The sequence below is a fragment of the Nicotiana sylvestris genome, chromosome 12, assembly GCF_000393655.2.
Source record: "Nicotiana sylvestris chromosome 12, ASM39365v2, whole genome shotgun sequence".
Lineage (NCBI taxonomy): Eukaryota > Viridiplantae > Streptophyta > Magnoliopsida > Solanales > Solanaceae > Nicotiana > Nicotiana sylvestris.
Genome location: NC_091068.1, coordinates 556,158 through 700,336, shown reverse-complemented (window position 1 = coordinate 700,336; position 144,179 = coordinate 556,158). Strand labels below are relative to the sequence as shown.

At 37.5% G+C, this 144,179-nt stretch overlaps 7 protein-coding genes across 12 annotated transcripts; 5 read left to right on the top strand and 2 right to left on the bottom strand.

Moving 5' to 3' along the window:
- Positions 1-7,444: 7,444 nt before the first annotated feature.
- LOC104226222 (serine/threonine-protein kinase BLUS1-like) lies at positions 7,445-17,586 on the bottom strand. 6 transcript variants are annotated; one of them, XM_009778154.2, is made up of 22 exons: positions 17,289-17,585; positions 14,161-14,415; positions 13,947-14,071; positions 13,803-13,847; positions 13,483-13,564; positions 13,317-13,385; positions 13,015-13,185; positions 12,873-12,938; positions 12,307-12,375; positions 12,131-12,202; positions 11,947-12,008; positions 11,163-11,435; positions 10,528-10,658; positions 10,317-10,411; positions 10,064-10,123; positions 9,796-9,897; positions 9,615-9,666; positions 9,455-9,510; positions 8,513-8,577; positions 8,368-8,419; positions 7,967-8,078; positions 7,445-7,877 (listed from the first exon to the last, which is right to left on the bottom strand). In XM_009778154.2, exons 1-21 carry the CDS (start codon positions 17,451-17,453, stop codon positions 8,010-8,012), a joined length of 2,136 nt encoding a protein of 711 aa, XP_009776456.1. In that variant the 5' UTR covers positions 17,454-17,585; the 3' UTR covers positions 7,445-7,877; positions 7,967-8,009. The 6 variants fall into 6 exon arrangements, with proteins under 6 accessions (XP_009776456.1, XP_009776457.1, XP_009776459.1 ...); XM_009778155.2 differs by having other exon boundaries at positions 7,445-7,696; XM_009778157.2 differs by adding an exon at positions 15,168-15,225 and having other exon boundaries at positions 7,445-8,078; positions 17,289-17,331.
- A 45,297-nt stretch (positions 17,587-62,883) lies between these two features.
- LOC138884231 (uncharacterized) lies at positions 62,884-63,534 on the bottom strand. The gene is made up of 2 exons (XM_070165306.1): positions 63,412-63,534; positions 62,884-63,288 (listed from the first exon to the last, which is right to left on the bottom strand). The coding sequence occupies exons 1-2, from the start codon at positions 63,532-63,534 to the stop codon at positions 62,884-62,886; spliced, it is 528 nt and encodes a 175-aa protein (XP_070021407.1).
- A 20,518-nt stretch (positions 63,535-84,052) lies between these two features.
- Positions 84,053-84,529, top strand: LOC104233983 (uncharacterized). The gene has a single exon (XM_009787466.2). It carries the CDS (start codon positions 84,053-84,055, stop codon positions 84,527-84,529), a length of 477 nt encoding a protein of 158 aa, XP_009785768.1.
- A 5,606-nt stretch (positions 84,530-90,135) lies between these two features.
- LOC104233984 (uncharacterized) lies at positions 90,136-90,606 on the top strand. Its single transcript, XM_009787467.2, has one exon. The coding sequence runs from the start codon at positions 90,136-90,138 to the stop codon at positions 90,604-90,606; it is 471 nt and encodes a 156-aa protein (XP_009785769.1).
- Positions 90,607-95,645: 5,039 nt separating this feature from the next.
- LOC104233985 (methionine gamma-lyase-like) lies at positions 95,646-98,752 on the top strand. Its single transcript, XM_009787468.2, has 2 exons — positions 95,646-96,476; positions 97,786-98,752. Exons 1-2 carry the CDS (start codon positions 95,720-95,722, stop codon positions 98,337-98,339), a joined length of 1,311 nt encoding a protein of 436 aa, XP_009785770.1. The 5' UTR covers positions 95,646-95,719; the 3' UTR covers positions 98,340-98,752.
- Positions 98,753-101,673: 2,921 nt separating this feature from the next.
- Positions 101,674-107,564, top strand: LOC104233987 (ubiquitin-ribosomal protein eL40 fusion protein). Its single transcript, XM_009787469.2, has 5 exons — positions 101,674-101,946; positions 102,062-102,148; positions 102,440-102,542; positions 107,165-107,231; positions 107,349-107,564. The coding sequence occupies exons 1-5, from the start codon at positions 101,844-101,846 to the stop codon at positions 107,373-107,375; spliced, it is 387 nt and encodes a 128-aa protein (XP_009785771.1). The 5' UTR covers positions 101,674-101,843; the 3' UTR covers positions 107,376-107,564.
- Positions 107,565-123,361: 15,797 nt separating this feature from the next.
- LOC138884230 (uncharacterized) lies at positions 123,362-123,976 on the top strand. The gene has a single exon (XM_070165305.1). It carries the CDS (start codon positions 123,362-123,364, stop codon positions 123,974-123,976), a length of 615 nt encoding a protein of 204 aa, XP_070021406.1.
- The last annotated feature ends 20,203 nt before the right edge of the window (positions 123,977-144,179 follow it).

Sequence of the window (144,179 nt, the reverse complement as noted above, 5' to 3'; positions counted from 1 at the left end):
TTCCACGCTTTAATACCTTGACGGGTGGGAAGGGTAGAATATGGATATGATGACCGGTGCGCTAATATCACGTGCGACCCCTCTTCCGAGGAGTGATTGTTGGATATTGCATTGAAGTGATCCATATTAATTATAAACCTAGGACCCCCCTCCCTTTATTTGCTTTCATCTTTTCTTGTAAAATTATTCAAAACTTTTTTTTTTTTAAATTTTTGCCCTCTCTATATACTTTTAAAAGTTTTCAACCTAATTGTAATGTTATATGCGAGTCCTTATTTGAGCCTTGATTGTTTACTTGTAAAGTCACAATTGCAACATGGCCGGGACCACACTAGTGGATCTTGAGGGGTGCCTAACACCTTCCCCTCAAGATAATTTCTAGCCCTTACCCGAACTCTGGTTTTCCAACTCAAACTCTTCTAACTAAAAAAAGTGTCCTAATGCACTATAATCATTAGGTGGCGACTCTTCAAATTCTGAAACTCAATTCTCGAAAGGGAATAGAGTTGTCCTTCCCAATATCGTATACCCGATTTCTGACCCCCACGGTTAGAGAAAAAGGGGGCGTCGACAGCATGGCGACTCTGTTGGGGATCTTCTTTAGGCTTTTGCCATTGCATGTTGCTTGTGACTTTACTATCTCATTTATTGCTTTATTTACTGTCTTTTATTCTTTCACTACGAAACTCACTTGGATCTTCATGTCTTTTCTTTCCTTTAGCTGCTTTCCTTTACTGGTTTATTTCAATACTGTTGTAATTACTGCAATTATTGTAATCATTTATCTTATGAACGTGAAAATACATGTCAATTTGTTTCATTCTTGTAAACTACATCTCCAACATCATATTCCACTCGTGCCAAACAAATACCATAGCAACACTTATAATGAGTGGTTGCGCTCTTCCAATGTTATCACCCTTTAAATTCGGCAAAGGCGTATTTGCGGTAAAACCAGTCGATCAGCGGTGCAATCGACGGTTTCGTGCCTTCCCCTCTTGAGTTGTCCGCTCAAGGGTACCTGTCTAATACCCCGATAGAAACCTTACTCTGTTTAACTGTGCATGCATCATGGTCAAACCTAGCCGAGTCAGTTATGTTGTCCATATAATGACTCATTAAGATAGCCTTGTCCAAAGTCCATCGGGTTTCCCTGAAACCCAAACAGACACCTACATGTTTTGTGTATTTATTTGGAGAACTAAATGCTTTTTATGCTAATTATTGGTTTAAATAGTCGAGTCTGGCGGGGTAAGGGTCTAACACTCTGTTTTGCAGAAAATGAGGCACGAAGTCCCTAGATTTGGCATGGTAACCAACATTCATCCAAGGCTGCTAAATTGGTGGGAAGATCTCCACTCCAGTGATCAGACACTTGTCCGCAATGTCCCCAAAGCGGAACACGACCTTTTAACAATCCCAAAACAATGTGGCAGCTTCTATGATCATGTTGTTAGGTTGGATCTCCAGGAGGGATGGTAGATTTCTCAGATATTTTCTGACAAGAGTTTGGTCACTAGAGTGTAAATCTCTCCACCAACTTAGCAATCTTGGGTGGATGTTGGTGACCATGTCGAATCTGGGGACTTCGTGCCTCATATTCTGCAAGACAAATAAGGTTAGCCCTTTACCCCTACCAGACTCGACTATTTAATATCAACAATGAAGCATTTAGTTCTCCAAATAAATGCACAGAAGGTGATGATGTCTGTTTGGGTTTAGAGAAACCCAGTGGACTTTCATACAAAGCTATCTTAAAGGATCATTATATGGACAACATAACTGATCCGACTAGGTTTGACCATGATGCATGCACAATTTAAATAGAGTAAGGTTTCTATGAGGTTTTAGACTAGTACCCTTGAGCGGACAATTCAAGGGGGAAGGCACAGAACTGTCGACTACACCGCTGATTGACTAGTTTTACCACAAATACTCCTTTCCGAATTTATGGGATAATGATATAGGAAGAGCGCGACCACTTATCAAGCGTTGCTATAGTACTTGTTTGGCACGAGTGGAGTACGATGTTGAGCATGATTATACAATAATTAAAAGCATGTTGACATGTATTTCCACGTTAAGAAAACGATAAATACAGCAGTTTTATAATTTAAAGAAACAGTAAAGGAAGGAAACAAGAAAGATATGTCAGTTTTGCTTTTGAAGAAGAAATTAAATGCTTAAAGAAATTAAATAAGTAATTGCACATAGGGAGTTTACAAATTCACAAGAACGATATGAAATGGCAAAAACCTAAATATCCCCACCAGAGTCGCCATGCTGTCGCGCCCCCCTTTTTCCCTCCGCGAAGAGGAATCCGGGTTTCGACATTCATGGGATGTGATGACTCATTTCCTTTTGGGAATTGGGTATTGCGTTTTTGAAGAGTCACCACCTAATGATTTTAAGGTGCGTTAGGGCATATACAGGGTTTATCTACAACTACGTTTGATAACCAGAGATAGGGTAAGGGATTGAAATTATCCTAAGGGGAAGGTGTTAGGCACCTCTCAAGATCCACTAGTGTAGTTCCCGGTCAGATAATTTTTATGAATTTGTGCAATTAGCAAATAAACAAGTAAAGCTCAAGTAATAGGGGATTTAAGTTTAAATACACAAGTGTTTGAAAACAATCATTGAAGGGCGAAATTTTGAAAAGAGTTATAATTTAAGGCATGCTTATGAATATAAAAGGGGGGTGTCCTAGGTTTGTTTGTAGTATGGATCACATCAATGCAATACCTGGTATGATACTCCTCAGAAGAGAGGATACACGTGGTATTAGCGCACTGGTCATTACATCCATATCTACCATTTCCCACCCCGTAAAGATAATTAAAGCGAGGGTTGGTCTCAACCCATGTTGCATGTTGTTACCCGTCCCATTCCTATCAGTCCTGGAGGAATTTATGACTCTTATTCCTATAAAAAGGAGGTTCTAGGCAGACCCTCAGGTTTAAAAGAAAAAAATACTAAAGCGACATACAAAAACATATAAGACTGCACTTAGAGGGGGAAACATATAAGCAAGTAATAGGCTCATGCATACCTCCACAAATAATGCACATAGACAGCATGACTAATGCACAACTAAAAACTGAATTTAAAATCCTAAAGCAGGGTGTTTAACTTGTTGCAGCAGAACCAAATTTATTACATAACTCGGATAAGAAGTCTGAATCAGGCCCGCCTGCTGGTTGTAACAGTTGATAATTAAACAAAGGTAGTTCCAGTTTTATTTAAGTTATTACCTAAGGCTTGCCTAGGCGCAAAGCAAGATTCAACAGTTATTCAGAATTGTTAAGACAACTTGGAGATTATTATTACCTAAAACATGGTGTTCTAGTTACAGAGGTTATTACCAGTTATTCAGAAACTTCACAATGTGGAAATTGTTACTCTACTACCTTTTTCCATGAATTAGTAATTAACTAGGCGTTTTAAACAAAATACAAGCAGGACCCTAGAACATGGTATCTACATGCAAATTGCAAGGTTTGTTGAAAACAGAATCCCTAAGGCATGATTTCTAAATGTACACAAGAGTTGCAGAATTTTTGAAATAACAGCTTTTATACCAGTGTTGTTATTGCCCTAGGAGCAGGATTTCTAAGTGATAGACGTAAAGCATAGACTAATGAATGAAATGCTGAAGCAAGAAAACATAAGTTCTAAGAACATGGTTTTTTAATGCATGTATGAACCCTAAACATGGTTTCTATTGCACAGTCAGGAATATATAAACCTAATAAACATGCTTTCTACCCTTTAACAACTATAGCATGCATATTTCTCATCCCTTTTCACTAGCCACCCCAATACTTGTTTACAAATTATTACAGACCGTGTGATAGAATTACATAAGAAAGTGCAAAAATAAGAAGTTACAACCATAGGAAGCCTGATTCTGACTTCCTCTCTGAGTTATGTAATAAACCACCTCAAATGCCAATATTGTTCCAAAGCCTTTCTCATATCTGGGTGTGTCAGAGTTCCCTAAGGACCACAAGGGATCCCGGAAAGTGCTCACACCCAGATTGAAACCAAAATGGAGTGAGTGCAGTGTGGAAAGGGCCAGTTCTTATGTGTCCAGGTTCAGAGGGAGCTCAAGGGTCCCAAAGTAGGGCTCACACAAGAGGGGCAGAACCTAATGATCTAACAGTGCATGTAAGAGTGCTTGATATAGACTCAAAAGAGTGGAGTTGGAAAATAGTTTTGGAAACAACATGTTTGAAGTGAGTTTGTAAAACAACAGAAGAATTGCCTAATAAAATATTTTTTGAAAGGGAAAGGGGGTAGGAGTAACAACACACATACAGAACAAGTTCAGAGAGGAGTACATGCTTCAGTAGTTACAAACAGGGGAGTAAGAGTTAGGGACATAGAGGACCCAAAACAGAAACACATAAGTAGTCCTGAATCAAGTACATTAGAAGACATGCTAGTTGAGGGACATAAGCAGGAACAAGTAGACATGCTAATTACATTCGAAGAAAAGAGGGCAGAATTTTAAGCATGCTGAGTAAAGATAAGATAGTGATTGACAGCAAGGGAACACAGAAGTTTGAGTTTCAGAATTTTAAACTAGGGACATATCAGTTGAAGAAACAAAGTGCAGGAAAAGAAAAGTAAAGCAATCAGAATTTCACAGTCTAGCCTTGGCTTTCAGCCGATTAGACAAGGCAGTAGCACAAGTAGTAGAGAAAGAAAGAGAGTTTGAATGTGTAAGTGTGTGTTTTTGAACTCAGTTGTTCGTGTGTTTAGAGAAGAGAGGATATGGTATTTATAGCTTTGAAAACGAGTAAAAAATAAGGTAACAAGTAAGGGTTTAACACAAATATGAAAATAATCACAATCAGAATCCCATTAATACAAGTATTTCCCTTTAATCAAGGAATTACTGCTTAACGGATACAAATAGGGATAATTAAGGAAAGAAATCAGTTTTGAGAAAGATTGATTCTTACCATACAAGGGGTGGTAAAGGTATAGAGTAAATAATTGAGTCTAAGTACAAAATATACTTAATTTTGGAAAATGATTCAGCAGGGGTAAAACATCATAGCAAAGGAAGAGAATCAATCAATTTAAACAAAACGAGTAAAACTAGGAATTGATAAGAAAACCTTGCAATCAAAGTGTAACTTAAGGAAATCAAGATCAATCAGGAAGGGATCATGATTCTGCACTTCAACATATAAATAAAAAGGAATGAACAGGCGCATCAGACATGCAGGGTCAAACATATTGACAAAAAAGAGCAAACTAGATGAACGTAAACATACAGAATTGGCATGAATAGGCTAAGGACTATTCAAAGCATGGTAATCAACAAGGTCAAGCAGTCATAGCTCACACATAGAAACAAAGTGAAGAAACCAGTCTAACACATAGCAACAGGTAAAGGAGATCAGACCAATACACGAAAATAAGTAGAGAAAGTCTTTAAAAACTCATAGTAATAAATGAGAAAAGTTTTAGGAAATTAGAGTTTTAACAAAAACGGTAAGTACTCAGAATCAGTCAAGATAAATAAAGGAAATGATTTAACCATGAAGAACTCAATCGAAACGGGCATACATACAAAAAGATAGTTTCAAAACCTCGGGTAAAACCAAAGATATTTAGGGTTTTAACACGATGAACTAGGTAGAAGAAAAACATAAACAAATCGTTTAAACATAGTAAAATCATAAAACAACAATGAAAATCGGAGAAGAGATCTTTTAAAAGAGGTTAAGAAAACCCTAATCGTTGAAGACGAAGATTCGCTTTGAAAAATCGAAAAACCTTTAAGGAAAACACTTAAGAGGTTCATAACATACACAGATCTAAGACAGATCTGAAAGAAAATCGGAAAGCCTTTAAAGTTAGGGTTTCGGAGAACCCAGAAAAATGAGAAAGACTTTGAAAAGTTACCGATCTAGCCGGAAAAGCCATGGATCTGACTCGAACGGCCATGGATGGCCGGGAAAAGAACATAGATAGAAGTTGAGCAAAGACTGGACTAGATCTCTTTAAGATCTTTCCATGAAATCACGAAAACAGGCAACCAGGAGACATAAGAGACCGGTACACGTCTCAAACAGCCATAAGAGCCTATGGATTGGGTGAGAATCGAAGGGGATTAGGGTTAGTTTGGGCGGCGGCGGCTAGTGTTTGAGTGGGGTTGCAGAGAGAATTGGAGAGGAAAGGGATTCAAGGGCGGCGGGTTGGTGGAAAATGAATTAGGTTAAGGGGGTCATTTGAGTTTATTTTAGGCAGGTGGAATGGTAGTCGTTGATCTGAATGATCAACGGCCCAGATTAAATGGGATAGGTGGGGATCCGGGTTTGGGTAGGTTTTAAAAGGGTTAGGGTCAGGTTTAATTAGAAATTGGGCCGGGGAATTGGATTTTTATTTGGGTTAGATTTGAAAGCCAATTTTGCTAAAATTTAAATAGCCATTTTCGCTTTTTAATTTATATAAAATAGTAACTGGTTTCTGAAAATTAATTTAAAATACTAAAATGATTTATAACGCATAAATAATAATTTAAAAATACAGGACCCAATTTTATGTGTATAAAACATAATTAAACCTTAACAGCTTGTTTGGATGGTTGTTACTCATTGTATTGTATCATCTTGTTACTTTAAATACGATGTTTGTTTTGATTGTTACTTAAATTTTATTGTATCGTATCGTGAAATCCGTCATTACATAACGACGAAATGTGCCACTTTATATAACGACCGATTTGGTGTGGTCACATCGTTACCTTGTCTTTTTCTCTCAATCTCACCCATTATTATTATTAAATAATTTTATTTTATCATTTACCCTACTTTTTTATGTAGTAATTTTATGCTGTATCATAATTTTTCTTTATAATATTACATGTTTATTTTTCATATTGCCGGTGTGCGATACCATGAAACGATGTGAAACGACACAATCTATCCAAACATTATTTTTATCAAATGATACAGTACAATACAATATAGTACGACACGAAACATTAGAAACGATGCGTAACAACCATCCAAACAAGCTGTAAAAGGGTTAATATTGCAATTATGTGCAATTTAACTTTAAAAATACTAAATGAAATTGTAAAAGTATGTAAAAATTAATTTAGCCATATTTTGGCATAAATATAAAAATCCAATAGATGAATTATCAAAATAATAATTTTGAAAATAATTATTGGAAATTTTATGGATAAAAAAAGGAAAATAAATCAATTTAAAAACCTTTAAAATTATGGGAAAAATAATAAAACACTTGGACATGCTTATATATGCTATTTTGAAGGTATTTTGCATATTAAAAATATATAGGGAAAAATTAGGTATCAACACCATGAATGACAAATATTGTTTAGACGTACATTATTCTCCAAAGTAAGCTTAATAGTAGTAGAATATAGAATACAAGGTCAAAAAATATGGATGAATCCTCCCACGAACGACTTTAATAGGATTACTTAAGCATGTCCTGGTCTCATTAGGTATATATGAACAAAATTACAACTTAATGTATATTCAGATTACAAGATAAATCCAGGATCTAAAATAAATTGGCCAAAATTTTATTTTAACGGCATAAAAAGGATATAGTGGTACGAGCCTATAGAACAGATCCTGTTTGACTAAGGAGGTTGTTTTTCCGGCATAAGAAAGATAATACCTCTGGGACTGGAGACGTGGATCTGCACAAGAAGCCTGTATTCAGCTCGCGCTCACCCAATAAATGAACAAATTCTCTACAAACTGATGATTCTGTTTATTCATCACTTGGAGCTGGATTACTCCATGAGCTTCTATTCAACAATGGCGACCATTTTTTCCCGCCATGTGAATAGTAAACTCTGCTCCTTCCTATAACTCAATCTGCAAGTCTTAATGAATGTGTCTGAGTTGGTAATTCAACTTGGATTAAAGAATTTGAAACTGTGGCTGTCGCAACATCAGACAGAAACCTGAATATACACATCTTTACACAATCGTGAAGATCTTTTGGCATCAAGAGTCCAATTCTCTCCTGTCCCAATCTTCCTCCCGACTTGACATGGCATTTAGCCGCTGTTGCAACTAGCAACAGTAGAAAATCATTGTTAATAATATAACGAGAAAGAAGCCTCTATCCGTCCCCCGTGCAGACTTCACTTTTTTCTTTTTTCTTTTGGGTGTGTGTGTGCGTGTGTGGGTGTGGGTGTGGGTGTGTGCGCGTGGGGGGGGGGGGAGGGGGGAAGCACCTGCTGGTCCTAACCCCTGAAAGAACTTAAGTCATAGTCTATATCTTATATTTTATTTCTATTTTTCGATCCACTAAACAGTTACATGACCTATTGCATAAACGAAAACCAATTAGGTCACTCACCTGCATGTATTTTAGTCTTTCTGTTGTTAATTCATCCGTCAGGTTAATCATCCTGCGCAATTGCGATAACATCAGTTTAAGAAAAGAGTCTGCATAAAAGAGAAGCATGACGACAAAGTTGATGTGAGTCCACAGCTTAGCTCACCTAGCTTGAAGCTCAGATACTTTGACTAGCAACATGCGCTCCCTCTCAGAAACAGTTGCTTCAACCTGCAAACCAGCTGGAACTTTAGAGTCTTGATGAATATGAATGTGACAGCAATGATGACTGGAATATTTAGGATGTATACCAAGTAATACATATAGAGCTACACAAGATGAATACTTCAGAAGTACTTGAAAAAAATGAATATTTCAAAGCATTGAGATTGAGGTTTGATACAATATTATCAGCTGCAATTACCTAACAAATCAGTTATTTCTCTGGTTTCTATGCAGCAAAAGCTAAAATGAAAATCAGGTAAAAGGTAAAATCAAAACATCTGCTGATAGGTATTGGTCAGCCCAGAGAAGTTTCAATAATGGAACATCCACCTGTCAAATGATACATGAGACTATATATTGTAATGCATTGCCATTACTAATAAAACATCTTCTCTGTGTGTTACTAATAACAGCAGATGCAAATGGATTCAGCACCAGGAATTTAATAAAAGATTTTTAAAGGGTAAAGCTGAGAAAGAAATAGATAAAAGAACACTAACAAAATGAGGGGGGGGGGGAATAGCGCGAAAGTTGCCCATGACCAATTATCAGGTGGTTCATAGCATTAAATTGTAAAGATCGTGGGTACAAGGAAATTCCTCCAAACTATTTAGGAGCTCAGTGTTACCATTGACAGGTATAATCGCTGGAGTACAGTTCAAAAGTATGAGATAAGGCATCTCTAGTTCATTAAATGAGAAAACAAAGTTTTTAGCTAGAAAACTAACTAGCGGATAGTGTAGCTGTACACGCACATGAGAAGGAAAACCGTGAACATAAGCACAATGAACTTAAAAGAAATTAATTTCAGTATTTCGTTTTTAAAAGGAATATGTTTTCTAGAATAAAAATCATATTGTAAATGCAAAAACAGTGTACTTACACTTCCATTATTCTCTGGAATATGCTGTGGAGAAGACAACTTTCCATGTTGTGAAGCTGAGAGAAACCAAGAAATTCAAAATAATCCAGAAACCATGTTACCATTAGAACACGTGTTCTCTACGTAATAAGATTAGACATATCATTAGATGTTTACTCACCGTCTCCTGCCTCAGATTGTTGCAAGCTACTCAACAGATTCATAATTAGATCCTAGTAATAGAAAAACAGGAGAAATAAGGAGTGGTTCTCTTTTCAATAGGGAGAGATTAGAACAAGAAGAAAAATAGATGGTGCATGAAGTAGTAATCTTATGTTCCTATCATAAACTTGAAACATTACCTGTTGTATTGATGTCTGTTGAAAAAGATTTTGTAGGTGAGGCATCAGAACTGAGGCAGGAACATTATCATGGCCAAGCTCCTTCGGTAGTTGACCGGGAGGCTGAAAATTGATGAGCAATATCCTACCATTAGATCCATTAATTCTTTTTCTTCTTCATTTTCGTTTTAGCTTGTCTAAGAAGCAGAGTTTTAATGTGGGGCAAGGAGGTTTTTTTAGTTTTCAAATCATTTAATTGTGGCACCAAAGAAGGGACCAATTCACGAACCATCAGTTTGGAATCCAATATCCAGTCTCCAACACTAGCAGCCTTCCTCAATTGTGACCCCTGGGTATCACATGAATCTTATGTCAAAGATAGTACAGGACATATGTTGTCTTATGCTGAAACATAAGGCAACACTGAACAGCTTACTTGAGAAAAATGTCAACGAAAGGTACATAAAGCAATATATTAGCATACATATATAGGTAAGACAATTGTCACCAAAAAGGGAGAGATTTTAAAAGAAATGATGTACCTTAACAAGATCTACATTTTCTGAGGTTACAGAAAACCTCCCTTTTATTTGAACCAAGTTTGTCACTGATTTGTCATCTAAAGAATCTTTTAATCCTGGAGAGAGAACAATTACTATTAGCGTAAAGCAAAATCCAGCTTCAGCATGACTATTCCTATAAAACATAGTCAAAACAATTTTAGTTAAAGAACTTGCGGGAATGTGTTAATACCCCCGGATGAGTTAATTGGAGCTGATTTACTATTTGCTGAAGCTCGGTTTGGAAGCGTTAAAGGGCCACTAAAGCTGGGCGCTCTTCGTACTTGATGAGCTTTTTCCGCTTGTTGGTTTTCAATCTTGATTCTACAACAGGAACATAAGTTACATGCGGCAAAGTTTGTATTTAGATAACATGTAGCAATAAAACAAATAAAAAACATATAATACCATTGGGCCAACAAATTAACAATTTTACCATACTTCGCTGTGCACAAATCAGCTGGTAAACACAACAAATAACACCATATTGAATTAATCCCTAGTCTCAAGGTCAGCCTCGATAAGAAGTTACTAAAGCGCTAAACATGACAATGACAATTATTTGTCTGTTGGAATTCTAATTGTTCAAAATAAATAATGATCTGAAAAAGAAATGGATAACCAGCCACAAAGATATAAAGAGACCAATTTCAAGCATATGGTTCCAAAAGCTTCACGCACAAGGAAATTTTGATCAATTTCTGTCGACATAACAGCTGATTAATGAACTGAAGGAAATGGCTATATTGTTACTGAATCATCAGGTTTCAAATTGTTTGGTGCAACACAGGAAAAGCAGATAAAACAAAACAATAAATTCTGTAAGACCTTTCAAAGTTGTGAGCTCTTTCTGATGCCGAATGACTTAGGATAACACCTGGCATAAGCGGTCCACTCACACTTTGATGAGTTTTTGGTGTTTGACTTCTACTCTTGGCCTGTACTGCATCTTTGTCTGAGGTAAGGGGTGGAAGCTCTGTTTTTGATGAATTTTTCTTTAGTCGACCTTTCTCCTGATGGTCAGAATCCAGTTTATTACATTCCAAATCATTCTTTCTCTGGCATTCAGCTAATGTCACTTCACCAACACCTTCTTGCTCACTGGAATATAGAAAGTATTGAGGGAAAAATCAATAAAATTTGATCGAGATGATAATACTTATGATACATAAAGAGAATGGTATAGTTTCTCACATGATACCCAATCTATCATACTTTGATGTTAATAACAAAATCTTTTTTTACATTTTCTCCTGGAGACAGAGATTGTCATGCTACCTGTGAGAAAAATAACTATTGGCGGCATTCGAAGATATAAACCCCTATAACAAACTTTGGATGAATACACACATCATTTATGGCTTCATTTTATTAAGCTTAAAGAACTCAAGCTGATTAATACTTGAAGTTCAATCCACGGCCAGGTTTCCTCATTGCTAATTAACACTAGAAAAACGTCAAAAACTAACTTGGCATTTCTTCTACGCTTTGTAAATTACAAGTTAACTGTCTCGTACTTCTTTGTCCCTGCATCCTCGCCTAACTATGTAACTTGGAGTGGATAAAATGGTTATTTTCTACAGTCACTGAAAAGAAATAGTGTCGTGTGTACCTGGAAATAGTATCTTGTTTTAAGGAAGGTTTCCGATCATTGATTGCAGAAACCAAATTCTCCTGTATAATAATAGCATGTATTATTATCTAATGCAAATGGTAACTTGAAATATAACTCAAAACCTTTTTTGATAAGCAAAAGGTAAAAATATAACTCAAAAGCTGTTTATAATTGTAAGGACCTTGTAGTTCATATAAGATTTCATGCTTTCATCTTCTTCCCTAAACTCCGGTATTTCGTCATCATCTTGCACCTGCCACAGTGAAAGAGAATTCTGTCTTACTTGGGTTCAGGAAAAAAATAAGAACAAGTTGAAATTATCTATATCACTTTATAGATGTCTTCTCATGTACATACCATTGAAGCTTGAAACTTTAAATCTTCCAGATCAAAGTTCCATGCACTAACACCTCGTTTGTATTCACTCTGGAAAGAGAGTACAAGATATTAGATCAGAACAATATCAAAGGAGTCAACCATCCTGTTTATATTCAATCTTAGGTGCTACTGGTAGAGAATATTAAGAAATTTTAAGCTAAATTTACTAATAGGCTCAAGCAAACCACCCCAAAAAGGAAAATTTCTTTGCTTTCAAGTCAAGAATTGCCCTAAGCCTAGGCAGAATGCACGTATGCAACCAATTCAGCCAAGAGCATATGGAAAAAGTATAGCATAGGCGCTTTGGAGAACAAATAAATGCAGGAAACTGAAGATTACCTTTCTCGGCTTTTTGGCTAAAAGCAAGCATAGCATAAACGCAGGAAACTGAGGATGGTCTACCCGTAAAAGGCAGCAAAGTATTAAAGGAAAGCTTAAACAGAGTTTTGCAAAGCGAGAAGCGAAGTAGCAGATCTCCCCTTTTTGGGGAAGTTGAGCACAGTATTACACAACAAAAATGTCATCAATAAACAATTGCCTCAAACCTGTGATATTGCTTCCTCCTCGGATGAAGGCATTTTCTTCATAGCTAGTTGTGCAGCATCTTTAAGCTGCAGTATATTCATCAAGGAAAAATTAAATGATGCTAAACAGGAAAAATCTTTCAACAGAACTATTATGAGATACCTGGAGGGCTTTTTCTCGATTCCACAGTGGTGGTAAGCCGGCAAACAGTTTTTTAATAGAAATCTCTGGAGGCTTCACATTTTTGAAAAAAGAATGTCTCAACAACTTTTCAGCAGTTGGCCTTTTAGTTTGATCTTTCACCAAGCACATTGCAACCATTTCCTTGAATGACTATTAAAAAAACAAAAAGTTTGGATTTCATACATGAAAAGAACATAAACGTTGAACCATCACACCTTTAGAGCAAGATCATCCAAATATATCCAGCGTCAAAATCAACCAGTTCAAACTAAAAAAATTACCTTCGAGAATTTTTTATCACGGTCATAATCAAGTCCAGGAGGAGCACTATTTATGGTCATGAGCAGAACCTATCACAGGAGAACCAAGGCCAATAATTTCATGTAATGTATACGCAAGCATATAGCTAGTATTATTCTTTAACACTCTTGGTTAATGAATATATACCTTCATTGGAGGGTACTTTGAAAATGGTGCATGACCATGAGCCAACTCTAAGGCAGTTATTCCAAGTGACCAAATGTCAGCTCTGTAGAAGGACGATAAACAAATCATGCCTCTCAAAAAGTAAATTAGTCCTGGTAATTATTCTTTGTTACCATGTATAAGTAAATATTTTAGTAGAAATATCCATGCAATGTTCTGCTCAGTCAAGAATAAAATGAAATATTTTAATCAAAGTTCAATATCACATCTTAACCAGGTATACAAACTTGTGCGGAGCTTGCTCAGCAACAAAAATTTTATACAGTGACAAGTAAACTCACTTGTAATCATATCCAGTTCCAGGCTGCAAAACTTCAGGTGCCATCCTACAAAATCAGTTGAAACACTTTGAGAAAAACAAAAAACATTCAAAGAAACAAAGACGACGGATGGAGAATCGGGTAGTAAGATGCTTATATACTCACCAGCATGGAGTTCCTGTAAAGGTATTCCTAGAATGCTGCCTATCACCCCTGTCAAACATGCATGCAGAAACCCCAAAGTCGGCGAGCTTTACTACCCCATTAGTGTCCAACAATATATTCCCTGCCTGAAATAACACCAAATATCACCCCCAAAAAAACACAAATATCACCAGTGGAAGAATCAACATCAGGAGGGAACTTTAGTTTAAAAAACCTTAACATCTCGATGAATGTGTCCATGTAGATGTAGGTATTCCAAAGCCTTAAGAGTTTCTTTCAAGATAGAACCAATAACAGCTTCTTCAAATCCATCAGGATATGCTATCTTCATGAGGTGTAGACAAGAACCCTCAGCCATGAAGGGCATTACCACCCAAAGATAGTGATCAACAACGAATGAACAGAATGCCTTTATTAGATTTGGATGGCCGATTAAACTCATTATTTGAGCTTCCTTGCGAATATCATCCTGTGAAAAGTACAATTTGTCTTAAAAAAACATATAGAAGCAGGACTGTAGGACTCTAACAAATATAAGTCTTCCTTTGCAGTGTCGCAGTGTTTACTCCTCTAAAAGGCAAAATGGTGTTTTTACAAAAAGTAGTACTTTGTTCAATTAAATAGTCAGCAAATGCAAATTTAAAAAGCACGTGCAATAAGGAACCAAAAGACAAGGAAAAGCATAATGCGGGGGGGGGGGGGGTGTTGGAAGGCACAAATGAGGCTGCTTATTATGACATGGAATGCAAAAGTTCTAAATCAAATACCACATATATCAAGCTACCTATTTCTTAACAAGATCGACAGGAAATCTCTCTATGAAAGAATAAATCAAACCAGTCTCGTTAAAATTTGTCATCTGCAGTAGTAAGTAGAAGTTGCAAGTGGCAAGCTTCTTTTAACTTTAAGATGATAAATTGTAAAAAAAAAAGGGGGGGGGGGGGGAGTTGATTATCCCAGATGGAGTTAGTTTCAAAATTCTGCCTTTAGGATAGAGATTTGAAAGCATTGTCTAACTAGGTACAGTAACCAACAACTCCAATATTTTGCATAAACGGATAACTACTCCTGCACAAAACCAACCCTCCCCAACCAAAACCACAAAAAGGAAAAGAGAAATCATGGGTCTGGTAATTATCTGTCAATGCATACATATAAACGATGATACCACCAATTGGAATTTTGTAAGAAGCTGTTATCCCAAGTGTAACAAGGGCATACCCTTTTTTGCACTTTCGTACCAAGCAATAGCTTGAAGTGTGATAGGGAGGACGTTCAACTGTAGTTAAATAACTGAGTTTAAATAAGAGTCCAAAATATGAAAAATCAAAGGAGAGTAGATAGAACCAATACTTCACAATACTAGCAATTGATCATAAAGAGGTTCAAGCATTCATGTTATAATCTTGTGAACTGAAGATGTAAATGGATTTAGCATGTTGGAAACTTTAAAATATATGAAAAAGTTGGAGGTTATGCAGCCGCAGGTATTATCCAGAGATACCAGTTTATTAATTTCAAGATTCTGTCATGAACTACTGTCACCAGCAAAATAAAGCATATCAAGTCTTGTGTCGGCACTTGGAAAAACCTAGCATAGAAGAGCATAGTTACATTTTGCAGTACCTTCTCTGACACTTGTCTAAGGCTGGTTATAGCAAGGAATTCTTTATTGCTGACACCATTCTATAGTTAACTTCTCTAGAGCCTAGTGCTTGAAGATTCCCGCCCAAAAGACAAAAAAAGTGGTAATCCCAAAGAGCTTATTTTGCCTAAGACATCTTTACCTGGGAAAAAAACTGAGTTGTTATAACATAACAGGTTACAATTATGCATTGATGATTATTATCTGGTCTTTCCGGCATGCCCTCGAAGAGAATATTGGAGACTAAGATTAATGATACTCAGATAGGCCTAGTAAACCTGAATCTTCCAAATGCTAATACAATCCAAAAGGAAGAATAGAGAACATCCAAACCTGCAAATGTTAGCAGCTCCAGCCACTTCAGATATTGAGCTAATTAAATTAGCTATATTTTATAAGCTATTCTGACCAAATCAAACTTTGTCCCACACATGTGGCCATAACGGATCTTATATATGCATACTATTTCGAGAGCATATCTACGCCAGCATACCAAGTTAATACGAGAACTACCGCCGACAAAAAACTCATGTTTAAGCTCACAGTTGTCACTTGGAGCTATTAGGAAATGAAGCTTGTTACATCAGTCGCTTGCAAACTACAAGGAGTACACACTACAAAGTTGACTCCATTTTTTAGCCAAAGCTAAGAAAAAACCACAATTCAACTGTGAAAATTTCTAGTCCTCACCTCCCCTAAATGAAAAAGAACAAAGCTTCATACAACTCTTGCTTCTTCTTTTATAAGGGAACACTTCCACATTCTTAAAACAGCATAATACACCTATTACTTTTTTCAAAATTTTTAATAACCGTAAAATTTGTGATTTTACAGCTTTGAAACTTATTTGATAATGGACGGGCCATAAAAACAAAAATTCCTTTTCCGAACATAATACATGATTTGAGCCAAAAAAAACAAAAAAAAAAAGTGGGTTCAGTTGTACTTGTACTTGTGCTTGCTGTAAAAGAACTACATCCACCTAGGAGTCAAATCACATTTAACTCAATTCCACGTTCTTTAAACAATATAAATACACCTATTAACTCTTTTTTTAAATAACCACAAAATCCATTGTTTCCAGCTTCGAAACTGAGTTGATAATGGACCTTCCTTAAAGACAAAAATTCCTTTTACAGATATGCATACATGATCCAAGCCAAAAATGGTGAGTTTAGTTGTACTTGTACTAGCTGTAAAGAACTACATCCACCTCAAAGTCAAATCAAGTCAAGTCACATTCAAACTCAATTCCACACTCTTAATAAACAACATAAAGATACCTACTTTATTTTAACAACCACAAAATCTAACTTTTCCAACTTTGCAATCATGACCTTCCTCTCTACCATTCTTCACTTAACATATGCATACATTCTCGAGCCAAAGGCAACTTGTACCTAATATAAAGAACTAAATCTACCTTAGAGTCAAATCAAGTCAAGTCACATTCAAACAACATAAAAACAGCTACACACCTACGTTTTAAAAAACCACAAAATCGACTGTTTCTAGTTCAAAACTCAACTGATACATGATCCGAGCCAAAACAGCGGGTTCAGTTGTATTTATACCTGCTATAAAGAACTACATCAACCTAGGAATCAAATCATATTCAAACTCAATTCCACATTCTAGTTTAATAACAATAAAAATCGCTATTTCCAGCTTTGAAACTCAGTGGATAATGGACCTACCAGATTGCTATTGCAACGATCGAGATCCAAGCACTTGACTGCCACAACTTCATTCAAAGGTGCATAGATCGCTCTGTACACAGTTGCACTTGCTCCGTATCCAACTTCTTCTAGAAGCTTGTAATCCTCCGGATTCGCCGTGTAACTTCTCTGACCGCCGGCCATCTTCGCCGGCCGGAAAATCTGTTCTCAATTTTTACTTAATAAACTGTTGAAATGCTCGCCTAGTTAGAGAGATATTCTAAGGAAAAAAAAAATGAATCATTTAGCTTTGATTTTTGGTTTGTTGTTTATTTTTTATTTTTTATTTTCTCGCGGGTGAAAAAATTATTGAAGCGAGGGAGTCGAGGAAGGAGTACGGGTTCGAATATGGGTAGACCCGACCCATATGAGATTGCTGCATGTGAGCTCTCCACGTGGAGACCCGTACACGAGGGTACAGTACGAATACGGTTCCGGGTACTTATGCTGACGTGGATAACAGTGCGAGGGTACTGATAGAATACGGTCTGGTACATTATATGTTGATGTGGGGACGTGCATCTCTGTGATGAACTATGGATGTCCAAGAAAAGACAGACAAAAAGGATATTTATATATTCTTCAAGTTGGTAAGTTTTGGTAATACCTTTTCGGATATAGAAATTTTGATTTTAGTGATTAGAGGTGTTTATGGTTAGGTTTAAGTCGATTTTTTTAAACAGGAAACTAAAGTAATTAAGTTGATTTTTAAAATTTTGGAATTAAATTAAGCCAATTAGTTTCATCCTTTTGATTTTTATAGGTTTTGTAGGTTTTTGCAATTTTTTTTTCGTTTTTTGTCGGTTTTTTTTTTGTGTGACCTACACTGTCAAGCGTACATTTTCCAACGGGATTATATTCCAACATAATACTATAAGCCAATTATTCTTTAAGAAAATCTTTCATTTAACAAAATATATACTTTTTTTTGGTAATTAAACTTTTATATATACTAGGGAAAAAATATTTACAATCAAGACAGAACCCTTGCAAAGTTTACTATACTTCCCTTCCTCCCTATACACTCTTTCTACTATTTTCTCTTATTCTAACTATTACTTTGGATAGTAGTCCAATCTATTCAGTATTTTTTCTATTTTCCTGTTGCTTCGACAATGCACTTCTTGTACAATTAATTTACTAAGTATCTCACAGTTCCTCAACTTGGCTTGAAATAGTCTTGCATTCCTTTTCTGCACACAAAATATACACAGCCTGCTGTCACACCTCCTTTTTCCGCACCCGAGGGGCGCAGGGAGAGTTTTTTCCAATTAAAGGACAATCGAAACGGGATTCGTTTATTTATTTCAGAGTCGCCACTTGGGAGATTTAGGGTGTCCCAAGTCACCAATTTTAATCCCGAATCGAGGAAATGAATGACTCTATATTACAGTCTGCGTACCAGAAATCTAGATAAGGAATTCTGTTAACCCGGGAGAAGGTGTTAGGCATTCCCGAGTTCCGTGGTTCTAGCACGGTCGCTCAACTGTTATATTTGGCTTGATTATCTGATTTTAAATACAATATGAACTTATGTGCAAATTTTATCTTTTAACCGCTTTATTATTATTGTTTTTGCAAGAATGTGAATGTCGCTTAAAACATATGTCTTTGGACTGCGTCACATGAAATGCGCCCACAATCCGGAACATATTTTATTTGACGTTTTGGGATTTGGATTTGGGTCGCATGAAATGCGCACCCAAGTTTAAGAAAGTAGATTATTAAACACGCACCTAAAGAGACTATCGTGTTATTATTTTGCGGAGGCCGTGAAATTCGCTAAACGACCCTCCTGAATTCTAAGTAATTTTAAACAAGTACTTACTGAGGGCCCCGCAATTTGCATTTTTGTTTGTCGAGGCTCGTCTCATTCTATTTATTTAAAGGAATTTGCAACGTCATGGAAATGCATCTCAAACCACGTCACAATCAATGCACCCGTGATTAGAGACATATTTCGATTTCGTTGAGATTTGGATTTGGGTCACATAAATGTGCACCCGAGTTTAGGGAGATACATTATTAAGACGCGCCTAAAGTAACCAACGCATTATTATTTTTGGGGAGGGCCGTGAAATTTGTTAAACGGCCCATCCCAGAATCTAAGTATTTAATACATATATTTTGTGAGGGCCCCGCAATTTGTCCCTTTTATTCGGCGAGGCTCGCCTCATTTTATTCTTTATTATTATTATTATTATTATTTTTTAAAAAAAAAGGATGCCATTTTTATGTCTTTAACAATACTAAACTTACGGCCTCTTTACAACTAAAATCCCATGACTTGTTAGAAGTTTAATAAAAGGAGTTTGGTGAATGAGTGTTTCGGTGGTAGTAACAGCATGCACTAATACTATTTTTTTCGAATGACCTAACCAAAGGAAAGGATGAACAGATTAACGTCAAACTTGTGTCATAGAACGACTAGTCCAACTTAATTAAACGACATCAAATAAACAAGAATAACATAACATGAAAATGAACCAAAATGCAGACAATGAAACATAGGCAGAAAATTTCCATACCAATTTTTATATTGCATCTCAAACATTCAACTTAAAGTTTATTTATCTAATACATCGAGGTTTACTGACCTTTGCACCTCGACAAACTCAGAACGACAAACTCGATTCCGACGGAACTCAAGCCGGACCTCACTGGACGAGGAACAACGACGAAACCTCGGACAAACACCTCGACGTACCGGACCTCGACGTGCCGGACCTCGACGAACAGAAAGCTCGGACCCACAACTGTCAACGACCAGGGATTGTTTGGTTGCTGCTATATTTTTCCGGCGCGACACCTGTGTACGTGAAGCCGCAGTTGGAGGGGTCGTTTGGGCAGTTGACGAAGGGGGTGGTTGGACGACGCAGCAGCGATGGCTGCTACTTGACGGGTGGTCGATGGGTGTTGCTGGGTTTTTGGTTGAGGTCGACGGGACTGGGGCTGCGACGGGGGGTGGGACTGACTTGTCGTGTTTTCCGGCGTTCGTTTGGACAGTGGTGGTTATGGGCGATGGAGGAGTTGGTCCGTGAGGGTGTCGGAAGGGATGGAGGGAACTCGTTTTGTCCCTTTTTTTTGTTGGTTTTACAGTAGGGTTTGTTAGGCGTTGAGGAGGGTGACGGGGTGGTGTTTGGGAGGAGGAGGGTCGTGGTCGACGATAGGGAAGCTGGAAATGGAGTGGTATGCTTGGTAATGGGGGAGTTCGGACGTGAGAGAGTGGTTGGTTTTGGGTTATGGTCGCCGGACGTGGTGGGGAGCTGACGGACAGGTTTGTTGGAGCTAGAAGGAGGCGAGGTGGTCGTCCATGGCTGGAGACGGTGACGACGATGGTGGTCGTTCGGAGGAGCTGGGCGTTGTTCGGGTGATGGAGGGGGGGCTGTTGGTTGCGGACGTAGGTGGTGGGTGTTTGGTGATGGTTTTGTGGTGGTCGTGAGGTCGTTAATGGTGGTTTTTGGGCAGTAGGTTTTTGTTCCTTCTTCTAGTGAAGAAGATGATGAAACAGTACGTTTCTTTTCAAAAAAATTCAAAAGTCCCCCTCTTTCAAAGTTTTGTCCGTGTATTTGTATAGTCTCTGCCCAGAAAAATGAGCCCCACGCGTGGTGGGGTTCGAGGCTTATGTTCCCCACGCGCGGTGGGGTTCCCCATGTGTCCTGGACACGGTTTATTATGGGCTAGGTCCGAAATTAGGCCTAAAACCGGGTAGTTTGAACCCGAATATTATTCTTTTGCCCGGACCCGAGAAATAGGAAAACGTTGCTTAACTAGTCCTATGTAAGCAAAATAACTACCAAAAATAAGACTAGTATTCAAACAAAACTATATATTTTTTAAATATTTTTTCAAGATTTAAAATAGCTACAAAATATTAATAAAACTATTTTTGTAATTTTCGTTTTTTAAATATTAAGATAAAATATGAAGTAATGTTTTTTTTTTGTATTTTTCAAAGTTAAAATGACTATAGAATATTAATAAAACTATTTTTTTGTAATTTTCGTTCTTTAATAAAGACAAAAATATGAAGTAATATTTTTGTATTTTTCAAAATTATAATGACTGCAAACATTAATAGAACTATATTTTTTGTAATTTTCGAATTTATATAAAGTACCAAAATAAAGTACAATTTTTTTTGTATTTTTTCCACGTTTATGAGAAATGCATAAACTAAAATTTATATATGTATTTTTTTGTGATTTTTTTTCTTTTTGCAACGAAATAAAGTAAAAATAGTTAAAATGGCTATATTAGACCCAATTTCACATATTCACGCTAAAAATGTGAAAATTCTCGGGGAGGGTCAAAAATCACGTGCTTACAGCTGCCCCTCTTTGACTGGAAACACGAAGAGTTTTCCGACAAAGAACGACTAGACGTGTTTTTGACCCGACCATTACTTGGACGGACTACACTTAAGGAAAGGGAGGGAATGTGACCGAGCCCTGGTATCTGAGCTGCCTACATATCCTTGGTTATACAGGAATCAGGCCACGTGTAGTTCGGAAATGAGAGAGATAGTGAAGTGTACCGAGGTGAAGAGCCGATCGAGGTGCCGTTCCGTTGAGGTTCCGGTCCGCGGTCCTGTCGTTACAACAAAAAATGAAGACTGAAAAAGACTAACTAAGCCTATCAGCTACTAGTTACAGGGATTCCTATCTGTAAGTCTTCTGAAACTTGGTCTTGAGTCTTGAATGGTGCTTCATACAGACTTCAGGTTTGAACCTTGATACAGCTAGTTGTAGGTGCTAGTTCTTTGAGCGGACCACATCTGTTCTCTACTTCCGTACCTTGGGTTCTTTTCCCCTCTTGTTTTCTTGTTGTCTTTTCTTGACCAGCCTTTTGTGAATGCTGGGGATTTTATTGCTTCCTGCTGGAGATTCCTGTTGTATTCCTCTGCTTCATTGATTCTAAGTGTGCTCCTTTCTCATATGAGCGGGCTTTTGACTTCAATACTTCAATTGTATTCCCTTATTCTCCAGGTGGGTGCTTGATTTCTATTTTCTTTGTCCTTGTTCTCCAGGTGGACGTCTGATTTCATTCTTCCTTTGTCCTTATTCTCCAGGTGGACGCCTGATTTCTATTTTTCTTTGTCCTTGTTCTCCAGGTGGACGCCTGATTTCTATTTTTCTTTGTCCTTGTTCTCCAGGTGGACGCCTGATTTCTATTTTTCTTTGTCCTTGTTCTCCAGGTGGACGCCTGATTTCTTCCTTCTTTGTCCTTGTTCTCCAGGTGGACGCCTGATTTCTTCTTTTCTTCGACATACAACAAACTCCGTTCTACAGGCGGGTCTCCTATTGGTAAGATTAAACTTAGGAAGTGCGTCTCCTATGGTGAAACTAAACTGAGGAAGTGCGTCTCCTATTGGTAATGACATGCCTGCATTTATACTTGTGGGCGACCTAGAATATGGAATGAACAGACAACATGTATTCCCTCATTATACTGGTGGGCGACCTAGAACTGAAATGTATTCCCGCATTATACTGGTGGGTGACCTAGAACTTAAAAGTATTCCCGCATTTTACTGGTGGGCGACCTAGAACTTAAAAGTATTCCCGTATTTTACTGGTGGGCGACCTAGAACTTAAATGTATTCCCGCATTATACTGGTGGGCGACCTAGAACTTAAAAGTATTCCCGCATTTTACTGGTGGGCGACCTAGAACTTAAATGTATTCCCGCATTTTACTGGTGGGCGACCTAGAACTTAAAAGTATTCCCGCATTTTACTGGTGGGCGACCTAGAACTTAAATGTATTCCCGCATTTTACTGGTGGGCGACCTAGAACTTAAATGTATTCCCGCATTTTACTGGTGGGCGACCTAGAACTTAAAAGTATTCCCGCATTTTACTGGTGGGCGACCTAGAACTTAAAAGTATTCCCGCATTTTACTGGTGGGCGACCTAGAACTTAAATGTATTCCCGCATTATACTGGTGGGCGACCTAGAACTTAAAAGTATTCCCGCATTTTACTGGTGGGCGACCTAGAACTTAAATGTATTCCCGCATTATACTGGTGGGCGACCTAGAACTTAAATGTATTCCCGCATTATACTGGTGGGCGACCTAGAACTTAAATGTATTCCCGCATTTTACTGGTGGGCGACCTAGAACTTAAATGTATTCCCGCATTTTACTGGTGGGCGACCTAGAACTTAAAAGTATTCCCGCATTTTACTGGTGGGCGACCTAGAACTTAAAAGTATTCCCGCATTTTACTGGTGGGCGACCTAGAACTTAAAAGTATTCCCGCATTTTACTGGTGGGCGACCTAGAACTTAAAAGTATTCCCGCATTTTACTGGTGGGCGACCTAGAACTTAAAAGTATTCCCGCATTTTACTGGTGGGCGACCTAGAACTTAAAAGTATTCCCGCATTTTACTGGTGGGCGACCTAGAACTTAAAAGTATTCCCGCATTTTACTGGTGGGCGACCTAGAACTTAAATGTATTCCCGCATTTTACTGGTGGGCGACCTAGAACTTAAAAGTATTCCCGCATTTTACTGGTGGGCGACCTAGAACTTAAATGTATTTGAAATTGTTTCCCCGTTCTTCCGAGAAAATTTCGACAATCGGTAGAAAGTTTCCTGCCCCGGTTTTTGGTGACTTCCCTGGCGTTTGCATCTTGCCGCCATCATCAATCCTTTGTTTTCCTGCAGCAGACAAAAGGATTTAATTAGTTTTCATCGTGGTGGTAGAGGGTGCCCTTCGGGCGGATGATTTTTCCTTTCTTCTCTTTTTCTTGCTCTATGTCCCCATAATTGATTAGTGGGCAGAGTTGCCTGCTGGGGGTCTCTAGCCTGCTGGGGATTGGCTTTCAATTAATCCCCTTTTCTGCTTTCTCTTTAAGCACATGCTGTGGGAGTCTGCTTTTAACTCCCGACACCACTCCCTTTAGGAGCTTACTTCCTCCAAAATTGCCGGGCACGATCACTGCATTGCCTGGGATCAGCTTTTAAGACTGTTTGTACTATCCTACATTGGGTGAATTCCCCTCCGGTTTCTGGTAGTAAGCTTTGAAAAATCCTTTCAAGACAATTTTTAGGAAAAGAAATAAAAGATAGAAAAAGGAAAAAGTCTTTCTGAACCAATATTTGGTGGGAGAAGAAACTCAAAAGAACTTATCTAGAGGACCTGACTGGTCCCCGTGATCATGACGTGCATCACAGATTCCCGACCCAGTCTATTTGTACCAATGGGTTTTCCCGATGGTCTGATTTGCCGGGGATGATAAAGGAGTGTCCATTTCGTTTCGAATGTGGTAGCTTTTGTGGATCTGTCTTGTCGCCTCATAGTACCCTTCGAGGGGTTTTCACTAATGAGACTCTCTCTTTTCTCTCATCTCCCGGCGCCTTATGGTGCCTGTGAAGGTTTTCACTAATAAGACTCTCTCATTTCATATCCCTCGTCTTACATCGCCCCTCGATGCCTGCGAAGGTTTTCACCGATAAGACTCTCTCATTTTATTTCTTTCGAGGAATCAGGGCGTTGTAGATACGATCCTCTCTTCTGGGGATTCCTTTGACCATCAATTCATTCCCAGTCTTGCGATCCTCTTCTTTGCTGGGGATCGGTGTATTATTCTCGGCCGTATTTGCCTGACTCGACATCTCTTGAACATTGATCGGGAGGTCTTTTGGACGTTGATGTTGGCACTGGTGTGGGGTTAAAGAAAGGCTATAAAAATGAAAATAATTTGATGGGTGATGTGCTACAACTTTTGGAATCAAACCTTTGTTGGAACTTAAAACATAACCTCTGCCCCAGTTTTCTTGCTTGGGGAATTTATTTTTTACACTTATGTTGCGCTATGTGCGTTACGCACACTGTGCCTATTATGCACACTATGTACATTATGCATCCTATATTCGCTATGATGCATACTATGACCGAGCCGTGAGGCGCCTACGTATCCTCTTTGAGGAATCAGGTCAAACGTAGTTCCCACTGTTTTGTATTTCTTGTGATTTTATCTTCTTTTTTTTTTCTTTTCATTTTCTTTTTCTTTTCTTTTTCTTTCTTTTTTTCTTTTTTTTTTCATGTCTTTTCTATTAGTGATTCCAAAAGAGGGGTATGAAAGAATTACTTAGGCTCAAAGGGGGAAGCAAGGGTTAAAAGTGTTTGGATAGAAGAAAGAATTGTCTCCGTCATCTCATTATCCAATAAATGCCAAATACAAACAAATAAACCAACAATTGCCATAATTAAAGAAATTATGCATAATATCTCTTGACTGCATCTGAATTGATAGCCATGTCGACACATCTCCCCTCGACATCTGTCAAACACAAAGCACCGTTGGACAATACTCTGGTCACGATATAAGGCCCTTGCCAATTTGGGGCGAATTTGCCTTTTGCCTCGACCTGATGTGGGAGGATCTTCTTCAATACCTGCTGCCCTACTTCAAACTTCCTGGGGCGCACCTTCTTATTATATGTTCTTGCCATTCTCTTCTGGTACAGCTGACCATGGCACACTGCTGCCAATCTTTTCTCATCTATCAGGCTCAACTGTTCCAATCGAGCTTTGACCCATTCATCATCATTAATCCCGGCTTCAGCGACAATTCGGAGGGACGGAATTTCGACCTCCGCTGGTATTACGGCCTCAGTTCCATACACCAACAAATAAGGAGTTGTGCCTATGGAAGTTCGGACGGTAGTGCGGTAACCCAACAAAGCAAAGGGTAATCTCTCGTGCCATTGTCTGGACCCTTCCACCATTTTTCGCAGTATCTTCTTGATATTCTTATTGGCTGCTTCGACTGCTCCATTCGCCTTGGGACGATATGGGGTGGAATTGCGGTGTGTAATCTTGAATTGTTGGCATACCTCTCTCATCAAGCTGCTATTAAGATTCGCACCGTTATCCGTGATGATCACTTTTGGGATCCCAAATCTGCAGATGATATGGGAGTGAACAAAGTCCACCACTGCCTTCTTGGTTACTGATTTGAAGGTTTTAGCCTCAACCCATTTGGTGAAGTAATCAATGGTCACGAGAATGAACCTATGACCGTTGGATGCTGCCGGCTCGATGGGCCCAATGACATCCATGCCCCATGCCACAAACGGCCAGGGTGCTGACATCGTATGTAACTCTGTTGGCGGAGAATGAATCAAATCTCCATGTATCTGGCACTGATGGCATTTCCTCACAAAAGTGATACAGTCGTGTTCCATGGTGAGCCAATAACACCCTGTTCGAAGGATCTTTCTTGCCAATATATATCCGCTCATGTGTGGCCCACAAACTCCAGCATGTACCTCTGCCATAACCGTCGTTGCTTGACTGGCATCTATGCATCTCAACAATCCCAAATCCGGGGTTCTTTTGTACAATACTCCTCCACTGAGGAAGAAACCATTCGACAAACGCCGAAGGGCTCTTTTTTGGTCTCTAGAGGCATGTTCTGGATATATCCCCATTCTGAGGTATTCCTTGATATCATGAAACCAGGGTTCGCCATCTGCTTCTTCTTCTATGGCATTGCAGTAGGCGTGCTGATCACGGACCTGGATGTGTAGAGGATCAACATACATTTTGTCAGGGTGGTGCAGCATTGATGCTAAGGTGGCCAAGGCATCCGCAACCTCATTGTGAACTCTCGGGATGTGTTTGAACTTCACCGATCGAAATTGCTTGCTCAGATCATGCAAGCATTGTCGGTATGGTATGAGCTTTAGATCTCGTGTTTCCCATTCACCCTGAATTTGATGTACCAAGAGGTCCGAGTCTCCCAAGACCAAGACGTCTTGGACATCCATGTCAGCAGCCAAGCGCAGACCCAGAATGCAAGCCTCATACTCGGCCATATTGTTGGTGCAATAGAAGCGTAGTTGAGCCGTAACAGGATAATGCCGTCCTGTTTCAGAAATGAGTACTGCTCCTATTCCAACCCCTTTTGCGTTTGCAGCTCCATCGAAGAAAAGCTTCCAACCCGGTTCCTCAGGTAATTCCAACTCATTCGTATGCATCACCTCTTCGTCAGGAAAATACGTTCTTAAGGGCTCGTATTTTTCATCAACGGGATTCTCTGCCAAATGGTCTGCCAGCGCCTGGGCTTTCATGGTCGTCCTCGTTACATAGACGATATCAAACTCTGTGAGCAGAATTTGCCATTTTGCCAACCTTCCCGTGGGCATAGGTTTCTGAAAGATATACTTCAATGGGTCCAAACGGGATATGAGATAAGTAGTATACGAAGACAGGTAGTGTTTCAACTTCTGAGCTACCCAAGTTAGGGCGCAACATGTTTTCTCGAGTTGAGTGTACTTGACCTCATGTACTGTGAATTTCTTGCTAAGATAGTAGATGGCTTGCTCCTTCCTTCCTGTGTCATCATGTTGCCCCAATACACAACCAAATGAATTTTCCAAGACCGTCAGGTAAAGAATTAGGGGCTTCCCGGGCTTAGGCGGGACCAATACGGGTGGATTAGACAGATACCCTTTGATTTGGTCGAAAGCCTCCTGACACTCTGCCGTCCAACCTACCGCAGCATCCTTTCTCAGCAGCCGAAATATGGGCTCACAAGTTGCTGTGAGTTGAGCGATGAACCTGCTGATGTAATTGAGTCTACCCAGCAAACTCATTACCTCTGTTTTGTTCCTTGGCGGTGGCAAATCTCGGATGGATTCAATTTTGGATGGGTCTAACTCAATCCCCCGTCGACTGACGATGAATCCTAGCAACTTTCCTGATGGAACCCCGAATGCGCATTTGGCCGGGTTAAGCTTGATATCATACCTCCGGAGTCTTTGGAAAAATCTCCTTAGGTCTGCCACATGGTCCTCCTGACGCCAAGATTTGATGATCACATCATCGACGTACACCTCTATTTCTTTGTGTATCATGTCATGAAACACAGCAGTCATTGCTCGCATGTACGTTGCCCCAGGCGTTCTTTAACCCGAACGGCATTACCCGATAGCAATAGGTTCCCCATGGCGTAATAAACGTTGTCTTCTCAGCATCCTCTTCGTCCATTAGGATCTGATGATAACCCGCATAGCAATCCACAAAGGATCCGATCTCGCGCCCAGCGCAATTATCGATCAGGATATGAATGTTGGGTAACGGAAAATTGTCCTTGGGACTTGCTTTGTTGAGGTTGCGGTAGTCGACGCACACCCTGATTTTTCCATCCTTCTTTGGGACTGGTACCACATTGGCCAACCACTCGGGATATCGAGTGACCCGAATGACCTTTGCCTGCAACTGCTTAATCACCTCTTCTTTGATTTTTACACTCATTTCTGTTTTAAATTTCCTTAGTTTTTGCTTGACCGGAGGGTATGCCGGGTCAGTGGGCAATTTGTGAACCACTAAATTTGTGCTTAATCCAGGCATATCGTCATAGGACCATGCAAAAACATCTTTGAATTCCATGAGGGTTCTGATCAATTCTTCCCTGACATTCGGCTCAATGTGGATGCTGATTTTGGTTTCTTGGACGTTATCAGCATCTCCTAGGTTTACAGCCTCAGTGTCATTTAGGTTAGGCTTGGGTTTTTCTTCAAATTGGCACAGTTCTCGGTTTATCTTTTCGAAGGCTTCCCCTTCGTCACATTCAGATTCATCATCACAAACGACCTCTTGCATCATTGAGTCGGTTTCAGATTGATTTATTAGACTAGGTCGAAGATCCGCTGTGCATGCCATGTCATTAGAACCAGTAAAAAGAGAACTGTTCAGAAAGAAAAAGAACAAAACAAAATTAAAATGGGACAAAAGAAAAGAACTTCATTAAACTTGCGGGATAAAAGGGTTCACACTTTTACAAAAACGAAAGTAAAATTTGGATTACACCCTTGAATAATCCGAACAAACAAACAAACAAAACATAAATCAAAGCCTACTACCAAGACTCCCCTCGGACAGGAAGAGGAGTAACCGTCCAATTGTTGGTCTTGGCCTCAGGCCCCACAAACTGTATCTCTGCTCTGCTGGAACCTTCTCCAGCTTCCACCATACTGACATCCGCGAATAGCCTCTCAAAACTCTGATTCAGGTCTTCATTTATACCGATCAAAGGTCCTAGAATCTTTGGGACCGGTGACCCCTTGGCACTCGCTTTGACAAAAGACCTTGAGAGGCGTGGCACTGGTTTAGGCAGAAACCAGACCCTCTTCTTCATTTTTCGCGCTTGCTTCCTGTCTGCTGCGGTTGGTTTGAACCCCAATCCGAAAGTTTCCAGATTTTTAGGAAGGGAGACAGGTTGGACAATCCCTTGAAGCTCGACTCCCAGGCCTTTTCCTGGCACAAATCCATTACCCAGCATTTCTGAGACCATCATGACTGTTGCGGCAGCTACCCTAGGGTGCGGGATGATTTCTCCTTCAGAAATTTTGTTGGCCGACCCTGTATCGAAAATCTGGTAGACCCAAGGACCTTTGTCATCAGCGGTCTCTATGAAAGGTACAATGGTTCCGCCCATGGTGCACGTTGTATCCTCGCCGTGTAACACGACCTCTTGTCTTTCCCACTCGAACTTCACCATCTGATGTAGGGTGGAAGGCACCGCTTTGGCTGCATGAATCCAGGGTCGTCCCAACAGCAGGTTATAAGATACTGTGGCGTCCAACACCTGGAATTCCATGGTAAACAGGACCGGACCAATGGTCAGTTCAAGTACAACATCCCCCACAGTGGCTGTTCCGTTTCCGTCAAACCCCCGGACACAGATGCTATTCTCCCGGATTCTTCCACGGTCAATCTTTAACTGGTCCAGGGTGGATAATGGACAAATATTGGCGCTTGAGCCGTTATCCACCAATACTCGAGTTACCACCGAGTCTTCACATTTGACAGCTAGGTATAGAGCTTTGTTATGCTCCGTACCTTCCACCGGCAGGTCATCATCTGAGAATGTTACCCTGTTCACCTCGAAAATCTTGCTGGCAATGGTTTCCAGGTGGTTTACAGAAATCTCACTGGGTACATGAGCTTCGTTCAATATCTTCAACAGGGCCCGACGATGCTCCTCAGAATGGATCAGTAACGACAACAGTGAGATCTGGGCCGGTGTTTTTCTCAGCTGTTCGACCACAGAATAGTCCTGTACTTTCATCTTCCTCAGGAACTCTTCAGCCTCTTCTTCGGACACAGGTTTCTTGGTTGCAACTGGGTTGGTTCTTCTTAGCTCCACCGGAGCAAAACATCGACCTGATCGAGTCAGCCCTTGCGCTTCACAACTGACTTCTTCCACCTGTTTTCCTTTGTACATCACCACCGCCTTTTCATATTTCCAAGGCACAACCCTGCTGTCAATCATCGGCAGCTGGACCACAGGCTTTATGGTCACCCGTTCTCTACATACTCCTTTCAACACGACCACCGGTGTGGGCGGGATCCCTGGTATTACCAACTTGCTTGGCTCGGGTTTGCTTGTTATGGCGGACAGGCTCTTTCCCAATATCACTACCGGCTTGACGCCTCCTCCCTGCGACTGTACACTCGTTCCTCCACTGGTCAAGACTTCTTTCGGGGCGGCTTGGATCATCATCACTATTTGTGAGGGTTTTCTTAATTCTCCTCCCTCGCACACCAACTCAATCATGTGAGTTTCGTGGTGCGCTGGCAGTGGGTTTTGGTTGATATTAGGAGCCTCCGGTGTCTGGACCTCGATCTTATTGGTGTCAATAAGATCCTGTATGGCATGCCTTAACTTCCAGCACTTCTCGGTATCGTGCCCGAGTATCCCTGAACAGTATTCACAACTGATTGATCGATCCAAATTCTGAGGTGGGGGATTTGGTTCTCGGGTCTGGACAGGACTAACCAAACCCAATTGCCGCAGCTTGTGGAACAAAGCGGTGTAGGTTTCTCCCAGCTCCGTGAAGGTTCTCTGCTTCCGCAACCTGTCACTCCTAGCATCTGGATTTCCCCGAAAGCCTACCCCTGAAGAGTTTCTATATGCCCTTGGTGGAGGGTAGGTGTTTTGTGGTGGTGCATATATGTTCTGGGGAGCCGATGCGCGCCATTGTGGGCGAATCGGAGGCTGAGTGTATGCCTGGGCTTGGTGTACGGAACAATGTGGTCCTCGAGGTGGATAGAAATTTTGTGGTGGGCTGTATGGGTATTCTGACCTGTGAGGTCTGGGTTGGTTGTAGTGTGGCCTGCCAGCCCTGGACCAACTGCTTGCCTCGATCGTGGCAACCTCTTCTTTCTTTCTTCTCAACGCACCTCCCGTGCCGTTTTGAATAGCCTGGGTTGTGGCCTTGAGTGCCGAATAGTTCAAGATCTTGTCAGACCTTAAACCCTCTTCTATCATGACCCCTATCTTGACCACCTCGTTGAAAGATTTTCCAACTGTTGTCACCAAGTGACCAAAGTAGGTTGGATCCAATGTCTGCAAGAAATAGTCCACCATCTCTCCCTCTCTCATGGGAGGATCGACTCTAGCTGCTTGTTCTCTCCAGCGGAACCCGAACTCGCGAAAACTTTCCCCGGGTTTCTTCCCAGTTCTCAATAATGTGAGACGGTCAGGGACTATCTCGAGATTGTACTGGAAATGACCTGCAAAAGCCTGCGCCAGATCATCCCACGTGTACCACCTGCTGGAATCCTGCCTGGTATACCATTCTAGTGCAGATCCGCTCAGACTTTGGCCGAAATAAGCTATCAACAGTTCATCCTTGCCGCCTGCCCCTCTCATTTTGCTACAGAATCCCCGCAAATGTGCCATGGGATCACCGTGCCCTTCATATAAATCAAACTTAGGCATCTTAAAACCAGCCGGGAGTTGGACGTCTGGGAAAGGACACAGATCTTTGTATGCTACGCTGATTTGATTGCCCAATCCGTGCAAGTTCCTGAAGGACTGCTCCAGGCTTTTGAACTTTCTCAACACTTCATCCTGTTCAGGAGCCTTAACTGGCTTCTCAACCTCTGCCGGCACTTCTAAATGTGGATTGTAAGCTTGAGGCTCGGGTGCATGGAATGTAGGCTCAGGGGGATAGTATTGTGTATCGTGAGCCTGAAACAATGGCTCACTGGTCGTTCTCTGCAAAGGGGCTGATGTAGGTCCCACAAAAATGGGAATATTGGGTGTTGGGAGAGGTTGGTGGGGTGGTGGAGCTTGGGAATCATGAGGGCTTCTTTCTTGATGATAAAGGGGATTTGGGCGGCTTGTGGAAGGGCCAGAGTGAGGGTATTCTAGCATGTGCCCCAGTGTTTCAGGGCTCTTTTGTGTTTTGGCTATGGCTAGCTGCATTGCATTCATCTCTAGTCCCATCCTTTCAATCTTTTCCATTGCTTCTTTTAGCAACTGGCTCATCGGCCTCTCTTCCTCATTACTATTCTCTGAAGTAGTCATGCTGGTTGCTATCGGTCCTTTGGATCTGGTTTGATAAGGGTGTGTTGCCAGAATTCTTTAACAACTAACTGTCTTTGATCAGACAACAACAAACTTTGTTAGCGTTAGAGTTTAACGGATTTAATCTCAACACATAGAGGATGCAATGCTCCTAGGTAGTTAACCGTTTCTACATGTTTTGCTTTAAACAACACGCGTCATCCCGGTTTGCTCATTTATCCCCTTTTCTTGTTTTTTTTTATTTTTATTTATTTATTTATTTATTATTCTTCTTTTTTATTTTTATACTTCCTTTTCTTTCTTTATTAAAAGCGGTCGAATCTTATGGGGATTGCCTACGTATCACGTCCCCGCGCGAATCAGACCAGGCGTAGTTCTGCCTTAAAGTAAAGAAACACAAAATTCTTGTGAAATCGTTAAATTCATTCTCAAAATTTTGCTATTACAAATTACTTCAAGCAAGGAATAGCAATAGTACAGACTCCACAGTTCTTAACCCGTTTTGACTAAAAGAAAAGAAAACAACATATGGAAAAGCAACAAAGCCAAATAAACAAGACTCAACCAAAGATTAATTTTCCAACTTAGGGGCCCGCGAGGCATCATTCGGCCTTTCCGCGGCCCTTGGTGTGAGGTCCCTCTGCAGGCTTTTCAACTCATTCATGATTCGGTGGACGCAACCCATGATGGAAACAAGGAGGGTCTTCCGAGGCATTTGCTCGCATGCCAGGCATCTCATGTAGATGTAATGCCCAATCTCGTCGATCCTTCCTCGAATGTTGTCCCTTTCTGCGAACAACTGCCTTATCTGTCGGTTCTTCAATCCTAGTGTTTGCGCATTGTTGGCAAGCTGATCCTGGAACATCTCCATTTGTCTTTCCATTCTGGTCATTGCATCGTAACATCGCCTTCTGTCGGCTTGGGCATCCCGTGTTTGCTTGAAGATCCTCTCTTGAAGAGAGGCATTCGTTTCCCTTAATGTCCCGATGCTCAGTTCATAATCCCTTATGACTTGTTGCAGGCGCTGCCTCCGGGCCATTGTACCCTTTGCCCACTTGGTCCGCAATCTTGCTGTGCTAGCCTTGGCTCTTTCCAAATCTTCCTGGCATTCCGCAACCTGATCCTTTAACCCCGCTATCAATCTTTTATCCGCCCGGCTTCTCAGCTGGTTATCAGCCTCCTTTTTCATCCTCCGGATCTGAGCTTTGAGGATCTCGCCTTCTCTGATTAATCTGTTCTTTTCTCCCTTGTGGGCAGCAGACTGTAATTGGCATTCAAACCTCATATCCTGAACTTGTTGCTTCAGTTTGCCTGTTTCGGCAAGATATTCCCGCTCTTTGGCCAACCAGCCCCACTGCTCTTGTGAAGATTTGGCAAATTCTTGCAGGTGAGGTCTTTTGGTCGGTCTTCCAGATGATGTCTCCCCTTTGTACCAGGCCTGATACCCGGGCGAAACTTCCCCTTTTGCCCGATTCATTACACAAGTATTTGCTTCTAAGTATTGACATTGGCTCCAAATTTGACGAACCCTTGCTTCAGGAAACTGGCCGTCGGGACTGATCTCGATTACCTGGGTGCTTAGATCCTCGTCTTTCGGCACTATCTGATACCTCCCAAGTTGCCTTAAAACCCGATGCGGCGCGTATGGTTGAATGCTCTTAAGTCCCATTAAGAGAAAATGGGGCCTGGCTGCTGGCATGTATATGACTTCGTCGATCGGTAACCATCCTAGCGCCCACTGTATTTGACTGGCGTTGAGGGTATGGAAATATGAGGTCCATGCTGTGACTCCTTCCGGTAGGTAGGTCTCATTAACTCTGGTATAGAACTCCTCTATGCAGGTCTTTTCAGCGGATCCATGGCTCAGAAACTGGGCTCGGTGACATAGGTGTTCGGTCATCCACATTTGCAACAACAAATTGCAACCCTCGAAAAAGCTTCCTCCGGCTTTGCAAGACGTGAGAGCCCGGAACATATCAGATACTATCATGGGCGCCAACGTACTATCTCTCTGTGTGAGCAACGTACTGACGACCCCTGCTATCTTTATGTCAATATTCCCGTCTTTTCTTGGGAATACTAGTAGTCCTAAGAAAGTTATCATGAAAGCAATCCGTCTATGTTCTTCCCACTTTTGACGATTACTTTTGCTGCACAACTGGTTTTCTGGCTTGTCGAATCCTCCTATGTGACCATATCTTTGATATATGAAACTCATGCTGCAAAAACCTTTTGCCAAGTCAGGGTTATGAATTGTTCTGACTATCTTTAAGGAGTCCAGAAACCGGTGTATTGCTACAGCTCTTGGAGCAATCAGATATTTGTGCCTCAAAGGAGTCTCAGCGCTGCCGATATACCCTGCTATTTCTTCTAAAGTTGGGGTAAGTTCAAAATCCGAGAAATGGAAGACATTGTGCGCAGGATCCCAGTGGGGGACTAGTGCCCTTATGATATCTCCTCGTGGCCTGATATCCAACAAACTCGTGAGGCCTTTCAGATGCTTCTTGATTTCGTCATGCCCTTCTTTGCCTAAATCATTCCACCAGAGCCGCAATTGGAAGGGGATTTTATTCATGATTGAAAAGGGTTCATTTGGAGTCGTGCTCATTCTGCACATTTATTAATAAGATTTTAACAAACGAAACTTATTCTGATAAAAACAAAAATATATACGATTTTTCTCAAAAGGATTTCTGAACACGACCTCTCAGCACTTCATGAACGAAGATTTTTAAGGTTGTGTGAGGGGAAAAAAAACGAGGTGGCCGTCTGTACCAAGGCACCCTTCCGGAGTTCCTTTCGGGAACATTTGGCCATTTTTGACATAAGCGGCATCACCCGGACTTGTTTATGACTCTTTTATCATTTTTCAAAAATAGAAAATTCAACATTGCAAACACGGCCTTTCAATGCCTCGGGGACGAAGATTTTTAAGGCTATGGGGGTCAACTGGACCAAGTCTTAAAAAATGACCCAAAGGTGGCTGTTTATGCAAAGTCAGCCTTCCGGCGTCCCATTCGGGAACATTCGGCTATTTATGACAAAACAACATCACCAAAATTAAAATTTGACATATACTTTTTGTTATTTATTTATTTTTGGCTTTTTTAGCAAAAGGTGGGGTTGGACCCGATGAGGGTTGCCTACGTATCTCACATCCGGTGAGAATCAAACCCGCGTAGTTCGGGCAATCAGGAATAAATAGATGAACTAACTTCTTTTTTTTTGAATGTGCGAAGGAACTACTTTAAAAGAAGAAAGGAAGTATTATTTTTTTTTGATTGATTTTCTTTTTTAAAGAAAAGACTTCTAAGATATATATTTTTTGAATTTTCGTTTTTTTTTATTATTCTAAAGAAAATATTTTTCGTAATTTTACCTTTAATATAAGAAATGCTTCTAAAAATGTTTTTTTTTGAATTTTGAATTTTCTTTTCAATATTTAAAGAAGAGGGAAAATATTTTCGGATTCTTTTTATTATATATATATACGTTTTTTTTTTTTTAATAATTAAAAAAAAACTTTCTAAAGAAGTCAATAACGGAAAATATTTTTGGATTTTTGTTTCGAAAACTGGGAGTCTAAAAGAACTTTTCTAGACTTTGCAAGACAAACATTTTCGCAACAAATAAAGATATATATACATTTTAGGAAATAATGAAAAACCTTTGGATTTATATATATATATATATATATTTGCAATGAAAAACCTTTGGATTTATATATATATATTTGCAACTAATAACAAACTAATTTTTTTTTAAAAAACAAACTATTTTATTATTTTTTATTTTTATTTTGGCATTTTCATAAACAAATAAATAAATAAAAACCCATTTCAAAACAAGACTCTTTTTTTTTATTTTCATTTTTATGGCAAGACAAACTATTTTTTTTCTAATTTGTTTTTTTTTTTTTTTTTTTGAAAAACAAGACAAAGCCACTACTCTTTTTTTCTATTTTTCCCTTGCTTTTAATAAAACAAATTAATAAGACACTTTTTCATTTTCTCAAAATTTCGGCAGAGTTTTGACAGTGTTTGTGTATTAGGTTTTTTCAAAAATAAACAATCAATTCCCTAACCGCTATTTCTTTTTTTTCAATTTCACAATATTCATAATATTCAAACACCGGTCAGCGAGACAAAATAAATGCACGGAAAACAAATAGGATGCCTCAGGATGGTCTATTATTTTCAGGTTGCTTGTCCTAGACGGACCCAACCCCTGTGTTGAGTCCCCTAAGTCAAATGCACATGATGCAAACAAACGTTCCTACTAGGGATCCGGCATGAAGTCACGTTATTCTATGTTCAAAACCTGGGTCGGTGTTCTAGACAGTGTACCCGAGCGGACAACTCGAGCTGAGGAAGGAGCTCCTTTCCGGGAACCAAAAGGCCAGCCGGCTTAGAAACTTTCCGAGCCTCTTTTATTTAGGGTATGACACTAACAGAATAGGGAGTCTCAACCAGTAAGCACATCCCCGGAGGTAAGAAGAGAAAGGTTTCGGCACAGTTTATATACAGTTCAAATAATATCAAAGCGGTAAAAGCAGCATTTAGCACATTAGGCTCAAAACATGTAATAATCAGATAAAACCAAATATAACAATTTATCTAAGCTCGAATTTCTAACCCTGAACCAGTGGTTCTGGGTCAGGGGTTTCCCCAGCAGAGTCGCCAGAGCTGTCACACCTCCTTTTTCCGCACCCGAGGGGCGCAGGGGGAGTTTTTTCCAATTAAAGGACAATCGAAACGGGATTCGTTTATTTATTTCAGAGTCGCCACTTGGGAGATTTAGGGTGTCCCAAGTCACCAATTTTAATCCCGAATCGAGGAAAATAATGACTCTATATTACAGTCCGCGTACCAGAAATCTAGATAAGGAATTCTGTTAACCCGGGAGAAGGTGTTAGGCATTCCCGAGTTCCGTGGTTCTAGCACGGTCGCTCAACTGTTATATTTGGCTTGATTATTTGATTTTAAATACAATATGAACTTATATGCGAATTTTTATTTTTTAACCGCTTTATTATTATTGTTTTTTCAAGAATGTGAACGTCGCTTAAAACATATGTCTTTGGACTGCGTCACATGAAATGCGCCCACAATCCGGAACATATTTTATTTGACGTTTTGGGATTTGGATTTGGGTCGCATGAAATGCGCACCCAAGTTTAAGAAAGTAGATTATTAAACACGCACCTAAAGAGACTATCGTGTTATTATTTTGCGGAGGCCGTGAAATTCGCTAAACGACCCTCCTGAATTCTAAGTAATTTTAAACAAGTACTTACTGAGGGCCCCGCAATTTGCATTTTTGTTTGTCGAGGCTCGTCTCATTCTATTTATTTAAAGGAATTTGCAACGTCATGGAAATGCATCTCAAACCACGTCACAATCAATGCACCCGTGATTAGAGACATATTTCGATTTCGTTGAGATTTGGATTTGGGTCACATAAATGTGCACCCGAGTTTAGGGAGATACATTATTAAGACGCGCCTAAAGTAACCAACGCATTATTATTTTTGGGGAGGGCCGTGAAATTTGTTAAACGGCCCATCCCGGAATCTAAGTATTTAATACATATATTTTGTGAGGGCCCCGCAATTTGTCCCTTTTATTCGGCGAGGCTCGCCTCATTTTATTCTTTATTATTATTATTATTATTATTATTTTTATTTTTTAAAAAAAGGATGCCATTTTTATGTCTTTAACAATACTAAACTTACGGCCTCTTTACAACTAAAATCTCATGACTTGTTAGAAGTTTAATAAAAGGAGTTTGGTGAATGAGTGTTTCGGTGGTAGTAACAGCATGCACTAATACTATTTTTTTCGAATGACCTAACCAAAGGAAAGGATGAACAGATTAACGTCAAACTTGTGTCATAGAACGACTAGTCCAACTTAATTAAACGACATCAAATAAACAAGAATAACATAACATGAAAATGAACCAAAATGCAGACAATGAAACATAGGCAGAAAATTTCCATACCAATTTTTATATTGCATCTCAAACATTCAACTTAAAGTTTATTTATCTAATACATCGAGGTTTACTGACCTTTGCACCTCGACAAACTCAGAACGACAAACTCGATTCCGACGGAACTCAAGCCGGACCTCACTGGACGAGGAACAACGACGAAACCTCGGACAAACACCTCGACGTACCGGACCTCGACGTGCCGGACCTCGACGAACAGAAAGCTCAGACCCACAACTGTCAACGACCAGGGATTGTTTGGTTGCTGCTATATTTTTCCGGCGCGACACCTGTGTACGTGAAGCCGCAGTTGGAGGGGTCGTTTGGGCAGTTGACGAAGGGGGTGGTTGGACGACGCAGCAGCGATAGCTGCTGCTTGACGGGTGGTCGATGGGTGTTGCTGGGTTTTTGGTTGAGGGCGACTGGTTTTAGTTACGACGGGGTGAGGGACTGACTTGTCGTGTTTTCCGGCGTTCGTTTGGACAGTGGTGGTTATGGGCGATGGAGGAGTTGGTCCGTGAGGGTGTCGGAAGGGATGGAGGGAACTCGTTTTGTCCCTTTTTTTTGTTGGTTTTACAGTAGGGTTTGTTAGGCGTTGAGGAGGGTGACGGGGTGGTGTTTGGGAGGAGGAGGGTCGTGGTCGACGATAGCGAAGCTGGAAATGGAGTGGTATGCTTGGTAATGGGGGAGTTCGGACGTGAGAGAGTGGTTGGTTTTGGGTTATGGTCGCCGGACGTGGTGGGGAGCTGACGGACAGGTTTGTTGGAGCTAGAAGGAGGCGGGGTGGTCGTCCATGGCTGGAGACGGTGACGACGATGGTGGTCGTTCGGAGGAGCTGGGCATTGTTCGGGTGATGGAGGGGGGGCTGTTGGTTGCGGACGTAGGTGGTGGGTGTTTGGTGATGGTTTTGTGGTGGTCGTGAGGTCGTTAATGGTGGTTTTTGGGCAGTAGGTTTTTGTTCCTTCTTCTAGTGAAGAAGATGATGAAACAGTACGTTTCTTTTCAAAAAAATTCAAAAGTCCCCCTCTTTCAAAGTTTTGTCCGTGTATTTGTATAGTCTCTGCCCAGAAAAATGAGCCCCACGCGTGGTGGGGTTCGAGGCTTATGTTCCCCACGCGCGGTGGGGTTCCCCATGTGTCCTGGACACGGTTTATTATGGGCTAGGTCCGAAATTAGGCCTAAAACCGGGTAGTTTGAACCCGAATATTATTCTTTTGCCCGGACCCGAGAAATAGGAAAACGTTGCTTAACTAGTCCTATGTAAGCAAAATAACTACCAAAAATAAGACTAGTATTCAAACAAAACTATATATTTTTTAAATATTTTTTCAAGATTTAAAATACCTACAAAATATTAATAAAACTATTTTTGTAATTTTCGTTTTTTAAATATTAAGATAAAATATGAAGTAATGTTTTTTTTTTGTATTTTTCAAAGTTAAAATGACTATAGAATATTAATAAAACTATTTTTTTTGTAATTTTCGTTCTTTAATAAAGACAAAAATATGAAGTAATATTTTTGTATTTTTCAAAATTATAATGACTGCAAACATTAATAGAACTATATTTTTTGTAATTTTCGAATTTATATAAAGTACCAAAATAAAGTACAATTTTTTTTGTATTTTTTCCACGTTTATGAGAAATGCATAAACTAAAATTTATATATGTATTTTTTGTGATTTTTTTTCTTTTTGCAACGAAATAAAGTAAAAATAGTTAAAATGGCTATATTAGACCCAATTTCACATATTCACGCTAAAAATGTGAAAAATCTCGGGGAGGCTCAAAAATCACGTGCTTACACCTGCTAGCACAACCTTGAACAACTCTGCTTTTGCACTTCTGTTTCTCGCCCAGTTCTCTGCCCAAAGTAGTTCCTCAGACCAATTATAGATGTTTCTGTAGATACCTTGCTAGTTGAGCATCCTTTTTCATAACTCAGCGGCATATTGACATGACAACAAAATATATACTTGATGTTAACTTAATTAAATAGTGATTAATAATTTAAAGACGCAATTAAAGATATGACGTAAATTCTTGAACTTATCAAAATAAATACTACAAATCAAGCATACAAAGAACGAGTAGATTGTCATAAAGATAAAGAACTATACTATAGACCAAGAGGGTAGAGATTAATATAAAATGCAAAACTTTATCTAATATATATGTTTACCTTAAAAACGGGTAACAATTGAATTTATATGTGGTTTTAAGGATATGTATATTAATTTAATACAAGTGATTAATGACGTTAAATTAAGCAAATGGAGGGACGTAATAAACAGCCAAACCAACGATAAGAGTGATTCCGAGCTCGGTTGATGGCTTGATGAGGAAGATGCCCTCGATTCCAAGCTTGTACTTATGGAGAACTTAAGAACAAAAGTAAGAACTTTGAACAACAAAAAGAATTGAAATAAATTGCCGTGATATGTGTGTTACAATGTATCACATGAATAATAAGCTTCCCCTTTTATATAGTATGTGTGTTTTACCCTACGTACAATTCTAAGAAAGATAAAAATCTTATGTTTAGCTAATTACTGATATTCTGCCGATACGGACCGAGATTCACGCCGTGATATCCGGTTGGTGACGGACGTCACGCCCCTTTATTAGTCGTGTGCAGCTGTTGGGTAATGCTCTCCGAAGTCTTGATCCTCGATCCGGACCCGGAGGACACAACCCCGATACCCTCGAGGGCAGGTGTTTTGCCCGAGCCCCAATAGGAGGGGCTCCTCGCTTTGACTCCGGTTCATTACAGTTACGTTCCTACTCCGTTTGTCTTACCAGGAAATCGAGGTGTTCCGTGGGCCCGATTTTACCCGTGTACAATATAAAGAGTCTTCAAAGCAAATAATGTTGATACATAACTAGCTGTAAACATCATATATTTTTTTTTTGAACATACGATACATATACTTCATGATACAATGACAGGGTCACGTAGACGTACTATCTTGAGTAGACAAAACTTATTATTCACTAACATGACTAATTAGCGTGAGTTTGGACAGAAAAACTGAATAAGGGAGTTTGGATTGAAAACTATAAACCTCGTTCAGTTTTTATGTTGAATTCAGAGATTCGAGGAGTTAGATTTATAAAATGTAGTCACACACAAACGCTTCTAGAATATTGGAGTTTTATTTCTTAGGAAATTTCGGAATGTACAATAAATGAATATACTGATTTACAGAAGAAGAAAAAAATTGAAGTCGCCACAAAACATTTTTTTTCTCCATAAATGATCTTGGAATTAATGATATAAATATGTGCTTAGCTGGGAGTGGCTAAATACGAAACACTTCTTCTTGATATGTGCCTAGCAACCTAACTTTGCCCTACGCTCCTTCCGGTCCACTTTAAGTGACTTTTTGACTTTTTTTTTGTCCATAATATTTAATTTTTTTCAAATATTAAGAAGAAATTAGTTTTTCTTTTTAAAATTCCCTTGGTGTAAAGAACCTAAGAGCATTTGTTATATTTTAAATGAACAGATTAAGGTTAATATGGTCATTTTTATTGTTAATTAATACTAAAAAGTGGATTCCTTAATATCTGTAAAAATAACCAAAAAATCAAATAAAGTGAACCTAAGAAAGTAGGATTTAAGTTATATACACTAATATATTATTACTTAATTTAAATCCAAAAAGTAACTAGACAAGTAATAAATGAAAGTTTCACTAGTTACATGGTTAAACCTCTTAGCGAAATAGCTCCAATAGGATTTTAGATCGAGAAAGTAATGGTAAAGTTGTTGCAATGTGACCAGGAGGTCACGGATTCAAGCCGTGGAAACAGACTATTGCAGAAGTGCAGGATAAGGCTGCGTACAATAGATCATTGTGGTCCGATCCTTCCCCGTACCCCGCACATAGCGAAAGCTTAGTACACCATGCTGCTCTTTTCAAAGTAACTAGACAAGTAATAAACGAAAGTTCCACTGATTACATTGTTAGACCTCTTGAGAGAAATAGCCCCAAAAAGTAACTAATTGTGCCTCCCCCAAGATATATCACAAAAGCAACCAAGTAACAAAGGCCACATATTTGAAAATAGCTAAGCTCATTTGCATGATGCAGCTCTTCCATGCTTGCATCACCAACATGATTTAAATAGTGTTGTGAACTACAATCTGCAAAGTATTGCCATCATAAATGGACTGCTGTTGATTTTCTCCTTGGCCCATTGAATATACGATGTAATTAGTAAAAATAGCAGGGGCTAGCCAGTTTTCGGATTGGTCATTCAAAAATAGCCAGCGTTTGCAAAGTCATTGAAAAATAGCTGTTATTTTGCTGCAATACGGAAAGTTTCAGCATAATATACTGAAGATCGGTACACCTGTATATGAACTTCCAGCATATTATACTGGAACTCCAACACACGGAAAGTTCCAGTATAATATACTAGAGATTGTATATTATGCTGGACCGGTATATTATACTGAAACTCCAGTATAATATACTGGAGTTCCGGTATAATATACTGGAGTATTTTTCTGGATTTTGAACAATGTTTTCGTTCAGATTTATCTTTACATGAAAAATGACTAAATTTTGATTACTTTTGAAACGGTGACTATTTTTGAATGACCACTTGTAAATCTGACTTTTTTTTAATTTCTCCCATCTAATTATACAGTTCATCGAAGCAAGGCCCGTTGTTGCATTTGTAATGCCATAGATTTTAAAATTGCCAAATCTTGATGATCTTCATCATCATACTAATTTTCGTTATTTAACTGATCATGAGATTAAACATTTTGAGATTGATCTCCTTCAGGTGGTGTCTGACGGTCCTCCTTGTCCAATTTGGAAACTTTAGGCAACATCAATATAATTGTAATTCACATATTTCATATATTGGACATTTTTCCTTTTTCGTCTGCTTTTCGTTTTTCTTCTTCTTCATCGTCGTCCACCTCTGCCTCTTCCTCTTGTTCTTCATCATTTTCTTCATTTTTATCATCATCTCCGCCTTTATTTTTTTCTTGCTCAGCACTTTCTTATTGTTGATCAGAATCTTGACTCGTATTATATTTTTTTGTCTCCTGCATTTTCACCTTGATAGTCCTCATCCACTTACCCTTCTTCTTCGTCAGCTCCTGAAAATTTACTCACTCGTTTTGTTTAGACGTTTTCTTTTTCCTCTTTCGTTTTGATCTTCTCCTTGATCTATTACTTTATCCACTGATGCTTCTTGCTTATCTCCTTCACCCACTTCCGTTGGTCCTTCTTTTCCCTCCTCGTCCTCTTTCTTCTATATTTTTTTCTTCCTCTATTGTTGTTTCCTCGTCCTCTTCTTCTTCTTCTTCATCTTCATTAATGTTGTTTTCTTGATTTATACTCCTTTATTTGTTTCAGATTCTAAAATTTCTTTCTCTCCACTTTCTTGTTGTTCTAGTTCTTGAATTCCATAGTTTTCTCATCTTTCATTCTGTCCATCACTCTCTTTCATTTCCTTTTCCACTTCTTCTGCTTCATCGTAAGCACAAGTGTTGAGATCCGACGAACCACAACATATTTGGGAAAGAATATGGACCAAGATTAGGTCTATGTATTTCTGTCGCATCGTTAAAAAAATAAAAAAAAAATATTTCAGTCGCCTCAGAAACTACATATGTGGCATTAATTCCGACTTTTTCATTAGTAATAGAATTGCATAATTTACGTTCGAGATTCTTCCAGTATGTGGTGGAACAAGCCTTAGAGATAACAACTTCTTTTTTTCTTTTTCTTCTTTCTCCATAATTTGACTAAATGACTCGACACACAGTAGCTCTTCTTCCAGTATATATATATATATGTGTGTGAAATTTTAATATTTATTTTTAATTTGGTAGAGGTATGATTGAATGAGTTAATACGATAAAAAATTTCTCACATTAAATTAACTAATATATTTATCTTCTCATTAGTTCTATTTTTCTTCCTCTATGTATAGATTTTTTTAATGTTTCTCATGATTTTACTTTTAATTTCACCCTAAATTCTCTGTACTAGTTATTCTTATTTGTCATATTTAATTGATCCATATATTAGAAAGCAAGTATTTTTTGTGTTTCATCATTTTTTTAATTAAGAAATCTTTGAGGCAAGTGTTGCAAGGTTCATAACTCGATGAATAATAGGCTCATATTTTTACCATTTTCACTTAATACCATCTTTTTGTAAATGGGAGGGTTCAATACCATGACGTGTGCTTAATGCACACATCATGTGTTACGCTCTCACTATTAGATCAAAGTCTTATAAGCTTTTTTTTTGTTTCTCATTATTATATGGATTTTATGAAAGAATTTAAGGGTCTTTTAATATATTTTAGGTTTAGGCCACCAATTCCCTTGAGCCGCCCTTGATTGATCATCAACAATTATTTATAGATCACTGCTCCATGAACGTGCTATTCAACTAGCTTCACTCTCGTTTCGTAACTAGATGACACATTTACTGCCTTTAATTTTCTTGTTCTTGTTATCTTATCTTAATTGAGACTTTATAAAATTTGATTGAGAATGCCAGAGGTGAACAAATTGCTCAAGGGGAGGCCAGTAAAACCTTTATTCAGGTCCTCAAAATTTTGAGGTACCAAAATTTTTTAATTGTGGACTTTGTGATTTTATTTTAGTTTAGACATTATTAAAGTTTGAAAAAAAAAAAAAAGAAAGAAAGATTGTCTTCTCTTTAAGAGTAAAATATTTTAGAACTTTGAATTAAACTACTTAAATCTTCATATTAGTAAATATAATTTTGTTACACCCCAAACCTGAAGAGGCATGAACGGCACCCGATGCCATACTCGGCCCGAGCGTACCATTCTGTAACTGTGAAATCTGGAGGGGTAACCCTCAACTTAGGCCGGTGAGGCCATATTCTGAATCATCTGAAAATAATGTCTTATCCGAGGGATAAACATACCCAAAAGCTGATATATATATATATATATATCAATATATATATATCACTGTGTAGGCCGATGAAGCCACCATAAACATCTACTGCCATACAAAATATACAGGAATCGTCTACAAGCTTCTAGAGATAACAAAACTGTATCATGGTCGGGACAGGGCCTCGACCCATCCGTTAAATCTGTACATATAAAATGGACTCCAAGGTCTAGACATGGTAACTCGAGGAAGTGAAGCTTACCAACCAAGCTGTTGTTTGATTCTGTCCGATGGAAGGGTCTGTCCAACTGTCTATCAGGACCTGCGGGCAAGAAATATAGTGTCCCCAACAAAAAGGACGTCATTACGAAATAATGTACCGATTATGCAAGGCAACATAATAACTGAAAGCTGAAACTAAACTAATAATATAATAATTAAGGAACATGGGCGTCAAATATAATTTGAAGATATGCTTACCTGCTGATATTGACTCATCTCTCTCAATACAGTAAGTAAAATAGTTGTCCAGCCCTATAAAGCGCGGTATATGTAACTGTTATGCCGTAGTAGGCTCGCTCATAGGCGCTCGGCCATACTTGGCTCTGTATCTCAGCCATCTGGGCTCGCTCATAGGCGCTCGGACACAGTAGGCTCGGTATAACTTACCATCTGATCAGAGGTTGCCATTAGGGGATCTGCCCACCGATTATAGTTGGTGAAAATACGGTAATATTATATGTGTGTGTGTGTATATATATAAACTCTCTGCTCTTTTGGTTTAAAGAAGACAATGCTAAACTAAATATGAAGTCCCAATAAGGAATAATACTGTAACTTATAAGACTAAGATAATGTACATAAGTCAGGAATACGAACTTCTCTTTATGTCTCGTTATCAACTCGTTTTGTTTAGATGTTTTCTTTTTCCTCTTTCGTTTTGATCTTCTCCTGCTCTTACTTTATCCACTAATGCTTCTTGCTTATCTCCTTCACCCACTTCCTTTGATTCTTCTTTTCCCTCCTCGTCCTCTTTCTTCTATATTTTTTCTTCCTCTGTTGTTGTTTCATCCTCCTTTTCTTCTTCATCTTCATTACTGTTGTTTTCTTGATTTATGCTCATTTATTTGTTTCAAATTCTAAAGTTTCTTTCTCCTAGTTCTTCAATTCCATAGTCTTCTCCTCTTTCATTCTGTCCACTCTCTTTCATTTTCTTTGCCACTTCCTCTGCTTCATCGTAAGCACAAGTGTTGAGATCTGACGAACCACAACATCTCTGGAAAAGAATATGGACCAAGATTATTTCTATGTATTTCGGTCGCATCATTACAAAAATAAAATAATATTTCAATCGCATCAAAAACTACCTATGTGGCATTAATTCCGTATTTTTCATTAGTAGTAGGATTGCATCTTTTACGTTCGAGATTTTTCCAGAATATGGTGGAACAAGCCTCAAAAATATCAATCAGCAGTTCATCGAGTTAGTTACAATATTGACAACCTCTCCCTGTAGCATCAGCTAACAAGAGCGCAGTTTCTACCTTTGCGCCGTAAGTATCTCATAAACATCAATCGGCAGTTCAACAACGACAACAACAACCCAGTGTAATCCCACTTAGTGGGGTATGGGGAGGGTAGTGTGTACGCAGACCTTATCCCTACCCTGAGGTAGGAAGACTGTTTCCAAATAGACCCCCGGCATCTTTCCCTCCAAGAACTTCCCATCTTGCTCTTGGAGAAACTCGAACTCACAACCTCATAGTTGGAAGTGGAGGTTGCTTACCATCAGAGCAACCCCTCTTGTCCCTCCAATCGGCAGTTCATCAGGAACAAATGAAATAAGTGAAAAATTACTATTTGCTTTAAGGAGAAGAAAACCATTGATGCACATATTTATGGAATCCCAAATTTAAGATATCAGACAATTACAGAAGGGAAACTCCTAAATCCAAAATATAAGACATGGAGAAGAAGAGACGGCCACTAGTGTCCAATAAGCAAATTAAGCTAGAAGTTCAGTTTCTCGATTGCTATTTGTTAAGCTAAACCCCTTGATCACATATCAAGCCAATCCAAAAATTCTATATCATATTTTTTCAAAAACAAAAACTTTAATCAATAAACTATGCCCCACTTCTATATTAATTACCATTAAATATATTTAAGCAAGCGAAAGTTTGTGGAAAACCTAAATGATATGAGCATGGGAAGAAGCTTGTGGAAAAACAAGAAATACCACTGGTTCAAGACTGATTTCAAGTTGACCTTTCGGAAAAACAGAAAACTCTCCAATTCAAGTGGACAAATGAACTTGATAACAATGAACAAGGCACAAAAACCAAGGAAATATGAAAATTGTTGTGATTCTCGGATCAATATGAAGATTATTTGGGAGGTAAAACAACTCTATTTCACAAGAATAGAATTACAGAGAATTTACACCAAGAATTTCTCTCTACAAAAAAAATCTCACCAAACTCTCTTTTTATTCTCACAATCTCTTCCTGGATTGTATTTCAATCTCTCTGGATTGATATTTCTGTGTAAAACATAAGGCTCTATTTATAGCCTTAAAGAAGGTGGTTGGTGGTTGAATTCTTCATTCAACAATGGAGGCTTCAACAATGGTGGCTTCTAGAATGGGTTGGTGGCTTCAACAATGGTGGGCTTCTAGAATTGGTAGTTGGCAGCAGCTGAACTTATCAATTCTCCCCCTTCAGCTGCATTCCAACGCAGCTACTTCAGCTGCATTCCAACACAGCTACTATTTGAAAGTTATTCCAACTATGTCTCTGCACAACTCTAACTTTTCTTGAGTGACCACCTTTGTTAACATGTCTGTTGGATTCTCCTTCGTATGGATCTTCACTAGTTTCAACAGTTGTTGATCCATCACCTCGCGTATCCAGTGATAGCGAATGTCGATGTGCTTTGTCCGAGAATGATACATTGAGTTTTTGCTTAAATCAATTGCACTTTGACTATCACAATGTATCTTATACTCTGTTTGATTTATCCCTAGTTCTTGGAGAAACCGCTTTAGCCACAACATTTCTTTTCCAGCTTCCGCTACAGCAATATATTCTGCTTCAGTTGTGGATAGTGCAACACACTTCTGCAATCTTGACTGCCATGACACAGCTCCCCTGCAAAAGTATAAATATATCCTGAGGTTGATTTTCTTCCATCAGGATCTCCGGCCATATCTGAATATGTATAGCCTTCCAAGACTGGATCAGCTCCCCCAAAGCACAGTCTTGATTTTGAAGTACCTTTAAGATACCTGAGAATCCACTTAACTGCCTCCCAATGTTTCTTTCCAGGGTTAGAAAGAAAACGACTTACCACACCTACCGCATGTGCGATATCTGGCCTCGTGCAAACCATGGCATACATTAGACTTCCAACTGAAGAATATGGAATTGTAGACATCTACTCAATCTCTTTCTTGGATGAGGGGAACAAACTCTTGCTCAACTTGAAGTGATTTTCCAAAGGGGCACCTACCGGTTTGGCATTACTCATATTGAACCGTTTGACCACCCGTTCAATATAATTTTCTTGAGATAGCCATAACTTCTTGTTTCTCCTATCTCGAGTTATCTGCAATCCCAAAATATGCTGAGCTGGACCTAAGTCTTTCATTTCAAAGGACTTAGAGAGTTCTTTCTTCAACTATCTAATTTTTGTTGCATCTTGTCCGACGATCAACATGTCGTCTACATAAAGTAGAAGTACAACAAAATTACCATCCGAAAATCTCTGAATGTAAACACACTGATCTGCAATAGTTCTTTTATATCCTTGACTTGCCATAAATGAGTCAAACTTTTTGTACCACTGCCTCGGTGCTTGCTTTAGGCCATATAAACTTTTCGTAAGCTTATAGACGAGGTTTTCTTTTCCTGAAACCTCAAAACCTTCCGGCTGCTCCATATAGATTTCTTCATTTAGATCACCATGAAGAAATGTTGTCTTGACATCCATTTGTTCAAGCTCCAAATTCAAACTGGCTACCAATCCAAGGATGATGCGGATTGAAGTCAATTTTACAACTGGTGAAAATATTTCATCAAAGTCAATTCCCTTTTTCTGTAGGAATCCTTTGACTACTAACCGGGCTTTGTGCTTCACCACCTTTCCGCTGCCATCTTTCTTCAGCTTGAATACCCATTTACTCTTCAGTACCTTCTTTCCTTGTGGAAGTTTCACAATCTCATAAGTGTTGTTTTTCTGTAAAGAGTTCATCTCTTCGGTCATTGCTTGCAGCCATTTTTCTTTATCCTTATGAGATATAGCTTCATGGAAACTCTCTGGTTCTCCATCTTCAGAAAGTAGAATATACTCGGTTTCTGGGTATCGAGTTGATGGAATCTGACCTCGTTCAGATCGACGAGGTTGTTGATTATTAGCTTCAGGAGGTGTACCATCATCGTTCCCCTGTGATGGTTCTGTAGTTTCCTGAGGGGTTTGTGCCTCCCCCTGCCAAACATCCTCCTGTTCTGCTTCTGGTACTGCTTCATGCTCCCCCATGCTATTTGTGTCAAACTGCAATGGTAGTGGATCTGGACCAACTTTTTGGGCACTGGAACCTCTTTCATAAGACATTGTGGGCTTTTCAATGTCTTCAATTGTCTGGTTTTCGTGGAATACAACATCCCTACTTCTGATCACCGTCTTCTGTATTGGATCCCATAATCTATACCCAAATTCTTCATCTCCATAGCCTATGAAGATACATGGTATAGTTCTACCATCAAGCTTCTTCCTGAGCTCCTTGGATACATGTGCATGTGCTAAACAATCGAATACCCTTAAGTGAGAATATGAGGGATTCTTACCAGACCATATTTTCTCTAGAACCTCAAAATTCAACGGGGCTGATGGTGACCGGTTGATTAGGTAGCAAGCGGCGCGAACAGCTCTCCCCAAAATGGCTTAGGCAGCTTTGCCATACTGATCATACTTCTGACTCTTTCCATAATTGTCCGGTTCATTCTCTCGACTACTCCATTGTGTTGTGGGGTGCGTGGGACCGTCTTTTCATGTCGAATCCCTTGTCTCTTGCAATGGGAATCGAACTCCTTGGAAGTATACTCGCCTCCATTATCTGAACGAAGGCATTTTAATTTCTTTCCCGTTTCACGCTCTACCATGGCATGAAATATCTTGAAATAATCAAAAGCCTGGTCCTTTGTCTTTAAGAAGTACCCCCACACCTTTCGAGAAGCATCATCAATGAAAGTCAGAAAATACCTATTGCCGCCAAGTGATTTCTCCTCCATGGGACCACAAATATCAGAGTGTACCAGACTGAGTAACTCTGATTTTCTGGTTGAAGAAAATGTAAAAGAGATTCTATGTTGCTTTCCGAATAAGCAATGATTACAAGGGTCTAAAGCAGCATTCTTATCCATTCTGATAAGCTGCTTTTTCGTTAGAATTGATATCCCCTTTTCACTCATGTGACCGAGTCTCTGGTGCCACAGGTTTTGAGACGCCTCTTTTTCCATAACATTGAGGCTGTCTGAACATACCTTCACATGAGTTTTATATAAGTTGCCACAAATATGTCCTCAACCGAGAATCATAACCCCTTTCAGCAATTTCCATGTGCCTTTTCCGAAATAACTTTCATAACCATGTTTGTCAAGAGCTATACCTGATATTAGGTTTAGACGAAGATCTGGCACATGACGGACATCCTTCAATATCATTGTACTCCCGATATTTGTTTGTATTTTGATATCACCAATTCCAACTATCTCACAGGAAGAAGTGTTCCCCATCTTCACTACTCCAAAGTCTCCTGCTTTGTATGTTGTGAAGAAATCTTTTCGGGATGTGGCGTGGTATGATGCTGCAGTATCTACCACCCATTCGTTTTCTTCTTGACTTGAGACGTGAAGGCATGTCTCTTCTTGGATGGAACAAATGGCTACCTCTCCGTGGGTAGTGACTAATGCATCTCCATCCTTCTGCTTCAACTGCTCCTTCTCCTTATGCACTTTTCTGCATTTCTTCTTTAAATGGCCCTTTATTCCACAGTGGTAGCACGCATAAGATGACTTCCTACCATATGTGGATTTTCCCCTACTCTTGCTTCTGCCTCTCCTCTTATCTTGACTTCTTTCTTGTTGTCTCCCTCTTTCTGTAATAAGGGCATGCGACTCACCATGATCGATGTCCTTTCTTCTGGCTTCTTCATTAAATAAGGCATCTTTAACCATAGACATGGTCATATTTCCACTAGGAGCTGAATTACTGAGAGAGATTACCAGCGTCTCCCATCTATCAGGAAGAGAACTAAGAAGTAGTAGGGCTTGCATCTCATCCCCGAGCGGCATGTCAACAGACGATAATTGATTTATCAAGCTCTGAAACTCATTGGTATGCTCGGCAACTGAAGTTCTGTGCTTTAACTTCAAATTTACCAAACACCTCATCAACAAGGCTTTGTTCCTAGCGGTCTTGGCTTGATACATCCCTTCAAACTTCACCCAGAGGGCATACGCGTCTGTCTCTTGTGCAACATGATGAAAAACGCTATCGTCAATCCATTGTCGAATTTGACCGATAGTTTTTCTGTTTAATTTCTTCCACTCTGCTTCTTTGGTGGAATCGGGGTTCTTACCCTTTGCTTCTATGGGATTAAAAAATCTTTACAACTGAGGAGATCTTCCATCCGAGGTCTCCACAATGTGTAATTTGTGGCAGTAAGCTTTATCATAGCTCTAGATGATGATGACTCTTCCATTATATCTTTAAAATGGCTTGGTCAAAATTTTTGGAGCAGAATCTCACCAAACGGACCTCACCAACGCGTCCGGAATGGTGAAAATTGGTAGGATTGACTCTTCTTGGGTCAAAATAGGGCCTCCAGAAAATTTTCAAAATTTACACCAAACTTTTGGGGTTTAAATCGAAAATATACTGAACTTGTGGGGTAGATTTATAATTTCAGTAACTTCAGGGGTTATTTCATAAATTTTTGAAAATTTATGATGACTGGGCGCTGACTAGATGCTGACTGGATGATGACGTGGCGCTGACTGGGCAATTACTATTCATCATCTTCTTCCTTGGACAGAGGAAAGAAAAATAGTAAAATTTAAATTGCCATAACTTCTTCGTTTTAGCTTTGTTTTGCCTCTGGAAAATTGCGTTGAATTCGTATCGACGTAAAGAATCTAATGAAATGATCAAAACACACCAAAGATCACGTTTTCGAAAAACGTAAATTCGGGTTGAAATTTTCAGTGTTCCGATATTTCTCGATGAACACAGAATCGAAGGCTCTGATACCACTTGTTGTGATTCTCGGATCAATATGAAGATTATTTGGGAGGAAAAATAACTCTATTTCACAAGAATAGAATTACAGAGAATTTACACCAAGAATTTCTCTCTACAAAAAAACCTCACCAAACTCTCTTTTTGTTCTCACAATCTCTTCCTGGATTGTATTTCAATCTCTCTGGATTGATATTTCTGTGTAAAACATAAGGCTCTATTTATAGCCTTAAAGAAGGTGGTTGGTGGTTGAATTCTTCATTCAACAATGGAGGCTTCAACAATGGTGGCTTCTAGAATGGGTTGGTGGCTTCAACAATGGTGGGTTTCTAGAATTGATAGTTGGCAGCAGCTGAACATATCAAAAATGAACATTATTGAGAACTTGTGAAGTCTATGTTATTAAAGATTACATTCACCAATCATTAAACTTGAATTATTATGTTATTACGAAAACATCTTGTTTTCGAAATTATATTTTCTTTGAGAGACAGATGCTTAAGAGGTAAAAGCAATTTTATTGTCCCTTTTCCTTTTTCCTCCCTAGAATCAAAACATCTCAATTGAATATATTAACCCAGAAAGTTATCATGGTTGAATGACATCAATCAGTGAATGACCATGTTAAACACCACGTAGTATGAAATATGCGTACATTTGAAAGATATAAGTTTCAAGTGAAATATGTACTGTGGATTGCGCAGAGTTTCAAAACACTACCCGATTGTTAGAACATGCACAGCGGAAGCAAGCATACAATCCAGGCATCAAATACATGTAAATTAGACGATGCTATAATTAATAGATTAGAAGCACTAACCTCTTGAAATTGTTGCAGAAATCCTCCACACGGCAGGAATCCAGGGCTAACTGCTATATGCCTAGTAAATCCTTGGACGAGTTTGCTTTGAGTGGGCAAGAACAATACAACTGGTGAGTTATTGAGTGAATATTGTCTTTCTTAAGTAGACACATTTTTAGCCAAAAATAGGGCTCCAAAAATGTGTAGGATTCTACTTTCACAAGTAGAATCCTACTCTAACTCTACCAGAAAACTTTTCTCCCAAGTCACTTTTTACCCAAGTCAGTCAAGGTTTTTACTAGATATAGCAAGGACCACAGAAATAATAAGAGACTACTAATTATAGTATTAATTCGAAATTAGCATGAATTAATTCTTACTATAATTAATTGCAGTTTATTCCACTAAAAAACTGCAATTGAACTCCTCAATATGAATTTCGAAAATTCAATAACACTTATTTTAATTCCCCATGTTAAGATCTCAAATACCAGTTAATTAAATTATCACTGAAAATTTAATTTAATCAACTAATTAAATCCTTTACAATTTCGCTTAAACTATTTCATGTGACGGATACAAAATCCACCGGCCGGGTTTTCACATGAAAACTTATAAGCTTACATAAAGTGGTATCATCAAACTCAAAACTGAGTCATTGTAACGACCCGATATGTCGTTATAAGAATTAGCGTCTCGTTCAACGGCTTAAGACCTCGAGGAGCTTCATAATACACATTATGACCCGCATGTACAGTCAAGTTTGATTTTTTCGTAAGATTCGGAGTTAAATTTAAAGAAAATCAAAATCTTATTTTTGAAGCTCAAATGGAAAGAGTTGACCGAAGAGTTTACTTTTGAGCAAATGAACCTAAATTGGAATTTTTAATGATGTCAATAGCTTCGTGTGGTGATTTCAGACTTAGACGTGTGTCCAAATTTGGATTTGGAAGTCCATAGGATAATTTGGCGCATTTTGGCGAAATAAGAAAGTTGACATGTTCTAATTATATTATTTTATATGTGGAAGAGGTCTATTACCATTATGAATACCAAATGGATATGATAGCAAGTGTACGAGGCGTACTAAAAGATATATGGGATCTAAGTAAAGTCCTAAGCCTAAGCCAAGTTAGAAAATTTCATAATATACTAAAGTTGCAAATGAGTACGCAAAAGACCTCACTTTGGACGAGCATATCTACATGGATATAACGAGTTGTGTGATGCACAATGTATCAAATTAAGCTCTTTGAGTCTAGTTTCCAACGCTTCAAACCATTTGTCATTTGGATATTCCTACAAGAAGTTAAGACCAAATTACCAAAGGCTGGAGGAGGAGCCTACGGATACGACGCGTCCGAAAGAAATGGTTGGCAGTGAAGTGCTGCCATCGCGACCAGATCGCGTCCGAAGCCCAGACTGGGGGAGAGAGTATTTTTAGTGTTGGGGGTTTGGGTTTTGAGGTGAAGGGGTCATTTTGAGCTCAAATCAAGTCCAAATCAACCTAGGTAAGTGTTCTATACCCGAAAGTGATTACATTTCATGAATCTATATCAATATTCATCGTTTATTTCGGATTTGGATGAAAGAAATTGTGGTTTTTGTAAAACTTTTCAAAAATAAAAATTTAGGATTTGAAGGTCTATTTGACATTGGAATTCAATAATTTTTGTATGGTTGAACTCGTATTGGAATGGGTTGTCGGATTTTATGAGTTTCGTCAGATTCCGAGACGTGGGCCCCACGGGCAATTTTTGAGCTAAATTTTGGATTTTAATCTAGGAAATTTGTAAATTCATATAGAATTAGTTCCTACGATTCATGTTGAGTATTTTGAATTAGTTATGACTAGATTTGAGAATTTCGGGAACGAATTCGCGAGGCAAAGGCTTATTGGAATTCTGACTTGGTTGCAAAGTGAGGTAAGAGTTTGGTCTAACATTAGATTGAGGGATTAGGAGTTGTGTCCTATTTGTTATGTGTTAATTGTTGAGTACGGCGTATAGGCATGGTGACGAGTATCTATACGTTGGTGTCAAGCATGCTCGTGAGTCTTATACTATGATTAATGTGACTCCGTTTAGTATTGTACATGCTCTATATGATAATTTCTATTGAGGAATATGACTTGTAGAAGTATTATTGTTAATTGAACATGGTAGAGCGTTGGCTCAAGTTGAGAATTTAATTGTTGAACATGGTAGAGCGTTGGCTCAAGTTGAGAATTGAATTGTTGAACATTGTAGAGTATTGGCTCAAGTTGAGAATTGAATTGTTGAACATTGTAGAGTATTGGCTCAAGTTAAGAATAGAATTATTGAACATTATAGAGCATTGACTCAAGTTATGAAGTAAATGTGAAAAAGAGAAGAGGTTGATGATATTATCTCCCTTGCCGGAATGTTGTTGCTTTGATATTCTCTCCCTTGCTGGGACGTTATTATTCATGCTATTGTTTTCCTTACCGGGGTTTTATTGTGATATTTTTGATTTTCCCTTGCCCAAATTGCTTTGTGATTGTTGCTTGGGTGAGGACGAGTGATAAAGCACGAAAGGTGATGCCGTGCACATTTATATTATTCATATGGTGAGGAAAGAGTGATAAAACACGAAAGGTGATGCCGTGCACATTTATATTATTCCTATGGTGAGGAAAGAGTGATAAAGCACGAAGGGTGATGCCGTGCCGCACGATATATAATTCTGTGCCGATTATATTGATTTTTTTGGTGAGGATAAGAGTAAAAGCACGAAAGGTGATACCGTGCAATTTATATTGATTCTTATGGTGAGGACGAGAGTAAAAGCACGAAGGGTGATGCCGTGTATTTGTCCTTGATTTTCCTGATTCTTGTTGATAATTGAGTTATGTTGTCCTTTACGTTTATTTACTAATTTTCTGTTGTTACTTGATTTTATTTCGATGTTATAGATTCTCTTACCCTATTTGCCTTGTGTTTGTTTCTTGGGTGAGGAAGATCGTAAAGCACGAAGGGTGATGCCGTGCATTGTTTTGGTGAAAGAGTGTTAAAGCACGAAGGGTGATGCCGTGTATTGTTTTGGTGAGAGAGAGTAAAAGCACGAAGGGTGATGTCGTGCACTTTCTACTTCTGTGTTTATTTGTTGTTATCAATTCAAGTGTTTAAACTGTTTGAATTCCTTTATTGTTGTGATCCTTCGTGTTAGAACCTACAGTGTTTGCAATATCTCACCGCATTTATACATATATATACATTCCAATACTTCAAACTTCAATAATTGTTACATCCTTAATTCAATTAATTTCTCAATTATATCCCCTTAAACCGTTTGAGGTTGTACTTTACTTAAAAGCGAATTTCTACTATGTTTTGATTTATTGATTTCTCGTATTAAAGGAAATGATTCATTCGATATTGTACTTTAATTGAGAATGGTATTTTCTTTATCAAATGATTTCTAAAAATAACTTCATCTTTTCTTGTTGATTTCCTAATTGGGTTGGAAGTTGTACTCTACTTTATGTTAAGTGAATGAGGCTCCTTGAACGTTCTTAATTGTATTGGGTTATGGAACCTATGAACAGAGTAACATGAGAATATTGTTGTGCAATATGAGACAGAAATAGGTGGGCACAAGGTGCCGGGAAAAATATTATGGTTTTATTTAATGGCACATGAGTTGTCCGTGCGGTTGTGATATAAATATGGGCACGATGTGCCGTGAAAATATGAAAGTGGGCTGAGACATATATTATTTATGATTATGAAATGAGGCGTCACAAGGTGACCTTTACTCGAAAGAATTATATTCGAAAGATGCTTACTTGAAAGAATTTTATTTGAAGGACTTGATTAATTGATTGCACTTGTATTTATTATTTGTTGAGAAATATTTATGGTGTTCTTGTTGCTTGCTTTTTTTTTTTATCTCTGGTTGATCATTGTTGCCATCTTGTTATCTGCTTCCTATTATTTTTGTATGCTATGTTGCACAGGTTGATTTGGTAGTCTGGTCCTAGCCTCGTCACTACTTTGCCGAGGTTAGGCTAGGCACTTACCAGCACATGGGGTCGGTTGTGCTGATACTAGACTCTGCATTCTTTTGTGCAGATTTCAGTGCTGTAGACTTCGGACTGCAGTGAGATTGTTATTTCTTGTTCATCAGGCGACCCGAGGTAGTCCTGCAGGCGTCTGCAGGCTTTGGCATCTCCTTCTATCTACTATTCATGTTTCTTTCATGTATTTCCAAGGACAATGTTGTATTTATTTCTCTCAGACCTTTATTTGTAGTACTCCTAGACAGTCTGTGAAGTTGTGACACCAGTCTTGGGTAGATTTGTTATGGATTGGTATTAGCAGTATTATTAAAACTTTACAATGCAGCTCCGCTTATTCAATTCTGTTGTTATCTAATTGTTGGCTCTTAACTGTTATCGGATAAAAAAAATGGAAGCAAGGTAAATAGTTCAGTTGGTTGGCTTGCCTAGCTTTCGCTAGTAGGCGCCATTACGACTCTCGAGGGTGGGAAATCTGGGTCGTGACAGTCATGGATTCTATCAACTAATTATTATATCACAAATGTTATTTGTTATTGTCCAATCTATTAGGCATACACTAACTCTGAATAGAGTCGTACCTTTTGATAAATCAAAACAATACACAAATTGCATTTATCATAATAATTATCAAGATTAGGAGTATAAGCTCATTTAATGAATTAGAGAAAATGTTTTACATATATTCAGTACAAAAATATCTTTTCTCTACTTGGTCCGTTCAATATACACTAAGTATACTAGCACAAGAAGTCGGAGCAAAATCACTCCCGTAATCAAGATAAATTATACTATAATCTTGTGCTACAATCATCAAGATATTTTGTCCAATAATATCTTCGATTGTGAACATAGTTTATTAATTATGAGAACTGGCAATTTAATCTTCTGTGCATGAGCTAAGACTCCATACACTAAATTGTCTACTACATAACTAAAAGGACACACATGTAACAAATGATCTATTTAAAATAGTACTTTATTGAATTAAATAAATAATTATTCTATAAAGAATAAAATAAAATACTATGTCTAAACTGCATGGTTAATAGTATATCCCAACACTAATAACAATAGAGTGCTGAAATTAGGATCCAAGAAGAGAGACGACAAATATTGATGTGTTAAGCTTCTGCCATGAAAGCTTATGTGAAAGCTTCACACGATTGAGAAGAGACAGAGAAGAAAGGAGAAGAAATGAACTTTAACTGTTCTATCAAAATAATACATTGTACATGTATTTATACACTGTATGACCGACCTAACTACTTCTAATTAGTTAATTAACAACTACCTCTAACTAATCTTATAACAGCAGGGATCCAGCTGTAACTCCACTTACGTGACTCTTTCAACACTCCCCCTCAAGTTGTGTAATGTAAACAGATTGAACATTCCCAGCTTGGATAACAAAACTTCATGTTGTACCTTCCCTAGTCCTTTGGTTAAGACATCAGCTAGTTGCAAGTTCGTGGGTACATGTTCTGTACATATCTGACCTTCTTGAATCCTCTCCCTAATAAAATGACAATCAATCTCTATGTGTTTCATTTGCTCATAGTATATAGGATTAGCAACAATTTGAAGTGGTGCCTTGTTATCACAAAACAGTTTTACTGGCAACTTCAGTTGCATTCCTAGTTCTTCATATTATCTAGTAAGCCATACTATTTCTGCAATTGCATTTTCCATGCTTTTATATTCAGCCTATGCAGAGCTCCTAGATACTGTATTTTGCTTCTTCGACTTCCAGGAAATCAAGGAGTCTCCTATCTTGACTATAAAACCACTTACTAATCTCCTTGTCATAGGGCAAGTTGCCCAATCTACATCACAATAAACTGTAAGCTCAAATGATGGTTTGGATGTCAATAGTATTCCCAATCCAGGTGTATTCTTTAGATATCTCACCACTCTTAGAGCCCCTTCCATGTGTGACTTCTTTGGCATGTGTATAAATTGACTCAAGTTCTGCATTGTGTAGCTTACATCTAGTCGAGTCATAGTTAGGTAAAGCAACTTTCCCACTAGCCTTTTATATCCAGCAGGATCAGGTAGCAATTCATCAGTAGTACATTCAGTCTCACAGCCTTGATCAAATTCTATGATGGTAAGTCTCTAATTGAGTTCTATGGGTGTGGCAGCAGGCTTGGAACCAGCCAGTCCAAGATCTGCAATGAGATCTAAGGCAAACTTCCTTTAACAGACTAAAATTCCATCTTTACTCCTGGAAACTTCAAGACCAAGGAAGTATCTCATCTCCCCCAGGTCCTTGATCTTGAAATGATGATGAAGCATGAGTTTGGCGTCTTGGATCATAGATGTTGGGGACCCTGTAATAAGAAGGTCATCCACATAGACTAGGATAACAACCAAGTGAGAACCTGACTTTTTTGTGAAAAGAGAATAATCATAATGACTCTGAATGAATCATGAAGATAAAAAAGCTTCACAAAGCTTGATATTCCACTGGCGAGATGCCTGTTTTAATCCATATAGAGATTTCTGGAGTTTACAAACTTTGCTGCACTCCCCCTGTCCTAAGATGTGGGGGAATCATATAAACATCTTCTATAAGATCACCTTGAAGGAATACATTGAAGACATCCATTTGATACAGCTTTTAACCAAACATAGCAGCTAGTGATAAGACAGTTCTCACAGTGACCATCTTCACCCCTCCTGCTGAGTATAGCCAATAACTACTAGGTGATCCTTGTATCTGTCTACCTCTCCTTTGGCATTATACTTGACTTTGAACACCCACTACACCCAATTGGCTTCTTGTCACTAGGAAGTTCAACCAGCAACCAAGTATGGTTGTCCTGTAGAGCCTGCAACTTTTGTTTTATGGCTTCTACCTAGTGAGAATTGAGTAAAGCCTCCTCATAAGTATCAGGTTCTCTGATAGCGGACATGCTGCATAAAACTGTATAGTGGGGATTGGAGAGTGAAGCATAGGACATATAGGCTGACAAGGGATAAGGAGATTCCATTGTTGCATGAGATGTGGCTTAGACACTGTGTGTATGTAATCATTTAGCCACCCAGGAGGCTTAGATGTTCTGCATGATTTTCTTGGTCTTATGGGCATGCTAGGACCTTCAAGGTCTGAAGCAGCACTATGAGTTGTGTTTGGTGCCATTATCTCCTCATCTAAGGGAATAGGTAATGTGTGTCTGGTAGTTTCATCATTGTTATTGGTTGTTGTTCCTTCCAAAGACAAAGGAGCAGGAGTGCCACCAGGATGATGGACAGTATCAGGAGGAGATGGTTGCTCCAATGAGCATGTGACAGCCTCTACTTCAAGTTCAAAAGGATCATGAGAAACATCCCACCAATCAACAGCAACTAGGGGCCTCAATTGATAATGAGAAGAGTTGAAAGGAAAAATATCTCCCTAAAAGACACATCTCTGCTCACAAAAAATAACTTTGTAGTCAGGTTATACAGCTTGTATCCCTTCTGAGTACTAGAGTATCCCATATGCACTGCAGGGATTGCTCTACTGGAAAATTTGTCACTCTTGGCAACTACATTTGTGACATAGCATAAACATACCAACACCCTTAGGTGTTGCAAGTTGGGACTTCTTCCATAGAATGCCTCAAAAGGGGACTTACCTGCTAAAGCAGTAGATGGAGTCCTATTGATCAAATATGTTGCATTCTGAACACATACTCCCCAAAATGTCAAGGGTATGGATGCCTGAAATCTGATGGCTCTTGCCACTTCAAGAATTTGTATATGCTTTCTTTCAACAACTCCATTGTGTTGTGGAGTATGAACACAAGAGCTTTGATGTAGAATGCCTGCACTATTAAACAGATCTTTGCAATGGGAATTAAAATTTTTTGTACCATTATCACTTCTAAAGACTTTGATTGAACCATTAAATTATTAGCTTCATAAAGTCCTTCATTACAACGGATACATCACTCTTCAACCTTAACAGAAAAATCCAAACCATTCTACTACAATCATCAACTAGTGTAAGAAAGAATCTATGACCATCATGAGTGGATACCTTGTAAGGACCCCAAACATCTCCATGAACTAGTTCAAACACTTTACCAGCTCTACCAGTACTTTGAGGAAAAGGTAATCTAGCTTGTTTAGCTAATGGACAAATTGAGCAAGTTCTGTCTGCAGATGTATTTACACCTTTACATATATCTATTTGTTGCAGTACTCTATGATGGACATGCCCTAGTATCCTATGCCATAATCCTGCTGATAGTGTCAACTTGGAAGCCAATGAGTATGGTGCTTTATTATGTATGTTGTTTCTCCAGTAGTATAGGTCATTTTGCATTCTACCAGTTCCCTTTACCTTCCCAGTGTGAAGGTCCTGCATCAGGAAGAAATCAGAATAGAATGACATGAAGCACTGTAGCTCTCTAGTTAGTTTAGCCACTAAGAACAAGTTAAATTTGAACTCAGGCACACACAACACATCACTAATATCTCCTTGGGCTAATCTACATTTACCAACATGACTAATTGGTAATTGTTTTCCATCTGGAAAATGTACTAGTGAACCATGCTTAGGGTAATCATATAGATCAAACAACATTTCAGGAGTCGATACCATATGGTCTGTTGCTCATGTGTCCACTATCATGTTGTGACCTGTTTTACTTTCCAGGAATGAACAAATAGTACCTGCTATGTTAGCTGATATCTCTGGTACATTTTCTTTGTTGAGCATCTGTAGGATTTGATTATACTGCTCAGGAGTAAAAGTGATGTTAACTCCCCCTTTGGATCCTTGAGGTTGTGCCTCTTGCATCTGCATAGAGTTGTGGGAACCTTGCCTTTGCATCTGCATATGATTATTGTTTCCATTTGCTGTCCCTGCAAGAGAAGTTCCAAAAAGCAGCTCCAGCCATACTTGTTTTTCCTGCATTACAATTTCCTCTAGCCTGGAGGAACCTCCATGATGTGCAGCATTTGCCCTTTGGTGTTGATGACCATCTGCAACTCTTTGTACTGGTTTCATTCTACCCTTGAAATAAGCTGTATAACCAATGGGTTGATAACCATTTTCCTTACTATGTCCTTTTATCTTGCAAAAATCACAATATAAGTTTAAATTTCTTTTGTTCTTATGCATTGAGCCTCCTCTAGCAGCTGAACTCTACAAAGCTCTGATGTCGTTCCCTTCTGCTATTGAGTTCAGTCCAGTATGTGATGTTCATGATGTATTCCTTTGGGTTTCATCTTCAACAACTAGAGCATAAGCCTGATTCAAGGCAGGTTCTACTGATTTCATCAAGATGTGTCTCCTAGCTTGAGCATAGGAATCATTCAATCCACTTAAAAATTGTAGCAACCTCTGCCGCTGAAGGTAATCTGCGTACTCCTTCAAGCTTGTCGAAGGTACCATCGCATCATACTCAGCTCGGAGTTCCTTCAATTTTGTAAAATACATGGATATTGAATCTGTTCCTTGAGAAATCGTAGCAATTTCTCGATGTAGTTGAAAAATCGTCATCCTATTCACCTTATCAAACCTCTCCTTAAGATCTTCCCAAACTAAGTGAGCATTAAAAGCATACACAATTCCACTAAGTAAATCTGGTGACACTTTGTTCATGATCTACGAGAGCACAATTGCATTACATGTTTCGCAATCTTCATGCAATTCTGGCCTAAATTGATCCTTGTTATAGGTACCAGTTATGAACCCTAGCTTTCGTTTTGCTTGAAGTGCAATTCTCACCGATCTCAGCCATATCTCATAGTTCTCAGAACCTGTGAGCTGAACTGGAACTAACACAAAGCTTGGAGTATTTGAAGGATGCACAAACAAGGGATGAGTGTGATCGATTTTCTCCGTCGTCATTATCGACTTGATATTTCTTTGAGACGAAGAAGAAGGAGAATAAGGAGGAGACGAAGCTTCGTTCATATGAAATTGAAATGAAAATCAGATGAGTGTGGCTGTCGTGTTAAGCTCTGATACCATGTTAAGCTTCTGCCATGAAAACTTCTGTGAAACACACGATTGAGAAGAGACAAAGAAGAAAGGAGAGGAAATGAACTTTCACTGTTCTATCGAAAATAATACACTGTATATGTATTTATACACTATATAACCGACCTAACTACTTCTAATTAGTTAATTAACAACAACCTCTAACTAATCCTATAACGGTAGGGATCCAACTGTCACTCCACTTACGTGACTCCTTCAACATGATGATATTGCAAAACAAGTTCAAATAGAATAACATTGGTTTGGTAAGACATGAAATCAACATTCAGTGGTTTCCTAGTCACATAAGAAGATATGAGCAGCAAATCGTATTTGAATAACTCTCTTATCGAGTAATTGGATTTCAATGCATGTGCAGCAGCAAGATAAATTGTAGATTGACTATATAATTCATCAGAAAAAACCTCTTTAGCATTAACATCACCCTTTGTTCTTGACATGTCCTCTGCTAATCCATAGAAAGGCGAAAATGAGAGAAATTTAATTATCAATTTCTTGTTTTAACACTTTCTATTTTTCCCTTTTCAACTGGAGATGTTATCACTCTTTCCGAGTGTAGAAGCCAGGATTAATGTAACTAACCAAAACAGTTCCAAGGTTGAAAATTGCCCTATGGAAAACAAACTGCAGCAGGATTGCCGCACGTAACTGCAATTCACAAGACACACAAAGTACATTACTTATACTATTGGGGTCGTTTGGTAGGAGGTATTAGAAAAAATAATGCAAGCATTAGCTATATGCATTACTAATACATTGTTTGGTACCTTTTTTCAACTTGTGTATAACTAATACTTGTATTAGTTATACATCATACTTGGCATTATCCTATGCATAAGTAATGCATAGAAAACTATGACACTAGTAATACCAAGGCTTTAATGCATGCATTAGCATGGTTAAAGACAAAATTATCCTTAAAGTCCCTTAAAGCTAGAGAATATGGAGGGTATTTTGTAAGCAACTATTTTTTTAAAAAATATTATGCAATGCATTATAATTTTAATACACCACACCAAATAATAGACAAGAAATAATATTTGCATAACTAATGCTCGTATTACTAATACATGCATTACTAATACATGCATTACTAATACACCTTATTCCGCACTATTCTTATACACCCTACCAAACGACCCCTTATAGAAGCGGCTAGGAGAGGAGCTTAGGGTCGTCCAGGTGAATTGACAAAAATACCCTTTGAGTTTTTACGCTTAATTTTGGACTGTATTCATGGGGTATTTTGGAAAAATTGGGGTTATCTGATGGTGTCAGTGCTCTAAGAATGTTGTACCATTTTGCTTTATGAATGTACGTATCTACAACAGGACAAGAAAACCAGTACTACATTTGAACTTGTGCTTCTGTTCCGCCGAATTTTCTACCTATGGGTCCCATTTACCTTTCACATTTGAGACCTCTCTAGTAGTCTGGTTCTCTTTGCATTTGTTTGAATTCTCCTATAAACTCATGGGCCCTATTGCACCCGCTGCATGGTGTCTTTTTAAAGTGATTAAATCATTAATTTGAAAAAAATTAACAAATTATTTATCAAATCTTTTACAATGATGTTCAGTAATTTCAATTCTAAAGAGTCTTTATATGGTGATAGTAACAAATGCTTGGTAAACAAAATTTAAGAAAAGAAATTAGAATATTAGATACATTTACCAGCCTATTATAAATATCATGTTAGATTATTTTTGTGCAAGCTTTCATTTATCTAGAGTTACATATAGATAAATCAAAACGGTCACTTAGTGAAAATAAGAAAAAATTTAAGTTTTCTTAAACCAAAATATATTTCTTTCGGAGGGAAGTTGAGAAGAAATGTACAATTAGGAGTACAACATCGACAACATATCAATGTAATCCCACAAAGTGGAGTTTGAAAAAGGTAGGATGTATGCAGACCTTACCTCTATTTTTGTATGGTAAAGGTTATTTCAAGACAATTTTAGAAATCAAACTAGAGTGAAAAATTAAATCGAAATGATTTAAAGTTAAATTTTAATAGGAAATTTTGAAAACTTTTGATCCAACTTCCTACTTTTCTCCTCTCATTCTTGCAGTGCTGGCAGAGATTTAAGAAAAAATAATTTTTCATAGTTTGTTGTCGTAACTAAACAGAAATAAAGTTATCCAGTAGCTGTCGCTGCTCTCATTTTCTGGAAATTGAGAAGCCAAACCTGCATTCTCTTTCTCATTTTTAGGCGCGTCTCTCTCTGTCTTTCATTTCAATCACCACCCATCTCAGCAAATTACTGCTATTTTCTTAAAAAATCACTGTTAATTGTGGTGCTTCAGCTCTAGAGCTGAAGTTCGCCAGTTACAAAAACAAAAACTTCAGCTCTAGAGCTGAAGTTTGCCAGTTACAACAACAAAAACTTCAACTAGTTACAAAACAAAAACTACAAAAACAAAAACTTCAGCAATTACATACAAAAACTTCAACACACTTGCTACTTCAGACCAGTCTGCTAGAATGCTGAAGTTTTGCGTGATTGTCTTTGCTACTTCAGCCCCGTATGCTGAAGTTATGCAAAAAAGAGGGTACACTTGGAAATTTTTTTTGCAAAGCGGGCACAAGTTAAAACGTGACACAAAAAGCGAGTATAGATACAAATGCCCCGAAAATAGTTATTTCTTCTGATTTCAAATACTCCTGCAAGCTTTAATTTTTGGAATTGGGCTCGGGCTCCGCACGGGCTAAAGTAACTAGTATAAACATAAATTGAAAATCAAATGCATCAGATATTTATAAATGGGATTTCTTCATTCCTATACACTATTGGAAACTTTATTACCCTAAATGTTCATGTTTAGTAAATTACCCTACCTATACAAGTTTTGTTTACAAAATATATACATTCCACCTTAAATGTCTCACAATCCATTATTAATGCCTTCAATTAAGAGATTTAGTTAAACCCTTTTACTTTTTCTCCTCCTCTTCTCTTTCCATATTTTTCAACAATCGTAACTTAGTTTCATGATAAATCCTCACATTTCAGTAAACTTATTTGTTCATGAACTGACTGCTACTGCTTCGCAGGGTTGAATTAAATATCTGATAGACGATCCCGAAAATTTTGAAAGAAGAATGGTTCAGACATTGGAAGCCATTAAGGGTGGTGGAGGTTCTATTAAAGTGGGAACAACTGGTACATCAGTGCCTTGATGTCAAGAGAATTAGATTCTAAGAAGTTTTCTCCTACTGTTTGTTCTTTCATTGCTGGCGCCTGGCAGTGCGACCAGTCCTAAAAGAGTGAAGCCAGGAACATCGAGTGATGAGCAAGCAGCAGTGGGATGTCTGAGGATAATAAAAAATGCCCTGAAATTGTCAGGAAAACAAAGCACCATAATCGAAAAACTAATGCAACACTCACTGGCACAGGCGTTACTTCTGCTGCTTTGGAGCGTCCATTACCATTTGGATGGGATGGCAAATCGTCAAAGCCCCAAACTTTAGCAGTTTGAACATCTTCTGTAGCCATCAATCTTGAAAATTCTTCGTTATCTAGAATTTATCTACAACTTTCATATATTATTTCTACCCAGTTATATACATCTACAATATAATACGACTTAAATACAATTTTTATACAATATGTTTTTTGTATATTTTGTATCTAATTTATACATAGTAAAAATAAATTTCATACAACTAATTATATATTATACAATTTATCTACAACTTTCACACATTATTTCTACCCAGTTAAATACAACTACAATAACATCCAACTTAAATACAAATTTTATATAATATGTCTTTTGTATATTTTGTATCTGATTTATAGATAGTAAAAATAAATTTCATACAACTTATCTATAATTTTTATACATTATTTCTACTCAGTTATATACAACTACAATATCATACAACTTAAATATATTTTTTATACAATGTTGTTCAACTTTCATACAATAGTTAAATGAATAAAAGAAAAATATATAAACAACAGAATACAATTTTTTTACAATTTTACTACAATTTCTGCAGTATAATGTATGTCATGTCTTCTTCTTCTTCTTCTTTGAGTTTCAATCTGAAATTTTCACGACCTGAATTTCCCGCCCTCGGGAGTCGTGATGGCGCCTACTCGTGGAAGCTAGGCACGCTGAGTATTATATATTCACTAACCCTTTTACTTAGCCTTTTTAACAATTTAAAAAACATGCGATCAACAATGAAATATTAATAATAATTAAAGACATGCGGAAGACGAAATCTGAAAACTTAGCCAAATACAAGTATGGAAAAAATACGAAGTACATCTCTACCCATAACTGGTGTCACAATATCACAGACGATCAAGGAATACTACAAACAAGGTCTGAAAAATAACTATAACATTGTTTCTAAATTACATAAGTGAAACAGGAAGAAAAGGTTGAGGGAGACGCCAGGGCCTGCGGACGCCTGCAGGACTACCTTGGATCTCCGCATGGACTAAAGGCAGCTACCCAAATCTAAGGTCCAAAAGCTGCTGCACCGAGATCTGCACACAATGCAGAGTGTAGTATCAGCACAACCGACCCCATGTGCTGGTAAGTGTCGAGCCTAACCTCGGCGAATTAGTTACGAGGCTAGGACAAGACTACCAACTAAACATGTGCAGTTAAAGCATATATATGACAAGTAATAATAAAGAAAACTAACAGCTAAAGATGGGAAGGGGACATTCTATGGGGGAATATCATTTACCAACAATAACTCACGAGAAAAGCATAGAGAACAATTCAAAATTTCGCAGCAAAAAGAATAAGAAGCAGTAACAAATCAATATCCACTTTTATCCTTTATTGTTGCGACGTGCAACCCAATCCATATAATATTGTTGTGGCGTGCAACCCAATCCATATAATATTGTTACGGCGTGCAACCTGATCCATATAATATTTCAACGCCAATCACAAAAGAATCCCGATAAGGGAACAATAATATCCCGGCAAGGGAATCGACAGTAAGAAATAAATACATCCCGGCAAGGGAATCAGCTATAACTAAACTTGTTCCAACATTTATCTTCACAAAGAGACCTCAACTAGAACCAATACTCAACCATAAGCAATTTTCACGAGAATAATCATAAATCTTGCCCAACACAGAGAATCAACAACTTCGGCATTTGTAGTACTTATTAAGAACACAACGATTTCAATTTAAGACTCACGAGTATGCTTGACACCAACGTATAGATACTCGTCACCATACCTATACGTCGTACTTATCAAATAACACATAGCAAATAGGACTCGATTCCTAATCCCTCAAGCTAAGGTTAGACCAAACACATACCTCGATGCCACGAACACAATTCAAGCCTCAACTACCGCTTTACCTCTTGTTTCCACCACCAACTCGCTTGTATCTAGCCACAATTTACTTAATGATATCAATAAATGCTAAATGAATCAACTCCAATACATGAAAATAGGTTTTATAAAGTTTTTCTCAAAAAGTCAAAAATCGACCCCGGGCCCGCTTGGTCCAAACTCGAAATTCGGACCAAAACTCGATTATCCACTCACCCCCGAGCCCGGATATATAATTAGTTTTGGAATCTGACCTCAATTTGAGGTCTAAATCCCCAAATTTCTTCATTCTTAGGTTTTACCCAAAATCCACAATTCCACCATGAAAACCCTAGATTCTAGGATGAAATCTTGTTAAAAGAAGTTAATGAGTGAAAGAAATAAGTTAGAAATCACTTACTAGTGTTTCGGAGAAGAAAGAGTGTTTGAAAAATTGCCTCTTACGTGTTAGGGTTTTTGAAAAGTGAAAAATAACTGAAAAGTCTGTTTAAATATACCCCTCTCAGACCCTCTCCGCAGACCGCAAAAAAAGGACTGCGGCCGCGGAGCTCCACCACGAACCGCAAGAAATCGAGTGCGTCCGCAAAGTCCCCTCAGCGGTTGCAAGAAATCATTGCGGACCGCACAGGCTGGTTCAGAGACCTGCAACTTCTCTGAACCTACAACAGATATATATGTTCTAAGTCTAAATCCACTCCGTGACCTATCCAAAACTCACCCTAGCCCTCGGGGCTCCAAACCAACCATGCACGTAAGTCCAAAAATATCATATGGACTTGCTCGTGCGATCAAATCATCAAAATAACATGTAAAACTATGAATTAAACCTCAAAACTCATCATTTTCATCAAGAACACTTAAGGTTCATAACTCTGCAACCGGAGGTCCAAATCACGTCAAATAAACTCTATTTTTCTCAACATTTCATAGTTATTATTTAAATACTTTAACAAGTTTGTATCGGACTGCGGAACCAAAATATGAGCCTGATACCAATGGTTTCAAACATTAATTCTTTTCTTTGTTTCATAAATAATTCAGTAGAACAATTTCTTTCAAAAATTGATGCTTGAGACATCGGAATTAATTTTCGGGCATACGCCCAACTCTCATATTTTACTGCGGACCTCTCGGGATCGTCGAAACACGGATCCGGGTCCGGTTACTCAAAATGTTGACCAAAGTCAACCATAATAAAATTTTAACTCTAGAAATTTCTATTTCTCCTATTTTCACATAAAAGGCTTTCCGGATATAGGTCCCAACCATGCACGCAAATCGAGGTGAGGTAAAAGGGAGGTTTTAAGGCCTCGAAACACAGGATTTGTTTCTAAAACAAGTGATGACCTTTTGGGTCATCATAGAAATTCAGCCAAAACCAAGTCTAATCTTCACCAAAACTCCTTAAAATTGAGATATAATCTCCAAACCATATTCTCAATTATTTGCAACAACACTCAATCTAAACAAATAATGATTTTTGAAAACCTAAATTCGAATTCAAAGCTTCAAAGCTTTTTAATGGTTGTCAATAGTGGAATTGCTGCTCTCTTTTCCTTTGCTTTACATTACTGAAATAAGGGATTGAGAGATATAGAGAGACGTAGAGAGAATTCTCAATTCTTTGCAACCTCATCAAATTCAAACAAACAATGTTTTTTGAAAACCCGAATTCGAATTCAAAGTTTCAAAACTTTTTAATGGTTGTCAATGATGGAATTGTTGCTCTCTTGTGCAAGATACGTGGAGGAGGGGGTGAAATGTGGAGAGAGAAACGTGAGGGAGTGGAAGATATGTTAGAGTAATTTAGGACACTAATTATTATCATTAATTCCCTTAAAATGTAGATAAATAGTAATTGGGTATATAAAATGTAATTATGTTAGAGATTTAGACTGATTTTGAACAAGAATTGCAACTGAAAATCGTGGAAGAAGTTCGTCTACAGGCGCTTGTATAAAGGTGTATAAAAGTGTATAAGATGTGTTAATTATACACTCATATACACCAATATATAAGATTATACAAAAAAACTAACTTCGTCTTCTTCATTGCGTTTTTTCTGAAATTTAGCTCAAATCTTGCTCAAATCTACTCCAGATCACTTCAAAATTAAATTTTGAACTCCTTTTGATATCAATTGAACAACACCCAATCCAAACATCTAACAAACTCAAAAAATCTTATTTTTGAAAGCCAACCTTTGAATGGCCTTCAATGGTGGAATGTTGAATCTTCAATTCTTTTACATTGCAACCAGGTGACACAGGGGAGAAACAGTAATGGCGGATGACCCCTTGGAGCATATGTAGAAGATGTGAGAAGAAAAGAGAGTGAAAGTAATGTTTGTGAGAACATAGATTTAACTCCATAACTTTTAGAAGCAATGGTTGTAAGAAAACAGATTTTGAATTTGCTAGTGCTTTCAAAATATATACAATATGAGCTAGGTCGGGTAAAACTTAAAAATATGGGACATTTTTTGTTATGGTGTGAAACCAAGTGTATTTTCTTGTAATTCATTCCAAAGAAAATGCAAATAAACAATAAAAGAAAACCAAGAAAGTACTTGAATATCAATTATTTCTTTTATATGTTAACTGAGAGAATAATGAAGAAATTTTAAAAGAATATTGTCGTCATTGAAATTATTTCTAACACATGATTTGAATGTCTATTCTTGTCACGACCCTAACCCCGGCCGTGATGGCGCCCAACACAGTGCTAGGCAAGTCCGACCAATTAACATCTAACAATCTATTTCTTTGTAACTCAATACCAATTTTCAGGATTTAATACCAATTTAATATAAATAGAAGTATAAATTTTAACAGATGAAATGTACGGAAACCATAATCACGAAAAAAAATTTCTGTAAAACAGCCCACTGATCCAGTGTCACAAGTCTGAGCCTCTAATACCGGGTTTCAACAATCTAATACAGAAATATATCTAAAATGTGGGATAATAAGTGGCAATAGAAGGAGAAATCGGGTCTGCGAACGCCATCCAGCTACCTCGATAACTCCGATGAAAACAGAACGGCAGGAAAGCTCGCTCTATGCCTCAGGAATACCTGTACCTGCACACATGGTGCAGGGAGTAATGTGAGTACTCCGACCCAGTGAGTAATAACAATAAATAATGGCTGACAGTATGAAATCACGTAAAGGCACTAAGCAGTTCTATATCAAAACAGTAAAATCATTTAAGCAGCAGTGAATGAGGAAATCATGTGAAATTCTTTAAACCAGGTAAAACAGATATAATCAGTATAAATCAGCTCCTCAAGCATTTCAGTTCATTTATTCGTTCTTATCCTCAGTTCTCAATTCATATACTTCTCACGATAATCGAATCAATAAATATATATATATCGTTGCGGCGTGCAGCCCGATCCATATATTGTTGTGGTGTACAACCCGATCCATATATCGCTGTGGTGGATTGCGCTCACTGGGGGTGTGCAGACTCCGGAGGGGCTCCTTCAGCCTAAGCGCTATATAATTGTTGCGGCGTGCAGCCCGATCCATATAAGTAATTGATGCAGCGTGCAGCCCGATCCATAATATGTATAATATGTATTTCTGCTGCGGCGCGCAGCCCAATCCATATCATATAAAATACCCTCACTATTGGGTCCTCGACCCCTCTCAATCATTTAAAAATCACAACCTCTCGGGCATAATGTACGGTCGAGATCATAACCCTCATATCTCTTTCTATTTATGATTAACATTTCAAAAATCTGGTTCATATCATTCTTAAACAATTGGAAACATGACTGAGGATATAAATTCTTTAACAAAATAAGTGAAGAAAACCAGTCAAAAATTCCCTAAGGGTTCTACATGTCGGCACAAGGCCCCAAGCATGGCAACAAGCCCAATTCACAACAATAAAGTATATGTCTCAATCAAAAATGTAGTAAAATATCATTCGGGATGGACCAAATCCCAATCCCCATAGCATTGAACCTCACGCTCGTCACATAGCGTGTATCTGAACTTAGTATAGCACTACGTTGTGCAAATCCGGGGTTTCAAACCCTCAGGACATCATTTAAAATCATTACTCACATCAAACTGGCCAAAACTCTAACTCGCTATGCCCTTGCCTCTCAAATTGGCCTCCACGCGCGTCGGATCTATCCAAAATCAGAACGATTACGTCACAATATGCTAAGGGAACAAAGCCCAAGCGAAAACATTCGAAAAATATCAAAAATCCCGAAATTAGCAAAACCCGAGCCCTAGGTCCACGTCTCGGAATCGGGTAAAATTTACATTTTCAGAATCCTCATACCCTCACGAGTCTAACCATACCAAAATTATTTAATTCTGATACCATTTAGTCCTTCAAATCATAATTTTACATTTTTGAAAGATTTCACAATTTTTCTTCCCAAATTCTATCCCAAATCACGAATTAAATAATGAATTCAGTGATAGATTCATGTATTCTAGCCAAATCTGAGTTAAAATCACTTACCTCGATGAATTTCTTGAAAAACCTTCGAAAAATTGCCAAAATCCGAGCTCTCTAAGTCAAAATATTAAATAAAACCCAAAACCTCGTATTTATAGGTACCCCTCAGATTTCAGCTACCGCGGGCCACACCAAAACGACTGCGGTCCGCCCAAGCCAGTGCGGTCCGCGCAAACACAACCGCGGCCGCACATGCCTTCCTCTGCAGTGACAGGATTTAGTATTTTGGCCATAACTTTTGCTACATATGTCCAAATTGCGATATCTTTACCTTTCTGGAAACTAGACACGAAGGCTACAACTTTCATTTTTGAATCACCTCAAAATTCCTTGTAGATCAAAAGATATGAGCTTCCGAATTTGGACTAGCGGGAAGGTTCTTCACCGCGGCCGCGCCCACTTTTGTGCTGTCCGCGCGACGCCTACCGCGCCTGCGCCTGCTTTTGTTCAGTCCGCACAGCACTCACCGCAGGTGCACTCATTTTTGTGCGGACCGCGTGGGTGAGTTCTGGGGCCTGCAACCCTCCTGGACCTGCTGCAACTATAATTTTCGGCCTAAAACATCCCGTAACCTACCCGAAACCCCCGAAACTTCAAACTAATTGTACCAACACATCCCATGACATCGTTCAAACTTGTTCAACATTTCGGAACGCTTCCAACAACATCAAATCACCAATTTAGCATAGGATTCAAGCCTAAGAACTCCAAGAACTCGTAAATTATGCTTTCGATCAAAAGGTCTGTCAAATCTTGTCCGAATAACCTGAAATTTTGCACACACATCCCAAATGACATAACGAAGCTACTTCAACTCTCGGAATTCCATTCCGACTCCTATATCAAAATCTCGCCTATCAACCGGAATTTACCAAAATATCAATTTTGCCAATTCAAGCCTAAATCTTCTCTACAACTCCAAAACCCATTCCGATTGCGCTCCTAAGTCACAAATCACCTCCCGAAGCTAACCGAACCTTCGGAACTCACTTCCGAGCCTTCTAACACATAAGTCAACATCCGGTTGACTTTTCTAACTTAAGCCTTCTTAAAAGAGACTAAGTGTCTCATTCCTTACTAAATCCTCTCCGAACTTGAACTAATCAACCCGATCACATAAAATACGGATAACGAAGCATAAAGAAGCTGAAATGGGGGAAACGGAACGGTACTCATGAGACGACTGGCCGGGTCTTCACATCCTCTCCAACTTAAACAAATATTCGTCCTCGAACGAGTCAAAAAACATACCTGAAGCCTCAAACAGATGAGGATATTTGGTCAGTATCTCCCACTCGGTCTCCCAGGTAGCCTCCTCCACGGGCTGACCTCTCCACTGCACTTTCACTGAAGTTATATCCTTTGACCTCAACTTCCGAACCTGGCGACCCAAAATAGCTATTGGCTCCACATCAAAGGTCAAACCATCATCCAACTGAACCGTGCTGAAGTCCAAAACATGAGACGAATCCCCAATATACTTCCGGAGCGTAGAAACATGAAATACCGGATACATACTCGATAGGCTGGGTGGCAAAGCAAGCTCATAATCCACCTCCCAAATCCTCCGAAGCACCTCAAAAGGCCAAATGAACCACGGACTCAACTTGCCTTTCTTACCAAACCTAATAACACCTTTCATGTGGGAAACCTTCAGCAAGACCTTCTCACCAACCATATAGGACACATCTCGAACCTTCCGGTCCGCATAATTTTTCTGACGTGACTGAGTTGTACGAAGTCTTTCCTGAATCACCTTCACTTTCTCTAAGGCATCCTGAACCAAGTCTGTTCCCAACATCCTACCTCGCCATGCTCGAACCAACCAACTGGAGATCTACACCATCTCCCATACAAGGCCTCATATGGTGCCATCTGAATGCTGGATTGATAGCTGTTGTTGTAGGCAAACTCTACAAGCGGCAGAAACTCATCCTAATAACCTCCGAAATCAATAACACAGGCGCACGACATGTCCTCCAGTATCTGAATAGTATTCTCGGATTGTCCGTCCGTCTGAGGATGAAACGCTGTGCTCAACTCTACCTGAGTACCCAACTCTCTCTGCACGGCTCTCCAAAATTGTGAAGTAAACTGAGTACCTCTATCTAAGATGATGGAAATCGAAACACCATACAACCGAACAATCTCCCGGATATAAATCCCTGCCAACCGCTCTGAAGAATAGGTAGTACGCACATGAATGAAGTGCGCGGACTTGGTCAGCCGATCCACAATCACCCAAATAGCATCAAACTTCTTCAAAGTCCGAGGAAGTCCAACCACAAAGTCCATAGTGATCCTTTCCCACTTCCACTCGGGAATAACCATCTGTTGAAGCAAGCCACCCAGTTTCTGATGCTCATATTTCACCTGCTGACAATTGAGACACCGAGCTAAAAATCCCACAATATCTTTCTTCATTCTTCTCCACCAATAGTGCTGCCTCAAATCCTGATATATCTTCACGGAACTCGGATGGATAGAATACCGCGAGCTATGGGACTCTTCCAGAATCAACACTCTAAGCCCATCCACATTGGGCACACAAATTCGGCCATGCATCCTCAACACACTATCATCACCGATGGTCACATCTCTGGCATCACCATGTTGAACTCTATCCTTAAGGACAGGCAAATGCGGATCATCATACTGGCGCTCTTTGATGCGATCATATAAGGAAGACCGAGAAACCACACAAGCCAACACCCGACTGGGCTCCGAAATATCCAATCTCACAAACCAATTGGCTAAGGCTTGAACATCAACTACAAGGGGTCTCTCTCCAACTGGAATATATGCCAAACTCCACATACTCACCGCCTTCAGGCTTAAAGCATCGGCCACTACATTGGCCTTTCTCGGATGATACAGAATAGTGATATCACAATCCTTAAGCAACTCCAACCATCTCCGCTGCCTCAAATTAAGATCTTTTTGCTTGAACAAATGCTGAAGACTGCGATGATCAGTGAACACCTCACAAGATACGCCACACAAGTAATGCCTCCAAATCTTCAATGCATGAACTATGGCAGCCAACTCCAAATCATGAACGAGGTAGTTCTTCTCATGGGGCTTCAACTGACAAGAAGCATAAGCAATAACTCTACCCTCCTGCATCAACACACAACCAATCCCAACTCTCGAAGCATCACAATACACAGTATATAAACCTGAAGCTGATGGCAAAACCAACATTGGAGTTGTGGTCAAGGGTGTCTTGAGCTTCTGAAAGCTCTCCTCATACTCGTCCGACCATACGAATGGAGAACCCTTCTGAGTCAACTTGGTCAAGGGCGATGCAATGGATGAAAATCCCTGAACAAACCGGTGATAATAGCCTGCTAACCCAAGAAAGCTACGAATCTCTGTGGCTGAGGACGGTCTAGGCCAACTCTGAACCGCATCTATCTTCTTTAGGTCAACCTGAATACCCTCGTTGGACACCACGTGTCCCAAGAAAGACAATGTACTGAGCCAAAACTCACACTTGGAGAACTTTGCATAAAGCTACTCCTCCCTCAATCTCTACAACACAACTCTCAAATGCTTTGTGTGCTCCTCATGACTACGCGAGTACACCAGGATATCATCAATGAAAAAGAAAGGATAGTTCCTGAGGTTCTAGAAAATAATAAACAGGAGCGTGGGTACATACAAACCTGACACTATAACAAACGAATAAAGATAAGGCCGGAACACGCTGTTCATCAAATGCACGAATGATGTTGGGGCATTGGTTAGCCCGAAAGACATAACAAGAAACTCATAATGACCATATCTGGTCCTGAAAGCAGTCTTAAGAATATTTGAATCCCTGATCTTCAATTCGTGATAGCCCGAACGGAGATCAATCTTGGAGAACACTCTCGCTCTCTGAAGCGGATCAAATAAATCATCAATGTGAGGCAAAGGATCTTTGTTCTTAATTGTTACTTTGTTCAATTGCCTATAATCGATGCATATTCTCATTGTGTCATCCTTCTTCTTTACAAATAGAATGGGCGCACCCCAATGTGACACACTAGGCCGAATGAACCCCTTATCTAAGAGTTTCTGAAGTTGTTCTTTCAATTCCTTCAACTCTGCTGGTGCCATACGATATGGCTGAATAGAAATGGGCTGAGTGTCCGGCACCAAGTCAATACCAAAATCAATATCCATGTCCGGTGGCATGCCCGACAGGTCTGCAGGAAACGGGAAAATCCCTCACAACTGAAATAGAATCAATACTAGGAGTCTCGGCTCCAACATCCCTCATAAACACTAGATATGAAAGGCAACCCTTCCCGACCATACGTTGGGACTTCAAGAAGGGTATCACTCTACTAGGAACATAATCAGTCACACCACGCCACTCGATCCGCGGTACACCCGGCATAGCCAAAGTGACTGTCTTAGCATGACAGTCTAGAATAGCACGACACGGGGATAGCCAATCCATGCCCAAAATGACATCAAAATCTACCATGCTCAATAGCAATAGATCTACTTGGGTCTTCATACCCCCAATAATCACCACACATGACCGGTACACACGGTCTATAACAACAGTATCACCCACCGGGGTAGATACATGAACAGGTAAAGCAAGAAACTCACGGGGCGTACCCAAATAATGGGCAAAGTATGATGACACATAAGAAAAGGTGGAACCGGGATCAAATAATGCAAAGGCATCTTTGTGGCAAACTGAAACAATACCTGTAATGATAGCATCCGAAGCAATGGCGTCGGGTCTGCCTAGGAGTGCATAGAAACGGGCCTGACCGCCTCCTAATCGACCTCCCCCTCTAGGGAGACCCCTAGCCGCATGACCTCCACCCCTAGCTAGCTGGGCGGGTGGTGAAGTAACTGGAGCAGAAGTCGAGGGGTGACCTCTCTGCTGGGACAAACTAGCAACACGACGAGGACACTGCCTCCACACATGCCCAAACTCTCCACACTCAAAACAACTCCCAGGTGCTGGAGAAGGGGACTGAAGGGAACCCCTCACACCGGAGTGACCAACTAATGCACTAGGCATAGAAGAACCCTGAGCCGACGGGGCACGAGATGAACTCTGGGCTGGAAGGGCACTAAGTGATGACTGACCCCGCTGAGATCCATGATGACCATGATCCGAAGATGCCCCGCGATACTCTGGGCGGGCTGACTGAGCATGCCTGAAAGAACGACCCCTACCATGCTGAGACTGGCCCCTCGAAGAAGCACCACTATAACTGCCAGATCCTTGAGGACTCTTGGCCTCCCTCTCCTCTCGATCCTGACGGCGAACCGTCTCAATCTCACGAGCAATATCGACCACCTCCTCGAATGTAGCACCCAACACCCTCTTTCGGGTCATAAGAATACGGAGGTGATAGTTAAGGCCATCAACAAATCTCCTGATCCTTTCACGATCTGTCGGAATCATCCAAATGGCATGACGAGCCAATTCAGAAAACCTCGACTCATACTGTGACATAGTCATATCCCCCTGTCGCAACCACTCGAACTGTCTACGCAGCTCCTCTCTGCGAGACTGCGGCACATACTTCTCCAAGAAGAGAGTGGAGAACTGCTTCCAAGTAAGGGGTGTTGCTCCAACCGGCCTACGCCTCTCATACGCCTCCCACCATGTGAAGGCGGCCCCAGTAAACTGAAAGGTGGTGAATGACACACCACTAGTCTCAAGAATCCCTGCTGTACGGAGCATCCGCTGACACTTATCAAGAAAACCCTGGGCATCCTCGCCCTCGGCACCACTGAATGACGGAGGCTGGAGCCTACCAAACCTCTCAAGACGACACTGCTCATCATCCGGCATAACTGGCATAACAAACTCCTGAGCTGGTGCAACCGGCTGAGCTGGAGGTGCCCCCGGTGTCTGTAGTCCCTGCACTACCTACTCAGGTGTGCGAGCAGCGGGGTTCTGATTGCCTTCCCCGACCTGTGAAGTAGCTACTGCTGTGGTAGCTGAAACTGCCTAAGCCAGGCCTATGCAAACTGTCAAGATCTGTGCCAAGGCCTCTTGTAGACCCGGAATCATGATGGGCACTGCTGGTTCCTGAACCGGTGCTGCTGCTGGAGCCTGATCTGGAGTTGGGGAAGCTGGAGGATCAATAGGTGTTGCCCTCGCTATTCTGCCTCTACCACGACCACGCCCACGGCCTCTGGTGACCTCAGTGGGTGGCACTGGTGGTCGTCAACCTCGTCCAGTAGCGCAAGTCCTCGTCATCTGCAAGAGAATAGAATAACGGAAGTTTAGCACTCGGATCAACAAGTTCGCACAACAAGAGTTTCAAGGATATGAAGTTTTCCTAAAGGTTCTGCAGCCTCTCGAGGATAAATACAGACGTCTTTGTACCGATCCGCGAGACTCTACTAAACCGGCTCATGACTCGTGAGACCAAGTAATCTAGGCTCTGATACTAACTTGTCACGACCCCAACCCCGGCCGTGATGGAGCCCAACACAATGCTAGGCAAGCCCGACCAATTAACATCTCACAATCTCTTTCTTTATAACTCAATACCAATTTTCGGGATTTAATACCAATTTAATATAAATAGAAGTATGAATTTTAACAGATGAAATGTACGGAAACCATAATCACGAAAAAAAATCTCTGTAAAACAGCCCACTGATCTAGTGTCACAAGTCTGAGCCTCTAATACCAGGTTTCAACAATCTAATACAGAAATATGTCTAAAATGCGGGATAATAAGTGGATATAGAAGGAGAAATCGGGTCTGCGAACGCCATGCAACTACCTCAATAACTCCGATGAAAACAGAACGGCAGGAAAGCTCGCTCTATGCCTCAGGAATACCTGTACCTGCACATATGGTGCAGGGAGTAATGCGAGTACTCCGACCCAGTGAGTAATAACAATAAATAATGGTTGATAGTATGAAATCACGTAAAGGCACTAAGCAGTTCTATATCAAAACAGTAAAATCATTTAAGCAGCAGTAAATGAGGAAATCATGTGAAATTCTTTAAACCAGGTAAAACAGATATAATCAGTATAAATCAGCTCCTCAAGCATTTCAGTTCATTTATTCGTTCTTATCCTCAATTCTCAATTCATATACTTCTCACGATAACCGAATCAAGAAATATATATACCGCTACGGCGTGCATCCCGATCCATATATCGCTGTGGCGTACAGCCCGATCCATAATAATAATAGTCGACTGCGCTCACTGGGGGTGTGCAGACTCCGGAGGGGCTCCTTCAGCCCAAGCGTTATATAAATGTTGCGACGTGCAGCCCAATCCATATAAGTAATTGATGCGGCGTGCAGCCCGATCCATAATATGTATAATATATATTTCTACTGCGGCACGTAGCCCGATCCATATCATACAAAATACCCTCACTATTGGGTCCTCGACCCCTCTCAGTCATTTAAAAATCACAGCCTCTTGGGCATAATGTACGGTCGGGATCACAACCCTCATATCTCTTCCTATTTATGATTAACATTTCAAAAATCTGGTTCATATCATTCTTAAACAATTGGAAACATGACTGAGAATATAAATTCTTTAACAAAATAAGTGAGGAAAACCAGTCAAAAATCCCCTAAGGGTTTTACAGGTCGGCACAAGGCCCCAAGCATGGAAACAAGCCCAATTCACAACAATAAAGTATATGTCTCAATCAAAAATGTAGTAACATATCACTCGGTATGGACCAAATCCAAATCCCCATAGCATTGAACCTCACGCTCGTCACACAGCGTGTATCTGAACTTAGTATAGCACTACGTTGTGCAAATTTGGGGTTTCAAACCCTCAAGACATCATTTAAAATCATTACTCACCTCAAACTGGCCAAAACTCTAGCTCGCTATGCCCTTGCCTCTCAAATTGGCCTCCACGCACGTCAGATCTATCCAAAATCAGAACGAATACGTCACAATATGCTAAGGGAACAAAGCCCAAGCAAAAATATTCGAAAAATATCAAAAATACCGGAATTAGCAAAACCCGAGCCCCGAGATCACGTCTCGGAATCGGGTAAAATTTACATTTTCAGAATCCTCATACCCTCATGAGTCTAACCATACCAAAATTATCCAATTCCGATACCATTTGGTCCTTCAAATCATCATTTTACATTTTTGAAAGATTTCACAATTTTTCTTCCCAAATTCCATCTCAAATCACGAATTAAATGATGAATTCAGTGATAGATTCATGTATTCTAGCCAAATCTTAGTTAAAATCACTTACCCCGATGAATTTCTTGAAAAACCTTCGAAAAATCGCCAAAATCCGAGCTTTCTAGGTCAAAATATTAAATAAAACCCAAAACCTCGTATGTATAGGTACCCCCTCATATTTCAGCTACCGCGAGCTGCACCAAAATGACCGCGGTCCGCCCAAGCCAGTGCGGTCCGCGCAAACACAACCGCGGCCGCACATGCCTTCCTCTGCAGTGATAGGCTTTAGTATTTTTGCCATAACTTTTGCTACAGATGTCAAAATTGCGGTATCTTCATATTTCTGGACACTAAACATGAAGGGCTACAACTTTCGTTTTTGAATCACCTCAAAATTCCTTGTAGATCAAAAGATATGAGCTTCCGAAGTTGGACTAGCGGGAAGGTTCTTCACCGCGGCCGCGGCCACTTTTGTGCGGTCCGCGCGACGCCTGCCGCGCCCGCGCCCGCTTTTGTGCGGTTCGCACAACACTCACCTCGGGCACACTCATTTTTTTGCGGACCGCGTGGGTGAGTTCTAGGGCCTGCAACCCTCCTGGACCTGCTGCAACTATGATTTTCGGCCTAAAACATCCCGGAACCTGCCCGGGACCCCCGAAACTTCAAACTAATTGTACCAACACATCCATGACATCGTTCAAACTTGTTCAACATTTCGGAACGCTTCCAACAACATCAAATTACCAATTTAACATAGGATTCAAGCCTAAGAACTCCAAGAACTCGTAAATTATGCTTTCAATCAAAAGGTCTATCAAATCTTGTCCGAATGACCTGAAATTTTGCACACACATCCCAAATGACACAACAAAACTACTGCAACTCTCAAAATTCCATTTCGACCCCTATATTAAAATCTCGCCTATCAACCGGAATTTGCCAAAATATCAATTTCGCCAATTCAAGCCTAAATCTTTTCTACAACTCCAAAACCCATTCTTATCTCGCTCCTAAGTCACAAATCATCTTCCGAAGCTAACCGAACCTTCGGAACTCACTTCCGAGCCTTCTAACACATAAGTCAACATCCGGTTGACTTTTCCAACTTAAGCCTTCTTAAAAGAGACTAAGTGTCTCATTCCTTACCAAATCCTCTCCGAACTCGAACTAATCAACCCGATCACATAAAACACGGATAACGAAGCGTAAAGAAGCTGAAATGGGAGAAACGGAGCGGTACTCATGAGATGACAAATTAAAATGCACAATTAGTTGTACATTTATGAGATTGTGTTTATTTAGGCACCACTAGGACCTAAATATTTTGCCTAACTTCAATTTATAATAAGAAGTTGGTTCAATTTGTAAAAATATTAAAGTGCGAAATAAAGTAAAGAATACAAGATATTTAACGTCGAATTTTTTTTTGACTGAAAGGTTAAAAACCAATGGCATAGCCTTGAAGGATTTAACCAAACTTTAACAACGAGCCAAGTTCAGATTAAACTTACCTTTAGAAGTTGATGTTGACAATCACTAGACTGTTGCAAACCCCTCAAATTAATTTAACAAATACATTTATTTGTCAATCATCAAAACATCATATACATAAACATATTGGTGATCTAGTCTAAAACTTTACCATTTGACTACTAGCATTTGGCGTTGAAGGGAAATAACGTTAAAGTTGTCTTCATGTAACCTATAGGTCACGAGTTTGAGATGGTAGGCAGGGACGGATTATTTAGGGGACGGAAGGGGATTCACCCGAACCTCCTTCGCCAAAAATTATACTGTATATATAAGGTAAAATCTATTTTTTATCTCTATATGTTATGTTTTGAATCCCCTTGACATAACCCTAAAGCATAGCTTTGTGGTCAAGGGGTTCACAACCTTTTTGAGGCCATTGGTTCAATTCTCACTAGCTACAATCTCTTTAAAAATTTTAATTTTTGTCTTTTTTGAACCGCTTTAGCGATAATCCTGTCTCCGCCATTGATGGTATCCGTCACTAATACTTGCATTAAAGTACGTATGTAGGCTGTTTACATCACATGTATAGCCCTTGAGATGCACCCCTGTTCTCCTAACCGACCGTCCATGAATGAGGGATGCGTTGTGCACTGGGTAACTTCTTTTCAAACTAGCGTTGGGCACAATAACTGCTAAATTAGTAGCTCTAACGTTTGGCACAATGAATAACTCCTACAACCAGAACTTTTCTGCTAAATTTCCTAACTGCCAACAACTCATTATACACACTAATACGTTGCCATGTTTTTCTTGCTCTAATACATTAATTTCTACTATATATAATACTACCCTCAGTTGCAGCTAAATCATACAACATATATCTTTCTTTCCTAATCTAAATCATCTACAAAATTATGGCTAGTGATCTGCAAAAATCACACGAAAATGAACGTGAAGGAGCAGAAATTACATATGGAGCTGAAGATTGCTACCGCAAAATTGCAGAACTTTTGCAAAACATGGGATTTCCAAAAGGAGTCCTTCCTCTTAAAGAACTTGAAGAATTTGGCTATGTTCGTAAAACTGGATTTGCATGGATGAAGCAAAAGGCGCCATACAAACATTATTTTAGTTCAATGAAACTTCTTGTAAACTATGCAACTGAGGTTACTGCATATGTGGAGGTTGAGAAAAGGAAGATGAAAAAGATAACTGGTGTTAAGGGTAAGCAGTTACTTATTTGGGTGACAACAGTTGAAATGAGCATTGAGGATCCTACTTCAAACAAAATTTATTTCAACAATCCTATAGGAATTGGAAAGTCTTTTCCAATCACTGGTTTTATGACTGAGGAGGAAAAGCATAAGTACCTGGAGAAATCCAATGAGTAGTAGTAGTAGTATATTTTTGCGGTGTATTCAGAATTTTAAGTTTATGAATTTTGGATTCGGAAAAATGCAGCTTAATTACTAGATTTTGCTATATATATATATATATATATAAATAATATGAATACTTAATACAAATACAAAGTTTTAGGCTAAGCTATGTACTGGATTCTGCCTAGAGCTCTAGCTCCGCTGCTATATATTTGCATCCTCTTCTTTTTCTTGGGACAGGGCTTGAAGCTTTGTTTCATCAACTTATATATTCTTGCACACAAGCGCTTGCTACTGCTATACTTTCTTTTATTTGTACTTGAGCCGAGGGTCCGTCGGAAATAGTCTCTCTAACTTCAAGGTAAGGGTAAAATTTGCGTTCGTACTATCCTCCCCAAACCCTACTTGTGAGACTACACTGAGTTTTGTTTTTGTTGTTGTTGTTGAAGCGCTTGCTAGCTAATTAAGAAGAATGATATATATCTTGATGAATTGAGTAATATCTTACGGAGTATGTCATAGTAATATTTTTTAGATTTTTATTACATGCACTGATAATAGAATTTTTTTAATATTATTTGTGTCATTTAATCTGTTACAGCAGATTATTTCTCATTTATGCATGGTAGGTTATCTATCAATACTATATTAGTGTTACATAGAATTATATACCTTTTAATAGATATTGTTTCATATATTCTACACCGTCAATATACCTTAAACCTACCTTTACATAACTATACAATCTTAAAAGACACGTTACAATTTTTTTAGCATTATTCTCAAAAGGGATTCATTCCTATACACTATTTGAAACCTTATTACGATACCCCCGATAAGGTGGGTTACTCTGATGGTAAGCACCCTTTATTTCCAACCAAAAGATTGTGAGTTCGAGTCACCCCAAGAGCAAAGGTGGGAGTTCTTGGAGGGAAGGATGTCAGGGGTCTATTTGAAAACAGTCTCTCTACCTCAGGGTAGGGGTAAGGTCTGCCTATTTGAAACCTTATTACGAAAAATATTTATGTTTTTTATTTTACCCGGCCTAAACATGATTTAGTTACAAAATATATACAACCCATTATTAGTGTCTTAAATTAGGGGATTTAGTTACATTTTTTCCTATTTTCTCTCCATTCCTCTTTTAATAACTCCTTCCAGATGCGTTTGAAAACTCATTTTGGTTTGACAATCCATAGCTCCTCGTCAATTTCAAACTAATCCCATGATTTTTATTTCTTCCCCTAAACCTGCTTCGTTCAACCATAAAATGATTTGTCCTTTTGCTCATCCTCAATAATCCCCATCCAATGAAGCACTGACTGGGATTTTGTACAGCCACAGCCATATGAACTATATTTTGGGAGTCTTAATTTTGCGAACAATTACTAGAAGTGGGAATATATCGTTTCTTAATCTTATTTATATAGGCGGAGCTCTAACTTTCAACAGAAATGATATTGTGCAACAAATACGCGGCAGCTGAAGCCAAATAGAATTTCAGTTATAAGATTGCTCTATTATGCTTTTACCGAACAATTTCGTTACAACATTGTCAAACTACAACACAAATCGCAGTTAGATCAAAAAGTATAATTGAGCAGATTTGAAGTTTTAGCAGATTTCAAATTAAATTCAATCGCCTCCAAACTTTAAAGTCAACTTTGTATTAGTATTTCCAACAAGAATCTATGTTGTCCAGTTAATTTCTCACACAAAATTCAAATTTCACATAAAACTCAGTTTCTCCGAAGTGTGACGGTGGCGCTTTTAATGTGAAACTCGAAATTTCTTCACCAAAATCATTCAATTCCCATCAATATTATTCCGTTCAAACAAAAATGAATCAGTGCACATGAGTTGATTTGGAATTTATTCTCTACTTCTCTTTCCTTAATAAATCAACTAATCAGAAAAGAACAATGTATGGTACTTCACGTACGAATTAAAAATAAATTTCGTACAAATTTAATGCAAATTTGAATATCTACAACAACTTATATAGTAAAAACAAATTTTATACAACTAATTATATAGTATAAAACTTATTTATAACTTATCTACAACTTTCATATATTATTTTTTTCCAGTTAAATACATCTAAAATATCATACAACTTAAATATAATTTTAATACAAATTTATACAATATGTCTTTTGTATATTTTGTATCTGATTTATACATAGTAAAAACAAATTTCATACAACTAATTATATATTATATAACTTATCTAAAAATTATCTACAACTTTCATATATTATTTCTACCCAATTATATACAACTACAATATCATACAACTTAAATATAATTTTTATGCAATATTGTTCAACTTTCATACAATATATATATATATATATATATATATAATATAATAGAATTTTGCTACAACTTTACTACAATTTATGCAGTATAATGTATGTCATGTCTTCTTCTTCTTCGAGTTTTAATCTGAATTCAGCCAAAATCAGGTCTAATCTTCACCAAAACATCCTCAAAATTGAGATATAAACTTCAAACCATATTCTCAATTGTTTGCAGCAACACTCAATCCAAATAAATAATGATTTTTAAAAATCCAATTCGAATTCAAAGCTTCAAAGCTTTTTAATGTCTGTCAATGGTTGAATTGCTGCTCTCTTTTCCTTTGCTTTACATTACTGGAATTAGGGATTGAGAGATAGAGAGAGACCTAGAGAGAATTCCCAATTATTTGTAACATCACCCAATTCAAATAAATAATATATTTTGAAAATCCAAATTCGAATTCAAAGTTTAAAAACTTTTTAATGGATATCAATGGTGGAATTATTGTTCTCTTGTGCAAAATACGTGGGAATAAAGTCTTTCGAGTATGTTAACAAGATTATAATTTGTGTTGAAGGAGGTTGAGAATGGTATATAGGAAACTCAATGGAAACAAAACATGGAAAATTAAGACATTTTAGATCGTACATGACCAGGCTTCAAACGAGTAGAATACCCGGTATTAGGCTGTGGATATTATATACGGGGAAAATATCAGTTATGTCCATTTATAAGTAACTTATTATAAAAATTGGTCAATTCATAAAATATTACTAATATTAGCCAATTAGTTATTTGTAACCAAAAAGAGTTAAATTTTTGCTTTCTTTTAAGTGAGTATTATTAGAACAGATTGGATACACCTTAAGGAGCTTAAATCTCAGTCTTGGGATGATTTGGTGGAGTTTTGAGATGGTTTGAATTGAAAATTCGAAGTAGAAGATTAACATAAAAAAAGATAGGTGTATCACACTGTGTACCACATATGTATCATATTTGTGTCAAATGTGTATCACATGTATATCCATGAATACCTGCGTGTGAGATACATGTGTCCCAGAAGAATTTTTTGAACTCGATTTTAACTATGAATTTTGATACAAATTCAATCCAAATCACCTCCAATCTTTCTCAAATTTTGTATATTCATTCATCTATATGTTTTCAATGAATCTCAGCCATACCCATTGAAAAAAGTCCTTTTTTGCTTAGATATTTGGAATCTTATATATATATATATATATATATATATATATATATATATATATTTGTATTTTATCACCTTATTTGCTACCTCACCCTTGAAATTTTCTTTCCGTCTTGCAACTAATATTGCTAATCACACTTAAAAATATGGAAGGAGATCTTTGTGTATGATTCTTGGAGCAAAAGAACCTTATTTCTTTGGGTTTTTAATTTTTATATGTGCTTGGCTAGTGTTGCTAAGTCTATGATTAATGGCCAGAGGTTGGTAAGTTAGGATTTTTTTGGGACATTTCTTTAAGATTCCCTATTTGCATTTGCATCTATACCCGCTTTTTGTGTCACGTTTTAACTTGTGTCCGCTTTGCAAAAAAAAATTGCAAGCATACCAGCTTTTTCGCATAACTTCAGCATACGGGGCTGAAGTAGCAAAGACAATCACACAAAACTTCAGCATTCTAGTAGACGGGCCTGAAGTTCAGCTCTAGAGCTGAAATTTTTGTTTTGTAACTGGAGAACTTCAGCTCTAGAGCTGAAGTTTTTGAAAGTTCCAATATGGGTATCTGATAAAGAACCTTAAATATTCCTTCTCTATTAAATTTCACAAGTCGATCAAAAGTTTCAGTTGCAGAAAAAGAAAAAAATAATTCTGCATACATATTGAAATACTTAGACCAATATGTATACCTGCTAAGCCTGAATTTGCATGTAATTCTAAAAGGAGTCTTTTCTTCCATTTTCCTTCAAGTATTCAACTATTCAACTACATAGAAATACATAAAAACAGGAATAGACAGTTTTCTTGAACGTTTGTGATAGTTTCCTTCAAGTATTCAACTACCAGACAGTTTGTGAACATTTGTGGTTGTTTGCAAGAAGAAGAGGAAGAAAACGAAGGAGGAGAAGGAGGAGGAGAAAGGGGGCTGAAGTTATTTTAAAAGTGGGTACAAGTTAAAAGTTTTTTAAAAAAATGGGTATATGTTAAATGGGGGAGAAATTCAAAAATAGCCAGATTTACAACGGGTCATTCAAAAATAGCCCAGTTTCAAAAGTAATCGAAATTTAGCCACTTTTCATGTAAAGATAAATCTGAGCGAAAACACTGTTCAAAACCCGGAAGATACGCCAGTATATTATACTGGAGTTCCAGCATAAGTATGTGTACTTGAACTCCGGCATATTATACTGGAGTTCCAGGATAAGTATGCTGGAACTCCAGCATAATATGATGGAGTTCCAGCATAAGTACACTAGAACTCCAGCATAATATACTGGAGTTCCAGCAAGTATAATTGTCCAGTATAATATACTGGAGTTTGGAGCACCGGTACTCCAGTCTCCAGTATATTATACTGGAGTCAGCAAAGTATATCGGTCCAGCATAATATGCTGAAGTTCATACACAGGTGCACCGAACTCCAGTATATTATGCTGGATCGGTCTCTGTTGCAGCAAAATAGTGGCTATTTTTCATTGACTTCGTAAACGCTGGCTATTTTTGAATGACCAGTCCGAAAACTGGCTATACCGTGCTATTTTGTCGTTAAATGTGAGCGATCAAATAGGGCGTCCCGTGCAATTTTTACTATTATATATATCATATTCGTAACATATATGTATATGTATTCTTTGAGTAGGCTTATGGAAGCCCAATAAAGTGACAATTTAAAATGGGAAAAATGACATTGTATAGCCGCTCTCAAAATAATAGTCGAAAAATATATAATTTTTGGACATATATACGTTTTGTATATTATATACAAAAATTATACAAATTTTATATATACTTTTTTCAGCTACCGAATATAAATAGTTTCTGGTGCGAGCTAAAAGTGAAAAAAGCCCTTTAAAATGCCCAATTAGTTGTATAATCATGGGATTGGCGAGTCTGAAAATTTTGTCGTGCACAACTGCTTAATTGGGAAAGTGGCTAGCAATTTGGCACAATATTCTTTTTTGTTTAGCGTTAGGTAAGCAGCTCTTTCGACCAAAACTTTTCTAGCTCAACTAATTCCAGCCAACAATTTAACCATATAATAAGCCTCAGTTGCTGAACCATATTACAATATCCTACGTACATACGTTCTTTCCTATCTGATTCAATTGCAAAAATGGCTAGTGATCTTCAAAAATCACACGAAGATGAACGCGCAGGAGCAGAAATTGTGTATGGAGCTGAAGAATGCTACCGTCATTCAGTAGAAATGCTACAAGATTTAGGGTTTCCAAAAGGAGTTCTTCCTCTTAAAGATCTTGAAGAATGTGGATACGTTCGCGAAACAGGATTTGTATGGATGAAACAAAAGGCGCCATACGAACATTATTTTGCTGCAACAAAAACCCTAGTAAGTTATGCTATTGAGGTAACTGCATATGTGGAGAAATGTAAGATGAAAAAAATGACTGGTGTTAAGAGTAAGCAACTATTTCTTTGGGTGCCAATTGTTGAAATGAGCATTGAAGATCCTGCTTCAAAAAAGATTTATTTCAAGACTCCTATGGGAATTGGAAAGTCTTTTCCAATTACTGCTTTTATGAGTGAGGAAGAAAAGCAAAAGTACTTAGAGAAAGCAAATGAATAATGGAGTAAAATATTTCCCTTGTTAATTTAGTGTAGCTTATTATATATTTTGCGTACTTTCTTTCCTTGGTGATATGAAGCTTGTTTTTCATCAATTTTCTTGCACACAAACACGGCTTGTATGGTCTTCATCAACTGGTTACTTGTATTTTTACAATTTAAGGTACTATTTTTTTTTACAATTAGTTTTATTACTTGGTTTATTTATTATGCGTTTACTATTTTGTTTAGGTTTTTTAATTATTTCGTGATTGCTTAATTAGTTATTTTTCCGGTTCCTTTATTGTTTACTAGACACTTTTCAAAACAGTAGCCACCTGTCTATGAGACTTTGCATAACATCCACATTAATAATATATATATATATACACATACATACATGCATGCATACATACATGCATGCATACATACATACCTGTTTATCGTGTATCCTTGGTCATATGGGGTCTTATTCTCTCTCTCTCTCTCTCTCTCTCTCTCTCTCTCTCTCTATATATATATATATATATATATATATATATATATATATATATATATATATATACATACATACATATGCATACATACATACATACATACCTGTTTATCGTGTATCCTTGGTCATATGGGGTCTTTGTATGTATGTATATATGTATATATATATATATATACATACATACATACATACATACATACATACATACATACATACATACATACATACATACCTGTTTATCGTGTATCCTTGGTCATATGGGGTCTTATTCTAAGAAAGCTCTTGTATATATGTTTTTACGTGTTACGATCGGAACCCGGATAGTGCGAAATTTAGCCAAATAATGTTATAATGACAATATAACAATGGCAATTAAAGCATATAAAGAAGATACAAATTTAACGTGGTTCAATCAAAGTGACCTACGTCCACAAGCAGAGAGGAGCAAATTCACTATAGCAACAAGAGTACAAAAGAGCGCACAAAATTAGAGTAAATACTCTAACTAATCCCAAAGTTGGTGAGCTTGGCTCAACGTCAGGAGTTTCAACTGTATTTTGCTCCAAAGTTGGTGAGCTTGGCTTAGAAGGAATGCCAATCTCAACATCCACCTTCTTCTGTGCACTCTTACCTTTATCCATATTACAAGAACTAGAAGACTTTTTTTTGGAATGTAACATGGAGGATTCATCAAAGGTTATATCTCTGATAATATAAATTTTGGTTCCTTGGGATTAGGATACCATAGTTGATATCCTTTCACCCCAAATGCATACTCAAGGAAAATGCACTTTTTAGCCTTTGGCTCTAATTTTCCATCATTTACATGCATGTATGCAGGGCAACCAAATATCTTTAAATCAGAATAATTAGGAGGAGTATCTGACCACATTTCCTCTGGAGTCTTGAAGTTCAAGGGTGCAGAAGGAGCACGGTTGATAATATAACAAGTTATAGAGATAGCTTTTACCCAAAAGGTGTTTATCAATCCAACATTTGAAATCATGCAGCGAGCCCTTTTCATCATCCTTTCTGTCACACCATTTTATTGAGGTGTCATTCTCACAGTACGGTATCGAGCAATTTTTTCATTCTTGTAAAATTCGTTGAATACATTATTACAAAATTTCAAGACAATATTTGTTCTAAGCCGCTTAACCTGGTTTCCTGTTTGCTTCTCAATCAAAACTTTTCATTGTTTAAAATTAATAAAACATCACTTTTATTTTTCAGAAAATAAATCCAAACTATCCTTGAATAATTATCGATGAAAGTTAACATATACCTGGCACCACCTTTTGATGGGGTACGTGAAGGACCTCAAAGATCTGAATGAATGTAATCCAAAGTAGCTTTTGTTCTATGAATTGCTGGAGATTTGAAGCTGGCTCTTTCTGCTTCCCAAACACATAGTGTTCATAGAACTCAATATTTTCGGTACTTTGGCCACATAGAGACCTCTTTTGCTGAGGGTGTAAAGACCTTTTTCACTCATATGGGCCAATTTCATATACCACAATTTGGTGATGTCAGAAGATCCCAATAGAGTATATGTACTAGATCTGCATGCTTTCATGATCACAACAGCACCATGAGAAATGTTTGAAACTCCATATTCACCTATGTACTTACACCCAAGACATTCTACAGTGCCCAAAGAGATGAGATTTTTCTTCAAGTCAGGAACGTGTATAACATCGGTGAGAGTTCTCACCACACCATCGTGCATTTTGATTCGGACAGTACATTTTCCAATAACTTTGCAGGCAACATTACTGCCCATAAAGACAACTCTACTTCCAATAGATTCATATGTGGTAAATAAATTCCGTTTGGGACACATATGATAACAACAACCCGAATATAAAATTTACTCATTGTTAGATTTGAAACTATTATTAGTTGTTAAAAGAATAGTTCCCTCAGTCTCATCTGCAACTATACTTATTTCGGCAGTGTCAGTATTTTTGTGTCAATTTTCTTTTCTGTATGCTTTTCTTTGTTTTTCAATTTAAAGCATTCAGAAATAATGTGACCTTTCTTATGACAGTATTTGCACATGACATTTCTATATCTGGATTTTGACCTTGACTTAGGTCTTTCGCTACTTGAATCTTTTTTATTGGATCTACCTCTTATGAACAAGTTTTCCCTTAGTTCCCACTAGTTTTCCCAGTAATATCTCTATCTATTTATTCTTTTGATTTCAAAATAGATTTGATATCTTTATAAGAGATATTATTCTTTCCATAAAGCATAGTATCTCTTATATGTTTAAACGACTGGGGTAAGGAAATAAGCAATAACACAACTTGATCCTCATCTTTGATTTTAATATCTATGTTACTTAAATCCATAAGAAGAGAATCAAAAGTATCAAGATGTGTAATTATAGAGGTACCTTCAACCATATGAAAAGTGTAGAGTTTTTGCTTTACGTAAAGCCGGTTTTCTATTGTTCTTTTCATATACAAGGTTTTCAGCTTTTCCCATATACTTTTGGCTGAGCTTTCTGCAGCAACTTCACGCAAAACTTCATTTGAGAGATTTAAAATAGTACCTGCTTTTGCTTTTTTTGTCAATGACGACAAACTCCTCGTCCGTCATTTTATCTGGCTTCTTCTCCTTTCCTTACAGTGCCAAATCTAAGCCATCTTGAATTAGGATAGCTTTCATCTTTAATTTCCACATTTTGAAGTTTGCACTTCGATCAAATTTAACGTGGTTCGGTCAAAGTGGCCTACGTCCACAAGTGGAGATGAGCAAATTCACTATAGCAACAAGAGTACAAAAGAACATACAAAATTAGAGTAAATTTAAAATGGGGATCACACAAGTATTTTCCAACACTCAACTCTCTTACAAACAACTCTCAATAAAGAAGGAGAGAAAGAAACAAGAAATGAAGACTCAAGTCTTGTTGGTATATTTAAAATGAACTAATGGCCTTTCCTTTTATAGGCAGAAAAGCCTTGACCTCAAAGCTGTAAAAGAAAAGATACAACTTGTGCAAATGATATTCACCACACAATGCAATACTTTTGGGTCCCAAAGAATATTGCCAACAAATTCTATTTTGTAAATATGCTTATGCTTATATGAGATGGACTCCACTAGCCAAAATATTGGTCATATTACATTATATATGTTTGATGAATTTTATTATGAGTAGATAGTTATTGTCGTTTATGGTATCAGAGCCATTAGCGTATTTACACCAAGAAGAAGAAATAAGCGATATCAGATGTCCTCGGCAACCAAGATCAAGGAGCTGATGGCGGAATATATGACTTTGAAGTTTTTTTTAACATATATGTAGCAGCTAGCTATAGTTAGTAGGATTTCGAAACATATGCAACATCACTATTTGTTTGTATAAAATATAATACACCCACAATATAAAATAAGAGAAAAGAAAAAAAATTAGTAAATGAAAAAAAAAAAAAAAACACGACTGCCTGTAGCTTTCCGTAATCATTTATTATTAAACTTTCTTCTTCCGCAGAAGAAAAATGAAAATGCAGAATTTAGGAAGTGAAGTTAAAAATTACTTGCTTTACGTGTTTCATTTAAAAATGAAACTGCAGAATTTAGAAAAAGAACACGACTGCCTGTCCGTTGTTTTCTTCTTTGCCATAAAATGTTTACATCTTTTTTCTTGTTTTACCTTTATCATTAATTGTTTATTTTCCAAATTATTTATCAAGACATTTTAAAATACTATTATTATTATAAATATTATAGTTAAAAATATACTTCATTTATTATTTCTTAATGGGTGCAAAGTCTATTGACAACTAAAAATGAGCAAATCGAGGGAGTATATACTTGTCTTAAGTGATACACAAAAGTACATAATATATAAAGAAATAACAAAGCAACAATTTCAAGGTTTAGGACTTCTTTATATATAGGACTCAAATTCTAGTTAGGCGTCCCAAATGCAGTATACCAAAGCACGTGAGAAATGTGGACTATATGCCATATAGTCTTTATTTCTTTCTCTGCAAGGCTTACTTGTACGTAAGAACCACCATAATAGCCACAAGTACCATTAATGTTGTTACGGCATGAACGTCTGATTTTGCCACCTAACAATTGCTTTTTTCTTACTCCATTTTTCTTGTTGTATCTATATAGAGATGCCTAAAACAACAACAACAACAACCCAGTGTAATCTCACAAGTGGGGTCCGGGGAGGGTAATATGTATGCATACGTTACCTCTACCTCGGGGGGCAGAGAGGCTGTTTCCAGGATAGAAATGCCTAAAACAGAAAGAAAAAAATATTTACGTAAACTAAAATTTCATGATGACCAACGTACAATTTCTACGTATGAATTGTCGTATCTTTAAATCTCGTGCCATGCAATAATAATTAAGGCAGTAAACTAAATTAAGAAGAAAAAGAAAGTAAAGACAAGAGTTAAAGAAACTCTTTGCTAATTACCAAAAAAAAATAAAAAAAATAGGAGACTGCCCTTGTTTTCTTTTAATTTCTTTTTGTTAATATCCACATAATTAGCTTCCTATTTATTTTCCTCATCAATGTAACGTAAAACTATTCTTCAATCTTCTAGTTGGAAACGATCGTTTTTATCTCTCTTTCACCCAAATCAAGTAATTGTACATCTTATACATGGCGGATAAATTACAACAAAATGCGATCGTTTCAAACCAGAAGAGATCGGCTTCCGATGAACATGATCATCGTGACGACTTCAAGCACCACCTCATATGGGAGGATCCAGCGGCGGCGTTAGCAGATATCCGCCACGAATTTGGCGAACATGGCGGAGTCAACATGTCCATCGAAGCCTCCGCCACATTCACCGTCATGGACCCGGAGACTTTGAGCCGCATGTTTGCGGGCGAACTCGGCCCTGACCGTGATTTCTTCATTTATAGCCGTCATTTCAACCCTACCGTCCTCAACTTGGGCCGCCTCATGGCGGCCTTAGAGGGTACCGAGGCCGCCTACTGCACGTCCTCGGGCATGTCAGCTATCGCATCCGTGATGCTCCAGCTCTGTAGCTCGGGGGACCATGTGGTGGCCTCCCGTTCCTTGTACGGCGGGACACATGCTTTGCTCACGCATTTTTTACCGAGGACGTCTAATATAACGACGTCGTTTGTGGACATTAGGGATTTTGATATGATTAATGAAGCAATTGTGAAAGGGAAAACGAAGGTGTTGTATTTTGAGTCAATTTCAAATCCGACGTTGACGGTTTCGAACATTCCAGAGTTGTGTAGGATAGCGCATGATAAGGGGGTGACGGTGGTAGTGGACAACACGTTTGCTCCGATGGTGTTGTCTCCGGCGAGGTTGGGAGCCGACGTCGTTGTTCATAGTATCTCTAAATATATTAGCGGTGGTGCCGATGTCATTGCAGGTATATCTTAGTATGTTACCCTTTATCATGTGGTCCTTGTTTTCACGTCTATCATATTTCTTCATGCAATAGTTACACGTCTCGTGAACCGTTTTGTATGTTAGTTCCTACTCCCCGTTTAAGTTGATGTGATTCATGGCACGGAGTTTAAGAAAAAAGAGAAGACTTTTGAACTTGTCGTGTAAAATCAGACACATATATTTTGTGTGTCTATAAATCATTGCATAAAGGTAAATTATTTCCAAATAAGGAAATGAGTCATTCTTTTTGGCACAGACCACAAAAAAAATAGGTTCACATAACTTAAAACGGATGGAGTATTTGTTTTCATATAAAGATTAATCATCACTTGCTTTATTAATTGAAAAAGGTACTCCATTAGTTTTGTCCTAATATTGTTTTATTGGACTTACAATATATGTGAGCATAATAAGGACAATATATCAGACATCCTAGGATTCTCTAAATCTTGATTGATAGTATGTGATGCTCGTACGCTTTTTTTCTTTAGACCTGTCAAAGTCACAATCGTGAAAATAACACAGGCTAGTAAGTTTTCAAACGGGTAATTAAAAAATAACTAGCGTTTGCAAAGTCATTGAAAAATAGCCATTATTTTGTTGTAATACGGAAAGTTTCAGCATAATATACTGGAGATTGAATTACATGTGTATGAACTTCCAACATATTATGTTGGACAAGTATATTATGCTGGAACTCCAGTTCAGTATAATATACTAGAGTTCCATTATATTTTGTTGGAATATTTTTCGGATTTTGAACAGTATTTTCGTTCAGATTTATCTTTACATGAAAAGTGGCTAAATTTTGATTACTTTTGAAACTGTGGTTATTTTTCAATTACCACTAGTAAATCTGGCTATTTTTGAATTTCACCCCAATCTTACTCCTTAAATATCCATTTCAACTATTTAAATGTTGTTCTAGTCTTATTTTTATTTCACCTAATTTGTTATTTATCCCTTTTCTAGAATATTTGATATTTTGCGTTGAAGTACTGAATTTCTTTTCAATGTCACAAGGTAATAGAATATACAATGTTAATCTACCTATATTGAACAATGATATATGTACTCTAAATTTATAGGTAATAGAAAAGAGAGTTGCTCTAATGGTAAACAACTCTCACTTCCAACCAAGAGGTTGCGAGTTCGAGTCTTCTCAAGAGCTTATACTGGGTTGTTGTTGTTGTTGTTGTAGTACATATAATGGACATTATTGACATAAAATCCTAAATGCTCCTCTATATATTAAGATCAATGTTATAATATGTTGCAAAAATACATAGGTGCGGTTTGTGGACCGGCAAGTCTGGTGAACTCGATGATGGATCTTCGTCAAGGTGCACTGATGCTACTAGGCCCAACCATGAACGCGAAGGTCGCGTTCGAACTGTCAGAAAGACTGCCCCACTTAGGCCTAAGAATGAAAGAGCATTGCGATCGAGCACTCATTTTCGCTACTAGAATGATGAATCTCGGGCTCAAAGTCATTTACCCAGGTCTAGAAAATCACCCAGATAATGCCCTTCTCAAGTCCATGGCGAATAAAAACTACGGCTACGGTGGAATTTTGTGTCTGGACATGGGAACTGAGGAAAGAGCAAACCGTTTGATGAATGTTTTGCAAAATTGCACACAATTTGGGTTCATGGCTGTGAGTTTGGGCTATTATGAGACACTTATGTCATGTTCGGGCAGTAGTACTAGTAGTGAAATGAATAACCAAGAGAAGGAATTGGCTGGGATTTCGCCTGGATTGATAAGAATGTCAGTTGGCTATAATGGTACGATGGAGCAAAAATGGAGCCAGCTCGAGAAAGCATTGTCCGAAATGCAATAGAAAATGGGGCAATTGCAGATATAGCCATTCTCAGGAATGATATTTAGAGATTAGCCAGTAATTATTTTGTCATGAAATTTTAAACTAAAAATCTTAACTTCGGGACACTTCAAAACATTTTTGTCCCGAAAAATTGAACTGAAAAACTGACTAATTCCTAAATAGCAGCCCTATAGAGTGGCACCTGGTGTCATTTCTACACAGAAAATGGCCTTGTAGAGGCCTGAAACTATGCATTTTGCAACTATTGTAATGTTTTGTCACATGGATTTTGCTTTATACATTGGGTCCATATTTATATTTCAGGTGTATTTTATCTGTAATAAGAACTATACTGGAATGTGGTCCGGTTTCGAGTATGTCAAGTTGTTTGTTTATATCCTCAGTTAGCCAATAAGATGTGATTTGAAATATGTATCTTGTAAATGCTTTTCTTTCTAGTCCTTTACATATAAACTTTTCTATCCTCACTAGAACTAAAGGAAAGCTATATTGGGATTTAGGACAAATTATGTAAATGAATTTCTCTGTATATTAACAAGTTCTTTTAAGAATCAATTTGTGCTACCTATGAAGTCCTCTTCAATAGGGAGCGTCAAAATTTCACACCAAATACTTAAAATAAATAATTTTTTTGGTGCTACTATGCAACACCAAATTGGCCTAGCTTAAGTTCAAACTCGAAGGTGTGAAGTTGACCTAAATATCTGAAAAAGAAGAAGGAGAAGAAAAAATAACAACAACATGAACAATCATTTTTTTATATATATCAAAATTGGCTAAATTTATATCTTTTAGAAATTAAGTATATTTTAAATATGGATGCTCAAAGCGGCTTACCGTATCATTTCTACCTTTTATAAGAGATCTTTATATAAATAGCCGATCGAAGTTATTATTTATTATTCTAATCAGTATACATAGATTATTTCATAATTATATACAATTATATATAAATTATACATATAGTACATATTTGCCCGCTATTTTACTGGCTATTTAAGTTAATTCTTAAAGGAAATTTTACCTCCTATAGCAAAACTTTACACCCTATTTATTATAAATAAAAACCCTTTTAAATTATTATTTTCTATAGCTAACTTTTTTATTTTATAGCAAATTTTCTATTTATGGTCATTTCCTACTAGTAAACCGTTAAATTCACTGTCTAATATTTTTCTCTTTCATTCTTTCAGTTTATTCTCTCCCAAAATCACTACATAATATCTTATTTCTCTCTCCACGATCTCTCTCTCCACTCTCTAGGCAACATGGAGACCTAGCAGCTGCCATGGCCGTTTTCAATATTTTTTGCTCCAGATTTCTCTCCCCAGCTCTCTCCTTTATCAACGCCATTGTCTCCCTCAATTTTCAATTTTTTTGCTCCAAAAAGTTGTGGTAAGTGTTAAAGTTTTTGGGTTGAAGACCTACAAGGCCAAATTAGTCGTCATCCCAAGACACGCTCGCAAGGTCAAGGCTGGTGATTCTGCCTCCGAGGAATTGGCTACGACAACTCAAGTCCATGGTACTTATATGGGGGCATTTGTATCTATACCCGTTTTTTGGGTCACGTTTTAACTTGTGCCCGCTTTGCAAAAAAAATTGCTAGCGTACCCACTTTTTTTTGCGTAACTTCAGCATACGGGGTTGAAGTAGCAAAGACAATCACGCAAAATTTCAGCATTCTAGTAGACGGGACTGAAGTAGCAAGTGTGTTGAACCAAGTGTGCTGAAATTTTTGTTTTTGTAACTGGCGAACTTCAGCTTTAGAGCTGAAGTTTTTGTTTTGTAACCGGCGAACTTCAGCTTTAGAGCTGAAATTTTTGTTTTTGTAACTCGCGAACTTCAGCTCTAGAGCTGAAGTTTTTGTTTTGTAACCGGCGAACTTCAGCTCTAGAGCTGAAGTTTTTGTTTGTAACTGGCGAACTTCAGCTCTATAGCTGAAGTTTTTATTTGTAACTAGCGAACTTCAGCTCTAGAGCTGAAGCTTTTGTTTTTGTAACTGGCGAACTTCAGCTCTAGAGCTGAAGTTTTTATGTTGTCACTGGCGAAATTCAGCTCTAGAGCTGAAGTTTTTGTTTTGTAACTGACGAACTTAAACTAAAGTTTTTGTTTGTAACTGGCGAACTTCAGCTCTAGAGTCTTGTTCCCTTCATAATGATACTGTCATGAAAACATGAAAATAACTGCTTTACTGTCACATAAAGCATTCAATAGCAAGGATACCTCATCTTATAACTCTCTAATCGGACCAATTATTTAGATGATTAGTTCAACAACTAAATCATCCAAAGGAACTGCTAATCGATATTTGATAAAGCAAGGAACTGTTTAACAATTTACATAACCAATATGATGCTGCTAATGCCATGCATTATCAAATAGGATCTGTAGCTTCGTCATTTAACAGATCATCTATTGCCACCATTCAATCAAGTAAGGACCTTTAGTCACGGACTTCAGAAAGAGGTTGATGGCGGATATAACTTTGAGGAGGAGAAGGAGGAGGATAACGGGGGTTGAAATTGTTTAAAAAGTGGGTACAAGTTAAAAGTTTTTTTAAAAAAGGGTATTGATTAAATGGGGGCGACCAAATAGGGCACTCCGTGCAATTTTTACGCTTACATGCCTATTGCACGTGAGAAGCCATCAGTTGATCTTGGTTACTGAAGAGATAAAGTCGTTCAATGCCTAAACCCTAAATTTAGTGCTTGTATTCTGTTATATTTAGATATATTTATATGTATTTGAGTTCATACAACAACATTTTTAAATATATTGTTAGTTCTATCATTTTGATGTTATTCATCAATTAGTTATGCACTCAATCTAAGTGTATTCATCTATATTTAAAACAACAATACAGGAAAATACTCTCAATACAAATAGAAAATTAATGAATACAACCAATGAAATATACTCAATAAAGCACGTCTAATAAATCTTCTCATTAATTAGATTGATAATGTTGTGTGTTATAATTGATTTAGGCGAGTTATATTAGGAGTGTATCCATTAAATTAGCATCTTTTCATTATTAAACAACTGGAAAGACCTATTATTACGTTGTATTCATGAATACATGGTATGGATACATGTGAATACAGCGGCTGACAGCTGGACTGTCCTATTTTTTAGCTAATTTTTGCTATTGTATTCATGAATACAGTAACTCGAATACATCAAATACATTACCATAACAACTGAAAGGTAGCTACAGAAAATAGTTATGTATATGATAACTATAGTAAGTTAATAGCCACTAAAAAATAGTTATTTCTGAAAATTCTTCATTCTTAAATGCGTTTAGCTTGGGTTGCAGCCGAATTGACAAGTCAATTTCAGCCAAACTTCGCCAAGTTTGATCAAAATGACTTAAAGCCCCATCCCTTCCGAGCCCAACGGGCATCAGCCGCCACTAAACCCTACCTATAAATACATCTCAAGCTGTGAGGAAAAACGCGAGAAGTTGAAGGAAAAAGGAAGCCGCAGCTCGTAACGAAAATGCAGATATTCGTGAAAACTCTCACTGGTAAAACCATAACTCTCGAAGTTGAATCCAGTGATACAATCGACAATGTTAAAGCCAAAATACAAGACAAAGAAGGTAGTATTACAAAACTTGTTTTTGTGACACATTAGCATCTTCATTTGCTTATTTCTATGATTTTTTAATATTTATTTTATTTAGTCCGTGATTTTGTGTTTTTGTGCTGATTCAGGAATTCCACCGGACCAACAAAGGCTGATTTTTGCTGGTAAGCAGCTCGAAGATGGACGCACCTTGGCCGATTACAACATCCAAAAAGGTAAGTTGTTATGTATTTTTATGATTCAATTAATAGAATTGTAAAATTTAACTAATTTAAACAAAGAGTAAATACTACTTAATTATATTCTGTTAGCTTAAAAGATGAGTAGTCACATGGTTTAGAAACTAGAAATTCATTAGATCTGTTGAAATTAAATAGAGAGACTAAGATCACAGAATTTGTTACTAATTAAGGTCAAATTCATTATGTAGATTTTCGAATGTCACAGTTATGCCCTAACTGAAGTGAAAGTTAATAGTTTTATTTTATTGCATTTTATAAATGCAGAATCGACTCTACATTTGGTGCTGAGGCTTCGTGGTGGAATCATTGAGCCATCGTTGATGGCTTTGGCTAGGAAATACAATCAGGACAAGATGATATGCCGCAAGTAGGCTCCCTACTGTACCTTTTATTGTTGAATCAGTAGGTTTTGTGATAAACATATGAGTAGCTCTTCTTTTGCCTATCTCTTTCGTTATGGTTATGATGTTACTTATGATAAGATTTTGCACTAGTGGTTTGGGGGGAACCTGGCTTGCACTTTTAACAGCTTAAACTTTTACTGAGTGGATAATTTGTGGATTAATTAAAGAAGACAAATCTTGAGTAAGATGATTGTTATTGTTGCAGAGTGTCATATTGGATACTTTGCCTTTAGGATAAGGGGGATGAGAAGAACATGCTGCCAAGTATTTCCCTGAAACATAAGTTTATTAAGCATTAAAGTTAAGAAACATAATTTGTGGATTAAAGCAGACAAATCATGAGTAAGATGATTGTTACTGTTGCTGAGCATATTGGATATTTTGCCTTTAGGAGAAGTGGGGAAAGTAGTACATGCTGTCCCTGATACATTAGTTGATTCATCATTTAATTTATAAGTTATGACTCATAATTTGTGGATTAGAGCAGACAATTCTTAAGTAAGATGGTTGTTACTGTTGCAAAGGATCATATTAGATACTTTGCCTTTAGGAGAAGAGGGGAATGGAGAACATGTTTTCAAGTATTGCCCGGAAACATAAGTAAATTTTCTCTCGATGGTGCTGCCCCCACCCCCTCAAAAGAGAAGTTGTGCTCCATTATTCAAGGTGGACAGATCGAAATAGTTTGCTTAGAAATGACAACTTAAGTGACTGCAGTTGAGTGATAGTAGCTATCACAGCTATTAGTACTAACAGTAGCTGTGATGATTGTACTGAATGCATAAGTGTATTAAACTTTTATTGAGAGGATAATTTGTGGATTAATTAAAGAAGACAAATCTTGAGTAAGATGATTGTTATTGTTGCAGAGTGTCATATTGGATACTTTGCCTTTAGGATAAGGGGGATGAGAAGAACATGCTGCCAAGTATTTCCCTGAAACATAAGTTTTTTATTAAGCATTAAAGTTAAGAAACATAATTTGTGGATTAAAGCAGACAAATCATGAGTAAGATGATTGTTACTGTTGCTGAGCATATTGGATATTTTGCCTTTAGGAGAAGTGGGGTAAGAAGTACATGCTGTCCCTGATACATTAGTTGATTCATCATTTAATTTATGAGTTATGACTCATAATTTGTGGATTAGAGCAGACAATTCTTAAGTAAGATGGTTGTTACTGTTGCAAAGGATCATATTAGATACTTTGCCTTTAGGAGAAGAGGGGAATGGAGAACATGTTTTCAAGTATTGCCCGGAAACATGAGTAAATTTTCTCTCGATGGTGCTGCCCCCACCCCCTCAAAAGAGAAGTTGTGCTCCATTATTCAAGGTGGACAGATCGAAATAGTTTGCTTAGAAATGACAACTTAAGTGACTGCAGTTGAGTGATAGTAGCTATCACAGCTATTAGTACTAACAGTAGCTGTGATGATTGTACTGAATGCATAAGTGTTTATGATGATGCTAGTGCCATGATTTTGAACTAATGGTTTGTAGGGAATCTGGCATATACTTTAACGACATAAACTTCTATTTGGGTGAGCATTAAGAGCATAATTTGTGGATTAAAGCAGGCAATTTTCAAGTAAGAGGATTGTTATTGTTGGAGAGCGGCTATGTTGGATACTTTGTCTCTAGGGAAGAGTAGGGGTGTGCATTCGATTTATCGATTCGATTTTAACCCTTATCGATTATCGATTTGTACATATGCTTATCGTTATCGTTTCAATAAGGTTTCGATTTTTTCAATTTTGATTTATCGATTTTTGGGGCTTATCAATTCGGTTATCGATTACACCAATAAGAAGATTTGCTGGATTCCACGGAAAGTATATCGCTATAAACACGCCTAACTAATATGGACAAAAAGAAGCTAAAATAAGATGAACACCGTTTATAACATAAAAATTGTGTCAACAAGCACATGCAACGAAACTAAAGTAATGGATCAAATGTATGCCACCAACACTCCAACGGTATAAAAAAAAACAAAATACATCATCACGGCTAATTCTGTTTTCCATTAATTTGAACTTCATTCCCTTGAGCTTTAAATATGACCGTTCCTTAAATGTGGTGGAGGAAATAATAGGGTTAGGGACTTAGGGTAAAGGGAAGGGTATTATAGAATAAGGTTAAAAAAAAATTAATTAATTTTTTTTGTCTTTTTAGTATATCTTATCGGTTTATCGATAAACCGATAACCGAAGAGGACAAAATCGAAATCGAAATCGATAACTCGATAAGGAAAATTTCGAAATCGATAAACCGATAACAAATAATCGATTCGATTTATCGATAAACCGATTCGAATGGACACCCCTAAGGAAGAGGGGAGAGAAGAACACACTGTCAAGTATTTCCCTGAAATATTATTTGATTAAACATTAAATATAAGCAGATTCTTTCAGTGGTGCTGCCCCCAGCCCCCCACCCCCAAAAAAGAGAGTTTGTGCTCTATTTGTGTGGTTGGATTATTGGATAGTATCCTTAGCAATTATGTGCTACTAACTCATCTATAGCCTCACATTAACCTTTGCTTCATTGACAACCATTGTGGCTTTGTCGATGTTTTGTATTTCTCTTCTATCTCATCATTCCAGCATTCCCCTAGGATGGCGTGATTCCTTATTAGATCCTTGGAATCCATTTTTTTTAACATTATACTATGTTGGAATATCTTTTGGTGCTATTTCCAAAATGCCTGAATGCAAAACTGATACTTGACCATCCTGGTACCTACATCTCATTCTGTCTTATGAAACATTGAAACAACTTCTTTCATGGATAATCCATTGGTGAAATTTTACTTTGTGTTAGACAGAATTGTAAACATTTAAATTGGTTAGATTAAATCCATAAAATAATCTAGATATTATTTTATATTCAAGATATATTAGTCTAATAAATATTACTAATTGGATTAAATATTTAAGTCCTTTAGATATAAGTTTAACTAATGTCCAATTTTGTTGGGCTAGTCCATTTATTTGGGATCCAAATAATGAGCCAAATTTGTTGGCCCAAGATGTCATCTTATCCTAGAGGGCCAAATGTATCATGTGTCAAATGGTGTGGTACGCCAAGTCAAGTAAAGGAGCTTATAGGGTATACCATATACCAAATGGCATAGCATGAGCATGCCAAGTCAAATATTAAGGCCAATGAAAACATGCCGCGTGTGCAAGTGTTGTGGCCAATCAAATGTGGCTTTGTCACAACTTTAATATGTGTGGTTGGTGACTCAAGCCAACCAATCAAATCAAAGTAAATAAATTTGTTCTCATCATAACTCCTCATCCACAACTATAAATAAGGGTCCACCATAACTTAAAAGGGGGATGAATTCACAACAAACAAGAGAGAGCTTTGATACAAATAAATCTCTTATTGGTAGAACATATCACATGTACATGCGATGCATTTTCATTTGCATTACAATATGACTTGCCATGTTATGTTATGGTGTGTCACGTCATTTGACACACGAAACAAATGTACTCCTTTAGGATAAGATGTGATCTCGGGCTGGGAAAGTGGGCTCAATCATTTGAAGCACAAATAATGGATTAGCCCAACAAAATTGTGCTTTTAATTAAATCCATATCTATTGGACTTAAATATTTAATCCATTATATTAGCCACAATTTTTTGTTTGGACTAATATATCTTGAAATTCAAATATAATCCAAATTATTTTATGAATTTAAATTCAATAAAATTTAAATGACTACAAAAGCCCCCCTACTGCAAGGCTTGTCGGGGTGCAAACTTGTTGAAACTGTAGACGAGCCTTGAAGGACCAGTGAAGGTTATTACTCTATTTCTTGGCCTTGGTAGCTTTGGGGTTACAGTCTAGGCATCTTAATGTGTTTTCTGGGAATAATAAATATTGTATTTTTGTTGTGATTTCTTTCTCAAGAGGTTTGTGTCGGGAGGAGGTGGAAGAAGAAGATTGAGATGGGTCAAGAGGGTGATGGTGGGTGGATGTAGAGGGGGGGGAGGGAGGGAGAAAGGTAATGATGTAAGATCAGTAAGCCACAAGTTCCACTTTGCAAATCAAGACAAACACAACTAGTCATAGTTGTATTTAACATAAAGTAAATTTTCTCATCAAAGTGAGTGTACTCTCATAAGCAGCAACAGAAGTGGCCGTGTCTCATCAAAATTTAAGTCCAATTCTAGCACCTGTAGCATCTGCCCAGTTTTGATGTTGTGATTAGCATCCAAGTTATCTTCACTACTCCTGAAGTTGATGGGTTGCTGAATACTGATGATTGCGGGTTTAATCTTTTGTGTTCTGGTTGTAAGGTTTCCAAATTTTTAGTAACACAATCCTTTTTAAGAATTTATGAAAAGTTCGTCGAAGTTCTGGCAGGTTGACGTAGCTGAAGTTTGGATGCATGTTATGGCCACTAGCAGAGGGAATATTGTCTTTCTGTAACATGCTGATCTCTAATGTGATGTCTGTTATTTCCATCTGGCTGTTAGCTAATATGTATTGTCATCATGCCGTGCTTGTTCTTTTTTTCTTCTCCGCCAGTAGTTGTTTCTTATTCATACCTTTTAAAAATACCTAAAGGTGCTATGCTCGATTGCATCCTCGTGCTGTCAACTGCCGCAAGAAGAAGTGTGGACACAGCAACCAGGTTAGACCATCAAATACTTGATTTTAACTTAATTTTCTTGATAAATTTAAATTGACATTTAGTTCAGCGGACAATAATTGTTGCTGACTAGTTTGAGTTGCTTTTTTGGGGTTGCAGTTGAGGCCTAAAAAGAAGATTAAGTAGACGTAAATTTCTATTGCTGCTGACTTGTAGTTGCTGGCGGTATTATATCTTTCAGAAACTGAACTTGGCTTTCTTGTCAAAGAAACAAATTGTACTTGGATTTATTGTTGGGTTTCTGTTCCATTTACCTTTTAAAGATTCATGGACTTGTATTTGGGAGGTAAATGAAGAGTCTTTGCTGCTTTCATATTTTGGGAGATCAAGTCGATTAGCATACAGTTATTGCTATTTTGCTGTGATATTGGTTTATGAATCGCAACAAACTAATCTTTATTGCCGTATTAGGTAACATCATTTTTACTGATTACAGCAGAGTAATGCTCCCAATTCTAAATCTGTTTGTGAATGTAATTCTTAAGGTTACAGTTAGTTGACAATCAGCTAAAATAGTCCAGTTATGATGGATTTTCCAAACACTATAGAAGAATTATATAATTGATTTTGACTAATTTCCAATTGTCGCATCGTTAGATTCAATCGAAGAAAATTTACTCGCTTCTTGTTCGAAAATCAAAAGACTACCCACTAATCAGTCTTTTGCCGGCAAGCTATCCTTGTCTAGCTCATTTATAAGCATTTTTACCTGTCTTTAAAGGTTTTTGAATAAAATGAAAATAACGGAAAATAAATATTTTATTCATAATAAGCCCTGTAACGCTTCATATAATTTTTCTGTCATAAAGAAATACCAGCTTGTACTCGTAATACTTATTTAACTACTTGAAAGAGATCTAAGTTAGGTTTGCTTTGTTTCTAAGTCCTTAGGACGTTCATGGATTTTTATTTTCGTTTTTCGGAGATATTTTTCAAAAATGTGTTTTGTTAAATATTAAAAAGTAATTTTAACCACGATTTCAAGTTTTTTGATTTTTTTTCACTTATAAAACTGTAATATTTTTTCAAGTAAATTCAAATGCAATTTTAAATAACAAAAATTATTTTTAACTTAACTCCAAATAATTTTTTTAAAAAAGAAAATCATAATTTTTATATTCAAACGACAACTTAATTATTTATTACATATGCAAATAATCTTGTCTATCGCATCCGTCATTAATTATTAGATAAATAAAATATAGGGTAATGGAAAAGCGTGCACTAAAAGGAGTCCACTATTATTTTCACTTTTCAACCACTCCCACAGTCCCAATGCACCTTTTCCTAACGTTATTCCCACAACGACTTTTTTTAGGTACATTATTCCCAGCATGATTAGAAGCGTCCAAGCTAATGAATTGCTTCAGCTTTTACAAAGTTTTCCAATCAAATTTTGATTGTTACGCTCCTGAATTCATTATTACCAATATTTAATGTCATTTATTAGTTTAAAATTTTAAAATGCCCATATCCTCTTGTGTCTTTCGCTTCAGTTACTTTATATTTTGTTGTTGTTACTCCCTCCGGTCCAAAATAAATAATTTTTTGATTGTTTTCACATAAATTAAGAAATTCATCTTTTAGTATTAATTACCAATAAAATTGATCATATTAACCTTTACTATCTCCGAGGGTCTCCTGGAAACAACCTCTCTGCCCCTCGGGGTAGGGGTAAGGTCTGCGTACCTATTACCCTCCTCAGACCCCACTAGTGGGATTATACTGGGTTGTTGTTGTTGTTGTTGTTGTTGTAACCTTTACTATCTCACATAAACACTCCTAACACATATTCCAACACTATTTACTCCAAGGACAATGCAGGAAAAAAATAATTAATTCATTCTTGAAATCTGGAAAAATCACTTATTTTGGACCACAAGAAAAAGGCCAAAAAATCACTTATTTTGGACTGGAGGGAGTACTATTTATTGCTACTGTTGTATTTTTTCATCTTGAGTCGAGCGTGTATCATAAATAACTTCTTTATCGCCATAATATAGGGGTAAAGTCTGCATACACTTTGCCCTCTCCAAACCCCACTAGTAGGATTATATTGGGTTTGTTGTTGTTTAAAATACCGACTTCTGAGGACAACACTAGTGCCCCTTACTCTTCCGAGAAATAATATAAAATAATCCGCTACAATTTAATTAGAAAAGATAATTATTACAAAGATATCAAATTTTTAATAGTACTGATTATTATGCCTTAAGATGAATATATCATGTGAAATAGGCCATAAAACTTTTTTTAAAAAACAATTATAAGTAAAAAAATCATCGAACCGCAGACATCATTATTGTGCTCAAACAAAGAATGGATATTCGATGTTACACTATATATACATCAATCGCATATATTCAAAACGAACCCACAAATACAACGATCCTGCAATATTTTCAAGAAATTCTTTGATTTCCATCTTATTTTCTAATTAACACACATATCGATGATTTCATTATTTTAATATATATATATATATATATATATATCTTTCATTACAATAGTTATATAGCTGGTGAACTTTTAGGTGTGATTTGATCCACTAACAAATGCAAAAGTACAAAAAAAAAAAAAAAGGGGTGGGGGTGGGGGGAACATTTCTCAATCATAATGTTTAAACTATATTTTTAACTATTTCTATAATAGCAAAATTCTTTTTCTACAATTATAGTAATGTTTACAACGATTGTATTAAAGAATCAACTTCTAAAATTACGAAGAAGTAGAGGACAAATAGCTAGAGACCTATATAGTTGCAGCTTGCAAATTAACAAGGAAAAAGGAGCAAAATTTAAGGCAAATTTTATGTATATGGAGATTAGGTAAGAAAAACTAGGTGGAAAAGATATAGAAATAAGAGACATGAAGTCAAAAAGGAGTCTTGGGAATTCATATGTCATAAATAATCAATAGTAATATTAAATCACTGCAGCATCTACACCTCGAGTCAATGGCAAAACAAACAGAAAATTCTACTATTCATACAAAGAAATTAAATAATTCTTGTCTTTCTTTAACTAGGGACAAACCCTACTTTTTCCTTTATATTTTCTAACTTTTTCTTTCGTAATATACAAATCAAAGTCATGTCACATGTACGACGAGTGGAGTAATAGTTTTTCAATATTCACAACCACAATATATCTTTAGTAAAATCTAAGACAGTGTGTGGACATAGATATGATCGAAACTTGAAAAAAGAGTTTTGGACATACAACTCCTTTGTTTTTTGGTTTTACGCATGATACACGGTATCTGACTAATTCGGATTTGCATAAAAAAATTACACTTTAGTATGGTCTATGATCCACTCTTGCTAACAAGAAATTAATAGGAATATTATTACAAAATGATAACAAGATAAAGAAAAACAGTCTCTCTATCCCTCGGATAGGAGTAAGATCTGCGTAAATACTACCCTCCCAAGACCCCATTAGTGAGATTTTACTGAATCGTCATTGTTGTTGATAACAAGATAAGAAAGTTTTTAAAGGAAAACTCAAAACTCCACAAAACCAAAGAGTATATACACACCCTCACACAACAAAAGGAGGAACTCTTTTTTCAATACTCATAAACCTGCTTTTTCAAAATGATAAAAGAGTATATGTTTTGCTGGTCTATTTTAACACCATTATTTATTTACTCAAAATAAAATATTGGCCATATCTACTGAAAGAAAACAATGCAAATGCCGAGTAAATTAATCTAAGATTTTAATTTTAATTTTAATTTTTGTGGAAAAATACTAAGCTAGCAGGTGTTGTTGTTGAACCACCGACAGTGAAATGGAGAATTCCAAAACAATCTTGTCATGAACATATCAGATGAGAAAAACAAAGCAATCAAGCTGGCAAGGATGTGTCAATGATGAGCCAAAGGCGATTCTACTTTTTCCCCGGCATAAGATCCTAATTAATTTGGATTCGCGTTATATAAGACTCATTAAAAGAAAATCATTTTATATCAAGTTTTTTTAATATTCTTGTTTGACTCAAAAGATATTAATTTTTTTTTGAACAAATCAATCAAAGATGAAGTGGTAAATTCTAGTTAAAAATAATTAACTGTAGATCCGAGATGAATAATATGAATAGAAAAATATAGCCGAGTATAAATATTGGATGTGATTATGGCCGGATTTAATAGCATAAAGAAAGATGCATTATATTAAGTAACATTAAATGGCAATAAAATATAAATAAAGGAAAAGATTCACCAAATCTTGAGTGGAGCGGATCCTCTTTCATTTGGTAAAAACGAATGATAACAGATACAAGAACCTTTAGACCCTTTTTAGATCTGATGAAGGTCTGGGATCACAGATCCTCTAATTTCTTTAAAGAGGTATATTTACATGTTTTCTAGAGAGAGGGAGAGCGAGAGAGAGCCAGCCCCCCTTTTGGAAGTCCTCTCTTCCTATTTATAAGGGATATCCATAGAAAATTCTAAAAAATACAATTAGGGGAAATATTGAGTAGAATATTTCCTTTGAGGATTCCAAAGCAAACTAGCTATTTTATCACTGTCCGACCTCGGCCTTATTGATGACTATCCGACCTCGGCTATTGATGACTGTCTGACCTCGGCCTTATTGACGACTGTCCGATCTCGGCCTTATTGATGACTGTCTGATCTCTGCCTGTCCGACCTCGGTCTTATTGATGACTGTCCAACCTCGGCCTTATTGATGACAGTCCGACCTCGGCTATTGATGACTGTCCGAGCTCGGCCTTATTGATAACTATTCGACCTCGACCTTATATCTCTGCGTGCCAAATTTCTCTAATCTAATTTTGACCCAGTTTGTCCCTCCGCTTATTGAGGTCATCTCATGGTCGAGATTGGTGAGCGAATTTCATTAATCGTAGTTCGAGAAATTCAGATGGGGAGGTCGACTAGTGTGGATCGTGGATAAGGGTGCCGATCTTTAGGACAAAGTGGTATCCCCGCGGGCTAAACTTTAACAGAGTTTGATCAGGGCCAATGACTCGAGTGATGAGTCGATCGAGAAGACGGTAGAGTTGGGGAAGGACGTCGAGGCCGGGATGGCGGCATCGGAGGAGGTCATTTGCGTCCTCGAATCTGGACGGGCGAGTAGGCCGAATGTGAATTCGAGTAAGGTCGCCGAATGTGAATTCGGACGAGGTCGAAAGTTGATTCAGACGAGGCCGAATGTTGCTTCGGACGAAGCCGAGTGTTGATTCTGTCGAGTCCGAGTGTTGATTCGGACGAGGCCAAAGGTTGATTCGGACGAGGCCGAAGGTTGATTTCGGACGAGGCCGAAGGTTGATTCGGAAGAGGCCGAATGTTGATTCGGACGAGGTCGAAGTCGAATGTTGATTCAGACTAGGCCGAATGTCGATTCGGACGAGGCCGAAGGTCAATTCGGACGAGTCCGAATTCTTCTTTTTTGGCGATGTCCCTTGGTCGTAGGGGTGTTAGTTCGAGCTTGTCGAAATGTTAACCCGTCTTGGTTTGAACGAGGTCGACCTCTTCTTTTTTTGGCGATGGCTCTTGACCGTAGGGGTCGACCTCTTCTTTTTTGGCGATGGCCCTTGGCCGTAAGGGTCAACTTCTTCTTTTTTGGCGATGGCCCTTGGCCGTAGGGGTCGACCTCCTCTTTTTGGCGATGACTCTTGGCCGTACGGGGTCGACCTCCTCTTTTGGCGATGGATCTTGGCCGTAGGGGGTTGACCTTCTCTTTTTGGCGATGGCTCTTGGTTGTACGGGGTCGACATCCTCTTTTTGGCGATGGCCCTTGGCCGTAGGGGGTCGACCTCCTCTTTTTGGCGATGGCCCTTGGCCGTACGGGGTTGACCTCCTCTTTTTGGCGATGGTTCTTGGCCGTAGGGGTCGATCTCTTCTTTTTTGGCGATGGCCCTTGGCCGTACGGGGTCAACCTCCCTTTTTTGGCGATGACTCTTGGTCGTAGGGGTAGACCTCTTCTTTTTGGCGATGGCCCTTGGCCGTAGGGGCCGACCTCTTCTTTTTTGGCGATGGCCCTTTTCCGTAGGGGGTCGACCTCCTCTTTTTGGCAATGGCTCTTGGCCATAGGGGTCGAACTCTTCTTTTTTGGCGATGGCCCTTGGCCGTAGGGGTCGACCGCTTTTTTTTGGCGATGGCTCTTGGCAGTAGGGGGTCGACCTCCTCTTTTTGGCGATGGCTCTTGGCTCCTCTTTTTGGCAATGGCTCTTGGCCGTACGGGATTGACCTCCTCTTTTTGGCGATGTCCCTTGGCCGTAAGGGTCAACCTCTTCTTTTTTGGCGATAACCCTTGACCGTAGGGGGTCGACCTCCTCTTTTTGGCAATGGCTCTTGGCCGTACGGGGTTGACCTCCTCTTTTTGGCGATGGACCTTGGCCGTAAGGGGCGACCTCTTCTTTTTTGGCGATGGCCCTTGGTCGTACGGGGTCGACCTTCTCTTTTTGGCGATGGATCTTGGCCATAGGGGTCGACGTCTTTTTTTTTAGAGATGTCCCTTGGCCGTATGGGGTCGACCTCTTCTTTTTGGCGATGGCTCTTGGCCGTAGTGGTCGACCTCTTCTTTTTGGCGATGGCCCTTGGCCGTAGGGATCGACCTCTTCTTTTTTGGCGATGGCCCTTGGCCGTACGGGGTCGACCTCCTCTTTTTGGCGATGCATCTTGGCCGTAGGGGTTGACCTCTTCTTTTTTGGCGATGGCCCTTGGCCGCAGGGGTCGACCTCTTTTTTTGGCGATGGCTCTTGGCCGTAGGGGGTCGATCTCCTCTTTTTGGCGATGGCCCTTGGTCGTAGGGGGTCAACCTCCTCTTTTTGGCGATGGCCCTTGGCCGTAGGGGTCGACCTCTTCTTTTTTGGCGATGGTCCTTGGTCGTACGGGGTATTCCCTAGGAGAGTCCAAGTCTTGCTTAGATTCTGCATTTCATGGATGAGTCCCAGTTTTGCTTAGCTTCTGCATTTCTTGGGTGGGTCCCAGTTTGATTAATTTTGTTTGCATTGGAGAATACGACGCATTTCTTGGGTGACTGGCCCTATTTTTATTCCACTTGGAGAAATAGTTAGTTAAAACAAAATAAAAGCATTCGTTACCTCAGTCTGATCACGTTCCCTTCTTTGATTATGCTTTCAATGGCCGCTACCAATTTGGCAAGGCCGTCTATTTTGATGTTTTGTGCTCGGGGTATCTAGTCGAGTTGACACTCGTCAAACTCGGGCAGTAGCTTATGAATTCATGCCTAATATTTTCGTAGCCTTTATTCTTTTATTTGGAAAGTCCCTGTGACTTGGTTGACGACGGATGGTGAGTCATATCGGAGGATGATTCGCCGTGTTCCATACTTGAGATCTAGTTTGAGTCCTCTAAACAGTGGTAATTTAGCTGCCAAGTGTAATGTTGGGCTACTGGACGGAGGCTAAAAGCGTGGGTAGAGCTCACGTTAACAGAGTGTTGGTAAGCATGACCTCCATTTGTATGACACTTGTACTCTTCTTTCCACACCTGAAAGATGTGTGGGAAAGAAAGAGAAAATGATATTTGCAAGGAGAGTTATACGCAAAGGTTTGATTAAACGGAGAAAATAAGGAACCAAAATCTAATGCTTTGTTCCTACTACTGCCGCCCTTTGGTCCCACTTCTAGACCCATTATTTTTTGGATAATTTTACATTGGTCCCTGAGCTATCTTATAATTATAGTTGTATCCCTCAGACATTTAATTCAAGTGTCTTTGTTTTCTCGTTCTTACACCCCGGAAATTAACAATGTCTAAAATATGATGGCAACAAATTAGAAGTATGCTGTGACAGAATCAAGTTCCTCACTTCTTTTATACAAGAAATACAAAATTTAGCATATTTTTAGCCTAATCAAATGTACTCCCAACCAAAAAGAAAATCACAATCTTTAAATGTATAGAAGTATCGACATTTCATGATACTTGTGTGCTAATTGCCCAATAAAAACAGGCAACAAACCCTTGGCTAATGTAATATTTAATATATAATATTCTTTAGTATCTCATTTGCACAAACAACAAATACAAAAACTATTTGGTGTATCAAATTCGTTTGGCTTCCCTGAAGGCGCTCCATAGTTGGAATTGAATTTTAGATCTAAAGGAAACTAAAATTTTAACTAGAAAATCCCCACAGGCGGCGCCAAATTGTTTGACTCAAAAGATATTAAAACCTTTTTGAATAAATCAATCAAAGATGAAGGGGTAAATCCTAGTTAAAGATAATTAACTCTAGATCCGAGATGAATAATATGAATAGAAAAACATAGCCGAGTATAAATATTGGTCGTGATTATGGCCAGATTTAATAGCATAAAGAAAGATGCATTAAGTAACATTAAATGACAATAAAATATAAATAAAGGAAAAGATTCACCAAATCTTGAGTGGAGCGGATCCTCTTTTATTTGATAAAGACGAATGATAACAGATACAAGAACCTTAAGACCCTTTTTAGATCTGATGAAGGTCTGGGATCACAGATCCTCTAATTTCTTTAGAGAGGTATGTTTACATGTTTTCTAGAGAAAGGGAGAGGGAGAGAGAACCAGCCCCCTTTTTGGAAGTCCCCTCTTCCTATTTATAAGGGGTATCCATATAAAATCCTAAAGAAGTACAACTAGAGAGAATATTTAATAGAATATTCCCTTTGAGGATTCCAAAGCAAACTAGTTATTTCATTATTGTGCGACCTCGACCTTATTGATGACTGTCCGACCTCGGCTATTGATGATTGTCCGACCTTGGCCTTATTGATGACTGTTCGACCTCCGCTATTGATGACTGTCCGACCTCGACCTTATTGATGACTGTCCGACCTCGCCCTTATTGATAATTGTCTGACCTTGGCCTGTCCGACCTCGGCCTTATTGATGATTGTCTGATCTCGGCTATTGATGACTGTCCGACCTCGGCTATTGATGACTGTCTGACCTCGACCTTATTGATGACTATCCGACCTAGGCCTGTCCGACCTCGGCCTGTCCGACCTCGACCTTATATCTCTGCGTGCCGAATTTCTCTAATCTAATTTTGACCCATACAATTCTAAAACTCGAACTCAAAAACTCTAGTTTAGTATAAAAGAATTCTATATGTCCTATCTTAACTCTTAAAGAGTCATTTGGTAGGGTGTATAGAAATAGACCTGAATATCGAATATTAATAATGATGAGATTAATAATGTTGAGAATAGTCATGTTGAGATTAGTAATGTTGAGATCAGTTATGCTGAGATTATTTCTTATCCACTATTTAGTTTGGTGGATTAAAAATAACATGCATTACATAGGGTTGTATACATGCTTATCTATGTATTAAAAATTATAGTATTATTAATGCAATGATTTGCTATGTATTAGTTATACATAATTTGAAAAACACTAACCACTAAAGGATGTGGTACAGTGGACGAGACTGCTCTTCCCTTAACCAGAGGTCTCGAGTTCGAGCCCTGAGTGTGGAAAAATCCTTGGTAGGGAACGCTTCCCCATGAATGGGGCCCTACGCGGCGCGAATCTGGATATAGACATGCTCCAATGCGGGTACCGGACATCGGGTGGTAAACCAAAAAAAAAGTTAACAAACACTACCAAACAAAGGATTATTAATATCAAATCTAATACATGCATTATTTTCCCTAATACATCCTTCGAAACGACTCTGATTGTAGTGATTTTACAACTTTAGAGCACCAAAGTTGAAGAAAAAAAAGAGAAAATGAAGGGAAAATGTCTTTTCCCACAACAAAAGAAAAGAAAAGAGAGCAGAAACACGGAGCCAAAATGTGATTCTTTTGGACAAGTAGCACCTTAATAGGTGTAAAAAAAAGATGACATTTTTATATATAGCGCCCAAATACTGGGCGCTATACATTAACGCTAACTGTACCGTTAATGTATAGCGCCCAGTATTTGGACGCTATATATAAAAAGCTGATACTAAAAGGATAGCGCCCAAAAACCCGACCCTATTCATAAAACTTTATGTATAGCATCCAGTATTTGGGCACTATATACCTTTTTCATGGCCCCACCAATAATTCCTGACTTCAACAATTCAAAAGCGTATAGTGCCCACTTTTTGGGCACTATATATATAAAAAATAAAATCCGGCTAGCCATTTCTTATATAAAGAGGTTAGGATTGTATAGAAATTCATTCAAAAGGTGTATAGCGTAGAAATTTCCCGGCTAGCCATTTCCATGCTTTTGTTGAAACGTTTATTGTTGTTAAATTCTCCAACATTTTTTCATTATGTCTGAAGAGCGTAGAATAAGAGTTTCATTATACTGGGGGGGGGGGGTGAGCATGTGCAACATATCCCAATAAGACTGCCGCGAATAATATCTCATGGTCGCAGACAGTAATACTGGCAAGCCATCAGCGGACAAGCCATATAAAATCTCAGCATCCTGGAGTGTAATGGTGGCCTCGCCTATGGGCAGATGAAAAATGTGCGTCTCCGGTCGCCACCGCTCAATCAAGGCCGTGATCATAGCCCAGTCGAGCTGTATCCGGCCAATCCTAATAATCCTATATAATCCCATCTCCTCCAGGTAATGGACTACGCGGGGATGTAGAACTCTATGACTCAAAAACTCCCACAATAGATCCACTCTCCTGGCCCGGAAAGTCTGCGTAAGCAACTGTCCCTCCCATATATACTCGGATCTATGCTGGGGCTGTAGGACTAATAGATCCAACATCCGAGGGCCGGGATGTATAGTCGCGTCCATGTCGTCAACTGTAAATTAAAACAACATTAATTGTATTTTATTCTGTATATTAAATATTAATTTTTTGAGATACACAATTTTTTGCGTTATACAAAAATTATATCTATGGGTTCCAGACTCGATATTTGAATCCCAGTAGCACCAAACTATCATTAATAATTATGTGTTTGTTTTATAATTTAAATTCATATTTTTTAAAAACTTAATTGTACAAATTATATATATACATACCTATGGGTTTCGGGCTCGATATTTGAGGTCCAATGGAACCAAACTATCATTAATAATTATGTTTTTGTTTTATAATTTAAATTCATATTTTTTAATAACTTAATTGTACAAATTATATATATATATACCTATGGGTTCCGGGCTCGATATTTTGAGGCCCAATGGCACCAAACTATCATTAATAATTATGTGTTTGTTTTATAATTTAAATTCATATTTTTTAATAACTTAATTGTACAAATTATATATATATATATATATATATATATATATATATATATATATATATATACACCTATGCGTTTCGGGCTCGATATTTTGAGGCTCAGTGGCACCAAATTAACATTAGTAATTATGTGTGTTGATACAATTATTAACTTAATTGTACAAAGTTTGCATTTTCAACTACCAGTATAAGATACTTAAACAAAAGGAATTCTAAGCTAAAATACTACACATTACTACGCTACAGGCTCTAAATTTTACTACGCTAAAAGGGTCTACATTTTACTACGCTAAAAAGGTCTAGATTTTACTACGCTAAAAAATAATCTAAACTAAACATAAACAACAAATAAATTTAATTGCAAATAAAACACAAAACGGCATGAAAACACATATATATAAATCAGGATATTAACAAATAAATTTATTTGACAAATTTATATTTTTTTATAAAACACTAATATTAAATCCAGATAAATTTAACATACTAGTTTCGAAAAAAAAACACAAACCGAAATAGAACACATACAAATCAAATAATATGCATTATTATAAAACTTTCAACTTAAAATAAGCCGAAATACCTCGATTTAGAATTTTTGGAAAGCAAATAGATTGAAATTTTGACTCCGGAAGTGTGAATCAACAATAATACGAAGCTCTACTCGAATGCAGGACATACGTTCTTCACCTTTTATGTGACGGGGGATCCCATTTTTTATTTTTATTTTTAAAATGGTGGGGCAGCGGGTATGAGAGTGGGGGACCAAGCAGAAGAATATGTAAAATATTGAGGAAGAAGAAGCAGAATCGTCGTCTTGAGGAAGACGGCTCGATTTTTAAAAAATATGTATAGCGCCGGATTTTTGGGCGCTATACCTGTTAGTATCAGCTTTTTATATATAGCGCCCAAATACGGGGCGCTATACATTAACGGCACAGTTAACGTTAATGTATAGCACCCAGTATTTGGGCGCTATATATAAAAATGTCATTTTTTTTTTACACCTATTAATGTGCTACTTATTCAAAAGAACCACATTTTGGTTCCGGACTCTAGTTGAAACAAGCTGAAACATGCAAAAGGCTACTCTATATATTGTACAACTGTATGTTTTATCGAAAGTTGATTGAATTGTGTCCATCTTTCACTTTTCAAGTTGACTCCTTAAAAGTTAAACATCTTCTATTGTCTTAAAAGATGGAGTACGTAACTTCAAGACTCTGGAAACCGTTGCCATATCAATGTTGTTGATAAAGTTTCCTTCTCATTTTAATATGTAGCAGTATTATACTCCATTTATGTTAAACGGATTCTCAAAAAATGTCGCTGAATGTATGTCCGATCTTACAAAAATAGTGTATTTTTGAAGAATTCGACACATATATAACAGCATTTTGCAAAATCCATGCAACATATCTGCTCACTAGAGCTATCATCTTTGTAGGAGTAAATAATGCGTTTAAGAAAAAATTAAGTTATATCTACGGTTAGTGTAAAGATTTTTTGTATATGCGGTATGTATAGTATAGGTTTAACCTATTATGGAGTATTATTTTACTTAATAGAGTAGTTATTTTTGTCATATGGTTACTAATTACTGGAGGTAATACTTACCATAGAGATTAGTAATAATTATACTTTATGAGTAACCTGATTATATTGTGTAAATTAATTCTTATACTATGGATAAATAAAACTTAAACTCTTTATGAATTTTATTATATACACTGCCAGTATAATTTTTTTTTTTTACGATATCATTGAATTAAGATGTGATATATGTTAGTTACTATTTTTATCATTTTACCAATTTATATTTATCAAGATATTTACCTATAAATATCAAATAAGTGAATTGACAGTATAAATAAATCTAATAAAAAAGGCAAACCGATTCACGAAACATCCCACATTCATCTAGGGTCCAGGGAAGGTCCATATCCCGGCCAAGAGGATATGATGTATGCAACCTACCCTCATACAAACATCAATAATTGATTTTACGGCTTTAACCCGTGAACTATAGATCACACAAAGACAATTTTACCATTGCTCCAAGAATCTTCTTTAGTGTATAATAATAATGACACTTTAAAACCACAAATTTTCATTTTTTTTATAAAAAGAATTTTGTACTAAATCAAACTAAGCCATATAAATTTATGTATACATAAGAGTTACATGAACTCTCCATATAGGAGGATCAAAACAGGACAAAAGAAATACAAAATCTCTATATAGAGAGCTAATTGGACAGTTGTGAGAAAGAGCTTAGTAGGTTTGAGTGGTCCATATAGTAACCTATCGAGTTGTGAAAAAAATGACTGACTTATCTCTGTATTTCTGAGTTCTGTGTTTGATTTGATGCCTTCAATATTTTCCCCCGCAAGCTTAGAAAATGAAGTTACACTCTGCACGAGGGACTCCTTTTCTCTTATTTTACCCTTTTTGCTACTTTTATACTTATACCAATACTTTACTATATTACCTAGAACATGTAAATTATACACATCTTGTTTGTCATACTACGTAAAAGATTCTTTTTTTTGTTTTTGTTTGTAAGTTTAGTTTAACCAAATCTTATGGTGTCATACACGTAGCAGATCCAAGATTTTTAATTTATGAATTCTTACGTCGATTTTAAATTAATATATTATAATAATCGGACTAAAGAATTGGGTTTCCAATTAATTATTCTTATACGTTGAATGGTTTTCTTAATACAAATACGAAAACTAGCCAAAAGCTAGTGGGTTCCCGGAAACTCATACTCACACCTTTAGATCCGCCCCTGCATATGGCCAGCTTGTTGCTGAAATCAGAATATGTCAATTTCATTGTCAAGTTTACCTATTCATGTCATAACTTAACTCTTGAGTAATACATGATTTACTTCATTCTTCTTGTGATGATGTCTTTCCTATCCTTATAATAAGTAAAATCTTCGTTTTGCTGATCCTTTTCTCTTTTTACACAAATAGTGTAATCATATGATTTAGGGTATTAAATATCTTTTTTGAAGAAGGTAAAATCCTTAAACCACAAATAGCGGCGGAAACCAGAGACGGTGCCAGAAATTTTCCAAGGATAATCAAATTTGAAAGAAGCAAAAAAATCCCAATAAAGTGTGTTCATTTTATGTTATATAGCTCTAAAACCTAATATTTTATCTATATAGAATATATTGTACTTTCTCTCTCTAGAATGACATTTTCTCTCAGCTAAAGCTGAAAATGGGTAGGAAATCGAAGGCAGGAGGGAGAGGGCAAAACAATCAGATGACCAGTTCAAATCAAAATCATGGAGGAAAAGGTATTCCTAGGACTGAGGACTCGAAGAAACAGAGGAATTTAAATGTAATTACAGGTATAATACCATTGGAGATGGAGCGATTAACAATGACTACACCAGTAGTTACACCGGAGAGGACACAAATCGAAATCATACAAGGGAATGGTGCAAGTAGACGATCCTGGGCGGATAAGGTGGGGGAAGAAGCAATAGTAAATGAGACACAAACACAAGAGCAGAGATCGTGGAGCAAAATAGTAGCTACTGTTCCATTGGATGAAGGTGAGGATCTGAAAAGAGAATCACCAAAAAATAGCAATGTGATAATTACGGCAGAAGATATTCATGAGGAGGTAAAATTCTGGAAAACTGGAGTAGTATGCTATGTGTTGGGTTCAAATCCACCGCAAAGTGTTATGGAAGGATATTTTAATAGAATTTGGGGAAAATTGGGAATAAACTTAGTAGTACAAGTTCAAAGAGGTGTGTTTCTAGTCATATTTCATACGGCTGAAAGTAGAATGAAAGTGGTAGAGGAAGGAGTCCAGATGTTCGATAGAAAGCCAGTTATTGTAAAGCCATGGCAACAGGATATTGAATTGAAGAAGAAGATCATGGATAATATACCAGTGTGGATCAGACTTCCAGGTTTAAATGTGAAGTGTTGGGGAAAACAAGCATTGGCTAAGATAGCTGGAATGGTAGGGAATCCATTGAAGGCAGACAAGGCTACTACTATGAAGGAGAGAATGACCCATGCTAGAGTATTGGTGGAAGTACCAATCAATATGGCATTCCCGGATACAGTGATGTTTGAAAATGAATATGGTCAAATTGTAGAACAAGAGGTTGAATTTGAATGGAAACCGATACTGTGCACAAAATGCAAAAACTATGGGCATGAATTGAAGGAATGTAGAAAACAGATAAGAGAGGAGCTGAGCAGTAAAGTACAGGAACAAAGAGAAGAAACAAAACAAAGTGATAGAAAGGATAGAAATGGAGAACAAACAGGCAACAACAATAAGGAAGAAGGGAAAGAAATCACTGAAGAAAAGTTTCAACAAAGAGCAGGGAAACAAGTAATGATGAGACAAAGACAGGAAAAGAATTACTATAGAAGAGGTTATGAAAAAAGAGGAATAGTGATAAGGGAACCACAGATTGACATTGGGAATTCATTTGCTGCTTTGGAAGATCAAAACAACAAAAATGATGGGATAGCCAAATCTTTCTGCCCTGGGGAATGTGAAGCTGATAAGGGTCCTGAACAAGGAAAGGGTGGGGAAAAACCCAACCCAAATGGATAGTATTGGCTTTTGGAATGACAAAGGTCTAAATAAGCCAGACAAACAGAAAGAAATGAATCTGTTTGTCCATAATTTGAAGGTTGGCTTGTTTGGATTTTTGGAAACAAGGATAAAATAAGCTAAGGCACTGAATGCTTCTTTTTATCTTTGTCAAGGGTGGTCGTTTGTTACAAATTTAAATAAACATCCTGGGGTAGGATTTGGTTGCTGTGGAAACCACATTTGTATGATGTTGATATAAGGGTAGTTACAGAACAAATGATACATTGCAAAGTAGAACACAGGGGGAGCAGAGTGAGGTTTAATATGACTATGGTATATGGCTTTAATGAACAAGCTATTAGAAGGAAATTATGGGAAGACATCAATCAAATAGGGGCCAAAATGGATGAACCATGGGCTGTAATGGGTGACTTTAATTGTATTCTGAATAGAGAAGAGAGAATAGGGAGTAGAGTCACTATGGCTAAAACAAGGGATTTTAAGCAGTGTATTGAAGCCTGTGGGTTGAAGGAGTTAAGATCCTCAGGGGCATTCTTCACGTGGAACAACAAACAAGAGGGGGATAGCAGGGTGTATAGCAGAATAGACAAAGTATTGGTAAATACTGAATGTATGACAGAATTATCACCATCAGAGGTACGCTTCATGCATAAAGGTACCTATGATCATTGTCCAACAATTATTAATTGGGAAGGGGGGAATGTAAAGAGGAAAAAGCTGTTTAGATATTTCAATATGTGGAGTATATTACCAGAATTTCAAATAAGGGTACAGGAAGTTCGGAAGAAGGAGATACATGGCACAAAGATGTATCAGCTGATAGGGAAACTGAACAGAACAAAGAGTGTATTAATGAAATTAAACAAGGAAAGATTTTCAGATGTAGAAAAAAGGGCAGAAGCAACAATGGAGCAACTGACATAATGCCAAAGGAAGATACAAAATGATCCTAGAAATGTGGAACTAATTGAAGAAGAGGTTCGACTGATGAAAGAAAGTATCAAATGGAAGACTGCAAAAGAACAATTCTTGAGGCAGAAAAGTAAAGTGCAATGGATTAAGCAGGGGGATCAAAATACAAAATATTTTCATAGTGTGATAAAAGTTAGAAGGAATGCCAATAGGATATTTTCTATTAAAGATTCAGAAGGGAATGAGAAAACTGAGGTTGAAGGGATAACAAAGGCATTCATTGACTTTTATTCAAAGCTACTGTGGGAAAGCAAAGGAAATAGACAGCATGTATGCAGCAGTCTAGTAAAGAAAGGACCAGTTCTACAGCAGAAGCAAAGAGAACATCTGGAAGTTGCAATTACAGAAAAGGAGATTAAAGAAGCATTATGGGCAATAGGGGGAGACAAATCTCCCGGACCTGATAGATATGGAGCTCAATTTTTCAAAGACTGCTGGCCAGTGGTTCAACAAGATGTGGTTGGAAGTGTGAAAGAGTTCTTTGATACTACAAAAATGCTGAAAAATATTAATAGAACTACTTTAACATTGATTCCTAAAAACAACCATGCAGATAACGTAGGAGATTACTGGCCAATTGCTTGTTGTAATATTGTATATAAGATCATCTCGAAGGTGCTATGTAATAGGCTAAAAGGTGTGCTACCAACTATAATATCGGAAAATCAAAGTGCTTTTATGGAAGGCAGAAGCATAGTGCAAAACATTCTGATATGTCATGACCTAGTAAAGCTGTATAATAGGAAGAAATCAACAAGAAACTGCCTGATAAAGATAGATCTTAAGAAGGCATATGATACTGTAGAGTGGGGGTTTGTGGAAGAAATGCTCTATGCTTTGAACTTCCCTGTAAAGTTCATCAAATGGACAATGGAGTGCATGACAACTACTCAGTACTCAATTGCTCTGAATGGTAGGCTATATGGATGTATTGAGGGAAAAGGGGGCCTAAGACAGGGTGATCCTATTTCACCACTCATCTTTGTAATATGCATGGAGTACTTCACTAGATTTATGCAATGGGTAGCTACACAGGAGGGGTTTGCATTCCACACAAAGTGTAAAGGGTTAAAGCTAAACCACCTTTGCCTTGCAGATGATGTATTGATGTTATGTAAAGGAGAGTATCAAAGTATTATGCTAATGTTGAGGGGATTACAAACTTTCTCTAATACTTCTAGGTTAAGTACTAATGCTGGAAAATCAAATGTATACAGTGCAAATATGGATAGGCAGTGCTTGGAGAACATATGTGAAATAACAGGTTACAAAAAAGGGACTACGCCATTCAGGTACCTAGGAGTTCCTATAGTTGCATGGAAATTGAAGGCAAGTGATTGTGAAATGTTGGTGGAGAAGTTAAGTACAAGAATACACTCATGGGGCTCAAAGAATCTGTCGTATGCAGGGAGAGTGCAATTGATCAATTCAGTATTGATCAATATTCATTCATATTAGGTAACAATTTTCATACTCCCCAAGAAGGTCCTCAAAGACATTACAACCATTTGCAGGAATTACTTGTGGTCTGAAAATAGTATATCAAATAAGGTACCACTTGTGGCTTGGGACCTTGTATGTAGGCCAAAAAATGAAGGAGGGTTGGGTATAAGGGAATGTATAAAATGGAATGAAGCTGTGGTGGTAAAATATGTGTGGAATATAGCAAACAAAGAAGACAACTTGTGGGTGAAATGGATCAACCACATCTATATGAAGGGAGAAGATTGGTGGCAGCATAGGCCCTCAAAAGACAGCTGCTGGTACTGGAGAAAAATTTGTCCGTGACATATATATAACTGGATACATAGGAAATGGCTGGCAATCGAGGACAGGGACGTACACAATCAAGAGTGGCTATAATTGGAGAAGAGGATGGCTAGATCAATGGCCTTGGTGCAGAGGAGTGTGGAATAAAATGAATGTTCCTAAACACAGCTTCATCAATTGGCTTGTGAAGAGGAAGAAACTGCTGAGAAAAGATAGAACACTGAAAATGAAAATAACTGAAGATAGTGACTGCTATGCGTAGGAAACACAAAATCCATTGAACATTTGTTCTTTGAATGCACATACTCAAGATTGTGTTTGGCTGAAGTGTTAGAATGGCTTGGGATGAATATACATAACATGGAAGTGACAGGGATATGGAAAAGGATGACTAGAATTGCAAAAGGGAAAATTGGAAGATCATTTACGAAGGCAGTTCTGATAGCAGTCATATATCATATATGGAAAGCCAGGAATGAAGCTATATGGAGGAAAAGAGTGCCTCGACCACAAGTAGTGTTAGTACAGATTCAACATGCATGCAAATATAGATGCTTGGAGATAATACAAAAGAAGAAGAGCAAGGGAAATATGAGCTGGTTTGAAAAGTTATATAGATAGGAACAGAAACATTTTGTATAGGGAAATGATAGATTGAAATATAGTGAAGGTATAAAATATTAGAAGGATAGGAGAAATGAAATTATATATGTATGTTTTTGGGATGATTAAATAAAGATTTTATTTTCTACCAAAAAAATAATATTTTATCTATATGTGCGGTGTAATTTTTTGACAAATTGACCACCCTTACAAGAGTAGTTTCGCCATGGCAGAGCTAGAATTTGAAGTTTATAGATTTTGAATTTGCTACCAAACACATGACTCATCATAGTTACTGAGTTCACACTTCACAGTTCACACACACATATATATATATATATATATTTTCTTCTTTTTCTAATACAAATATAAAGTTCAAGCAAAGCTATTAGATTTACCGGAATCCTGATCTAATATTCTAACTCCGCCCCTAACCACAAATAATATAGATGAAGCGATATAATTACTAGCTTTTAAAGTGAATGGTGTATTATATTATTACATGTTTACCGATGTATAATGCGTATGTTGTGCATGGTTAAAAGTCAAGTTGGGGTAAATTAAGGTGATATTGACACATGAAGAAAGAGAGAGTTTTGGTTTTTGGTCGTGGTCATTTCTGAAACCAATTTAACCACTTATATTTGTAGGGTCATGGCATGCTGTCTATTGGCTCTACTTTTATGACTTTCTTTGTCCTTTCTTACACACCCTCTTTCTTTCCCCATCCTATATTTATTGTCATCTCTATTTCCCATTCTTTCATTCATTCTCATATCTTCTCTTATTCCTTTCTTCTATCAAAATAAACCTGTAGAATAGAATTCAAGTGGCTAAACAGTGTGAAGAAAAAGAAGAAGAATGAGAAGGAGGAAGCTTTCTTGTTTTGAGGGGAATGTTGTCTGGCTCGAGGTCACTAACTTGATCCAATTTGAACTCTCTTTCCCTTTTTGAGATGTCATCTCCATTAATTAGCAAATAGATCAATAGTTCTTGATTGACATTCTCTATTAAGAGGGATCATGGATCATGGTTTAGTGTCGTCGGACCAGGCTTCATTCCCCCCAAATCTTGCTTCCTCCCTACGAAAATCAAGGTTAAATATTTTTTTCCCAACCTCGTTGGATCCGACTTTTATGTTGGTAAGTGTAAGTATCTCATCTAAAAAGCTTAAATCATTAAACACGTGCAATTTTACTCTTTTTCATAGCCAAAGAAAGCGTCTTTGGATGGTGATGAGATTTGAACCAAGGGCCACTCGCCGACTCTAATACCATGTTGAGTTGTACATAGCAATCCAATACAGTCAAATCTCTCTATAACAGTTTTGTTTGTTTAAAAAAAAAAAATTGGCTGATATTTTGAAGCGTTGTTATAGAAAATGTAATTCATAATAGAACATGAAAAATTGAACATTGTAGCGAAGTGTTGTTATAGAGGATGTTGACTGTATTATAGTATATCTCAACAATCTATACATGTGTGGATCAAGAAAAATGTAAGAAAGGTAGGGTTTTTATTTCTTATTTTTAGGGTTTACGGATTGTGATTCTAGGTGAAGTTTTAAGGTTTTCCATGCTAAGGTTTTGGCTCATCAGAAAATATTAATTAAATTAGTTGGACAAGAGCAGATTAGTGAAATCATGAGGATTTTGACTCCTATACCACTTTCCCTGCCACGGGTAAAGGGTAATATAGTTTTCATTCTTAAATATAAGATGCTGCCTTTAATTTATTTCTCATTTGTGCTCTTTTATATAGTCTTGATTTCTCTCTTTGTATTTGTGCCAAATTTTATCATTACCCTAATTCTTCTTATGATATCTTCAAGTATCTGTTCTGTCCGTCTCTGCTATTCTGTTTTTTATTTTAATTATTTATTTAGCCCTCTTCTCAAGGGTTCCTTGGAGGAACGATAATATAATGGTATAAGTCACGAATTTGAGTCGTGTAAGCAGTCACTAATACTTTCATTATGATAAACTATTTACATCACACTTGAAATACGGCTCTTCTCCGGACTCTCCGAGAATATCGGATACCTTGATCGAGCTGTCCTTTATTCGTCATATCCACTCTTACTAGATTGATTAACTTTTAAAGTATCATCATTACCTTCATGATCAATATATCCATCTTTCTAATTAGGGTTTTTTTTCCCGTGGCCGCACGTGTTTTATATATATATATATATTTCTTGTAGAAAGTCCATAAGTTTATTACTATAACACAATAACTACAAAATAAAAAATTATAGTAACACAATAACAAACTTATTTCTCTTGTGATGACTATATTACAAATGCTTCTGATTTTTTGCCGCTTAATTTTAGTATCATTCTTATGTCAGTATTTGCTTTTCTTAATGATAAACATGGAAATGTATGTAAAAAATCTGCAAACCCTTTTTTTGTTACAAGATTTGGTGACATCATGACTCACAGATTGACATAAAAAGTTTCTACATAAGAAGAAAAGGTTAAATTATAGTATGGCTTGTTGCTGAAAGAATATATCCATTTTAAGCTTTTGTAAAGCTAGCGTAAGATTTCAATTTCTCTGAAAGAATAGTCAGAGAATAATCTTTCAAAGGTCTGTAGATTTTAAAATGATGGAGGAATTTGTGATTGAGAAGCAACCCACATTAATTACATAAAAGAAGAGAAAAATAGAAGAAGCAACTTGCAGCAGTGTTATATTGTATTACTATACTTAGATTATGAATTAAATAAAATTCTTTCTTGAGATTCACTTGAGAAACAATGGTATATCACGTTTTCAACTCTCATTCAAGTCTTAAGAAGCTAATGATTCTTTCTTGAGATTCACTTGAGAAACAATGGTATATCACGTTTTCAACTCTCATTCAAGTCTTAAGAAGCTAATGATCCCTATAATACAGAGTTAGGAGCCGAGATTTGAAGTTTATGAGTTTGGTATTTTAATCTTTTTTAAGTTATTGAGTTTTAAATTAATAATATATATATATATATATATTAAATAAATATTTTAAAATAAATACATAGATTGGACCAAAGCGACAGGTCCAGCCGAGTACTTAATTGACTAGCTACGCCCCTGCTCTAATGCTACTATAGTATAGGGCATGCATTATGGACCACTTAGCAAACTGTAGCATCAAATCTTTTTTTTTTTTTTCCATCTTGTATCTGGTATCCGCATTGGGGTTTGATTAATTCAGATTTGCATCGTGTAAGACCGACTAAATCTATTGGGTTTAAAGGCCGAAATAAATAGGCTTACTTTTTCTTCACTAATCATAATTACAAGAATCGAAAAAAAGGATTTCTTTTTCGAAAAAAAGAATCGAAAAAAGGATTTCTTTGTTAATAAATTGAACGTGTTCATTCATTTTGACTGTTTTAGTATATTTTCTCATACTAATTTCTACTCTACTTTTCCGGAATCCATGGGTGAAGCATTCCAGCCAAAATATTTTTCATTAATTCTCAAAGCCTCGAGCTCGAGACCTTTGGTTTGAAGTATATTTCATTGGCGTTGGAGGACTTTCAACAAACAAATTACAGTATGAAGCTTGCCAGTTTTTTACCAAAGATAAAAAAAAAAGAAGCAGGATTAAAGTCATCCCTCAACAAAAAAGCTGACAAAGCCTGCAATAGAGTGAGCCTCTCCTCTCATTGTGTCATCAATTTTCCTGAAGCTGAGGCATCATATGCAAACATTTAATGCCTTTACTCACCAGACTATGGTTTGGGGGGGGGGGTAAGTGAGGAAGAAGGATGAAAACTTACTATATGTAAACCGAATCTATAAATGCGTGATATTTGTTTGCATATAAAGTTATCTTTATAATACAATGAGATTTCTTTATAACAATTATCTTCTATAACATCACTTCACAATAACAATCAAGTTTTCTTTGGAACCATTCTTCATGTTATATTATAATATATGTTTTCTATAATAGCACTTCACTATAACAATCAAAAAATATCGGAACAAATAAGACTGTTATAAAGAAGTTTTACCGTATATATTTCACTTTATTGAATTACTACTTTTAACTGTGATAAACTAATACTATGATTTTGAGCCAAAAGAAAGAGTTGGTGTTGAAGCCTTTGGTGCCTCTCACCTCCTCTTTCACTGAGGGGCGGAGCTAGCCCATCGTGTACGAGTTCGACCGAACTTAATTACTTGGGTTAATTTATGTATTTGTCTTAAAAAATTTATTGAATATACACAAATTATTAATTTAAAATTCAATAACATAAAAAGACTAGAATTTCAAACTCATAAACTTCAAATTCTGACTCCGTGTCACTGCTTTCACTAGAGTCAAACATCAGCAATAGAGTCTATTATAAATATGTTATATGCATTGATGTTAACTTTACCTTATAGTTTCTGACTGCACTTAATTAGACAATGATATATCTGTTTAATTGCTCTCTCATTGTTTCTGAAAAATCACCTCAAAGTTGTCGTACACAATTGTCAGCTTCAATTCTGCATGTCTGTGCGCTTTTACCTCATTTTCCTTGGGAAAACCCCTTAATTTTGGCTGGAAAACTTCCCATTCCACAAACCGGACAAAAAGGATGTTTTTTTCTATTTCTTTTTCTTTTTTCAAAACAATATCTAATGAAATCTAAGATTTTTAACACGATTCATCAAATATAAAGGAAGAGGGAAGATGTGAAATGTTTGAGTTTAATAATTGGTCATTATACTAGTTATACTCTAGGAATAACTCTCTAGGAATTTTTTGTTGTTATTATATTTTCTTTGGTCCATGTTAAATGCCGTTTAAAGTTTTGACACACTCATCAAGAATTTTATTTAATAGCATCGGTCATAACGGTTATTTCACTAAATTATTGGTTCTATCTACTCAAAATGAATAATATTAATTGTGTAGAGACTTCCTAAAAATTTGTATTGGTCATTTATTAGAAAAATGGTAAACTTGAAAAAATTAATTAATGTCTTCTTACTTTCTAAAGTGACACTTATTCTGGACTAGGGCTATGCATGGATCGGGTCGGATCAGATTTAGCACATTTCGAATTTGGTTTTCAAATTCAACAAAATGCAGTCCGAATTAATATCGGATTGGATCATATTTTAAAGTTTGGATTCAATCAATATTTCGGGTTTCGGATCGGATATACATATTATTAAGGCTATTGCTAATCTAATCGACAAATGCGTCTACCGTATCTGCTTCTTCTGTGTTCTGCGCTAATACAAACATCTTTTTGTTTTTCATCCCTTTAATCAGCATTGCATCTCTAAGAAAATATTTCTCTGGAGGTTCGAGTTGTTGTGCCTCAAAGTTGCAAATTCATACGTATATTTTTGTCACGACCCAATTTAGGATTGTGACCGGCGCTTAAGAGCAAGTGCTACCAAAAAATCGGACATAGTTTCCCCTGTTTTTGGACCATTCCAAAAAATTTCCTGTCTTAAATCAACAACCAAACATCCTAATATCATACCAAACAATTGACAACTTGTCAATTAACTAATACAAGTCTCCACCTTAACTAAACCACCAACTAACCACCAGAAATACTAATTTATCTCCAACTTTGATAAATGAGAACAATACTCAACATAAGACTATAATAACAAAAGAATACTCATGACACTAAAATAATGACTATGGAGCGACTCTAAGAGTTCAATGAAAAGACCATAACAATAAATAAAATCTCTGCCCACACGAACAAGTGCGAGGCTCACCGAGAAATATCAACCTGTGCGCTCTAATTAACAAAATCCTCGCCTGCGTGAACTGCTGTCTCTGTAAAAAAAAATTAGTGGGGAATGAGTCGCTAGCTCAGTGAGTAATAATACTTAACCACAACCGTTTTTATTGGGGACAAGTCAGAAAATATGCTAGTATCTCAAACAGAAGATAACATAAAAATGCCCTTCATAAACAATAATAAATTTTCAGTCTCATCATGTTCTTCTTGTAGTATAATACAAATAATAATTTAGTAATAAGCTCGGCAATCACTGTACAATATCAATATTCACATTTGGGAGGTTTCAATGAACGGATCATGTAATGGGTATAACTGTGGACTTCTTCGCAAGAAGTCAAATATAACGGTAGTCCCTACTCGAGGAAAATCAGTAACGGTATGCTAGTTCTACCTTCCCACTAGCGAGGGCTATCACGGTAATCTGTAATTACAAGGTGCACCAGGTCTAACGAACCCACCGTTAGCTACGGGATCCTTCAATGTCTACTCTCATTTATACTTGTCTCTGTAATCCATATATACTCATAGAAAATATTTTAAACCAATATAGGGCATTTCGGTTCTTACCAAATCATATAATTTCTTTTCGATAACAGTAAATTCAAGTAACGGTAAAACAGATCTAGTGACAACGAAAATATTTAAAACACGGTAATCTTCTCAAATAACTATTTCGGTATCATATCGAGTAAAAGACTTGTCCTACATGCAACTCAAAATAATCGGTAACATATTCATATTAAAAATCATGCAAGTTATGAAAACACAAATTGCAGTAAGATTACTACTTACAATACTCGTGCCGAAATACCAAATGCTTCACCTCGAGCAATTCATACAAATTCCTCCTATCAATCTATAATTACATAATATCGATCTCATGTTAATTTCCTTATTTAGGCTAATCCATAGCTATTTTAGAAAACCCAATCATCGGGATTCATGTTTGTATCTTAATTTGTTGATTTATATTTACCCATGCTATGAGTAATTTAAATTAGTCCAAAAATCTTGTAAATAAAAAGGTATTTATATTTAATCATAGAACTAGTCCATAATTCTATCGATTTCAAACTATTTAATATAATTTATTCCTCTAGAAGTAGACCGATCATTGCTTAAACTAAACCCTTATAGCCTTGTTATTTCCATAGTAATTATATATTTCTTTTTTATATACAGGAAGGTTGATATTAAATTCCTTTGTACCACATGAAATTGCATAAATATAGTGAAATAATTCAATAGATGAGGAGAAGAAGTTAACCTCTTGAGTCGAAAGAGAGCTTTAATATATTCAATTTCAGCTTTCAATTCTTCTTAAGGCCTTTACCCAAAGCTTTCTTCTTCTTCTTTTCGCTTTTAACCTTTTTCTTTCTCTGTTTGTTTCTCTTTTTTTTTTTTTCGTTTTCTTGCGTTTTGCTTTCTGCGGCTTTTGCTTCAGAAAGCTTTTGAAAGCTTTGTTTAACCCTTTTTTTCATTCTTTTTTAATGGGCTTCGGCTCTTGTTTTAAATTCCCCTCTTTTTTGTTTATTTGTTTAGTTTTTCTTTTATAGATAGTTTCTTATATTATTTTTATTATTATTATTATTTTGTTAATGACCAATACACCATTATTAAAATATAGAGTATTACATTCTCCCCACCTTAAGAAATTCGGTCCCCGAATTTAACTCAAGTTCGTACCTGTAGACTGAAATAAATTGGGATACTTCGCTTGTATATCTTTTTCTACTTCCCAAGTAGCTTCTTCAATTGTATGATTTCTCCACAAAACTTTAACGAACATAATTTCTTTTGACCGTAGCTTTCTTACTTGTCTATCAATAATTGCCATCGGTTCCTTCTCGTAAGACAACTTTTCATCAAGTGGTATAGTAGGGGCTTCAATTATCTGAGATGAGTCTGATATACATTTCCTTAACATCGAGATATGAAAAACTGGATGAATAAAGGACAACTCAGGAGGAAGTGCCAAACGATAAGCCACAGCTCCCGCTCGGTCTAGTATCTCATACGGTCCTATAAACCTGGGGCTCAGCTTACCTCTTTTCCCAAATCGCATAATACCTTTCATGGGAGAGACTCATAAGAACACTTTGTCTCCAATTGTGAACACTAAATCTCTTCTTCTTTAATCCGAAATGTGATCCAAATATCCGAAATCCAAAATTGAGTGGGTCGGCTCGAATTTCGGATATCCGATCCAAATGAACAGCTCTATTCTGAACCAAGTTTATTTGGAAAAAGCAATATTTAAAATTGACCACAAGTAAAATATAACTACTATGAAGTAATGGGCCATTCGCATTATATGGCCCTTCAGGAAGATGACGACACTATGTGGCCCTTCGAAATTTATAGAAATGATACGAGGTAGTTACTCTAAAGGGCTGTTATGTAAGAATTAATCACTGCATCTTGAAATTCAGTTTTTCAGGGTAAAAATATTTTGAGTTGTCCTGAAGTTAAGATTTTAGTTAAAAATTTCAAGACAAAATAAGTACTGACTAATTTCTAAATAGTATCCATAAGAATGATTATGTGTGCACTTGCCCGTCGAAATTTTCATTAGCCCATATTTTAAACATTGACCCGAAATGTTCCCAAGCCCAAAAGTATTACAATTGGTAACCCACCATTAAATGCTCTTTTTTAAAACATTTATTCGTTAGTGTAGCTCACCATAAATGGCCAATTAAGACACTGATCCGCTAGCATTAAATTCTTTTCATTTTTACTTTCTCTGTTCGCTTTTACTTGACATGTATATTAAAAATAGATTTTCATTTTTACTTGGCACTTTTCGCATATCAAGAGAAGACAATTTTTTTTCGGTCATACCCACAATATTTATTACTCATTTCAAATTATTTTTTCAAATCCAATAAAATATGCATCAATTAATATAGGTATCATGGTAAATTATGCACTTCATTTATTATTTCTTTAGGGGCATGAAAAGTCAAAACGTGTAAAGTAAAAGTGAACGGAGGGAGTATATATTTTTAAAAACTCATGCCTTTTAGTCACGCTTTTCCCCATGTATTTCAGTAACTGCTCACGCAGGCTCATTCTTTTTCGGAAAAATACCATCTATGTTCATTTATGAGTAGCTTATTATAAAAATTGGTCAATTCATAAAATATTACTAATATTAGTCAATTGACTATTTGTAGCTAAAAAAGATTAAATTTTTATTTTCTTTTGAGTGGGTGTTATTAGAATAGATTTGGTACATCTTAAGTAGCTTGAATCTCAATTTTGAGATGACTTCGTGGAGTTTTGAGGTGGTTTGAATTGAAAATTCGAACTAGAAGATGAACATGAAAAAATGATAGGTGTATCACATATGTATCATATTTTGTATCAAATATGTATCACATGTATATCCATGTATACCAGCGTGTGAGATACATGCGTGATACATATTTGATACATGTGTCACAGAAGAATTTTCTGAACTCATTTTTAACTACGAATTTTAATACCAAATCAGTCCAAATCACCTCCAAGCTTCCTTAAATTTTATATATTGACTCATCTATATGTTTTCAATGCATCTCAATCATACCCATTGAAAAAAGTCTTTTTTTTTCTTAGATTTTTGGAATCTTGTATATATATTTTTACCCCATGCATGAAATTTTATTTCTGCCTTGCATCTAATCTTGCTAATCACACTTGAAAATATAGAATGAGATTTTTGTGTATGATTCTTGAGGAGAAAGAATCATATTTCTTTGGGTTTTCAATTTTTATATTTGTTTGGCTAGTTTTGATAAGTCTATGATTAATGACTAGAGGTTGATAAGTTTGAATTTTTTTGAGACATTTCGATAAGATTTCCTTCTTTTTCTCAAAATGATCAAAACCCATAATATAAAGAAGCCCAAGAGAAGACAGTAGAGAAAGGCCGAGCAGCAAAGGCCGATACAAATTATCATGAGACTCGGTCGTTACTCGGCTAACTAGCATCCGTCTCACAAATTTGACAACTATTTAGAAGATAGAAATTGATCTTCTTCCTTTGAAATTCACTTTGTGGGACCATCACATATTATATAACTATTGTTTATTAGATCGTTTTTGATGGGCCCATAAAATTTCAGGCGATTCGGAGTCCGTCGTCTGAATTCATGAAGATGGCGTGAGTATTAGCATATGAAAAATTGGAAATCGTCCTCAATTCTTGTTTTATAGCCTTAAAACACCAAAAAATGAGGAACATTCACGGCAAAGTAGTGACTATTGTTCATTAGATCGTTTTTTATGGGTCCACAAAATTTTAGGCGATTCACATACGAGAAAACAAATCGTCCTGAATTCCTATTTTATGGTCCTAAAACACCAAACAATGAGAAACGGTCACGGGGAAGCGATGACTGTTATTCATTAGACCAATTTTGAGGGACCAAAAATATTTGGACCAAAAAATTATTTGGTGTTTTAGAGCCCCGTCGCTCGAATTCATGAAGATGGCGTGAACATTATCATACGAAAATATTATGAATCGTCTTAAATTTTTATTTTATGATCCCAAAATACCAAAAAATTAGGAACGGTCACGATGAAACAATGAATATTATTCATTTGGTCGTTTATGATGCACCTACATAATTTTAGGTGATTCAGAGCCGGTCTCCCGAATTCATGAATATGACGTGGATATTAGCACACGAAAAATTAAAAATCATACCGATTTCCTATTTTATGACCCTAAAACGCCTAAATACGGTAAAGCAATGACTATTGTTCATTAGTTTCTTTCTGATGGCCATATAAAATTTTAAGCGATTCGGAACCCGTCGACCGAATTTATGAAGATAGCATGGCAGGGACATTATCGCACGAAAAATTAAAAATCATCTTGAATTCTAATTATATGGCCCTAAATTGTCAAATTTATTTTACAGGCCCATAAGAAATGATCTAATAATTAATAGTCATTGCTTCGCCATGAGTGTTCCCTATTTTTTTTTTTAGCATTTTAGGCCCATAAAATAGGAATTCAAGAAGATTCCCAGATTTTTGAGTGCTATAGTCCACGCCAACAAACCCAGTGTAATCCCACAAGTGGGGTCTAGGGAGGATAGAGTGTACGCAGACCTTATCCCTAGCTTCAATAAGGCAAAGAGGCTGTTTTTGGAAGACCCCCGGCTCAAAAAATTTAAAAGGAGGGCAACAACAAGTATACAAATCAAACACGAAGCAAAAACACAAAACTAACAGCAGGTACTGTAATCATAAAGCAGAAACAAACACGACAACAAGTAATAACAGAAGTCAAGAGAAACGAAAATACACAAATGTCAATAAGCCATGTACTAGAGCTATTGTTACAGACAGGACATCGATCGACTACCTATCCTACCCCCTTACCTTTATTCTCAACCTACATACCTTCCTATCCATGGTCATGTCCTCAGTAAACTGAACAACGTTATTTCCTGCCTAATCACCTCTCTCTAATACTTCTTCGGCCTGCCTCTACCCCTCCTTAAACCCTTCAAAGCCAATCTCTCACACCTCGTCACCGGAGCATATGTGCCTCTCCTCTTCACATACCAGAACCATCTAATTTTCGTCTCTCGCATCTTGTTCTCCACAGGATCTGCATGAATTTGGGCTATCGGGCTCGAATCTCCTAAAGTTATGCGGGCTCATAAAAAATGGCCTAACGAACTATAGCCACCGTTCCACAATTTTCGATATTTTAGGGCAATAAAATATGAATTTAGGATGATTTATAGATCTTCATGTGCTATAGTCCACGCCATATGCACGAATTCGGGCGACCGACCATGAATCTCCTAAAATTTTGTGGGACCATCAAAACGACTTCATGATAAATAGTTATCGCTTCGTCATGACCGTTCCTCAGTTTTTTGCGTTTTAGGTCCATAAAATAGTAATTCAGGATGATTCCCAAATTTTCGTCTGTTATAGTCCAGGCCATCTGCCAGAATTCGGCCAACAGGCCCCAAATCTCTTAAAATTGTACGAGACCGTAAAAATCAACCTAATGAACAATAGTCATCACTTTGCTATGCTCGTTCCTCATTTTTTACTATTTTAGGAACATAAAACAGAAATTAAAGACGATTCTCAGATTTTCGTGTGCTATAGTCCATGCCATTTGCATGAATTCGGGCAACATGTCCCGAATCTCCTAAAATATTGCGGGCCCATATAAAAAAATGAACGAACGAACAATAGATATCTTCGCCATGATTGTCCCTCATTTTTGGCATTTTACGGCCATTAAACATGAATTCAAGACAATTCCACAATTTTCATGTGCTATCGTCCATGCCATCTGCATGAATTCGGGCGACATGATCATATTCTCCTAAAATTTTACGAGTCCATAAATAACGACCTAACAAACAATAGTCATTGCTTTTTCATGACCGTTTCTCATTTTTTTGCGTTTTAGGTTCATAAAACAGGAATTTAGGACGATTCCCAGATTTTCTGTGCTATAATCCAATCCATCTGCATGAATTCGGATGACCGACCTCGAATCACCTAAAATTTTTTGAACCTATCAAAACAAACTAACGAATAATTATCATTGCTTCGGCATGACTTTTCCTCATGTTTTGTATTTTAGGGCCATAAAACAGGAATTCAGGACGATTTTCAAGATTTTCATGTGCTATAGTCCACGTCATCTGCCTATATTCAGGCGACTAACCCCGAATATTCTAAAATTTTGTGGGACCATAAAAAAGGACTTAACAAACAACAGTCAATGCTTAGCCATGACCATTTTTTATTTTTTTGGCGTTTTAGGGCCATAAAAGAAGAATTAAGGATGATTCCCAGATTTTTGAGTGCTATGGTTTAGGCCAACTGCATGAATTCGGGCAATCGGCCCGAATATCCTTGTGAGCACGTGATTTTTGCTTCACGGAAACTACTCCGAAAGAAATCAAAAAAATAAAACAAATGTCCTTTAGGTACAATTTTAAGAATTTGCGTGGCATCTTTGGATAATTGTTTGTATTTTTGTCTGTGAATGTTTATATTGTTTTAATTAATTAAAAATACAAAAATATATGTTGCATGCACATTTAAGATTTAATTGTGCACTTAGGAATTAACTGAACCATGTTTTGTTTTTAAAAGAAAGAAAATCACAAAATATGTATTTGTTGCATTTTTGTCGTTTTATTGTCCAATTGTGTGATTTTGTTTTTTATTAATATTTAATCTTGTGTGTCAATTATTATTTAGGTTTAATTAATATTTTTAATTTAATTTTGGTTTTACAACTTATTTTAGAATTTTTGGTAATTAGGAATTAAAAAGGAAAATAATAGAAAAGAAAAACAAGTGAAATAAGAAACACATTCGGAACTGGGCCATTTTTGTGGACCCAAAATCAGGCCCAAAACACCCCATTTACCCGGTTCAATATGCCTGATCTCTCAGATGACTCAAACGACGCCGTTTAGGCATCTCAAATCTGAATCGTTGATCAAACAGATCAAACGGTCCAGTTCAGCCCCAGCATTGGTTCAAATGACACCGTCTCAGGTGATTAAATCTGAACCATCCGTTCCTTTTGATCTAACGGTCCCAGGCTTCCCCCATAACCCGGTCCATTTCACCCCGGGTCGACCCAGTCTGGTAGCATGGCCAAACGATGTCGTTTCCTATTAGTAAAATGATCCAGGCCGTTGATCGTGATTGATCCAACGGCCAAGATCAAACGCCCCCTCCCGTATATAACCCTAATCCCTTACCCCACGCCCCCAAACCAAACCCCCCTCACCCCATCGTCTCTCTCTCAAGCTCAGAGACGAACCAGACCAGACCCTAGCCGCCATTGTTACACCTTCACCTGAAACCCGGCGGCAACAACGCCGCTGGTCACCAAATTAACACCCCTAAGCCATCTGACCACCCTCGTTACGAATCCGTTAACCGTTTGCCTCGAATCAACCTCTAGCTTCTCGAATCTTCAATCGAAGATTCGAGCAAAACCTAAACCTACCCCAACCAGTCCAAAACTCACACCACGGCACCCTCTGACCTCCCTCTTGCCCAAAATACCTTTGGCCTGGTTCGAATCTTGCTAGAACCATTCGAACCCCAAATGGAACCAAGACCCCTATAAAGACCAAACCTGGGTTTTGTCCAAAATTAAAGGAATTTGGGCGTCTAATCGACCTTAGTCGAAGTGTTCTTCGTTGAGAACACTCGATTAAGGTCCGTTCGACCTCAAAAAGTTCGAGTTAAGAGTTCTACCTAGGTTCGTCTAGTTTCTATTTTGTTAAGGTATTTTTTTTTCTCCTTTCTTTCTTGTTCTATTTTTGTTACTGTTAATTGTGTTTAGTTTAGTTATAATCCAGTTTTTGTTCATTGCTTCTTCTTCTTCTCCAATCAGACCTTTTTATTTGGTCGAGTCTGCTTCTGTTCATGGTCGAATATATGTTATTAGCCATGTAATTTGTTAGTTTATAAGTTCCCTGTTTTTGTCAATACCACTCGAATCACTTGTTGGTCTATTTATTCTGATTGTTTGTTGTTAACTGCTTAATGTTATAGCCTGTGTAATCAATTGAATAAGCATCGTCGATTAGTCTTTTAGGCTTGAATGTTATGTTAACATGATAATAGTTCAACCTTTGGTTCATACCAGTATGTTTACCATCCTGCATCTTGTATATATTTGAATTAGAGTTGTGTTTGCTCATTCCCTGTATTTGGTTTGACCTCCTGTTCTTTATAGTTGTTCGCATGAACCTCCTTCCTTGATTCATACTGCTTCAATTTTGGCTTGTATTATTGAATCCTTGCTCAATCACTAGGTCTGAGTTGATCAGGATTGGTTCCCAATATGATCAACTCATTCCCTTTGATTGATGCCATGTTTGAAATGGTTTGGTCTTCTGCTTTGAATCACTGTGTGAATTTGATAGTGGGAATTGGTTTATAGCTGTAGTAATTTAGTGATCAATTAGAAATTAGTTGTTAGGGTTACAACTTATAGAGTTTTAATAACAGATCAATGAAGCTTAGGGCAGGGCAGTAATACACAGGGGCTAAGGGGGTAATTTTGGAATTTAACAAGTCTGCAAGTGGACTAACTTAAGGGTATGTTCAGTGGATAATAGATACCATTAGTTTAATATCAATGGGGAACATAGCATGATAGTATGAGAGTTAATAGGAATACTATAATAACCCATAGTTTTGATTGAAACAATAGGGAACAAGGCATGCAAGTGTGAGGAACAAAATAACTTCAAACAAAAAGACATTAAGTAATAGGATTCAAAGGGGGATGGGTAGTTAGAATCTGATAGTTTCAAGGAAGAGATAGCAGGCCTGTTTTTGGGTTATAAATAGAGTCATTTAAGGCAGATTGAGGGGCTGGTTTTTTTTGGAGAAGAGAAATCAGTTTTCTTTCAGTTTTTTTCAGAGAGTCTAGGCTGGATTTTTAACATTTAAGAGTTCAGTAATTTGAGAGCAAAAAAAACAGGCTGGTTTTTTGTGGAGAAGAGAAATCAGTTTTCTTTCAGTTTTTTTTTCCAGAGAGTCTAGGCTGTATTTTTAACATTTAAGAGTTCAGTAATTTGAGAGCAAAAAAAACAGGCTGGTTTTTTTGGAGAAGAGAAATCAGTTTTCTTTCAGTTTTTTTCAGAGAGTCTAGGCTGGATTTTTAACATTTAAGAGTTCAGTAATTTGAGAGCAAAAAAAACAGGCTGGTTTTTTTGGAGAAGAGAAATCAGTTTTCTTTCAGTTTTTTTTAGAGAGTCTAGGCTAGATTTTTAACATTTAAGAGTTCAGTAATTTGAGAGCAAAAAAAAACAGGCTGGTTTTTAATCCTAAAAGATTCAGTGTTTGAGAGCTAAGAAACTGAAAAGTGAGGTCTTTTCTTTTACTGCTGAATATCAGAACTAGTACTATTACTGTTTCATTGGTGTTGCTGGTTGGTATTTCTGGGGTTTTAATTGGTTTTTCCTGAGTTTGCTATTGGTTATTTGCTACTGTCTCATTGGGTGTTGCTGGAATTCTGTTGTTTTTTTTTAAAATATGTTACTGGGTTGTTCTGTCACTGTGTTGCTGGTTATTGTTGTTGTTGTTTGCTACTGCTCTGCTGATCCTCCTATTCTTCTTCTATTGTCTATTACCAGGTACACTTTTGAATCACACTGTGATGTAGCTGTGAGATGTAAAAGTGAAAAGAAAATGCTCGAGTAGTGGAGTACTTAGTGCATCTGTAATTTAGTAGATAAATGATAAGTTGTATAGTCTATCTTTATAACTCAATGAAGAATGTGGATTGTGGAGTTTGTATCTGATAAGGACTGTATTGGACCATTAATTTGCCTTTCTTAGTTGTAAATTTAGTAGTTTAATACCAACTTTAGTAGCATAGAATTAGAAAATCAAACTTCCAAGTTTAATAATTGTCATCGCTTCGCCTTGATCATTCCTCGTTTTCTGAATTTTCGGGCTATAAAATAGAATTTAGGACAATTCCCTAATTTTCATGTGCTATAGTGTACACCATCTGCATGAATTCGGGCGACCGACACTTAATCTCATAAATTTTACCCAGAATCTCATAAATTCGGGCGACCGACTCTGCTGGGGACTTTACCCAGAATCTCTGGTTCAGGGTTCAAGAATTCGAGCTTAGAATAATTGCTATCGTTGGCTTTACCCAGTATTTGATTTTGTTACATGGTCCGGGCCTAATGTGCTAATTGATTGCTCTTACCGCTTTGATATTCCGTGAACTGTATATAAATTGTTGCGAAATCCCTCTTCTCTCTGAGTCTTCTAAATTATGAAGAAGTGTGCACTTCGTGTGACTTCTTTTCTGTTAGAGTCATATTCCAAAGTTAGAATGAGGTTCGGACAAGTTGCAAAGCCGGTGAAGCTTCTGTATTCCCGGTACGCTCGCCCCCTTCGGCTCGAGCTGTCCGCTCGGGTAAGCCAGGTCTAGAACAATAAACCCAGGTTTTTTGAACCCAGAATAACTCAGCCTCATGCCGGATCCCTAGTAGGCACGTTTGTTTGCATCATGTGCATTTGACTTTGGGGACTCAACACAGGGGTTGGGTCCGTCTAGGACAATCAACCTGAAATGGAAAAGACCATCCCGATGCATCTTACTTGCTACTTGTGCATTTGTTTGTTTCGTACTTGCATGCTGACCGACTTTTGAATATTTTTGCATTAGAGGTACGAGGGTTAAAGAGAGTTAATCGCCTGTTTTGAAAAAAACCAATGTCCAAATAGTGTCGAAACTCTGCCAAATTTTTGAGAAAATGAAAAAAAAAGAAAAAAAAAGAAGAATATATATAGTGTTGTTTGCCAATGAAAAGAGTCTGGTTTTCAAAAGAAGTTTGTTTTATCGGCCCGAACTATGCCGGTTTGATTCTCACCGGGTGTGAGATACGTAGGCAACCCTCATCGGGTCCAACCTCCCCTTTTGCAAAAATAGCCAAAAAATGTCAAAATTTTAATTGTCAACATAAATAAGTCGGGCGATGCCGTTTTGTCAAAAATAGCCGAATGTCCCCAAAAGGGACGACGGAAGGCAAATTTTGCATAAATAGCCACCTTTGGTCATTTTAAGATTTCGATCGGTTAATCCACACAGCCTTAAAATCATCATCTCCGAAGTGCTGAAAGGTCGTGTTTGATAAACTGGGTCCTTCATTTTAGTTTGAAAAAGAAAAAAAAACAAACAAAAACAAACAAAAATAGTAGTCTTGTTTTGAATCAAATAAATTTACCTTTCTCTTAATTACCTTAATAAATGTGCAGGATGAGCACAAAGGCAAGCGAATCTTTCACCGTACTTAACGAGGTCCCCCTCTATCTCCATATGTGGTGGAATGTTCTGGGAAAAGGCAACAAAGAGATAGCGGCTGGAATCCTGGGAGGTCTTGTTGGTCTAATAAATGTCAAGCCAAAGTCGGATGTCATTGAGGCCTTAATACCATTTTGGGACCCGACCCCCAATGTGTTTCGCTTTGGAGGTTTTGAGCTTA

Excerpts from the sequence above, each read along its gene's own strand:
- LOC104226222 (XM_009778152.2), bottom strand. The coding sequence starts at position 17,453 with ATGGCCGGCGGTCAGAGAAGTTACACGGCGAATCCGGAGGATTACAAG. Across the intron at positions 10,412-10,527 it reads TCCAATTAACTCATCCGGGG|GATTAAAAGATTCTTTAGAT; the intron begins GTATTAACACAT and ends TTCTCTCTCCAG. Across the intron at positions 9,667-9,795 it reads AACAGACATCAATACAACAG|GATCTAATTATGAATCTGTT; the intron begins GTAATGTTTCAA and ends TTCTATTACTAG.
- LOC138884231 (XM_070165306.1), bottom strand. The coding sequence starts at position 63,534 with ATGACGACGGAGAAAATCGATCACACTCATCCCTTGTTTGTGCATCCT. Across the intron at positions 63,289-63,411 it reads ATGAGATATGGCTGAGATCG|ATCATGAACAAAGTGTCACC; the intron begins GTGAGAATTGCA and ends GTGCTCTCGTAG.
- LOC104233983 (XM_009787466.2), top strand. The coding sequence starts at position 84,053 with ATGGCTAGTGATCTGCAAAAATCACACGAAAATGAACGTGAAGGAGCA.
- LOC104233984 (XM_009787467.2), top strand. The coding sequence starts at position 90,136 with ATGGCTAGTGATCTTCAAAAATCACACGAAGATGAACGCGCAGGAGCA.
- LOC104233985 (XM_009787468.2), top strand. The coding sequence starts at position 95,720 with ATGGCGGATAAATTACAACAAAATGCGATCGTTTCAAACCAGAAGAGA. Across the intron at positions 96,477-97,785 it reads TGGTGCCGATGTCATTGCAG|GTGCGGTTTGTGGACCGGCA; the intron begins GTATATCTTAGT and ends AAAAATACATAG.
- LOC104233987 (XM_009787469.2), top strand. The coding sequence starts at position 101,844 with ATGCAGATATTCGTGAAAACTCTCACTGGTAAAACCATAACTCTCGAA. Across the intron at positions 101,947-102,061 it reads CAAAATACAAGACAAAGAAG|GAATTCCACCGGACCAACAA; the intron begins GTAGTATTACAA and ends GTGCTGATTCAG. Across the intron at positions 102,543-107,164 it reads GACAAGATGATATGCCGCAA|GTGCTATGCTCGATTGCATC; the intron begins GTAGGCTCCCTA and ends AAATACCTAAAG.
- LOC138884230 (XM_070165305.1), top strand. The coding sequence starts at position 123,362 with ATGGTATATGGCTTTAATGAACAAGCTATTAGAAGGAAATTATGGGAA.